Below are 144179 nucleotides of genomic sequence, written 5' to 3' on the forward strand. Positions count from 1 at the left end.
AACAATAGAACACTAAGAGGCATTTGTACTTTAGGGTTTAAAGGAAGAAGATCACATTTTGTTGAAGCACTTGATAAGTGATTAAATATGAATTATTAAGTTACAATGTTTGTTATTTAGGCTTTAAATCTTTTGAGGTGGAACTTTTAGAGTGGATAAACTTCATATGTCTTTCTTTACTACCATAGACATTTTTTTTTTCCTTTTTTTAAATGTACAACAAAATGAAGAGCAAGCTAAACGCATTAAGTGATGCTTTTCATCCTGCTTTAAAAAAAAGGGAAATGTTGTTTTGTTTTACTCTGTAGCCTCATGAACCAGCTAAATTAGTATTTGTGGCAAGCTTTATTTCTATTCTTCATTAATAATCTACATCAGTCAAGTTTGTCAAAGTTCATCACAGTATCTTTCAAAATCTGGAGAGGAAAAAATGTGTATCTAACAGTATGACTTATAACAGAAATATGCTCTGGAAATATGCTCTTGAACATTTAAATTTAATTATAGCTTGATTACTGTATTTACACAATGAGAAGACAACTTACATGAGGGTATAACTCAATTTTGATATTATCTTGTAATTTTATCAAACAGGAAGGAATGTTTCAGAGTGAGCCAAATTAGCTAATACCACATCAAATCACTGAATTCATCATAATACATTATAATACAGAGCTGTTGTTTTTCTGTCAAACATTATGTCACTTTTTGGAGGATGATGTCATTGAACAACATGTTTATGTTTGTTATACCCTATAAATGTTTTTAAATTAGTAATAAAATAGTTTTAAATATTTGCAGGGGGAAATAATGAAAGAAAGAAATAACTGTGATATTTTAATTAATTGTTAGGTTATTATTTTTATTATTGTTGTTGCTGTTATTATTATTATTATTATTATTATTATTTGATACAAAAAGATACAAACTCGTATTTGCGAGAAAACATCAGAATTGCAAGTTTATATCTTGGAATTTGGAGTTCATTTCTCACAATTGTTAGTTTATATCTTGCAATTCTGACTTTATACCTCGCTATTCTGACTTTATAACTTGCATTTGTGAGAAAAAAAAGTTGTTTAGATAAAAAATTACAAAATATAATAATAATAATAATAATAATAATAATAATAATAATTATTATTATTATTATTATTATTATTATTTATTTTATTTTTTTTATTTTTTTTTTTATTGGATATTATTATAGTGCATACATTTACCTCCCACCACTTTCCCCTTATGCCACAATAAATTAAAACATACATTAAAATACAGAATTGTATAAAAATAATAATAATAATAATAATAATAGTGTTAGTACCATACAAAGTAGGCAATAGGATACACTCTTACATTGTGTTCCCAAATAAACATAACAATGTCAAAACAATGCCAAAAAATAAAAAATAAAAAAGTACTGATACATCTCTGGTCTATACAAAATGTTATGAATATATACACAAACATAACACAGGTAAATATGATTCAATCAAATTGTCTTTCTAAATCTCTTAATTATATTGGTCAGAGGGGAGAGTCTTCATATTTTCGAAAAGTGTAATTATGGGTTTTCAAATTCTATAAAAGTTTTGAACAGATCTTTTTTTAGATATTTTATTTTCTCTCATTTTAAACATGATATCAGATCACAAATCCGCATTAAAGCCTTAGGCTGATTCTTTGACTTCCATTCCAACTGTATTCTTCTTCTTGCTAATAAAGAGGCAAAAGCAATAATGCTTTCCATGTTGTTAGTCAAAGGTATTCCATGTTCTGGTACTCCAAAAATAGCCATTTCAACACAAGGCATTATAATTCAAGTTAAAAGCATCATTTAGAGTTTTGAATATAAACACTCAGTAGTTTCTCAGCTTTTGGCAGGACCAAGACATATGAGTAAAGTCAGCCTCATCATTTTTGCATCATTCACACCTGTCATCAACATTAGGATAGATTTTAGAAAAGTCTAGGTTTTGTGTAACAGGCACGGTGAAAAATTGTAGGAGACGTTGATCCATTTACTCTATTCAGGGCATCTTATTCATAATACATCAGTTATTTCAAATTCCATGTCTTTCTCCACTCTAGTCTAATTTTGTCAGTTAAAGTGTTATTTAAGGACGTGTCCATATTATGTATTACAGAAGGTTACCGGGGCCTGTAAAAATTTGATATAGTAGTGAATTACGGGGTAAGTTGGGAAATGCTGAACTCTGGGACTTGTCAGACTTGAAAATAATGAAACAGGTTGGACTGAGTTTTTTTTTTTTTTTTTTTTTTTTTTGAGAGTTCACTAAAGCTAAAAGCTAAGTGTTATCTATGTGAAAATCAATGCATTTGCCCAAGTCCATACTCTGCTATTATACATACGCATAATCTGTTTTACCAATAGAAAACAGATGGTTGTTACAGAGAGGACATAACATGGAAAAGTCATTAAGTTTATACTTTTGCCTAAATTGAGACCATATCATAAGCATAGAACTTACAACTGGGAGAAGGGCAGCTCCATTGTTATTAAGGCAGAAAATAATGTAGAAATACAAGTAATTGCTTCTGCCACAAGTCCATACAACACGTTCTCACTCCAAACCCATCACATATTGAGCTATATATATATATATATATATATATATATATATGAATAAGTTTATATAAATGTATACTTTCATTGGAGCACCTAACCCCACCTCTACCCTAAACTTACCCACTTCTGAACAATATAAAACATGTAACAGGCAAATATAAGTACAGTCAAAGGTATTTATTGCAGAAACTGACCATAAACAAGCAGCATAAAAGCATTACAAACAAGTCGTGTTGCATTACGAGTCTTCTGAATTCACATGATATCTTTATGTGAAGAAGAGAGTAAAACATAAGGTTTTAATCACGGAAAATGATCCTGCTCTGTTAACACACTCACATCTCATTTAAAAAGATGGGCTTGTTAAGTGATGACATAATGCTCCTACTGAACGCACCACTGTTTCCGGGTCCAAACCCTAACTCATTTCACTTGAGAATACTATCAGCAGCCGTTTATGAGAACTGTTTATTCATATTAACAGTGGTGGACAAAGTACACAAGTCAAGTACTTGAGTAAAAGGACAGATACGTATAATAAAATATTACTCCAGTAAAAGTAAAAGTGCTCCTTTTTCAATTTTACTCGAGTGAAAGTACTTAAGTAAAAAAAAAGTACTGATAAATTTATTTTGCAATTTTATATAGGCTACTTAATTGAATTTATAGTAGCACATATTTTTTTATAATCCTACTGCTCAAAATACCCGGGATTTTCCCAAAATAACCACTATATGAAGTAAAAATACATTTTTGTTGTTGATATGGACTATGTTGACGCGAGTGATGTAGTAATATCCAATGTGAAGGTACACTGCAATGTACGTTGACCATCTAATTTTAGCTAGACAGTTAGCATCAGCTAACAATATTTACTTATTTTCAAAATGGTTATTTATAAACATTCATCTGTCTACTCTAGTTGATCCAAACAATATATAAATATTTATACTGTTGATAAACAATATAAAAACAGACGTCACGTAGGACTACATGCATAGCATTTTAATAAAACTGCTAACATTACAGCAGCGGGGAATATGAACGTGCATGAGTTATTTTATTTAATCTGTGTTATTTTCCTGTTTTGTTTTTTGACCTGAAACATAGAGACACTGATGTTGATGTGTCTGAATTCAAGCATTTCAGTGGGCTTAAACAGATCACCCTTTACAGCAGATTTAATTCACAAACAATGGACAGTTTTGACCTAAATATGATTTTCAGTTACAATAATTAATCTTAAAATTCGACATTAGTAACTTTTCGCAGCATCAGTCGCGTGCGCGCACAAGATCTCCCGGTTCTTACTTGTGAATTCAGTTGTGAATTCACTGGAGACTCGCTCTAAACAGCTCATTTGAATCAGTGAGTTGTCAACTCAAGAACAGCTGCAATCGGATCATTCCAATTCGTGAATGAATCATTTGGTGCGATTGGCGAATCAGTTTAACAGGTTCATTCAAAAGAATCAATTTGTTCATGAATCAGACACCACTTCTGCGTCTCAGAGCACGTGATATATTATAAAAAGTAACGTATAAGTTTTATGAAATGTAGTGAAGTAAAAAGTACGATCTTACACTTTGGAAGTATTATCTTACTTTTTGGTAGTATTATATCACATTGTGAGTGTATTATTAGTACCGTTTGTTGTTTTCTCATGTCATCTGACAGAGCGTTTGGACCCGGAAGTCACAGAAGAGGTGACGCTTGACGTCAGACTTAACAAGCCAATACTCCTGAACATAAGCATGACGCAATCGGTCACGAGACACAAAAGAGCCAATGGCATTTCACAACCAAGGCTGATGAAAACGTTCATCTGGCAGCATTTTTTTATTTTATTTTACGAACAAACAGAATGAGCTTCACGGCGGACGGAGACCGTGTCTATTCCTCTCACAAATCAATCGTTTTGCCTCGGAAGACTTGGAATATTAATAATTTTTGAATAAATTATGACTGTAGCTTTATCTGCCAGTTATATCTGGTGTTTTATTGACAAATTGTAGGTTTGGGCACAGGGGTTGAGTTATGTGCTTCTAAATGTGTAAATATTGTAATGTAAAACGTCCCGGTTACGTATGTAACCTTGTTTCCCCCGAGGGAACGAGACGCTGCGTCCAGAGAACGCTTTGGGAACGCCTTTGGCGGACGACGCTCTGAAAGAATGTGTAATCGAACCAATGAGAAAGCAGGACGTCACGGGTGGGTGACGTCATCGACCAGGAAGCATAAAAGCACGTGCGAAGCCGGCCGGCGTCAGCTTCGTGGATGAAGCGAGCGCTCGACAGGGATGCCGGAAGGATGGACCGAGACGCAGCGTCTCGTTCCCGGGGAACCAAGGTTACATACGTAACCGGGACGTTCCCCTTCAGGAACTCGAGCTGCGTCCAGAGAACGCTTTGGGAACGAGATGCCCACGCCACCAGACTTCCAAATCCCTGCCTAGTGAAAGAGCTAGGGCAGGAGGACAGAGGAGCCAGGAGTGGCTCGGACATCAAGGCTGTAAAACCTTACAAAGGTGAGAGGCGTGGACCATCCCGCGCATTACAGATGTCCTGTATTGGGACACCTGCAGAAAAGGCCTTAGAGGCGCCCAAAGCGCGCGTTGAATGAGCCTTGACCCCCAAAGGTGAGGGGAGGTCAGAGGACTGGTAAGCCGTAGATATAGCATCCACAATCCATCTACTTAAAGTCTCTTTTGAAGCAGGAGACCCTTTTTAGGGGGCCATAGCAGACGAACAACTGTTCTGATTTTCGCCACAGGGCAGCTCTGTGGACATAGGCATCTAGGGCACGTACCGGGCACATACAATTAAGCTTCTGCTGGTCAGGCTCCCGGAAGGGAGGAGGACAAAAGGCCTGGAGCACAACCGGCTGTGGTGGGTGGGTGGGGACCTTAGGAACATACCCTGGTCTAGGGTAAAGGAAGGCATTAATATTGCCTGGAGAAAACTCTAAATGAGAAGGGGCCACAGAGAGGGCCTGCAGGTCCCCAACCCGCTTGAGGGAAGTAAGGGCTAGTAGAAGCACCGTCTTAATGGTAAGAAACCGAATCGGGATTTCTTCCAAAGGCTCAAAAGGAGGTTTGCAAAGAGCTTCAAGCACCACAGTCAGATCCCAAGTGGGGACACGGGGTCGTGTCGGAGGCCTCAGCCTCAGTACACCACGGAGGAAACGTATAACCAGTGGGTTCTTACCCACAGAAACACCATCGAGAAGGGCGTGGTAGGCCGAAATTGCCGCCACGTAAACCTTCAGGGTGGAGTGGGCTAACCCTGTGGAGAAACGAGCCTGCAGAAACTCCAGTACTGTACCAACCGGGCAGTTAACTGGGTCTTGCTGGCGCTCTTCACACCATGAAGTGAAAAGCTTCCACTTCAGGGCATATAGTCTCCTCGTAGAGGGAGCTCTGGACTGGAGGATGGTCTCCACAACCTCAGTTGAGAGACCGGAATCTATGAGTTGTGCCCCCTCAGGGGCCACACCCACAGCTTCCACAACTCCGGACGGGGGTGCAGAATGGTGCCCCCTGCTTGTGAGAGGAGATCCCTCCTGACGGGAATCTCCCATGGAGAGCCGTTGAGGAGAGATATCAGGTCCGAGAACCATACTCGGCCCGGCCAGTACGGGGCTACTAATAGTAGGCTGACCCCGTCCCGGCGTACTCTCTCCAGAACTCCTGGGAGCAGAGCAATCGGGGGAAAGGCATACAGACGAAGCCTCGGCCACGTCTGTACCATAGCATCCAGCCCCAGGGGAGCTGGATGAACTAGAGAGAACCAGAGGGGACATTGTGCATTCTCCCTCGTGGCAAAGAGATCTAATTGGGCTCGCCCAAAGATCTCCCATATCTGCTCCACCACCTCTGGGTGAAGCATCCATTCCCCGGGCCTCGGCCCCTGTCTCGACAGGATGTCTGCTCCCACATTCAAATGCCCAGGAATGTGAACTGCTCGAAGAGAGAGGAGTTTGTCCTGGGACCACACAAGGATCTGGTGCGCCAGCTTGTATAAGGGGCGCGACCGCAGACCTCCCTGGTGGTTGATATAATAGACCACCGCTGTGCTGTCGGTGCGAACCAGCACATGGCGATCTCTGAGGTCTGGTAGAAAGTACTTCAATGCTAGAAATACGGCCAGCATCTCGAGGCAATTGATGTGCCAATCGAGATGACGACCCGTCCACAGACCTTGGGCGGGGCGACCACTCATGACCGCCCCCCACCCAGTGAGGGATGCATCTGTCGCTAGCGTTACGCGGCGGCAAGGAGCTCCCAAAGTCGGGCCCTGATTTAGGAACCACGGCTTCTTCCACATGTCTAAGGCACGTAGCCCTCTGCGCGTGACCTTGATCATGCGGAGCGGGTTCCCCTCGGGAGAACCCTTTTGACTTGAGCCACCACTGTAGGGGTCTCATGTACAGCAGGCCAAAAGGTATCACGTTGGACGCTGCTGCCATCAGACCCAATAGTTGTTGAAACTGTTTGACAGTGAGTGACCGCCCTGCTTGACTCTCTTGACTGCGGTGAGGATCGACACAATACGAGCAGGGGACAAACGTGCCTGCATCGTGGTCGAATCCCACACCACGCCCAGATAAGTGGTCCTCTGTAATGGAGAAAGTACACTTTTCTTGACGTTTAGTCTTAACCCCAACGTTTCCATGTGGGCGAGAACGACATCTCGATGTCGAGCCGCTAAAGTCTCGGACGCTGCTAGGATCAGCCAGTCGTCGATGTAGTTTAATATGCGAATGCCCTGAAGCCGAAGAGGGACCAGGGCGGCATCTACGCATTTCGTAAACGTGCGGGGTGAGAGTGCTAAGCCGAAGGGAAGAACCCGATACTGGTAAGCTTCGCCCCTGAAAGCGAACCTCAGGAACTTCCTGTGTTGAGGAAGGATGGAAACATGAAAGTATGCGTCTTTCAGGTCTATCGTCACAAACCAGTCCTCGGACCTGATTTGTGACACTACTTGCTTGACTGTAAGCATTTTGAATTTCAGTTTCATGACTGAATGATTGAGGCGACGGAGATCGATGATCGGCCGCAGCCCCCCATCCTTCTTTGGAACAATGAAGTACCGACTGTAGAACCCGGACTCCCTTGCGTGAGGAGGGACCACCTCGATGGCCTCCTTCCTCAGAAGGGTCTCTACTTCCTGCTCCATGACCAGAGCCTGCTTGGGGCCCACCAGAGTGGGAAAAACCCCGTCGAAAGGCGGCGGCGGAGCGCCGAACTGAATAGCATAACCTTTCTCTACAGTGCACAGGACCCATGCAGACACATTTGGCAGTAGCTTCCACGCTGCTAAATAGTCTACTAAGGGAACCAGCCGCTCGAGGCTGGCCTCTGGATTTGACTGAACTACTAGCTCGGAGACCTGTAACGGCGGACCGGCAGAAGACTGCCGAGCTAACTGTTCTAGAGACCCCCCGAGGGGGTGACGAGCACCCTGGTTCCGCTACGTTCCCGGGCGGAGAAATCCGGGGCAGAAGCTCGTCGGAGGCCGTTGTGTCCTGTAACCTTGGCAGGAACAGCAAATCGACCTCCCGAGGGCACCGAGGAGAAACGGCCACCGTGTAATGCGGTGTGACTCGTTCCTCCCCGGTAGGGGCTGCCCTCGGCGGCCCTGGTCTGGCGTCAGGACCGCTTTGGGGCCTGGGCCCTCCTAGACTGAAGCACGACCCTCAGGTCGGGCCTCGCCTTGGAGGACCCCGGCCTAGAGTGCCGCGGGTCTCGGTCCCCTGGCGGTCTCTTTGGTGGCACGGAGAGCTAAATCTGCGGTCCTTTGGAGTTCCTCCAGATCTACTTTCTCACCCTCAGCTAGCCCCTTCAGCAGGTCAGCCTGATATGCTTGGAGCACTGACATTGTATGCAGACATGCTCCAGCTTGACCTGCTGCCGAGTACCCCCCTACCCACAAGCGCTGAAGTTGTTCGTAGCGGCTTAGAGGGTAAGGCGGGAGCCTTCAATGACGATGCCCCGGCGGGAGACAGATAGCTCGCAAGTGTCTGCTCCACACGGGGCATCGCCTTATAGGCTCGCTCATCGAGCCCCACCACATTTCCATAGTAATCTGAGGCGGGGACGAATAAGCGAGCCGAAAATGGTCTTTCCCACGATCTCGAGATCTCTGAGTGGAGATCGGGGAAGAATGGAAGGCTCCTCATTGGAGGTGGAGGCTTACTCCGCAGAAAACGCTCATCTAACTTGCTTCTCTGCGGAGTAGCTTTTACCTCGGCGGGCCAGTCGATGTTTAGCTTATCAACCGCACGAGTAACCACCTCCAAAAGCTCCTCGTACTGCAGCGATTGAGGGAGTGGCTCCTCAATCGCACTCTCCAAGTCAACCTCCTCAGAGGAAGACAGGAGGAGAGAAGAGCCCGCTCCTTGGGAGGAAGTAGCCGCAGTGCGGGCTTCCGAACCCTCAGAACGGGCATCGGACCTGCCGGGTAAGGAAGGAGATAGGGGGTCACCCGTCTCCATTCCCTCCAGCAGGTCCAGCTGCGAACCCCAGGAATGCAGTGCCCGCTCCGCCTCGACGGCAGCGGGACCAACACCCTGGGGAACGCTGGTGAAGGCTCCCTCCTCAAAGAGAGCCTTCCGAGAGCGGAGCACCCGCAAAGGAAGTGCTTCACAATGCGGGCAGTCAGTCCTCTCGAGGGCTGACATAGCATGCTCCGCTCCCAAGCAGACCACGCACATGCTGTGTGTATCCCCACTCGTAATATATCTCTTACAAGGGGGAACACACAGCGTGAAATGCGGCCCGCTCTTATTGCCACTCTTAGACTTGTCAGATTTCTTAGACATATCCTCGAAATAAAAGGCGTGCTAACTTGCACAAAAACAGAGGATATCAGACACAAACACAGAGCGCTCCGCTGAAAGACAGAAGCTGACGCCGGCCGGCTTCGCACGTGCTTTTATGCTTCCTGGTCGATGACGTCACCCGCCCGTGACGTCCTGCTTTCTCATTGGTTCGATTACACATTCTTTCAGAGCGTCGTCCGCCAAAGGCGTTCCCAAAGCGTTCTCTGGACGCAGCTCGAGTTCCTGAAGGGGAACTGTTGTGACTGTTTACATTGAAAAAATCACACCCCAACATATATATTTAATCATGACAATAAAATTCCTAGTGCCTTTTGCGTCAGCACTATAACGCCAAGGGTTTCTTATTTAAAGTAATGAAGGACCCTGCATGTCGAAAAATGACGCTAAAGGGTCCTGACCAAGCGACAATATGTAACGATTTGGGAGTCTTCGGAAACTTCTCACCATGATTCCTTAATCAATACGGCCCCAAAAATTAAGCCATCGTGGTGTCGTTTGCATACTTTTGTCACAAATACGAAGACTTTGATAGTGGCTTATTTCAAACCTCTTCCTCACACAGATACCAAGTTAAAGCGGCCATTCTAGAACAGTTCTTTCTTAGCTTGCGTGGATAGATTGGATTCATCTTTGCACAGACAGTGTTAGTTGCTGATTCTGACGTTAAGTTCAATACTATAACTTGAGGCCATAATACTCCTTTAAAATTGGCTTTTGTGAGAGAGCGTGTGTGTTGGGAGGGGCACCGATCAGCATTAGCATCTTAACAAACGTATAATTGTGCGTTCTCTCCTCAGTAGGGGGCACGTGTAAATGACACTCCCCTGGGAGCTCCTGATCCACTTTCTGATCTCGCAGATCCATCGCTGATCAAAACCAGCGCTGCGGCCGACGTGCTTCAAACAGCCGGGACCCCAGCCAGCGGGGGACCACACACCCCTCACCGACAGCTATTCTGAATCGCCAAACTGATACAAAAATGCATTCGTTATAAACTAGTTAAGGCAGCTGCATGATTTTTTTGATCCTGCATTCAATATCGGTGCAGCAGGGATGACCTCCACCCACGTCTGGCATGTTACGAAACACCTCCGATGTTATCCATCATAGCACAACCCTGGAGAATTCACGCAGACAGCAGCTATTATCACCTTCAACCCATCATCATCATTATCATAGCAGACAGTCCAGCGGCCTACAGGAAGAGCATGAGTTCAGCATTACTGTCCTCTGCAGGCCTGAGGAAAGGTGCATTTGCTATGTCAGAGGATAGTTGAGCTTTTACTGCTCTCAGCTACTCATCTGCTCTGTTTTATTAACAAACCGATAGAGCCATTTGTCAGGACTTTGAAATGTTTGTAAATCAGTGATCAAGCAAACCCAAGTATTGCATATTTGGTGACAAACCAATGAGGTTTGTTCTTGCGTGTTTATTCAAATATGCTTGTGCTTCTGCAAAGAACCAATGAAGTTTATTCTTGTGTGTCACTCATGCGTGGTTAAGCTTCTGCTTACCAAATTTGATGCGCTGTGCTTTAAAGTATGTGCAGTGATCAGTGTTTGCATGTGGGAATGAAGTGTGCAAAATGCCACCAATAAAATGCAAATATCATGATAACAGTTACATAAGATAAAAAAAAGCACATCTAACATAACCCCATTATGTTTATTTTTCATATTAATCATTGCAACAAACATTTATCACTCATTTTAGAGCTTTTAAATATATTAGCTGATATTATTTAAATTATTAATACATGTATTTTCTTTACAAAAAAAAAATAGTCCTACTCATGGATGTATTATGTAAACGTGTATTTTACACAAACATGGCAATTTGCATAAGTATACTAAGCCATTAAACCTTAAACTTGTCTAATATGCAGTACTGGAGTTTCTTCTGTTTATGACATTGCAGAACGTTCTGAATAAACATTTTTTTTTCGAGTGAATTTCAAGGAATATACTGTGCTCTGTGAATAGGGAGCACTGAACACTGTGTTTGAATGGACAAAAATAATGAGACGTTACTAAAATTATTCAATTGTTTTCTAAAGATAAACAAAAGTTTTAGGGATTTGAAACAATTTGAGAGTGAGCATCCAAAACATGACAAATTTAAATTTTTGGATGAACTATCTCTTTAAGCCATAATCAACTCTAGACTTTAAAAAGGCTAAATTTATTTGGACACTACAATGAATGAGATATGATGTCTTAATTCTGTTGTCTTAAACTAAACTATTTCTCCTATCATGAATAAAGTGAAAATGAAAAAAAAAAAAAGTGTCAATTAAATTTAGATCTGCTCATGTTGCATAATTTTTAGGCCTTTTTAAAGCGTTGAAGATCATTATAACCAGTCACACAAGATTCTGTTATGGTCTCCAGATCTTACGCTGCATTTACAACATGTCGTAATAAGTGTAATTTCGAAATGACAACACATAACGTTCTACTTGGAGCTGTTCACAGCCTTGGAACTATTGCACATAATGCCTAATGAATCTGAGGTGGTCAGATGGTACAAGTTGTAGCTTTCAGAAAAGTCCCAGTTCTATGAGGACATGAATACGCACTTATAGATATGTATAGGTAGATGCAATATTTGACAGCTTCAAGCACGTAGACCTATGCTAATGTTCGGGAGTATCTTTTGAATGAGATGCAAGCGAGTTAACGGAGCGGGATCGTTTTCACCGATTATACCTTATGTTTCACTCTCTTTTTCGCGTAAAGATATTGTATGGATTCAAAAGACACAGAATGCAACATGACATGTTTGTAATGCTTTTAAACTGCTTGTTTATGGTCAGTTTCTGCAATAAACACCTGTGACTGTACTTATATTTGCTTATTATGTGTTATAAATTATTCAGAAGTGGGTCAATTTAGGGTAAGTTAGGGGTACAAATTTATATAAAATTGCAAACCATTAAATTAAGGCAAACAACTGAAATCAGTGGAGGACCCTGCAACGCCAAAGGGTCAAGCGTCAATATGTGACGGGTTGGGAGTGAGAATGTGTTGTACAGTCATAACATGCGGCTGATCTAGCCTGAAAAATAAGCTTTTTAAACGCTATTTGAGCTTAAGAAACAGCATTCATGGGGCAGTTCATTTCAGATTTTGTTGCTGATTTGTTGATTTAATTGTGAGTTCAGCAAGCAGTTTTTGAGATTTCAGGATTCCCCCATTCATTTAGACAGGACTTGATCTCGTACGAGCTGCCCGAAGGCATTGCAAATATGACCGCTGAATGAACTGACTTTCCTTGAAAGGGACTTTGTGGCAATATCTACAGACTTTTACGGTAATCAGCTAATCTAGCCAGTTGATTTTATTGTTGGAGTGTTATTCAATTTTAATATCCAAATGTTACTGAGAAGAAGAAAAATAAGTCAGTGATCTTGTTCTTTGATAATGTCTAAAACATAATTCCATTGCTGTTTGAATAACCGTGGAAATGAGAGGATCATAAAACTTGAAATATTTTCATTAAATTGTGATCATGTTAAATGCAAATTCAGTCATTTTAAAATATATTTCATGAATATGCCATACTTTTATGTACTGGGATGTTGGTCGTTCAGCTGTCAAAACACAGAGAAAACATAATTTCAGAGATTTCCACAGGACAGAATTTTGGAAAACACAGTTTGTTGAAATTAAATGAGACAAAGGACCTTATTTTCAGCAAAGAGTATTGCATTGTGTGTTTAAAATCAGTTCTGGATACTAGCCTGTTGGCTAATCTCTAATTTCTTATATTGTAAGTTTGTTTACCTTTCTTTAAAACACTAATATAGTGCTGTGATATTTTACAACAACAAGAACTAAATTTAAATATCTCCAGTGCATACAGATCACAGAGAACACAAGAGTGTGTTACAAACATTTTCCTCTAGAAAGTTTTTCAAGAATATTGACTGGGATCAATATTCACCAGTCAGTTCAGTATAGGCTGTGTTTACTTCAACAGTCTTGTGAAAGGACAACCATGTGATCGTACTGTAAGTTATCTTAGAAAGTATTGAAGTAAGGTTGTATTGCGGATTCATTATTTATAAATAGCGTAATACCTTGTGTATATAGACAGTGTACCTTAAAATTAGGCCCTATGTCCTGTCTAATTGTAACAATTTATGTTTTCTGAAATTATTTGTCCAGCAGAAATTTGTGAAACAAAGCATTGTCTTTGTTTTGATGGCTGAACCACCAACATCCAAGTACACAACAATACCTCTGCTGAAAAAAAATATATATATACGCTGGTTAGGCATGTTTTGAAGCATGGCAGCTGGTTTAAGCTGGCTCTGAGCAGGAGCTATAGTTGCACAGGACCAGCTTAAGACCAGCACATGACCAGCTTTAACCAGCTAAGGACCAACTTTTTTTTTTTTTTTTTTTTTTTTCTAATAGGGACATAGTAGTATACTTAAAGTATGATGTAAAGTTAACTTAAAGAAAACTTACGAGTATAAAACTACTAAACTAGTAGTTTACTGAGACCAGTGCTTGAAGTGAAAAAAAGTGCTGGTACTCCACGCCCCAATTAACAGTCTCAGGGCTGTTGCTACATCACATTTACCTTAGTCATATTTAGGTTTTAGCCATACCTTAGCTTTTCCACCTCCACCTATGAATTTGCAGCGTTTCCAGATGTTGTTATGCACATTTTGAATTTACGCATACAAACAACTGGATGGAGACATGAATAGGCCTACTGTTAAATTATGTTGGGAACTTATATTATGCTAATCTAATTTTCATATTGTTCATTCTGTTCAAAAATGTTTGATAAAAATAAGCTGAATTAAAAAAAATAATAATAATAATTTAAACAATTCAAGTTTGTACACTTTGAAACATTTGAGGAAATTAAATTTAAAAGGAAGATGTAATGTTTTTTTGTTTGTTTTTTTTAGCAAAGATTAAAAACAAAATACGTTTGCAGTTACATATTAACAAGGCCATAGTCATGTATATTTAATAAAAACAAGAGTAAGACAAAAAATCTAGCTTGTATTGTTATGTTACGTTTGACCCACCTGTGTGTTACTTTCGTCCCAACCAACGGGGTCGAAGGTAACAATGTTTAACTTTTGTTTAAACTGAAATTATACTGAAGTCTTTCTACATTTTTACAAAATACCACCTGGTATAAATAGACCACACTTCTGAGGCCACAGAAAAAATATATCTCTTTCTACAACTTTATCTTTTTAAATTATGTTGTTTCTGAAAAATGTTACTTCATCCCCGCTTTGCCCTACCGGCATCTGTACGCAAGTCACTATTCTCTGTATTAGCGCCATTTTGAACTTTCAGTTTGAATGCTTTCACTTACTGAACCCTTGGACTTTCCAGGAGTGTACCTGTTTAAAATTATGTGATCGCAAAAAAACTGCTTCTTTTCAGTTTAAGGTATTGTTTTCATAATAATGCACTGATTCGAGAGTCCGGTCTCATGAAAAGGAGTATAAATTGCATGATTTTCTGTTTCTATTTGGCATGTTATTCATACCCTGGAATTGACATTGGCATGCATATGATATGCATGTGTTTGTCGTGCATATAATATGCATGTTTCGTGTGCATATTATACGCATCTACCCCATGCACTTTCATGAAATCGGGTGACAGCCCCTGAGGTAGAGCAACTCCGCTTGCATCCATTCACGTGAACTGTCAAGATGAGATGACTCCTCCTGGTAGTGTGATTTATATAGTGCCATTTCTAATCGCCCAGATGCTGACACTTTGACTCTGAGTACCAGCAGCATGTCAGAAGTACCAGTAAAAGGCTAAAATACAGAAGTGCGCGAACCGGCCCACTTTAAGCACTGACTGAGCCTATACTTCAAAGTGTACTAAAATGCTACAAGTATTTAATTGGTAAACTATCAGTATACCTATAAGTTCACTTTTAGTGTAGTTGCAGTAAAAAAATAAAAACTAGTTGTGTACTCAAAGTTTACTACTGTTATACTTAAAGTATACTTACATTTATATTTTTATATAGTAGAAAGTAAGCCAATTTAGTCCCAAGGAGTATAAAATAGTACACTTACAAGTATACTACTAGTACACTCACATTTGTATACTTACTGCATAAAGTATACTTAATATACTTGAACTTTACTTAAGTATACTTGATGAAATAAACTTGAAGTTTACTGCTTTTTGGTAAGGGATCATACGAGTTTTCAGATTTTGTTAGGTATGTTTTAAAACATGGCAGCTGGTTTGAGCTGGTTTAAGTTGGTCCTTAGTTGGTTCTAAACTGGTTATGAAATGGCCCTGAGAAGGAGCTAGTTGTTTAGGACCAGATAAGGACCAGTTTAAAACAGCTCAAAGCAGCTGCTATGCCTCAAAACATACCTAACCTGCATATGCTGTTTTGTTTTTTTTTTGTTGTTTTTTTTTTCAACAAGGACACCATAATGAACGGAAGTCATGGCGGCAGGCTGAATAAGGTCTGTGCAATGGTGTTTAGATCTTCTTCTGGTCACATCATGTGTCATAAGAGTTTGCAGCTTTTGTTAGCAATGCAATGCAAAATGTTTTGTATGCACTTGTGTTTCCAGTCTCCCCTGTTCACATGCATATTTATGGGACACAAAGTTGCGTCGACAGTGTCATTTGTAATGTCACATAACCAACTCCCTTTGGAAAAGAATGACTTCCAGTCACTTGTTGTGGGTCTCTCAGTGTAAATACGTCATTGTACTGTATGCTTACCCACATTACTGCTCATTTACATAAAGTTTAACTGCTGAACTTTGTTGCGTCGGTAACGGTCGCTAGTCGTCCCAAATCACCAACTCTCATTAAAAATGAATGACTTCTGGTTGCTTTGCCACAGCAAATCACTGGTGGTGTGAACGGCGCTTCGGTATTAAAACAACCCCCTGCTCAATCATATGTAATTCAAGGCTTACGTGCCACGTCAAATTAAACACTATTTCAGCAAGTCCATATAACTTCATGGTCTGTACATCATGAACCACAAATGAAGTCATTGAAAACGCATATCAGCCTATTCCTCATAGATTTAACAAAGTATCTGCAGTTATCAGAGAGTACGGGGATGGAGTTGAATGCAAATCAGAGGTGGTATATGAAATGACAATGAATATATGATCATGAATAATGCAGCCCTTTCTACACCACAGTGCTGAGAAAAAGCCCTGAGAGCTGAGAAAGAATTTCAGAATAGAATGCATTATAGAATAAGAATTGAAATAGAAAAGGTTGGGGGGGGCTTGGCTGTCACAGCGCTGTCACTTCCTCTGTCAGAATAAATCCATCAAACACTGGGAATAAATCAGGCTGCTCTCATTTGCATCGAGCATGGTGAGAAACCCGGGTTCAATAACACATGCTGTTTTGACAAATCCTGCTCTCAGGGATGAAAAGGACCCGTGAATCCGGAAGCTTCTATTGTCTGACGTTAATGGGTGCGCTTGATACTTAGAGTGCACGTGGAGACAGAGGTCTGTAATAGCGCCTCACATGTGAGGTTGGACACAATGCTGATTTTTTTTTTTGTTTGTTTCTTACTTAGTATTCAAACGTTAAATTTACCTGATATTTGGAACGGTAAGGATCATCCATCCATCCGTTTTCCAGACAGCTTATCCTATAGTGATGTGGGTTTAAAGGATCAGTTTACTTAAAATGAAAAAAATCTGTCATTTTTTACTCACCCCAGCCTGTTCCAAAAATCTTATTTGGAACACAAAAGGAGAATTTTTGAAGAATCTTCACACAGTTCTTTTTCATACTAATACTGGCACTTTGTGCTACAAAGATTGTTGACTCTTCGATGAATTTCTTCTTTTGTAACATGCTTTGGATAAAACGGTCTACTAAATGCATAAATGTAAATGTGTACAAAAGCTCACAGTGACCATCATCTTTCAATCTTCTAAAAAGGTTTTTAAAAAATCATGAAGCACTGAAAAAGTAGTCTATATGGATGTTGTATAATGGATGTTATATAATATTCTAAGGATTTTATTATAGTTACCTTAAGCTAAATTAAAACCATAAATAGGACATTTCAATTAAAAACTTAACACTTCTCATTTTCATTTAGCTTTAACTTGATGTACTTAAAACTAAAACTGAAGTAAAAAAAAAAAAAAAATATATATATATATATATATATATATAGACATTTAAAAACAACAAAAAATAAAAATAAAAATGACAAAAACACAACAATCACTATTAACTATGATTTTCTCTCAATAGATTCCTAATTTGCTGCCTATTAGTTAGTAAGGTAGTTGTTGAGTTTGGGTATTGGGTAGGATTAATCTGTACTGATAAATGGCTAATATTCTAGTAATATGCATGCTAATAAGCAACTAGTTAAGAAACCGTAAAGTAAGTGTTACCGAAATGAGACTGTTTGAATGAAACTGTACATTCTCGTCTACTTCCCACACAAAGCTATAGCATGATTTAAAAACACCTAGACTATAGAGTACAAGCCATACTGCTACAGTATAGTGTTTTTTTTTTTGAGGTTGACAGACATTGTTTGGAGTTTATTTTGGAGTTTATTTGTGAAAAAAAGTCAAAGAGGTTTGGAACAAGAAGATGTTAATGATGTAATTAAATGACGACAGAATTTTCATTCTTGATTTAACTATTCCTTTAAAACTAAATGAAAATAATCTGTTTTTATGGTTATCATTTCCCCAAGGGAAGAGGGGAGGAGTCATGTTCAGAGTGAGCATGTGTTTCCAGTACCGTTTCCCTCTCTCTTTTTCTCTCACGACTCAGTTGTCCGTTTCTCGCTCACGCACAGTCGCCTGTGGAGGCGAGGCAGAGCCAGAGATGAGCGGAGTCAATTAGACGAGCAGCAATGTGTGTGTGTGAATCTCAGAGAAAGATGTGGAACAGTATGGCACTGCAGATGCCGGCATTCCCTCAGTGAGACTGCTTCCACAGGGACGAGGACAGCTGTGGAACAGCATCAGGGGTGTTAACGAGCCTTATCAGACACACACACACACACACACACACACACGTGCATAGTAAATGATGCACTTTTACATTAGCACATACACATTCTGTTCCAAATCCTAGTGAACTGCCTACATCATAAATATGCTTTCAATATGAGTGCTGTCCAAAAAGGTAGGCAGCATAATTGTGTCACCTTAGCCAAATTCTAAGGCAGCATTGCATGTATCCTTCATGGAGAAGGCAATCCTAGAATGAATTATGAAATTCTGTGACAGCGGAGTTGTGAGCAATGTAAATTCTATTTTTATGCTAATTATAAAATAGTCTTGTTAGCTCATGTCAAACTACTAAAATCAACTGAAATTTGTCTAAGGAGTTTCTTCCTATGTAGAGTGTTTCAAATCAGTCATGCCACCTACAGCTGCCTAGGCAGTAAACAGCAACTCACTATATCTTGGAATGCTGATTCTTAATATGAACTGCATTTCCTGTTGTAACTGAAATTCCCACGACACACACAGAAACACACATAATGAGTATTATTCTCATTAACCTCCACAGCATCCCAAAGGAAAAAAAAAATATTGCTCAGGGGTTGCTGTTTTATAGTTTTGTCGACTTAATTGAATGCTCCGTTATGTTTTATTTAATATCTAATTTGTATCAAATGTTTCTTCTAAAATTCTCTAAAATTCAAAATTCTAAATACATTTAGAATCAAAGTACATTTAGAATTTTAGAGAATTTTAGAAGAAACATCTGATGCAAATTAGTTATTAAATGGAACATAACACAGTAAACAGTATTTATTTATTTATTTATTTGTTTGTTTATTATAGGTCTATTTACTTACTTCATTAAACAATTAATCCAAATAATCAAGATAATTTACCAAAAAATTCACCTTCTTCCCTTCACCCACCATACTGCTGCAAGCTAGAGATGTGCTGAAGGAGGTGTGCTAAAATTCCCTCTCTTTTTGCTCATTCAGTATTCTGTTTTACTCAGAAATACAACACAGCACTACCAAAAAAAAGTCAGTCGCAACTTCCTTCTCACACTGACTTTAAGTGCATCGTTGTTTGAACCAAATCAATCGAAGCATTAAAGATGTATCATTTGCGATCTTTCTTTTCTTAGACGTGATTCTTCACACACATTGGCAGAAAAAGGCTTTTGAGTTGTTCAAGTTCTCTTTTGTTTTATTTTACAGGCCACAAGATGAGCAGATACATCATTTAAAAAAAGAAATAAAACTGATATTTGCTTGTCAAAAAATATTATACAATTTTCTCAATACAGATTTTTGTACAGCATGTAACAGAAATGAACTGTAATAGAATCATGATCTTGTAATATAGATGAATGGGATACAGGAGCTCCATACTGTCATCCACAAGCCCATCTTTATACCCAATAAATATAAACTGTGTATATTATATTATTGATAGCCAGGCATAGTAAATACCAGGGCACAATTTCAATTCATTTTCATATCATTTCAGGTACGTCACTGTGCTACACGCACACACACACACACACGCTCACGCACACATGAAGCTGAGCACTGAAGCAGGCGTAGGCCAGCAATCAAAATCACAGTTGGATAACAACAGATTCCTGGCCACCTCGAAAAAGAACATAAAGACGGGAATGAAAGCGGATGAAGACAGGGCTCATTGTCCTTGGCAGGAAAGAGAGACAGTGAGAAAGAGGGATGGCTATCTGATCGGGCCGTGTGAGAAACACTGTAGAGAGCCACTTGACATTTGGCCTGATTCAAACAGCTTTGCTGAGGGAAGCTACTCTGACAGACTCTCTCTCTCATGCACACAAACATACACACACCATCTCGTTCTGTGAGGGCTTTTTTTTCTTCTTTCAAGCAACCTAGTGCCGTCCTTTTCAACTCACTCTCTGTCAGCTTCCTTTATCTTTTTTAACCGCACTCTCCATTTCTCTCTCCATGTACGTGTTTCCTCATCAAAATTTAAGCAGAACAAAAGGCTGCATCTAAGTCATGTCTGTGGACAGTTTCGGCCTCTGAGAAAGCACCTGGCAGCATATGTTTTTAAAAAAAGGTGTGGGGGATGGGGGGTGCACTTTATGGAACATCGATAATGGTAGACAACAACAAATAAAGATACGTGGAGTGGACAAAATAACCTGAAACACCAAACAGTACAGAAATATCAAGAACCGAATAAGAAGTTCTTGTTGGAATGCTAAAGGAACAAACCTTTCCAGTTCTTTAGTAATGAAGGGGTGGAATCTACTATTTGTGCTCCAGAAATTTACATAAAATTTCAAAGATGTTCTGATTTGGTGATTGACCATGGAAGGTGACTTTATCCTGGAAGCCATGAAATTATACTTGAATTTTAGTAGTGTGCATGAAGACATTATAATCCTGTAATTATGGAACATGACAAGCGAACACTGCTTTTACCATCTGATGCTAGAAAATGCCTTTTGAGAAATACTGATTTATATAGCCTTCCATTTTTGATGCTGTACTTCATATGTTTTTGATTGTCTGAGAGCACTGAGTTGTGACTTCTGTTTGTCTTTGCCCATGCATTTTTACTGTTTGGGATATGCTATCATTATTTTTGATCCTGTCTTCCCTGACAAACAAATAATTTAGCAATTTTTGACATGGATGCACCAGCAATTCACGTACAGACTACAGGCTTTAAAAGCCTGTTAGCTGCCTCACGTTGCTTCAAAACCTCTCATGTCAAAGTGCTAACTGTCAGACCTTTTTTATACCTGACATGTTTTGTAATTGGCAATCAACCTAATAGACTCTACTTTGTAACAATATTCACATAATGGTGTTTTAATTGCTTCAAAGTGAAGCTCCTTTTCAGTGTGGTGTTTCCATTACTTCGTCCACCCCTATCTAGTGCCCATAATAGGATAAAACATCTGGGATCTACATAAATGTGCCCCTGCAACCTCACCAAACCATGCCATAATTAGAGGAGTCTTTCTGTTTGAATCCTTGGTGTTACGTTACATCCAGAATGAGAAAATATACACTTGCACTTAATTACTTGAGTCTGGGAGATCACTGGATAAGGGCAACACGATAGGGCAAGTCTGTGAAGAGAAGATAGCACCCATTTTTTAGCTTGCTGACTGAGTTAATCAGCATGCAGTTCACTAGTGTAGGACACAAAGGCTCTGGAAGATGGTGTAATTGTCTTTCTGTAAAGTTGTTGCGACCTCAAACCAGATATGAGACGACACCTTTTCTTTTGTAACCTTGAGGTAGCACTGCCATCAGATAGTTAGTCAGGTTAGTCAAGCTTTATGGCATTAAGGATACACTTCCAAATTTCACCTCTGTGTGACATTAACACACAGCTAATAAGAGTTGACAAAGCTTCAAATTTGATCAGTCATCATTGATTACCTAGGGTAACACTGCATAGGCAAAAGAATAAAGAATGCTAATGTAGCCTAAATAAAGCCAATGCATTGGATGAAGACTGCCACAGAGTAGCTAGGCCGAGGTGAACCAGGAAAGAGCCCTGCACAGGATGTGCGGTAGTGTCGGATCGTTCCTTATTTCATTACAGGGAAAGCTTTATAAATTCACAGAACGGAAAGGAAGGGGGCATAGTGATAATATTTGCATTTCTCCTTTTCCCCCTCTATCTTTCTATCTCTGCCCTCCCTACCTCCTTCTAATACCCCCTCCCCCTGCCCCCCCACTTACTGCAGAGTGACTTTAATCATCACTTTCGCCAAAACACATTAAGCCGTTGTGTGTCCGGGGGAAAAACAGCCCTGCGCTCTCCGAGCATCACATTCTATTTGCAACAGTGATGCATAGCTGGTGCATTACTTTGGAGATTAAAAAGGATATGCTGAATATCAATAGAGTGTGTCTGATGGATGACTGTCCTGGCCCACAATAAAGGGACATCCAATAGACCTACTTGGGAGGAGGCGCGTACATTTACCAAAGAAAAGCAGCTCCACACTCAGACGCTCGCACGCTCGCACACACTGACGAATACACAAATGACAGCACAGACACTCAGACAGCTATAGCAACTGCTCAATCCTGTAATCATGTTTAGTAAAACAACACCAACGCTTAATTATTTATTTACTTTTTTGTTCAGGAAGGATAACAAAGTCGTTTGCATACATTAAACCCAGGCCAGCGGACAATGTGATTCCTCCCAGGTCGCGGGGTGGTCGTTACAGCATCGGAATGGATGGCGATGTAAAGTGCTTCAGAGCTTTTGCCCAGAAAGACATGGAGGTGATGAATTGAGCACAAACTGAAGGACATGAACCACAGAAAGGACTGTTAGGGCGCTATGACATTATTCCACAGCAGGTAAATGGAATAGAAGGAGAGGGGAGTGGGGGGGAATTTTAAGAGGGATGGGGCAAGGGATAATTATGAGTCCAGAATCTGACATCAACAAAAGGGAATCTTGGTCAATCTGTTCATTTGAGTTCTCGACTTGACCTGCTGCCCTTCAGAAGGCTGTATGGTTGAATGTTTGCCTATATGTAGGTCCTCAATGCCCCCACAGTTCACCCAGGCACCCAACTTTGACTGTTGTGTGATTGCTGAGGCCCTGCGAAAACCCCCATTCCCATTCCCAAACCCATTCCCATGCCAACACCCTGTGATAGCGACCCGTCAAAGTTAAAGTCCATTCCCTCCGTTGAGTCCATGAAGTCATTCAGGAGGATGGACTCCACGTCGCAATCCAGACTGCTCTGGTGCACATCCATTTCCAGCTCGGACTGCAACCGGCTGTGAGGATCCTGGTGATGGTTAGCTTGGTGGCTGCCATGATAGTTAGGATTCTGTGATGTGTGGTGGTAATACCCTTGCCAGGGTTCTGTCATGCCCTGGTGGAGGTGGGAACCTGGGAAGGACTGATGGCGAGGGTGGGGGGCTGAAGCCAGGCGACAGGGGTCTTGGGGTACATCCAAGACACTGGCAGGGTTAGGAGGCAGGGCAGTAGAAGGGAGGTGAGCACGTGAGCCATAAAGGCTGGGTGATTTGTGGTTGTAGGGTTGCAACATGTCATTGTTCACCCTGGGAGAAAGGTCCGGTTGTCTGGATTGCAGGTGATTGTGCATGTGGTTAGGATTGGGACTAGCATTGAGTTTGTGGTCATGAGATTGAACATAGTCATGGCCACGGTGGTGTTTGTGGTGACTGTAGTCGAGACCCGGGTGATGCTTATTATGAGCTTGATTGGGATTGTGATGATGGCTTGGGGTTTGCTCGTGGGTTACTCCATGGCCGTTGTGAAGACTCTGACTGGAATTGTGATTGTGGCCATGCTCTGGGTTGTGATTGTGATTCTGGCTATGATTGTGGCTCTGATTGTGGCCATGAGAGTGCACGGCACTGTTAGATTGTGACATGAGGGAATGGGACGCTGCTCCTTGCCCCACAACCATGTCCTTACCACAGTATTGTGGCCCTCCAGCAAGCAGACTTTCAAGGGCATTGTTCTCTGAGTATGCCCTAAGAGCACGCTGGAAGCTGGTAGGCTTATTTTCCTGAATTGTCTGCATAGGCGTATGATGCCTAAGCATGCCCATGGATGGCTGGCCATAGACCGTTCCACAGTAGGAGGTCTCTCCTTTGGGTCCGGGGCCATAGTGATAGCCATTGCGCTTAAGTGGTAGAGGCTGGGTGTAGCCCTCTTCCAAGCTGATGGCTCCAGTTAGATCAGCTAAGTGCGGGAGCTCAACAGATGGACAGTGTCCTCCTGTTCCCAGGGCTGGAGATCTTGTGCTGGTGGGGCTAGGGTAGAGTCTTGGGGAGGCTGAACAGGAGAGTCCTCCTTCCTCTGGTTCATCGGGTTCTGTCTCAGCCAGGATAGGAGACAAGCATCCACTTAACGTTGACGCAGAGGAGCTTGTTCTGGAGTGGAGGTCTGTCCAGGCATCAAACTCTTCACCCCCAACTCCCATTACTCCCTTACCGGCTGGGCTTCCATGTTCTGGAGATCCCTGTATTCCAGGTCCTCCAAGCTCCCGGCCCATTCCCACAGCTCCTGCTCTCTTCCGGCTGACTCTGCCTCGGCTCTTCAGGTATTTAGTGCCGTTGTCCATGGATACAGCTCGTCTTCGGGGCCCTTTGCCCATCTTTCCACCCTCTGGGTTAAGCATCCACCAGGAACTTTTTCCTGTTCCCTCATTTTGAACACGGATGAAGCGGGTATGTAGGGAGAGGTTGTGTCTGATGGAGTTCTGTGGAAAGGAGAAAACAGAAAGAAATCAGATAAAGGTAAATTGAGTTTTATTAATATTGTGTGTCTTAATCTTATGTATAAAATGAAGATAATCATGAATAATGTACTATGGTATATTATGAGGACCATACTAAGAAATTTTCAGTGGTATACAAGGTGTATTTTAAAAAAAAAAGGTGTATCAAGCAAGTGTCATTCAAATCAACACATGTTCAATATAAAACCATTCAGGGTTACTAATCTCACACAAATTATGCAAGTTCCTATAAAAACTCTAAAGCAGTTTGGGGCACTCATTGCAGGAAGAGGTGAAACCCCTCTTGGCTGCTCAGGCAAATCAATACTGTAAGCAGACCAGCTCCTGCACGGCACACGCTTTCTCTGACTCACGCTGCAGCTAGCCAAGCCAAGTCCACACGCACATCAAACCGTAGTCAAGGTTACCCAAATGAATCACACGTGGCAACCTGATCACAGACGCCTCTATCGATTGCAGTCTTGGGGAAATATGAGGGAAAGCCAGAGAGTGAGACGAGAAAGCGAGAGCGAGGCGTGATTTTGGCACACTAGCGATCCTGGAGAAGCACCAGACAAAGGAAACCAGAGAGAAAGAGAGAGAGAAAAGGCTTCGGTGGTACAGATGCAGCAGAGAAATGCATCACTTTCTTTGGTGTACAACAACAATTGAGTCAAGAATGTTAATGATAGTTACAGTCTCGGATGTGAACTGGTCAATACATTGTTCCAGCTGTGCACTATAGCAACTATGACATGAAACACCTGTTCACATACAGTAGTTATTGTGGATTTTACTGCACAGAACTTAAAGAGGCCCACTAATAACCTTAGTTATTTCACATGAGTATGTCTTCTGGATTTAATTAATATGATTTTAATTAAATTATGTGACTTTAATTTTTTATTATAAAGGCTCAAGGCTTTACTATATAGCAAATAAAGTCACATCAAAAGCTAGCTGCACAACATTCCTCTGTGAATCTTGCCTAACAATGAACTTTTGAATTCACACTATAGCAAGGTCTCCCATACCTTATAGCATCATTACTCTAGATTGTGAAGATTGAAGATTGCACTCTCAATAGCATGTTTTTATTTATCCAGCAGCCCCACACATACATTGCAGAAATAATTCATACCAACAAGATATTTATTGACTAATGGTATATATCATAAAAACCTGTTGCAATCAAACATTTTTCTATTGATTAGTTTCTACTGAGGTTGGAATGGATGCCTTTGAAAGCAACTATTTTTTGATTAGCTGAAGAATGATTTGCTAGGCTTTCAGGATATCATGAGAAAGAAAGACAAGCAAAAGAATGAGGCCAACTACTCTTGAGACAGTACAGCATCGATACACAGAAGAGACTAGGACAGTTTGTTCCTATCCATCCCTGATAAAAAGCGAAAGGGCCAAATCCTTCAATCTCCCTGTTGCATACTCTTGTCACAGTATGCTGGTGCTCACACTATGGTCATGTCTAAAATTCAGGGGACCCCGGACAAAATAATTATGTTTGGTCCCCTCTCCCACATATGCAATGAAAAAAGGCTATCATCATAGAATGTTTATAGTTGTCCCTTCTTGACGATGAGCCTGGTACACATTCAGAGTTTCAACTGACCGTCTTGAAGGGATAGTTCACCCAAAAATGACCATTATGACGTTGATTACTCACCCTCATGTCGTTCCAACCCCGGAAGACCTTCGTTCATCTTCGAAACATAAACTAAGATATTTCTGATGAAATCTGAGAGCTTTCTGAACCTGCATAGACAGCCATGCAACTACCACGTTCAAGGCCCAGAAAGGTACTAAGGACATCGTTAAAATAGTCCATGTGACATCAGTGGTTCAACCATAATGTTATGAAGCTACGAGAATACCTTCTGTGCGCAAAGAAAAAAATAACTTTTTTCAACAGTTTCTTCTCTTTCATGTCAGTCTTGTTCAGGAGAGTTCCACAACACATACAGCCAGCGTTCTGATGTAGAACCCCAAACACCTTGTTTACAAGCAGAGGAATGCACACGCAGTACTCTCGATGTACAATCGAAGACTGACACGGAAGAGAAGAAATTGTTGAATAAAGTCGTTATTTTTATTTTCTTTGCACGCAAAAAGTATTCTCGTAGCTTCGTAACAATGCGGTTGAACCACTGATGTCACATGGGCTATTTTAACAATGTCTTTACTACCCTTCTGGGCCTTGAACTTGGTAGTTGCATTCCTGTCTATGGAGAGTCAAAAAGCTCTCGGATTAGAAATATCTTAATTTGTGCTCCGAAGATGAACGAATGTCTTGCAGGTTTGGAACAACATGAGGGTGAGTAATTAATGACAGAATTTTCATTTTTGGGTGAGCTATCCCTTTAACTGATCTCCAATTTCCCTCTTTTTTGTCTTTATCCAGCAGGAAAAATCATCTGTCCATCAAATTTTCTGCATTACCAACAATCCATATAATGTGTTGACATGTGTACACAGCAACAATAACACAGTGCAAGCTCCACTCCCTACACCATTTCTCTCTAAGCTAGATAGCCTCTTCACACCCTCCTTCACTCAGATTCCCTCGTTCTCACACTCATTCATCTCTTTCCCTGTGTCCCGCATCTGTTTATCACTCTCTTTTCACTCGCTCTCCATCCCGCCACAAATCACACTACTAATTTCATTCACCTGCTCTGACTGAAGAAGAAAAAAAAATGCAAATAAGACAAAACAAATCTACTTCCTGTCCCTCAATCATCCACAATACAATTACGCTTCAAGTGCGTCTATCAGCCCATCTATACTCCATAATCCCCCATCGCACCCCCTTACGGAAAGCAGCCTCTTGTTTTCCGTAGCGATTCTGAGAACCATTACCGCTCACATGAGTGGTCAGATATCAGTCACTGAAAAGAGCCAATTACCTTGGCAAAATTTACACTACAGCTGGATATCGACTGTAAAGCAGGCTAATCTCAGAGAGCGTGCTGTTTCAGTGTCACCTCACACCTGAGGGGCTAATTCTTCCCCCAACACCAGTGGCAGATTTGCTGCATTTTGCGCCGCTCCCATTCAGAGCGGTGAGAAATTGGATAAGCAAGATGTATTTACGTCCCCTCACCCCCCAGGAAGGGGTTTTATTCTCCTTCGCTTATTCTGCCAAATTACACGAGCCCCCGTGCTGGTGAAAGAGCCAGATGCTTCCCGGGCTGACTTAATCAAAGCCAAATTGAAGCGCGGTGTCACGAGTGGGAACTGCGTGCTGAAACGACCTGCGCGAGGTGATCTGAGCGCGACGCCCTGACAGCTCCGGCAAGCGCGCTCTGTTGCGGGGGTAACCATGACTACTGTGGAAACGGGAAGAGAGGAGCTACGTGCGAGAAGCGGGGGGAAGAGAGAGGCAGATGCCGTTTGATGCTGCAGGTAAACTGCAAACATCCTTTCATCTCTGACAGTCAGACGACTCGCCCAACTCGCAAGAGAGCTTCAATCATCAGCAGTCACACCGTCGCTTGAGCTGTCTCAGAGGAACAGTGATTAGCAAGTCAACTATAGGCTGCATGACTTCACAGTAGCTACCAGCACCCCGCCACTCCACGGATCAGCTCACCAAACAGCCGTCTACACATGAGCTTGTTGTAGAAAGCTTGCATTTTTAAAACATGACAACTCTCAGACTTGAAAGGCCACGAGTCGTCGTTTAGTCGCTGAAAAGATCCGCTCTTTGCCCTTAGTGTCTCCATTAAGACGGGGGAAGAGGTAGAGTGCTGGATGTTTGATGAAAGCAGATTATTCATGAAGTCACAATTGCTGTGGTAGCGTGGCCTGTGGTGAGCGTTATAAATAGCAGGTCTGTGGTTCGGAATTTGACCCAGACACCTTCAAGCTCTTCTGCCTCTGAGTCATTCGCTGGCCAGCCATGTAGCCGTCTGCTTGTGACCTGCTTTGGCTCTCTCTGATACACCCGAACGCACTCTCTGCAATTCTTCTGGTTACATCTGCAACTATTAACTTAGCTGATACTCTCTTATCAAAGTTTATGTGAAGTCCCAGGGTAATGCTGCAGCCTCTCTATGAAACCCCTGCTGGTAGATGCCGTAACAACACAATTATTCGGTCAACTTTATTAGGGCCAGTTTTACTAAACAGGACAAATTAGCGCGAGAGTGCAATTCCAACACAGTGGCGCCGGGCGTGGAAATTTCTGCGGGTGATTTACTAATAATGCTTTGATTAAAGAATACAGTTGCAACATCTCATTTACATATCAACCTACGCAATATACCAAGCGCAGCGCAAATTAGCGTAGTCACCAATAAAGAATAAAAGAAATATAGAAGCCACAGTATGTTGAAAAGACACGGAGGCCAAAAAATTAAGGGTTGCAAGACGTTTTGATATACCTTGTACTGTTTGACTTCTAGTTGAGGGTTCCAAAAGTAAATTAAAACTAACATGGCTTGGCAAACTATATTCGGATAATGTGTTCTTCTGGCATTCCAAACAAATTAATATGTGTGGAAAAAATTTGATCCCTTCGACCATGCGCTGTCTGTTCTCTGCGGTGCCTCCTCCTAGCAACAACAACTGCAGCCATTTCAAGCGCAAAATAGTTTCAGACATGCTTTTTTTGGATGTTAAATAATGCCGCAAATACCAGTAATTTGACAAATGCAAACGTTAGTAAATCGCATTTTGAATACTCCCATAAAAGGGATACCCCCAGAAATGCATATCCAATAAGGTCAGGTGCAAAGCTGCGTCCACACCTTTTCAGCACTAATTCATCACTGCGCATCTTTAGTAAATTCTATTTTAAAGGCAAATGATGGTTTGCACTGGCACAAGCTGTTAGTAAAACTGGCCCTTAGTGTAATCTGACAAATCCCAATTGTGTCAATCCCAGTTTTATTATATTATAGTAGATGTTTAACCAGTGAATTATTTTTGTCTTCTGCAAGGATGAGATATAGAGTGATCAATCACATGACATTTAGGCATGAGATTTACAATCTGACAGTGGTTTGCAATGATAATCAAGCTTGGATTCATTGTTGGCAATCTAAAGTAAGCAACAGCAAGTTGGTGACGTAACAGTGCAACGACTACCAAAAATGCAGTTAGTGAAGCTTACTTCCACCTGATACAACTGGATGCTGCAGTTAAGTAATGTCTACTAGTGGATAACAGTGACCTCAGTGAGAATTTTAATCACAGGCATTTTAAACACCCTGCTCGTCAAACACACACATGAAGGCTGAGCTTTCAAATAGTGCTCATGGAGAAAACATTTAAACACGCTCACTCTACATTCAAACACAACCTGATATATAGACACTTTGAAATATGCCCGGCAAACCAGAAAAATCTGGCAATCAGGTTTAATCCCACTCCAGCCTGCATAATCCAGAGAAATCTCGGGCTAATCCTGGTTAAATCTGGCGGCCCCTTAGCTGACTGTAACCCCTGGAACGCAACAAAGTAACAGGGATTGAAGCGATCATATGTTGGCCAGGCAGAAGGTGTGTAGGGGAAGAGTGATGACGGGTGTAGTAATCAGCATTGAGATCAAGATGAAAAATTAGGAGAGTTTCATTGCATAACTAAACAGACTAGGGTACTAATGCTTCCTGAAAGAAATAGCACATTCCACAGATGAACTTTGGTTCATTAATAATTACAAACCAACATTTGGAATTTTACGGCATAGCTAAATTTGAATTTTGTTACTTGCAATGCTGTGGTCATTCTGGCATTTCTGTAACAGAAAATAGAAAAACAACTGGCTAAATTTGTCTTATTTATGGAATGGAGCAACTAAATGACATTCTTCACAATTTAACCATCTTTTCTAATTTACGCTAATGCGTAACTTGGTACATTTCGTCAAATTGAGGTTTATGAACCAAGATCATTACCTATGTATATGACCGCCTGGCGCCGTTGGTCGCCTCCACCCTCTTGTTTTCGTGTAAGGCACATCTGCCCACGACAAGTCATAAAAAAGGCCGCTTTTACATGGAAAGTTCTGCCTTAACAATTGCTCTGACACACCAACAACAAAATATCATACAGCGAGAAAGCAAGGGTTTCAACACTTACATTACCACAGTGGTTTGTTAAAAACACTTCGTTTTGAATTTAGGGAGAAGCTGTGCTCGTATCCAGAGTATGAAGATGTCACAGTATCAAACAAATCTGAAAAAGACAGCTCCCTAGTCAGATAATCTTCTACCAAAAGCACCTATTGATGAATACCCAAAATATGATCCATTCAAAGTGAATCCAAAAAGGAGCTTTAATCAAATGATGCTATGATACAGTGTTTCAGTCCACTATTCATTGATGTAGGCCTTGGATTAGAGCCCTTGGATCAACTTCACTATGGGCAATGAATGGGATTTGGAGGGATCATGGCTCATTTTTCACGCAAGGTCACGTAAATCACTAAGTGCCTTAGATTTCAGTCAGTTTCTGAGCAGCACAAAAGGCCATAGCTATGCTAGTGTCTGCATTTGAGTAGAAATAAAAGACCACGTTTAAGGCGCTATCCACCTCGAAGTCTTAGCAGCGTACTATTCCGGGTAGCATTTGCCAAGCGATCTGTTTCTCATTTTAAAGAGCGTTCTAATTTACCGAGCAGACTCCTCTGAGTATTCAAGGCAGCGTTCTGTTTTACATTCTGCCCAGTGTTCCATTCGACGCGGTCCGGAACGCACGGCTCGTGTGTTGGGGGATTGTTCTGTCGAGCATTCTTGCGCGCTCGCAGGACTGGAAAAGCTGTTTTCAGCCGCGTTCACCCATTATTTATTAATCCATTTCACACAGCCAGCAGTCATTATGCATGCTACTGTCAATGGGTATCTCTCTGCCTCGCATTTATTTGATAATAAGCACAAGTGGGGTAGGAGATAAAAGCGCTGACTGCGTTCATTGTGCGAGAGGGAGAGAGCGAGAGAGGACTCCTGCAGGCGAGGAGACTTAAAATGAGAGTTCTGTGTGGGAACAGGGCGCGTCTGCTAAGCCTGTCTGGAGGCAATCGATGGAAATTAGCCAACGCTAAAGATGCACTTCCTGTGAGTGATGTCACGGGCGGTGCTCGGCTGTTTGGGGAAAAAGAAAGAACTCACAGGCGATTAATGGGAACGGTGGAGAGCAGAGAGAGGTGTGGGCAATGTGACAGATGGAGCAATATGAAATTATAGGATCGAACAGTCCTCATACATGATAATGATGCTAACAGACAAGATTATTTCTGGTAACACAGAATGTCTTTTATGTATTCATTTGTTAAGTAAGACATTATCCGACTCTGTGTTGCTCTCTTAGTTGAAGACAACAAGTCTTTATTAGGCACCCGTGTTCTTCCAGTCACGTCTGTTACAAAACACCATAAAAGTGCTCCATATGACTAAAGGCTGGAATACACTGCACAGCATTTTCCCAGATTGTTGTCCCCATTCACAGCCTGGACAAGTTGACGCTAGTTGTCGAAAGTCAGTTGACAGGTTTCACGGAAATTCACAAGGTGTATGATGGGCCATTTTTTTAGCTTTAGACTTTGAAACCATTTAGTCGGAGGATGTGAAACATGTTCACTATTTTGAGGCAGTTGTATAACACATGTTGTTTTCATTTGTTACACGTCTCCTAGCAACAAGCCATGTGTTTCTGCATGAATTTGTTGCGACTGAAACGACCTGAAAGTCTGGTAGTGTGTGATGCATGATGCCTGTTTTTTCTTCTGTAACTATTTACAGCAAGTATATGATACCTACCCCCCCGTTTCACAGACAAGACTTAAACCTAGTCCTAGACTAAAATGTCAGGCTGAACTGTTTCAACTAAAATAAACTTGCACTGACTGACCTTAAAATATATCAGTACCTTTGTTTTGTCTTAAATGTGGGGTGTATTTTTTCAAAAACGCTTTAGAGTCGGGCCGATTACCAAAACAAACTTGTAGCCAATCAGCAGTAAGGGGCATGTCTACTCATGATTGGGAGGAGAGAGCGCTCAGTGCACAGGACATTAGCCGAGCGAAGCAACGACAGAAATATAGAGATGGCGAATTAAAAAACAAAAGAGGAAAATGTTTGCGGGAACAAAAGAAGTCCTACGATACATATCGGATCAGCTTTCCAGCGCTGGAGAGAACTAAAGGGGCAGGAAAGCCTGTGATCAGACGAGGTCATGTTCGCTTGTTTGTTCATCTGCTATGGGTGGCTGGCCAAAATCCAAAATCGTTGCCTGGCTTGCGTACGTATGTGTGGGGTGGAGCTATCAAAATAGTGGCAAGACCTTTTTGGGGTGGGGTGTGTTTGTTTTGGTGATTTCAAATATAAACATTGGCTACCAGAAATCACTTACCCTACCTTTAAAATGCACACCAGTATTTTTTTTTTTTTTTCTACGTACATTTATAAAAATGTACTTAAGTGTCCTAATTGAACTATGGCCTAATCCTGGCTTAGTCTAAGCCCTGTCTGTGAAACCAGGCCTTGTATTAAAGTCCCCATGAAACAAAATTGAAGGTTTGTTTGTTTTTGATTTTAGTGTGAATATGTGAAGGGGGACATATCATGAATATCATGACTTTTTCCATGTTTAAGTGCTATAAACGGGTCCCGGTGCATCAACCAACCCAGAAAATGCGAAAATGCACAACCCAGTAACTTTGTTTCGTTAAGTCTTTCTCTGCAAATATCTGACATAAATAAATGAGCCACTCAGATTTTGCTTCCCCTGTGACATAGAAAGAAGATCTTTTATAATAGCTATGACAGCCCCTAATGGGTAGAAATAATCAGCATATTTCTACCCATGGCGCCGCCATTTTGTTTTTGCAATTTCTTTCCCAGCTGTTTACCTTCACAGACATAACCCGTGTTTTTATAGCTTATGTGTTGTTTTAACATGTGTGTCTTAACAACTTGTGTGTATTTGACTGTTTAAGTGCAATAATACATGAAAGAGAAGTTTTAGTACTTACATGCCATGTGTGTGCATGCTTCGAATGTGTGTGCTCAGAAAACCCTGTATGAGAAGTTTGAACTATGGCTTTAAAATGCATGATTTCAGCACGATATACATGATAATCAAAATGATTACATGATTTTTTTTAGCAGAGTACGGTTCGACGAAACAGCTCATATCTGCATAAGCAAGTTAAAATAGCACAACAGCATCAACAAATGCGTTTTTATATCACTTTTGTGTTTGTTAACACAATCAGTAGATTTAGGGTTCGGTTTGATGTAGAGGATATTTCCAAAACAATAGAGCATTAACCTTTAGCGACACTCTCTGGATATATGAATTCTGAACAGCCGCATTATGTACCTCAAGCAGCGTAAAAAAGTGCAGCAATACATGCCTGTAGCAAAGTAATGAAAACATGACACGGTCACATATTGAATTTGTGTTTTAGCACCACTCTCTGGACTTTTTACTTTGAAACTGCCACGAAACATGCAATAAGGTACGTAATTACATAATTAGTTGCAGAAATGTATAGAGGCACATATTTTTATGAGCCTGGGTTGTTCCATTGGAGTGGATAAAGTCTGGCTTCATGTCAGTGTCACACAAACTGCTCTAGTTCACAGTATGGTCTCCAGTCCAGAGACACAATATCGCAGAGCGGATCATATGCATGTGCACAAGTCGGTGCAGACCACAAAACATATCAAACTCATTTGAATTCTACACAGAATATTGTATTTTAAACCATGATGGAGGAGATCAAACATCGCAAATAGTTAGACATCCTCAGCATTATAAACAGCAATGATGAGGAGAAGAGATAACACCAGTGCCATGCACCAGCATATATTAAATGTCTTTTTTTTTGTTTGTTTTTCTTTCCTCTAGTAGTAACAGTCCTATGATAAATGTAAAGTGGGAAACTATTAGACTTAGATTCTTTTCTTTTAAAACTGTGGCTGTCACAAGCTATCAAATGCTGCTTTGCTGGGTTGTAATGTAAACAAAGCACTATTGGCTAAAAAAGGGAATGAGCCACTTGATATGTCCCACCCTACGTAAATTATGTCAACACACTGAATGACACTGTGAGTTTCTTCAGTGCACATCAGTGGTACTTCAGGTTAAACAGGTAAAATTTTAAAAGTTGTGTAGTGTATTCCAGCCGTAAAGGGGGCATCGGATGCAAATTTCACTTTCACATGTTGTTTGAACCTTAATGTGGGTTGGCAATGTATGTACAAACCTTCCCATAATGATAAAAATCCATGCAGTGGTTTTTAATTAATCTGTAAAAATAATATCCCCTTTTTCAAATCAAGCCATTCTCAGATGCCGTGATGTTGTGTGGTGTCACACCGTTTGTAAAGGGAATGCACCTCCCAATCTACATAAATGCGTCTATGTTCGTGCAAATCATTCGTGATCCAGCTTTACCTACAGCAGAAGTGAGTATAAGGTTTGTTTGTTTTTTTTTTTTTTTTTTTTTTTTTTTTTATGAATCTCTGCAAACACCTTTTTTTAATAACGTGCTAGTTAGCAAGTTTAGCGGCTAAACGTGGCTATATGTAAATAGGCTCGTCACTCCACAGAGAGAAGAGAGGGGCGGGGCGAGCAGAGCTCATTAACATTTAAAGGAACAATCCATCAGAATGGGATGATTTTTGCAGAGCTCATTTTGACAAGGTAAAAATGGTGTTGTTTTACACTACCACTGAGAATTTTTAACCAAAGTATATTATAGACTTTTCACTAAGACCCTAAAGAATCATATCAACTTGTGGAAAATGTGCATCCGATGACCCCTTTAACATCACACAATCAGATTTGTGTGAGGAACAGAACCAAATTTAATTTGTTATTCCTAATCTGTGACACTGACCACCACACAACGTCTGATGTCATTACCCCCGAAAACCCCATTGTTTGTTGAATGTGATGAGGCAGTAAATATGTGCAACGGAAAATGCCATTTGAAAGCTGCAGTGGAGATTTTCCATCCTGGTCACTGTTTTCCATACAATGTCGAGATATGAAACAGAGCTTTATAACGGGCCCTTGAAAATTCTCCTTTGGTGGTCCTTGGAAAAAAATAAGAGCATTTGAGTTTAAATAACACAATTTTCATTTTTGGCTGAACCTTTAATGTTTTGTCTTCAAATCAACAAATTAACTAAATTAGCCATTGTTAATGATGGAAGCCCGGCATTTACATCCTAAAAACAGAGCAGTGCCATCATTACAGCCAACGCTTTGGCGACAGAAGGCCTCTCTCTCCGCTCGCTTCCCTGTGGAATGCCCACCCACCAGAGGGACCAGGACGGAAGGGAGGGGCCGCGTCTGGAGCTTTAGCCTAACCTGAGAGAGGTAGACTGGGCACGGAAAAGAAGCCGGGGCCCCTGGGGGCCTGTAGGTGGGAGCAGCCAGCTAGTGCGCTCCATCCCCTTGGACCGAGCTCTAATTGGAGCTGCTGGGCAAGCCGGGCCAAGTTCCCTGGGAACGGGGAGAGCCTGAGGGAGGGAGGGAGAGTGGGAGGAAGTGAAGGATGGACGGATAGAGCAAAAAGAGGGGAGGGAGGTTTAAAAATAGAGCAGGCAGATTAAGGAGCATCTGAGAGCGGTGCAGGGGATCGGAAAATCCGCCCCGCATGCCAGAGCTGACCAGACCTTCGGGGCATAAAAGCCAGCTCTTCGCCATCGCATAGCAGGGCAAGGCATAGCACAGCCGCCCCCTGGCATACGTTTGCCCGGTCGTCGCGTGGCACGCCGCCCAGACTGGGGCAGCGCTAAGAGAAGCGTCAGCCTGAAATGATGACGATCCCTAGCTAAGCTTTCACACAACAGGTGGAGAGTACAGACACCTGTGGGAGATCGCACAGACTCTGAAGAACGGTCTTACACCTGGGTCCTATGCGCAGATGCACACCTCTTGTTGTGACATAAACTTTGCCGCGATAAAACAACACAAAATAATACTGAGTAACTGTGCACAGTTTTAAAATATATATATATTAATTTCTTGTTTTCTGTAAAAAGAATCTGAACTTGCTTAAAGCAAGATAAATTCACATGAGAAGCAAAATTGCATAAGATATGAAGACTTATTTTGCTTACCCCACTGGCAATGTTTTTTCTTCTAGTGTTAAGCACAAATATAACCACATTTATTTTAAACTTAAAATATAATAATGTATGAAAAATACTTATTAATATGATGTTCTTAATTATATCTGGTCGCACTTTATTTTGAAGTACAGTTCTCACTATTAACTAACTATTAACTCTGCCTGCTGCTTATTAATAGTTAGTAAAGCAGTTGTTAAGTTTAGGTGGGGTTAAGGCATTAATACGTGCTTTATACATCCTAGTTAATAGTGAGAATTGGTTCTCACTATTTAAGACAAAAAATACTTATTAATAACATGGTTTTTGCAGTGTGGGTCTGATGCATGATTATTTAAATAACTAATTCTTTTGGTTCATGACTAACTACGAAGGTAAATAATAGTGAATAAATGTATAGACAACAGATTCACAGCAAACCAATGGCATTTCTTTAGTCTTTTGTGTCGCCGCTCTCTCCGCGAGCGAAAATGCGAGCGTGCACAACTATGACTGACTTTATCATCGAGCACAAAGTCATCCTCTGTTCTAGGCAGAGCATGCACAATTAATTAGTAAATCATTAATTAAGTCACGCATCGATTATTTCGGTTGCAGGGCGTGGAATGAGCTGATCGCTTTAATCAAACCCCAAACAGATTGGGAAGCACCTGGTCACATGATTGTTAATTAAAACCTGCTACATTAGTGTGTTTAAGATGTATCCTTTAATATCCAAGTCGACGAAAAAGGACAAAAGACTTATGTATGATTTGAATGCATGAAACAGACCCAAACACACAAGCTTTTTCACATAAATATGCGTTTGGTTACATACGTGCACACGCACACACACACACTCGTGCTCTGTTAGCCTGGCACATAGGGTCCGCTCATTACAACAATGCCAAGCTACCGGTTGCTAAGGAGACCTGTGGGAGAGGGAGTGATCCTGTTGCTATGGCAGCAAGCCTGCTTCCTGCCAACTGTCTTTCCCCATGAGACCTGACCATAGTAGGCAGAGAAAGACAGAAAGAAAGAAAGGAAGACAGGGAATTGAATGTAGGAGAGTCGGAGTGCGTGTGAGGGTGTGTTGGGGGTGTAAGAGGGGTTATGGGTATGATGTTGAAAGAGAAAGACTTTATAAAGAACACAGCAAGCGGGGTAGCAATGGAGGAGGGGTGGCAGACAAACCACAAAACCAGGGGAGAGAATGTGCTGGGAAAATTGATAGAGTTCGAAAGAGGGAAAATAAAAGAGGCGCTTGTAAAGAGACGGAGCGAGGGCGCCTTCCGGAGCGCCATTTTCAGGCGCGCTTTCCCATGAAACGACTCGCCGGCTTACCGCGCCGCGTCCTATTGTGCTGGTCCGCCGGCGACTGCACAAGATGGCCGCAAACTACCTCTAATTGTTCAAGAGTGCACTGAGCGCCACCTCCCAGCATGCACCAGGGCGCTTCCCCGCTCGTTAAACTAGCCCAAAACTCGCCCGGCTTTTGGGAAGTTGCTCAAACCGGATTGCGCGTTTCCTCATTAGCTGCTACAGCACATCGCAGCTCCCATTTATCAAATCTACACCTGATATAAGCGACGTGTCATAACAGGTGTGTCTGATAAAAGACTTGACAGAATACAAATTAATTATGCTGCACTGCGCAAAAGATTCATTAAACACAAATTCAGGGGAGACAACATCGCAACAAATCAACACCCCTGCAAAATGCAGCGGTGCCGCTGCGGAAACAACATCCTGGAACGAGACGGCGACCGAAAACATGGGAAGACGAGGAGAAGAGGAGATGATATTGATCAAGCTTAGGAGAAGAGGGTCAAACGAGGAGAGCAAGCCAGTGAATCTACTGTCTCAGATGTAAATGGCTTTTTTGGCTGCCGCTAGATCACAATTGGTTCCATACTGCCTCGCTCTTCTGCCTTTGTGAGGTTTTTCGGTTTGATTACGGCTCTCATGACAGCGCTGTTTAAATGAGAGACAGAGGAGCACTGGCACATATTCTCCCACAGATAAAGTTGGTCTGGGAAGGAGGGGGCGCTCGGAATTCTTTCCTCGGCTGCGCGCAGACTCGAACCGGGCTGTTAAAGACATCTATCTGTCTCTCATCCCTCTGTCCGGGTCTGTTTCTCATTCACAGGGAATGTGGCGTCTGTCGAGGACGGGAGTCTGGCCTTCCACACGGACGTACACGCACGTATTCCTTCATTTGTTTACACCACGGCCGTTATTGACTTATTCGTGCATGTGTTTATTTCCAGAGCACGCCGTGTCTGCCGCCCAAGCCTCCCTGTTCCCCCTAACCTCTTTACAGGGGTTATAGGGTTCACTTGGGATTCTCCCGTATTAGCTGAATCTCTCTAATTCAACGTGAATGCCGCTCTGCTCTATGTCTGCCAGTGACTTCATCCAATCGTTCCGCCTTCATTCATTCTTCCGAATGCAGTGGAACTGCAAAAATAATGATTGTTTTCAAACACGTTCCCTTCTTCCATTGGTCAGTCAACACCCCCAAACTAACACCACTGGTGTTGTAGTGTCAGCGTGGGCTTCACCTTTTAAAACACTGTAAGTTGATCACTGAGACCACTGCATCACAAGCCAATAGTTTCAGCGATCTGCTTAGGCAGTCCTGGGCAGGATTCTTAAAGGGATAGTTCACCCAAAAATGAAAATTCTGTCATGAATTACTCACCCTCATGTTGTTGTAAACCAGTAAGACCTTTGTTCATCTTCAGAACACAAATAAAGATATTTTTGATGAAATCTGAGAGCTCTCTGATCCTGCATAGACAGCAACACAACTACCACATTAAAGGCCCAGAGAGGTAGTACACTCTTAAAAATAAAGGTGCTTCACGATGCCATAGAACCTTTATTGTTTAAATGGTTCTATAAAGAACCTTTAACATCTGAAGAACCTTTCTGTTTCACAAAAGGTTCTTTGTGGCACAAGAAGGTTCTTCAGACTATAAAAAGGTAAGAAATAGATAGTTCTTTAAAGAACCTTTGACTATATGGTTCTTCTATGACATCGCTGTGATAAGCACCTTTATAATTAAGAGTGTAAGGACATCGATAAAATAGTCAGCGTGACATCAGTGGTTTAATTCAGAGGTACTCTCTGCATGGTGATACTCTCGTGAACTCCCAGCGAACCCTGACACAAAAGAGAAGAAATTGTTGAATGAAGTCATTGTTTTTGTTTTCTTTGCCCACAAAAAGTATTATCATAGCTTCATAAAATAAATTGTCACATGGACTTTTTTATCAATGTCTTTACTATCTTTCTGGTCTTTGAACGTGTCAGTTGCGTTGCTGTCTATGGAGGGTCAGAAAGCTCTCGGATTTAAACAAAAATATCTTAATTTGTTTTCTGAAGATGAACGAAAGTCTTACAGGTTTGGAACGGCATGACAGTGAGTAATTAATGACAGAATTTTTATTTTTAAACAATAAGAGCAACTTTTGAATGCACCACTGAGATTTTTGGGGAAAATCAACCTTGCTTGAATGGCTTGCTTAAAGTTGTCTCTGCATATTAGGCTGAGATACAAGACAGATTTTTACCATCCAAAAGCATTTCTCAAATATGCTTTATTAACAAGTTGTCTCAAACGTTTCCCCTAAAGTTCTTTTGACGAAATGCAGACACAAATGAGACATTTGTTGACTAAAGCTATTCATTTGTTACGGTCTGACGTATTGAATACTGTTTCTGGGTCCAAGCCTCAACTCCGTTATGCTATTAGTTGTTTACAAGCACTTTTCATTTAAACGAAGCTTACAAAAAGTGTACAGTGCACACTATAGTCTCCAGGCTAACGGCATCCCAGACACCAATATTTTAATGATTCAGAAAAGATGAATCACTCTCCAGCCACCTGAGATTTCAGTACGGAGATTAAAGTTAGAATCAAGATTTTTTGGTAGTGAGTCTATATTAGCAGCATTTTTGGGTTGCTTCTGGGATCTTACGGCACTCTGAGCCGTAAACGGTTGCGTGTGACATCAGATTTAACGACTGAATATGTGGATAGCAGCTCAGTTCCTCTGATGAGAAATGCTCATTTTAAATCTCTGATGACTTCTGATTGCATACTTTGGTATTCTGCCAAACATTTTAAGACATTTCAGAGATCTTTTCTGAAACACTAGAGGAGGAGACACATCTGAGATGTGACTTTTTAAGAGATATTAAAGAGATCTCATTTGTGAGTTTCCTTTCTTATAGGTTTCGTCTCAATCTTTGTTCTGAATCTATGGGAAAACGTAAGGTAGGTCCACATTTCTTCGAACAAAGACAGCCCAATTAAGTCAGTTTGAGTTAGGGTCTGTGCGCTGGAGAGAGGGGCGGAGAGATGGAGCGCCGAAGAAAGAGGCAGTCCATAAAAGCAGTCTAACGAAGGGGAAAAAGGAGGGAAAACAGAGGAAGAGGGGTAAAAGAGGAGAGCTCGAGCGACTTTGTAGCCGAAGCGAAGCAACTTCTCCTTTTTTTTTAGCTCCTCAATGGGAAGACATATGAAATATTAATAACAGCTCTAGCCATCGACTTCAGAGGCCCGCGCTAAAACTTAGTGTCTAATGAGACTCAGCTCATGAATTGCTAATGAGGATGCTTGGAATGTGTGTTTTAAGTGTTTGTGTGCGTGAGCGTGTGTGTTGCGATGGGGGGGGGAGGGGTCATTTGGTTGTGTGTGTGAGTGTGTGTGTGAGTGTGTGTGCTCGGGGGTGTGGGGGGGGGGGGTATAAGGAATGCGAAGTCTTTGGGAGACTTAACGGAGAACTTCATTAAAAAGCTGAAGTCTATACACACACACACACTGTGAATATTCAACAGACTCGCATGCATACACACTCACATATCACTTACATCTATGACCAAACACACTCCTATAGACAAAATATTTCTTGTCTTAGAGTTGGCATATATACACAATGACACATACCACCTACACTTTAGAAAACTCTTTAATGAAATATTTCTGAAAAATTCTCTTTAATTTTACATGTGTTGCAAATGACTGGCATATTTTTTTTAAATATGTTACATTAGAAAAAAGGTTTAATCAAATATATATATTCAACACACTACTGCAGTATCATTATTCAAAGAAAATAGTCAAACCTTGCACAGCTTGCAAAATGTGAATATGCACAAGTGCAAAAGAGATTTGTGAGATTTGTGGGGAAGATCTTCAGTGTACAGTAACGTTTCTCACACAACCATCATGACTTCAGAAGACTAGGAATAGCTGCTTTATGGTACTTTTATAGTCAGTTTTAGTCATTTTTGAAGTTCAACAGTCTCAATGCTGATTCACAACCACTGTAAGGACATTGTGAATAATATCTTCTTCTTTTTTTTTCACAGAAGAAAGCAATCATGGGTTTTGGAAGGTGAAGTGAGTAGATGACGCTATGTTTTTCAAGGCATGAACTGTTCTTTTCTAAATCTAAAACTGATCAAAAACCTTATGATAATAATATGACAAACCCTTAATCTTCTCAAGTGGTCCAGTGAGAAGACATCATGCCATGTGGACTGTATTAAATATATTAATTTTCAATAAGCAGTAGTCTTCAAATACAGTGGCACAATTTCAAATCATAAGACACACAATCTGACCTCGTTTTTGCCCTCTTTTGACCTGAACGTACAATAATATAATGAGCCTACGTCAGTTACCATTGCACACGATACACTATATGTGGCTTTTTGTGTGTGTTTTCTGGCACAATTATGCGTGCGTGTTTGCATGCAGCGTTACTGTGACTTAGAGAGTCTGAACATGCGCTGAAATGCTGAGGTCTGCTTATGCACATGTGATGGAGAGATTATGTGTCAGTGTGGGTTTATTCATATATTCGGGATAAATGTTGGCCTGCGATATTCCTCTCTTCTATACGTCTGTGTGTGAGTGTGTGTGTCTTTCCGCCTGAGTGGCGCTGTCGGTGGGCATCGCTCAGATTCAGCTCGGCGGGCCGAGCAGATCATTAACAGAGACGGGAGGAGAGAGAGAAAGAGAGAGAGAGAGCTTGGCTTTGTTTAGAATGGAATACTAGCATACTGCTTACTATGCATTAGTGGATATTATTTTTAAATAGTATATGAAATAGTGCACACCATGCAGTGATAAACATTTAAAAAAATTATATTGTAAAAAATATTAACCCTAAAAAAAAGTCTGTTAAAAATCACAGATGTTGTATTATTTCTGGTTCATTGGAAATCATCGGGCACCCCACTGCATTGTGGGATACAGTGTGCCGTGCATATTTATATACTGCACATTTTGGCAAATGAAGTAGGTCATCCAGATATTCTGTACATACATCATTTTGCATACTGTGCTTAGTATATATAATACAAAAATAGTAGGGGTAGTAGTAGTATGTCATTCTGGACACAACCACTGGCTTCTCATTATCTGTCCTGAGAGGAGAAGAACACGGGGCGGCCAGCTCACTGTTCACAGTCACGCAATTACAGCTGCAAACACACAGCCGTCTCTCCACATATCCGTCCAGTTCTTAAACTCATTTCAATTTGTCTTTGAATGTCTCCCAATCATGTTTTTTAAGGATTTAATGTTGTTTCCTCTCTCACTCGCTACATTCATAATAGCATACTAACATACTACTCTTACTATTTCTGCAATATGCTTATTTGTTCATTAATTCATTCATGCAGCAAGGACACACTGAAAGGTTTAAAAGTGACAGTAAAGACAGTACAAGTGACAGATTGCTACAAAAAAGTCTATTTCAAATATATTCTGCTCTTTTAAACTTTCTATTCATCAAAGAATTATGACAAAAATGTATTTTGGTATTAAAATACATATATAGGGTACAACGGGGCTAAAGGTCCCCCGGGGTGAAAGGGACCTTTGATATTATTTTCCTCTAAACCAATAGATGGCAATAAAAAAGGGGCGTAGCACTTTCCAAAACATCCGCTTTTCAAGATGCACATGCAAATTTGCCTGATCTTTGACGTGATCGCGGGCAGCAGAGCAAAGTTGATCTGTGCTTACGTGATCTAATATTTGATGTTTTTTGTTGTAGATTTAAGTAGCAAATGAGAATTGATAAAATTATTTAGTATATCTTGAGATAAATGTCTTCTTAATGGTTTTCAGTTTTGTTTAAGATAACTAAAACAGCAATTTTTAAATAACGAAAGAATATGTAAAAGTATAGTTTGGTATTTAGTATTGGGGGTAAAAAGCTCCACTGCTGTTGGGGCTGATTTTTCCATTTGTTGACATGACATTGTTAGATTCAGATGGTAAATATCATATATTATGTTGGGTGTTTATCTTAGAGATAATCACCATCATATTTAACAACTAATTAACCATATCATATTAAAATATTATTTTAGCTAAAGTTTGTATCAATGCTGTGTGTCTTTTACCCCATGTTGGTACCCCTCATACTTTTACCCCTCATACATTTCTGACTTGTATGATTTATTTACACAAAATCTGTTGGTCCATAAATGTACAATACAAACATATGTATTTTTCTGCATTCATACACAGTGAAAAGCATTTTTTTTTTCTTAGGGGGTGCCTTTAGCCCCGTTGTACCCTACTCTCTATTCATCAAAGAAGTGTGACAAAAATTTATTTTTGGTATTTTAAAAAAAGGATATTAAGCAGCACAATTGTTTTCATAATAATAATAATCAGAAATGTTTCTTGAGCAGCAAATCAGCATATTATAATGATTTCTGAAGAATAATGTGACACCGAAGACTGAAGTAATGATGCTAAAAATTCAGCTTTGCATCACAGGAATTATATTTTACAATATATTACAACAGAACATGATTAAAACAGAATTTGAAATTGTAATGATATTTCACAATATTACAGTTTCACTGTATTTTTTTTTTTTTTTTTTTTTTTTTTTTTTTTAGTAAATAAATGCAGCCCTGGTCAACGTCTGGGTGAAATACTGTACTCATCAGTGCAATGCACTTAACTTGACCTTATATTTTAAAAGAAATGAAATGGAAGCAAATACAGCTATGGGTTTATATAATGATCTGAATCATTATTTAACCAGACTGACTAGAGTAGACATTTTTACACACATATGCAAAATAACTGCTTAAATTGCATTAAAGCAAGTGAATACTACACGCAAGTACAATTGTTTAGCGTTGTAAAACAACAGCAGTTATTTTTATTTTATTAAATATAATTAAATATAAATATTTATTAAAAATACTAGGCACACATTCACTGAACAGTATGCAGTAAACAGTATGATAGAATTATTATATTATATTATATTATATTATATTATATTACATTATATTATATTATATTATATTATATTATATTATATTACATTATATTATATTATATTATATTATATTATATTATATTAACAAAACCACTCTGCCATTTATTAAACATAAAGAAGTGTTTATGAGAGTTAATGAATTGTGAATTATGTAAAGCTAGTATAGCTAAAGCAGCTGTTGTTTATGTTTTATGGTAATATTTAATAAATACACTTTTTATGAAAAAAAAAAAAAAAGAATCATAATGTGAGGTTATCAAATGAAATCGTACGGTATGCAGAGCTGAAATGGCGTCACTCAAGAAGCGAGGCTCCTAAATCTGTCTGCTCTTGACGTCGATCTAAATCATTTCAAACAGTAAAAAGGACTGTTTCAAGTGCATGTCTGTCTCATTTCAATTCTACCACCCGTCTCCCAGCAGTCTTTTTCCTCTTTTTAATTCCCTCATGGTTTTCTTTTCCATCCCTCTTTCCTTGGCACTAGTTAATACGCAGATTAATGTTACTATTAACACACTGATGGAGTCCGATGGCAAGCCATCAAAGACAATAAAGATGCTTAATGGAATCCAGGATTTGATGTAGTCAAAATTTGGGGTGAGGCTATAAATCAATAGAGACGAGAACTCAACCAATTAAAAAAAAAGTGTGTGAATGTTAGAGCAAAAGAAAGAGAATGAACACTAGATTCCAAAGTCTAAAAATATTTAAAGGGATAGTTCACCTAGTATGATTTTCTTTCTTCTGTGAAACATAACATAATATTCAGTCAAATGTCTTTTTTTTTTGTCTGTACAATGGAAGCCAGTAAATGTTTTAAAATATTTCAATTTGTGTTCAAAATCAGAAAAAAAGGGTGAATAAATGGTGAAAAAAACTTTCATTTTTGGGTGAACTGTCCCTTTAAGGAATATGTTCAAGATTCCTAATGGATTTTCTATAATATTTTGAAACAAATCCTAAAGGATCCTCTACACCCAAATGCACACTTGGGCAAATGCTAAAGCGAACTGTGCAACTGTTGTTCGTGCCAGATTGTATGGATTACAAAAGACTTTCGTCACAATTGATATCTGATAAAAACATTCTCATTTTTGGTGAGGATGTCACAGTGGATGCATTGGTCACACTGGAAATAGAAAGTCAGTTGAACTGCATTATAGGATACACTGTTGCACAAACTGAGCTCTGTTGTATATTACAGTTTGGAAAAATTTAGTAGGTCATCTGGGTATTCCACACAAACAGAAACTTGACATCAGACATCAAAATCAAGCCAGTGGATAAACAGAAATTGTAAATAAATAAATAAAAGTACGAACAAGAAATGAAAACAACAATTGGAATATTCAGTTTATAATACTGGATTCTTTTTAGAATTCTACTTTTATCTTATTTAAATTTTTTTAGGAAGGTTCCAAATATGAATATAAATTCTAAAAGAAATAATGTATACATTCCTTTACGAGTTTTCCGAAAAAAAAAGAGAAAAAAAAAGAAAATATATATAAATAGATCATTAAAAGTGTGTAAAAAGAGAAAGAATAAAATCCAGAGAGAGACTGCGAGAGAAAGAGAGTGGAGAGCATTGAGCGAGACACAGGGAGACGTGCTACAAGGGTTCATTCCAGGCTATGTGTCGTGTCTGAGAGTTAGCAGTGACATGGGCAGCATATTAAACGCTTGGGCCTGCATCCTGACCCATTTTCATCAAACTGACAAACAAAATCCACACACTGTCTGCTTCATAAAAAAATATTCCACCACACACAGACACATCAGCACACGGACAAACGCACGCTTATCTGCCATTTAGTTATGCAAATACAATATACAAGCCAGACAGTGAATATTCAAATATTTCCAAATGAAATATGTGGAGATAGAAACAGTTTGCATTTTCTTTCCATGACGAGAAATACCTTTGAGAAATTGCCTCACATAAAAAGAAATAAGACCTTGATCTCAGGCCATATTGATCTAAACAAACTTTTCAATTCTGAATTAGACTGGTAAAATTCTGTAGTCAGACTGAGCACTGGGCAATTCAGAAATTATACCATAAACTTGATTTTTTTTTTTTTTTTTTTTTTTTTTTTTTTTCCCAATCACTTTTCAATTACTCTAATGCTCTTCACCTGCCTCTTGAGCAAAATAAGGAATTAGTTAATGGCTAGTTTGGATATCAGACAAAATGTAGTGCTAAATGGTTTTGGATATCAGACAAAAAAAGAACTGTTGTTAGATTCCAGACAAAACTGATATCTTCTGACAGGATCTGGTAAAGACATCGAATCTGGTTTGTCTGGCGGAATCTAACATTTGCTGAACTATTGCTTGATTATATATATATATATATATATATATATATACACTACCGTTCAAAAGTTTGGGGTCAGTACATTTTTATTGTTTTTTTTTTTTTTTTTTTTTTTTTCACCAAGGATGTATTAAGTTAATAATTAAAAGTTTATTAAAAGTTAATAATAAATAATTTACATTGTTATAAAATATTTATATTTTGAATAAACACTGTACTTTTTAAACTTGTTATTCATGAAAGAATCCTGAAAAAAAAAATCACAGGTTCCAAAAAGTATTTGGCAGCACAACTGTTGATATTATCCAACATTGATCATTCTAATAATAAATCCGCATATTAGAATGATTTCTGAAGGATCATGTGACACTTAAGACTGGAGTAACAGCCGATAAAAATTCAGCTTTTCATCACAGGAATAAATTCTATTTTAAAGTATGTTAAAATAAAAAACATTATTTTATATTGTAAAAACATTTTGCAATATTACTGTTTTTTTTTTTTTTTTTTTTTCTATATTTTTAATCAAATAAATGCAGCCTTGATGAGCATAAGAGACTACTTTAAAGACTATTACAAGTCTTACTGACCCCAAACTTTTGAACGGTAGTGTATATATATATATATACATATAAACCCATACCCCTATGTACGACAGCATTTTAGTGCCATGTTAAAAAAAAAAGAAACTAAGATTACAAATTAAAGTTGTAATATTTCAAGAATAATGACAAAATTACAATAATAAAGTCGAAATACTACAAGAATAAAGTCTAAATATTTCGAGAAAAAAGTTGAAATATTTTGAGAATAAATTCAAAATACTACAAAATAAAGTTAAAATATTATGAGAATAAAGTCGAAATATTTTGAGAATAAAGCTGAAATATTTTGAGAATAAATTTGAAATAAGACGAGAATAAAGTCTACATTTTTCAAAAATGAAGTCTAAATATTTCAAGAATAAATTCTAAATACTACAAGAATAAAGTCGAAATCTTTTGAGAATAAATTTGAAATACTACAAGAATAAAGTTGAAATATTTTGAGAATAAATTAGAAATGTTTCGAGAATAAATTCAAAATATTTGTGAATAAATTCAAAATACTACAAGAATAAAGTTAAAATATGAGAATAAAGTCGAAATATTTTGAGAATAAATTTGAAATACTACAAGAATAAAGTTGAAATATTTTGAGAATAAATTCAAAATACTACAAAAAAAAGTCGAAATATTTTGAGAATAAATTCAAAATACTACAAAAAAAAGTTGAAATATTTTGAGAATAAAGTTGAAATATTTTGAGAACAAATTTGAAATACTACAAGAATAAAGTCGAAATATTTTGAGAATAAATTCGAAATACTATGAAAATAAAATTGAAATATTTTGAGAATAAAGTTAAAATATTTCAAGAATAAATTTGAAATACTACAAGAATAAAGTCGAAATATTTTGAGGATGAAGTTGAAATATTTTAAGCACAATTTCAAAATACTAAGAAAATAAAGTCTAAATATTTTGAGAATAAAGTCGAAATTATGAGAATAAAGTTGAAATGTTTCATATACAATATGTTACATTATTCTGAGAGTATATTACGCATGTGCCTTTAATTTTGTGACTGCTACAAATACATTTTCGGAATTTTGACTTTATTCTCAAAATATTTTGACTTTAATCTCAAAAACATTTCAACTTTATTCTCAAATCATTTTGACTTTATTCTTGTAATTCTCACTTTATTTTTCATAGTATTTTGACTTTATTCATGTATTTTTGAAATACATTGACTTTATTCTTATAATGTTCTCGTAATTTCGACTTTAATCTTGCAATCTTTGTTTTGTTTTTTGTTTTTTTCATGGCACCAAAACACAGTCATACCTAAAATAGCTATTTTCTATTTGAATATGTTTTTACAATGCAATGTATTCCTGTGATGCAAAGCTGAATTTTCAGCATCATTACTTTAGTCTTTGTCACATGATCCTTCAGAAATAATTATAATATGATGATTTGCTGCTTAAGAAACATTTCTTATCATTACCAATATTGAAAATAGTTTTTGTGGAATATTTTTGAGATTCCCTGTTGAACAGAAAGTTTTAAAAACAGCATTTATTAAAATCAACATTATTTACTGTCCCTTTTGATTGATTTAATGCATCCTAACTGAATGAAAATCTTTTGAAGTATAAAAGGCACAAGCCATATGTAGACATTTCGTCACAGTTTGTAGATACCCTGTGGCCTTATTTACATTTGCGCCAAATAAACCATACCGTCTGCCTGAACTAAAGTTCGTTACTGTGGTATAATCGATTCACATTAATCCAGCACATAAAGACAAAAGCTCACTTTAAATGTCACGCACTCCCTTCCTGTCTGAGCTGGTGGTTTTTGGCCTGAATAATCTGCAGACTCGATGTCGACAGTGAGAGTGAGACGAGGGTCAGTCATACAGCGGAAGGTGCCCGGCTGGATGTGGAGCGTAGCAGCGAGCCGCACTGCCAGGCTTTCCTCTGCGCATGCATTAATCATGGCTGCTCTCCTCTCGCCCATTACAGCTCATCAATCTCAGTTTGCCCAGCGCTCCGGTGGGGGGGAATCTTATGAAGATCTGATTAAATATGTAAGCACCTGATAATAGCAGCACATGCCAGGCTTCAGAGTCAATTGTCTTTAATGCGCACAGGCTCTAGCAAGTATCTAAGAGACTGTGGTTCGGGGTCAGAGGTCACCGAGGCGTCTGTCGTTTCGTCTAACTTACTTGACTCTGATGCTGAACCGCTGTGGGCGGCAACACCAGGTGAAAAATCACACCAAGGAATCTGAATATAACACATAGTCTGCAGCAACATCGCTGTAGCATTTTTCTGAAAGCACGGGAACGGAAAAGGCGCAAGCGGACGCGTGACACTCGAGGGTGTGTGCGAGCGTGTGGAGGCCGGGAGTTTGTGTGTGTGTGTTAGAGACTGTGTGAGCAGAGCTTCATGGCTTTAATTAAGGTGGAATCAGAGCAGGATCTGTGCTGCCGTGATAACGAGCCTCATCTGAATTATTAACGAGAGCTGCACCCCCCTGGACGTGAAATCCCGTCAGACTGTCTCTCACACGCGCAAACAAACAATTCCAGCACATGCTTAAAATAATGCAGAAAACGTATCCAACCATATAAAGCCACTATGGTGCAACACATCAATGTATATAATATTTATACAATGCCAAACGGTTTGTGTTTTAACCTCTTCTTGTGCAATTATGAATTATGTTAATAATTATTTTTAATAGTTATGGTCTTATAGCAAAGTTCATTGGCAATATTGTAGCAGTCAGTCCATTGCAGTCCTCCAAAGTGGACACATTTCAACCTGACTGTAACTCTTTGAGAACATAAAAAAACATTATTCTTTAAAGTTTTGATAAATTGGTTAAAATTTGTAATGCACAAATCATCATGAAGGTCCAAATGAGTTTATATACGAATGAGTCTGCATGAATTTATAGGGATTCACCACCAATTCGCCAAATTATTGTGTTGTGTGTGTTTTGGATATTCCTTTTTAAATCTGGAAATTTGGGCATGGTCCTGTCCCTATTGTAATTCAGCGAGAGGTAGTACTAAAGTTGCAATGCAACAGAAGTAGCAACTGATCTTTTTGACGTGCATGTAATTTTATCAGAATTATCGAAAAAGAAAAAAAAATGGGGCACAGACATGGTTCTAATCATTAGTTGTTGACAGGATTAATAGGAATAATGCAAAATTGGCAGCCAATGGCAAATGGTTGGTGGAAACATAATTTCATTAAATGATGGTATTTTGATTAAACATTTTGAGAAATTTTATTTTTTAATGAAGCATATATAGATGAATAATTCACAATATAACATGCACTTACAAAACTGAATTTTATTAAATGTCTAAACAGACATTCTCATCCTGTAGAGCATCTTATTGGACAGAGATGTGTACACACGCCTGAGTGCAAGATGTTTGGTCTATTTTCCTGGAAGCGAAATGTATATTTTAAATATGTATGACCTGCTAAAAATTAATTTAGTCATTTTTTAAGAGTACACTAGCAAACAGATGATGTCAAACCAACAGAGGAACCAACATTTAACATTTTCCTGGTTCACCCAATCAACACCTTTTAGAACATCCTTATTTCACATCCACCACAATGCATGTGCCAATGCATGAGGTTGCCAGATGCCGTCAAATCCTTCTCGCAGACCGTTTTTACTGACTACAGTTATTTTTGATTTTTTGACTATTGGCATAAAGTCTGGTCTGCTAGAACAGCCCATCTAAGAAACCACCTGACCGACATGTAAAACAACCAGCCACACTTATTTTTCAATGCGGAAGTAAGCTGTTTTCTGGTAATGTGTGCGTGACATCCAGTTCATAAGCCACCATAGGGAAATAACGAGAAGAACAACAAAGTTTGTAAACGGTAAAACTGTTTGCACTACAAATCAGTGTGCTCGTAATTATGAAAATGCATTAAAATAATATGGTAACACATACCAGTTTGCATTATCAAGCAGGATTACAAGCTGTTTTACACAGTTAAAAATAGCTGGACATGGATGAGACCGGAAGTCAGACCCCAGAAAAATAAGTTGGATAGAACTGCGTGAATTTGATGGAATCTGTGCTACAAAGAAAATAGAAAATAGATTTTTACTAATAAAGAGGTGGCGAACGTTGGTCCTGGAGCGCCGCAGCCCTGCATAGTTTTGCTTCAACTCTAATCAAACACACCTGAACAAGTTAATCAAGGTCTGAAGAGTTACTAGAAAGCAACAGGCAGGTGAGTTTTAATTAGTGTTGGAGCTTGACTCTGCAGGGCTGAGGCTCTCCAGGACCGGAGTTCGCCACCCCTGTAGTAAGTATTTAGGATAACGATATTGTCACAATATCTGTAGAAATTAATTAAATGTGACTCTGGACCACAAAACCAGTCATAAGTGTCAATTTTTGAAAATTAAGATTTATGCATCATCTGAAAGCTGAAAATAAGCTTTCCATTGATGAATGGTTTGTTGAGATAATATTTGGTTTATTAAATTATTAAAAAATATTTGACAATCTGGAATCTGAGGGTGAAAATATTGAGAAGATCACCTTTAAAGTTGTCCAAATAAAGTTCTTAGCCATGCATACTAAGTTTTTATATATTTGCGGTAGGAAATTTACAAAATATCTTCATGGAATATGACCTTTACTTAATATCCTAATTATTTTTGACATAAAACAAAAATGTATAATTTTGACCCATACAATATATTTTTAGCTATTGCTACAAATATGCTACTTAAGACTGGTTTTGTGGTCCAGGGTCACAAATATGTAATGTTATCAGTAAAAATCACTCATCTTCTCTGACATAATGTTGTGCAGCATTATTATTACTACAATTATTACTTCTTCTCTTTTTTTCCATTTTATGATGAGAAACAACAAGCATTTTGGTGCAATACTGCCACATACCATGTTGGAGAGTCAACCAGATGCAGTACTGGCACTGAATTATTTTTGTAGCATTAACAAGATATTGATAATTCACTTTTTACCTTTTTATATTGATAATACACTAGGGATGTCACAATTCTCAATATAATATCGAACCATTCGGTATGACATCCATGGTTTAATACACGCTTGTGAATTGCGTCTTTTCGGTTTTGCATTTAAATAACTTACTTATTTTATTTCTCTCTGAATTTGATGTATGTGTGCCCGCAATTTCACATGCTGAAATGAGGAAATGTTTCCCCGCTTATATTTGAAAAAGCAACACATGCAGAGCATCTTCCATTCTAATGACATGCAATGATAAGCCTTTATAAACCCCTTGTCCAACAAGAGTTATATAAACAAAAGTAATAAACTTGTTTTTAATTCACAACATCAGTCGAGTGTTTGAAATAACTCCTTATGTGATCTTTTACGTAAATTCTATACTCATATTCTATGTATGTCGATTAGCAATGGCTTATGAAAATACCCGAGATGGCTTGAAGAACACAGATAAACTATATATTATTGCAGACGAGTGTTTATTGTCCTTACATTTCATCATTCAAAACGTTTAACGTTATATCTTGTTTTTATTTAGTTAAAACAGCAATAGCCAATCCCTTTATCCATATTAGAGAAGCTGGAACGGAACGTCATCAGTGTTATCTCTTTGATGCATATGTGGATTTTCTGCACGAGGGTGCCCTCTGGTGTCCAGTATGAATCCCATGAAACCCATCCTATTTTGAGTAAAAATCGAAAAAGTAATACCTCTCTCAAAATAAGAATTAAGCAGACATATACTAAACCACGCTTTTTCCAGTTTACGGGAGTATTTTGTTAGTGTAAGTGGCAAGACATCAGAACTGAACCGAAAGCCGTGGTTAAAAACCGAGGTACGTATTGAACTGTGGACTAACTGTATTGTTGCATCCCTATGATACACACACACCATTTTTTTAGCATTTATCAACATCCCTACAGCCAATCACAATGGACTATGCCATTTTTTTATGCAATATTCATCAGACAGGTCATTTGGTGGGTCAGACTTGCCTACTGAGAATAAGACCAATGTGATTTTTCCTTCACATATCTCACCCACTGATCTTGTCTCCCATAATAACTCTCAAATTCATCTAGAAGTCGCTAATGTATGCATTTTTGGCATTATTAATCTAGTTCCAAAGAAAATCCAGCTTCCACACTGTACATATGCGTTTTCACTATTCAGCGCTGTTCAAATCATCCTCTGGATGCCAGTATGGCCGACTGTGTTGCAGTCACTTCTTCTACACAGTCTTTGTGGGAGTAACAATGACAGTGTTTCTCCAGAGCTGAGGGCATCCAACTGAACCACGGCTCTGGCCAAATAGCCTGGCACTGAGATCTGCCCTGCATCAATGCCAGCCTGGCCAGCGCTGCCACAGCTGGGGTGAATGAGGAGCCCGGTCAACGATTACAAAATTACTGCCACTGTGACTCATGTATCTCTGTCTGTTTTTCTCTCTTTCGTTACTATGTAACGAAGTGCCCCTTCTACAGTTTCTATGCCTATTCCTCTCAAGACAAGTTATAGTTACAACAACGAAGATAAAAGGAAAGTGTTTTTACCTTTGAATTTAACATCTCTCTTCTTCTCTGTTTTCCCGCAACAATCACAAATGAGCCTTTCTTAATATCTCAGTTGTCCATCCAAAAAAACAGAATGGAATTAAATAAAAGTATTTTGCTTCTTAGATTGTTTTGAGTTCTACTATCCACATTCATTTAATAGCACTAAACTCTTTCTGTATGTCAATCATTTCTGTCTCTACTCATGGAAAAATATTTTAGAGATAAAGTGAAATTTGTGACTGAGATCCCCATTAGGGTTCTTTGAGAAAACAACCTTTGAGCTATAAAATTGTACTTTATACATAGATAAAGCTGTAGACATATCTCTGTGTCTGGAAAAACCTATAAACCGCTGTAGACACACATGCATTAACGGTGAGCCCCATCCCATTACTTATTTTTAAATCACAGATAAACGCAATAAATACTTGGAAGGCTTGAGGAAATCTGATTAGTGATTTCATACGTCTCAACGGCCAGTAACAGGATGTGACACACTCTTGCTGTACTATTATACGAGATGCATCACGTCTGAAAACCTCGCGTTATACCACAAATACTGAGAGACACTTTAAAAGAATGTGAACATGAAAGCAAAATAATCCAACATGGCATCCCTCCATGAACCACGAGCATTGGTCATTTGAAGGAGCCTTGCGTGCCCACCGTACAACAGCCATAATCCAAGCCGTCACAGAAAACCAGAACTATTAATAGCAGCTAATTGATGCCAAAGACGGAGAGGCTCAATGTCCAGGCCGGGCCAGCCGAGAGACACAAAACCGGCTGCCACAGTTTAGACAAGCCGCTGTCGGACAGGATTACACAACAGCTATTAAAGACTGCTTTCAGTGGCACTGACTGTATGTGACTGCTGTCCGCCTATCTATCTTGTATAAGAGTGCTATGGAGGTTCTATACATGCCTAAGTAAATATGTTTGCGTGTTTATTTCGTGTGTATTGTTTGTGTGAGCGCACAGGCCCGCACGTGTCAGAATTAAATGCGCATTAAAATCCGCCGCCAAATGTTGGGGGGCCAACATGTGTGAGCCTGGTCTGTTTTCCACAACCTTATTTTGATTGAATCAAGTTGTTTTTCTCCATTTTTTCCTCCTGCCAGCCAATCAAATCTCTGGCCTTATGGGAACATATGAGCGACATACAGCTGCGCATCCCTGGGCAGCACAAACAAGTCGTATAAGGAATTAAACCAGATTTAATTTCAGTTTAAAACTACAGGCTTAAGATTAGTTTAGCCCATCTCTTTGTCCTCTGTATCCAATGAGAAAACAAGGATCAAGCACGAGGTAAATATCCCATTTAGAAATATTAAAAACTTCTGTTGTTTTGATGATGTAATAAAAGGCCTGTGTATATCAACTATTGCACACGCTATGAAAAACAAAAACATTTTGTAAGACAAGATGAATCCAAACAAGACCACGTCGTCCCGTTAAACCGAGAGTAAATGGAGCAATAGATTTTTAATGTGTGTGTGTATATATATTTATATATATATATATATATATTTTTTTTTTTTTTAATAAATAAATACTGATGTTATTAATTAATATTGATGTAATAACAATATAATAATTCTAGAATATTAACTCTGTTCCCTAATACAAAAAAATATATATAATGTTCTTCTGGTTTTGTATTTGATCAGTAAAAGGCTACAATAAATATCTCCAGTCTGTTGAAAGAAGACACTTCATAATTGTCTGTCATTCTGGATGTTTTGTGATCTCGGTGATCTAAAATGCTTGCCAGAAAGCCACAAACCACAGAGAGGAATAGAATTGAAATTCAGCTGTGTCTGACTATCATTTTCTAACTTCGATGTTGGTGCTGAGGGGAAGCGAGAGAGAGGCAGACAGACAGAGGTCCCTTGGGTTCTCCATGAAGCCTGTGTAGTGAGAGCATGTGCGTACAGTTCAAAATATCAAATCTGATCTAATTAAAACCTTTGAACCATGTGACACAAAAAAATGAACAGCTGAAACATTCAGCGTGTATTTTTTTTTCTTTTGCCAGCCAATGTGGTGCAATTATGCGGTTGCATTTGCTTCACTAAATAACCCTCTTCGATTATGTAATGTTTTAATTACAATTTTACACCGCCTGTTTTATTTCCCATAGTCTTTTGGATGGATGTCAGGACTGAAGAGGAGACGGCAGAGGGAGGGAGGGGGGAGGAAGGGGTTAGGAGGAGGAGGACGAGGAGGAGGAGGGTGCGTGCTGGAGATCTCAGAGCAGACAGACAGGCGTGCTTGCGTGCGTGCGTGCGTGCGTGGCCGACGCGCGGGGAAGCTGACCGGACCCGTGCGTGTCCCCCAGGTGACCTGCCTTACGAGCGCGGCCCGCGCACTCCAGCTCATCTCATTGACGGCGTCATAATCAACCTCGATGCGTCATAAACGCCACCGTTGCGTCATATTGTAGATTTAAAAATATTGTAAGAGCAATGAACTCATTGAACTCTAGCTGGTCTGCTCACCTCCCCGACGCTCTGAAAACGTTTCGAACGCACGATTTAGTGAACAGCCATCACCACAACGTGTCAAACGCATGTAGGTGTCTGGCACCAGCGAGGAACAGCCTTTGTATATAATGCCAGATACCTACATGCCGAGAGCAGAACATGCAATTCTAACACATACGATCAGGTGGTCACCGTACCTTCCAGCCGGCTGAGCTATTGCTGTCTCCTTTATCCTTGAAATAGGGCACAAATCGCACCATCCAGTCGTAGATCTGCGATAAGGTGAGCCTTTTCTCGGGGGTGCTCTCAATGGCACGCGTGATCAGATCCGCGTACGACTGGTTGCCCCACGCGTTCCGTCGCGACGACTTGGATTTGCGCAGCTGGCCGGCCACATCCAGCGCGGCGCCGGACATGCACGCAGGGGCGGCCGCGATCGGGGCAGGGGCGCCGGCTGGATGCTTGAACTCTGTCGGCGCCCCTCCGCTCCGGCACGCCGCCGGCACGTTGCGCGGCTCCACTTTCACCGGCAGCGCTCGGCTCTCCTCCTCCGGACACGGCAGCGGCCAGGTGCACGACCTCGGGCGGCAGTGCGGCTCGTAGTCGGCGTCCAGTTCAACCTGATGCGCGTCTATCCCGCTGCTCTCCATCATTAACATGCTGCTTTTGAGCGTTCAAAAGGCAAGGTCAAGGGAAAAACAACAATGCGCCCTTAAATCCCGTAAGGATGGACTGTGTGGGGTTCTCTCTGTCTGTAGTCTTTTTACACCAAATGCAAGACGTGAATCAAAGCAAAAGCACCGGGAGCCGCGAACAGACTGCTCATTCTCGTGTCTCTAGTCTGCTGTAATGTACTAAACACGCAAAAGCATCCAATGCATCACGATGTGCAACAGTCTGTCTTCCATATTACTGAACAATTCAGTCACACGCAAGCGGGTGTCCATAGGGCTGAGGTGCTGAAATCACACACCCATCACTGAAGCGTCTTGTGCATGCAAAGTCCCTTTAATCGTGCGCTCGCACCAACTGTTGATTGCTTTGACAGACGGTCTGACAGACACGCTGGGCAAAGCTTGTAAATCTATCTCATCAAGAAGGGCGAAATCAATTGACTTCCTCTGGAGTCTGGCCACAGTTTCCGTTTGTCTGGAGCTCTCCCGTCCCTTTTTTCTCTCTCTCCGCAGATTTGTAAGCGGTCTCTCACGCGAGCGCAGTCACTATTACTGATAGTAGACACGGCGTGAGCGCCCTAAAAATAGGGTCGTGTGAATGGAGCCGCGCGTCTTCTCCCGATTATGAATTTCCCCACGCGTTTTTTCCTTTTCTTTGCGTTAGATAAAATATTCAGACGAACATTCCTTCCACATCGGTTCACGCCTGTTTGCGGATGACTAGACGGGGCTGTAGCGGCGGATAAATGCTGCTATCAGATAATTGGACGGCGCTTGAATCAAGTCACTCCCTCCAGAACAGGTTTATCCGGGGGACGCGCATCTTCCACCACACAACATTCATGCCTCTTTAGAAAGATTTACATGTGCAGCATTTCATTGCACGTCCACCTCTTATGGCAAGTCGTTTTTAACATTTATTCTAAGTAATACTCTTGTAAAAGAGAGAAAAAAAAAAGATTTTTCGAAGCAGTACTTAAATCAAATATAATTGGAGCATGTTTTACAAGAAAATACTAGCTGTCTCAGTTTTTCTACGTAAAAATTTCACTTACCTTAATTTCATTTACCTGTGAAATTTAAGTGAAAATAGTTTCTTTTTTCTTATTACTTTTTTCAATTAGTGATTAATCCTGTATAATTATACACTATACCTGAATTGAATACAATATATGCCTATATAATTCAATAATAAATAAATAAATAAATAAACAGATGGTGTATATTAGTGTCTGTTAGGTTAGTACTGGGAATGACAACTAATCTGAATAGTTTAATGATGAATTTATAGGTACAATCAACTGGAATAGTCAGTATTAAAACTACATACTAGTTGAAAGTCAATATGTGGATCTGTGGAAAATATATTAATAGCAAAAATTGTCATTTGTTAGATGTAACAACAGATGGTAACTTATAGCAAAGGAATAATTGCTAGGCCGATGTCTAAGCAATTAATAAGTACTTGTGACATATTGAATAGATACCAGAGATAGCAGTAAGAAGTATCCAATTAATAATCACTAGTGAAACTTCAAAAGATACCAGTCACTACTGTTTATTGTTATTGTTAAACTGCTATTTACCACTGAATATTTACCCTATATGTGACCCTGGACCACAAAACCAGTCTTAAGTAGCACGGGTATATTTGTAGTAATAGCCAACAATAAATTGTATGGGTCAAAATGATCGATTTTTCTTTTATGACAAAATGAATTAGGATATTAAGATCATGTTCCATTAAAATAGTTTGTACATTTTCTACAGTAAATATATCAAAACTTAATTTTTGATTAGAACTATGCCTTGCTAAGAACATTTGGACAACTTTAAAGGCGATTTTCTCAACATTCTGTTATTTTTGCACCCTCAGATTCCAGATTTCCAAGTAGTCATATCTCGGCCAAATATTGTCCTATCCTAACAAACCATACATCGATGGAAAGCTTCTTTATTCAGCTTTGGGATGACGTATACATCTCAACATTCAAAAATTGACCCTTATGTCTGGTTTTGTGGTCCGGGGTCACATATATGGCATAATGTCCAAGCAGCTTGCCATATATTCCCAGATTTTGCAATGCATTTACTTATAATATAATTTGTCAGCGTTCGTTCATATTCGGAAATGCAGTGCAACCTGTTGCGTTGACAGGCGGAGGGATGTGAGCAGAGTGCGTGAAATCCCCGCGCTCACACTGCCGTGCGCGCTCCCGCACTGGCCATGCATGCATTTGACACGGCTTTACTGCCCACATGATGATAGTTCCCATGAAAAACGGTCGAGAGCGGCTATTCATGGATGCATGTCAGTAGATAATCTCCACCCCAACATCATATTATCCATGAGAGACGATGCAGCGCCAAAAGCATTCTGCCAAACGTACTTCGGATGAGGAGGGGTGTATTTCTTTTGGAAGGCTCCTGGCAAGCGTTTGTCTTGTCTATGAACAAGTGCGGTGGGCGGGACGCGAGCGAGTGTGACATTCAGTGTACAGCTCGTGTGTGACTCGCTGATAAATTGACCGAGGGGATTCCGCCCACGCCGCGAGCCAAAGCGCGCGTATCAGATTCTATTGAATGTGACAGGAGGGAGGGGCCCGCGGACACGCTCCGCCAATCACCGGCCGCCGCCAGGCGCCACTCCGCGCTCATTGGCTGTCCCGCGGCACAGGTGGGCGGTGACAGTCTGCATGTATAAAAGCCGTAACCCCCTTTTCGGGTGGAAAATCCCCCAACGGTGACGTAACGGTGGACCATTGACAGCTGGTCGTCAATGGCAACCTAATCCTCCAATGCTCTGTAGTGGAATGCTTTCATCATGATTAAATGCTGCTTTTACAACACGAAATGTGGAAAAGAGAGGGAGAGCGAGAGGTGCATGCAGAGGAAGGTAGGGATAAGAGAGAGAAATGCTGTAAATGAGAACAAACAGAGGTTTAATTCACAACACATGGGCCTGTGGTTTTGGAAAGGAGATTTTTTATGCACCACAATGAAGTTGTAACAGGAATGTGGTGTGACTCTTACAGTATGGAATGAAAACACTGAGCCTGAGCCAGTTGAACAGATTTAATGGCGTATTCGTTTTTGCTGAGAGAGAGCCCAGGGCAAATATGCTACAAAAGACCCTGTGTTGTGATATGGAGGAGGCCGGGGCTAGTTGTCACAAGAGCGATATAAGATTTATTATTTATTTTCTCTAGCTGTGGTTTTGTAAGTAGGTTTCAAACACACCTTCAATTACAATCATTTTGTGTGAATTCTGTCCTCCAAACCAAACTTCCAGTATCGTATTTTTATTGCGGTTGTGTAACCATAAAGCAAGTAAACAATAATAAAAAGTATGGTAACATACATTAAAAATGTCAGTCAATCATATAATCAAGCTATCATTGGAAAAGGAGCTGATCGTGACTAATTTCATGTGGTTTATGCGGTGTAATTTTGCATTCTCTGTCACCCAAAATTGGTTTGATATTTGGGTATCATGTGTATCAGTGTTACAAAATTGTTTTCACTGTTTTGTTTTACTGGCAAGTTCCACTGTGTTCCAAAGAACGCAATAAAGTGTGACAACATGCCCCACTGTTTTGTCATGAAAGGTTAAATAAAAAAATGAAATTAAATTAAATACATAAGTGACCTGTATTCTTTTTTTCTAGCCAGTAACAGTGGAAATGTTCAATATTTTAATAGTGTAGTTTTATACTGAAATTCATTTTCAAAAATAAAAAATGAACTATTCACTGGAGTAAAAAGCCTAAATCTCCCCTATAAAAGTCAAAATTCTATTAGAACTGTGGTCTAGTGGTTAGTATTGGGCTTTAAGCTCAAAGTAAAAGTGGCAAATACCCAAAAGATTTCAAGGTCCTAATGTGCAGAGGAGTCTCCAGACAGCCTTGAAATGTGAAATTATAGACAGGTGGAATTATTCTTTAAAAAAAAAAAAAAAAAATTGTAGCTTGAACACATCAGCATACCTGACTGTCAGACATTTTTCAGAGCTGACGCATACTGCTAATTGGCTAATGTGACTAATCTAATGCGACCCACCTTCGCAGCTTCATTCGTAATTGTGATTTAGTTACTTAAACGTTAAACTCCTTCTTTCGTGCAGTAAAGAAGCTTAGACTTGATCCTCCCTCACTACAATTGATCTAAGCTTATTAGCAGACCCACACAGAATCTGCACCTGCAGATTCCACAGAATATTCCACAGAACATCATTCACAAAGTTCTACAAACCCCTCCTCCTTACGTAACCTTTTGGCTAATTTCACAATAGTGCCAGTAAGAGTGTGTGTAGTACTCTCAGCTCGGTTTAACACAGTGTACTATGTCTAGAGGTAAAATAATGTTTTTGATGTTTGGTAGAATCCCATCTTAATGTGGAAACACTTTTGAAAATAAAGATTCTGTATCAGCAGTGATGATTTCACAAAGAACCTTCAACATCTGTGGAAACTTTTATAGTGGAAAAAGATTCTTCTGAATTTTTCAGTGTTCCACACTTTAGGAAAAAATGTTTCTTTTAAGAACTATTCAATGGAACCAAATTATGTTCTTCTATGTCATAGGTGGAGCGTGTGTAAGGCTCTGCTACGGGAAAAAATGCCTCTGGCATGCATAATATAAACCTGTTGCTAAAAAGGTGAAAATTAATGTAAAGTGTTGATTGTGGCATTAAATTAAGATCTGTTCATGTTGCACCATAACCTGCAAAGAAAGTCAAACACCCTTTACAAAAAAAGGTAAAACGATGTCAGACGATTTTGAAGTTGGAGGAGAAAATAAGATGGGAGTTTTTCGCCCTACCCTAACTTTTTGAACTGAAGTACACAGACAAAGAACTAAGCCAGACAAAGATTATGCAATGCGTGAAGAAGCAAGACGAACATCTGTGGTTAAAAATTCTATAAATATTTTCATTAGGTAAGACTCTTAATCCTTGTCTGGGATTGTGTAGAACCCTCTGAAGCTGCATTGAAACTGCAATTTGGGCCTTTAACGCATTGGCTCCAATTGAAGTCCCTATATGAAGAAAAATCCTGAAATATTTTCTTTCCTTCCTTCCTTAATTTGTAAAGAAAGAAAAACATGAACATGAGGGTGAGTAAATTATCAGGATATTTTCATTCTGGAAGTAAACTTCTTTAATAGATTAGGCTGCTGTGGTACCCTTGAGTTGGTTCACCCTCTACCAATGATGGCATTTCTGTGAAAAAAAAACCCTTTTGAAACCCTTTTTTTTTTCAAATTTGTTTTGGTACAATTAGTAGTACACCATTTAAATTCATTCTGAAAAAGAAAAAAATATCTGCACATTCCGTCTACGCTTGGGTGTTCAAGAATGTAGTGTTTGTATGTTGTTTAATTTTTTTATATATAAGTTTAAGTATTTTATATATATAAAAAATTAAACAACATACAGACACTACATTATAAGCCAGCACATTTCAAATATGAATCTGACATTTTTTAAGTCACTGACAATGTTTAAGAAAAATCTCCTATGCTGTTATGTTCATAATGTTGAAGTTCAAACCAGGCGTCAGTTGTTTTTCTTGACGTGACCCTGTCAAGATTAAAGATATATGGCTGGTGAAATATTTGAATAAATATCCAAGGGACCGAGTCAAATCTTCTTTATTTCATCACTGTCGAAAGATATACGGCATAGGGACGGTTTGCCCTGAGGCAGAGATCTTCAGAGCTCAAACCTTTCAGGCTACCAACAAACCCAGGACTGAAACCACTGCTGATTATGGTGTCATGATAAATTTAGCTACAGTTAAACACACACACACACACACATACACAAGATTCTTGAGAGAAAAAAAAAAACTTTTTTCCTTCTGCCTGTCATTGTTTAAAGACCAAAGCTGTAAAGACCTAAAACCTGTAGGCCACACATACAGTACACAACCCTTCTGTAATCTCAGCTGAGCTTTCAGGAGAATTCACACTATCTCTGCATAGCAGATCTTCCATCTTTAATTGCTCTTCTCAACTGTTTAGTTTCTATCTCACTAACGCTGACACTTACGCACACACTCACCGAGGTGATAGAGAATTTCTTTGACAGCAAATTAAAGGAAGTAAACATGCAATTGCTGTTGGGTTTGAAGCGGGCCTCAAGCGTTCACATCAGAGCTCTGTCAGTGAGATTGCACTGCACTCAAACCAGGGGTCCGTCACAGGGAAGCAAATCTAGGGCATCAAATAAATATGCTTAAAATGATTTACAGCGAGATGCATGATTGCGTTGTCCCCAACCTCACTTCCTGTTCTCGTCCTCTGTTTGTGTCTCTGTCAAACGCCCTTTTGTATTTTAATTAGTAGTGTTTGCTGAGGCCATTGCTCATACTTTGGATTAGTCATTTGAACAATCCTTGCTGTGGATAAAAAAAAAAAAAAAACAGATTTACAGATTTCTTCACACTCCAGTTTTCAAATCCAATCTGTGATGTGATGAAATTGTATTGGTTTATTAGTCAATATCTGGTTCAGTATATTTACATCAGTTGATCTGTTAGTGTTGGCATCAGCACAATGCCAAGAGAACTTACACACACAACTACGAAGAGCTGAGAGTAGCTGTCAGTGTTGCCTCTGCTTGTGTCCATTACAGCATCTCACCTTGGTGTTGAACTCATGAAGTGTATGAGACAGCATAAGCAGCATAACTGTATTTTAAACATTCATGGGTATACTGTGTCCAAATCCTTTTACTCATACACAATTTACTAGAGTTCACTTCACACAGAATTAGAGTACCCTGTTGTACACGCTACAAGCCCCTGCGACACTGGCATCATGGTTGTGACTTCTGCACAGCAAAATACTACTTACATTTCTTAAGAAATGGAAATGTCTAGTTTTTCTTCTTGCATCTCTTGTCCTAATTAGCTTAATAACCCCCTCTTCACTTTTCTTTGATTTACTGGCTGCACATACTCTTTAATCACCTTTCTTACACCCTTTCCTTGAACTTCACCGTGTTCTTAATTAATACATTTTGGTGCCTGTATGATTTACTGCTCCTAAATATATATGCCTTCAAATGGTATAATGATATGTGAACCTGGACCACAAAACCAGTTATAACAAGTCCATTTTTTTGAAAATTTAGATTTATGCATAATCTGAAGCTGCAAACAAATCAAAATATTGAGAAAATCACCTTTAAAGTTGTCCAAATGAAGTTTTTAGCAATGTATATTGCTAATCAAAAACTGAGTTTTGATATATTTATGGTAGGAACATAAATTACAAAATATCTTCATGGAACATAATCTTTACTTAATATCCTAATTATTTTTGGCATGAAAGAAAAATTGATCATTTTGACTCATACAGTGTATTTTTGGCTATTGCTACAAATATACCTGTGCCACTTACGACTGGTTTTGTGGTCCAGGGTCACATATTATTAGCATCTTATCTGAAATATTGCAGTCTTTTGGTGCTGTAAAATCATTAGGACCACTGGTGGTTGTTACATGATAATAATGCCATAAACATTGATATAAAAACTCACTGATGTACACATAACCAACCTGATGTCCATTGGCAATGTTTTATTATTTTTGTGGTCACAAAAATAGTTTGTTTTTAGGACCAATTCTTACTATTAACTGATTAACTACAACTTTTGCCTCAATAAACTCCTAATTTGCTGCTTATTAATAGTTAGTAATGTAGTTGTTAAGTTTGATATGGGGTGGATTAAAATCTAAAATATGGGCATGCAGAATAAACCATATGTGCTTTATATGTATTAATATACAGCCAATATGCTAGTAATATTCATGCTAATAAGCAATAGTGAGAACTGGTCCCTAAAATACAGAGTCTGATAGTTCTACCTCAATCTGAACTGGCGACATCACATGGCAGCTGATTGGTTCTCTCCTGTATCGATAGCCAATCAGCTTACTGCTCAATATTTAAATACCTGGCTTTTGGTTGCTGTAGCAGTTTGCTGCGCACTTCAGAAACCCTCTACCTTCCCCAGCTCCACCTGTATAGATCTGCTATGGGGTCCATCCAACATCCAAAATGTTCTGGTGTTGCTGGAGGAGGAGTACAGTGAGAGGTCCCTGGTTCCCACAGTGATGTTCAGTGGTAGTAAAGCTCTTATAGTGGGATGTATGAGTGCTGAAGGTGTGAGGGAGTTGTGCTTTATCAGTGCTGTCATGAATTCACATACCACTGTGTGATGTAATACAAAAAACTGAAATTGAAGATGTTACCCTCCCCTCATTGCCTGCATTACTGGCCATTTTTTTAGCATTACAATGAAGATATTGATTCTCCCAATGTGAACATTTTTCAGTGGACATGAATTTCACTCAAACTTAACACTCTTGAGCAGCTGTGGGGGATTCTGTAGAGATGTGCTGAGCAAAACTCTCCATTAAAGACCAGGGCATTTAAGGAGGTTGTCCTCCAGGAGTTGAACAGGACAGATGTGAAAATTAGTCATGAACTTGTACACTCAGTGACAAGAAGTGTCAGAGCAGTGCACTAGAATATTATACATTTGCTAGATTAAATCTAGGGTGTACTCATTTCTGCAATCCTTCATTAAACAAAATTGGCTAATTTACTTATGTTACATCCATAACAGTACACATTCCTCATAAATAAAATTAAAATAAAGTAACAGTTATATGTTCTGTGAAGAGCCATCGCTTCTCTACATGTTGGGTATTATTGCGACTGGTTTGTGCATTTTAATTGTCAGAAATCCTACAAAGTATGTAGTCTCTCAAAAACAGTTCTTTTTTGTCACATCCATAATGCATGATTATTTCCCTTTTTTAACATAGACAGATATTTTTCTGATGTTTAGACTCTATCAACAAGGGTTAATTAAAATATAAACATGGTTCAATATATTGGTAACACATACATTCTCTAAGCATTTATAGGCTATGCCACATTCATAACGCAAACAGTCACATGCATAATGCTGTAATTGCCCTATTATTTTGTTTATTCTTGCAGTATATTTATTATGATGTACCTCTCATTTATAGTGTATAATGTGTATAATGCTATACAATAAACACACTCAAGTACGGAGGATATGACTCACTTATGATGATCAATATTGTTTTGAAATAATCTAAATATTTGTTTATTTGAACAACTTTAATCTGATGTAATTACTGAGGATTGCATCATAAAGTAAGTGCATGAAAAATGTGATCATTACTGTTGAATATATACGTTTTCCACTGAACCTTTAATTTAATTTTATGGCATTAATCGTAATTAATATTTTAAGCTTTGGCTTAAAATGACATGCTCTTTAATGTGAAATGCTTTTTGTGTTGTTCTCTTGTAGTTTTGTAATAACATATATTTGTCAGACCAAGTGTTGCGCATACACATACAGTATGGCTTGCGCTCTCCCCTTCAAGTCACGAAATATAAGCCAGGATATCATAAAGCCATGTTCCTTGGTTTCAAGGGGTGTAACGATACGTGTATTCGTACCGAACCATCACAGTACAGGCATCTCGGTTTAGTGCATGAGGCCTTACAACGAATACAGGCAATCTGCCCTCAATCCAGAAGGGGGCGCCCGCAGTAATGTAACTCTGTTTGATAACCAACCACAGAAGAACAGTGAATGCCAGGAGTTGTGCATTTGAAAACAAAGCCCACTAGACAGTGACCGGGGGTGCTTCTCATTTATTTGTGCATCCTCGTTTCCTTTCCTCGCGTCTTAGCTCCACCCTCTTAGGATATGAGGGAAGGATGCAAGGAAAGGAAATGAAGACGGGGGAATCAAGGGATGAACATTGGAATATTCTTGACCACTCAAGCGTTACTTAGAAACATCATCAGTTGCGCTAAAGGGATCTGCCATTATGTTGTTAAAGTTCGTTATTTAAGGCATTCATAATAAATATTAATAAAGCAAGACGCCCTCTTAAAATATATGACTTGTATGGTTTGTTTAAACTGCAAAGGTAAAATATAAATGTAAGATGTGAAGGGGGAGGATAATTTATATGTGCGGCAGTTTTTTTGCCGAAAAAGACTTCCTCATAGGATACACCTGTGTTTGCGCACTCAACTGTCTGCGAAATGGAGCTTTGTGCTCTTGTATCCTACCTCTCTCATTTGGCACAAATCCAAATATTACATAATATTTCCATATTTGCGATGCATCCAACTATTATTTATTATGTAAATTATAGACTTTGTCCTTCAGTCGCGTTCTAACGGTGACACAGTGAGGCGGGCGCACTGATGTTTGGTTCACTGTGTTTTATTTTGATAAAGTACCAACTGCACTGTCAAGTTAGCAATGATAGAAGCCTGGAACTGATATGTTTTGTGTTTGTGTGCGCCGGCGCGATTACTTCGACTTTCCTCATACCAGCAAAATCAACTTAAAAAAAAAAAAAAAAAAAAAAAAAAAAATAGAATGTGGCTTTCTGCCATTTGAGTTTCCTTTCTGTCACAAAACTGAACTGAAACTCAGCAAATATAGGTTACATGTCGCACAGTATTTTTTCCCTTGTCTATCAGTTAACTAAATTAAATATATTTCAAGTATTTATTCCTTGTATGTATATATGTACTGCAGATTTTATAGTCTGTATATGACATTAATTTGATATAATATTTAGTATTTTCACATGTAGGTGGAAAATTGTAATTAGTACTACTGTCTGTTTAAAATAAATAAAAAGAAACCTAGCATAGTAGATTCGTTTTTTTTTTTTTCTGTTGTACCAAAATCATATCAAACCGTGACCCTCGAACCGAGGTATGTACCGAACCGCAACATCTGTGTACCGTTACACCCCAATTGGTTTCACAATATTCAATTAATGATTGTACACTGAGTTTGGTATTTTTAGAAGATGTATCTGTGCTGAGTGTTACATAAATAAAGCACAACTATCTCCTGCTATTGGCACAGCCATTCATTAACCCTGCTGAAAAAAAAAAAAAAACAGCTAAAACCAGCCTAAGCTTGTTGGCTGGTTTTAGCTAGTTTAAGCTGGAAGTAGCTGGTTTTAGCTGGTCTCCCAGCATGACCAGCTAAGACCAGCCTGGAAGTGACCAAAACCCCTCTAAAACCAGCCTGCTGACCAGCTTTGACCAGCTAAGACCAGCCTTGATGACCAGCTAAAACCAGCCAACTAGGCTGGTTTTAGCTGTTTTTTGTGTTTTTTTTCAGCAGGGAAGGGCTGCAGTAGAAGTTTTTCTTTTTTTTTTAACACTACTATTTGAAACTTCCTCTTTTCCAATGTGTAAATGTTATAAAGGCCTGTTAATCGAAAAGATGAAGCATGGAATGCTGTACATTTGATGCACTCAACTGCTGCAGACTCCAGTGTTGATTGACATGGTAACCTTATATAATTAATACACTAGACACTAGAGTGCATAATGCATAGAATTAGTGCATAATGCATAGTGCATCATTTGGGACTTTTTCTAAAGAGGTTCCCAAATATTCCCTCTGTCTCCCATTGGTCAGACAAACAAATAACATAGCAGACTTGTGGCATTGGTCGTCAGGATTCCCCAACAAAAAAGTTTAAAAAAACACCACAAAGCTGCAGAGTTCAGGGAAATCAACCTACAAATGATTCTTTATAGTCCTCTCTGCGTATTAAAATGGGATGAGAGACCATTTTTTCCCCATTAAGATTTTCAGCTTTTGCTCTTTCTTCCTGACGTGTCCTTAAGTTCCCTTTACCATTGCCTAGTTCTCTGGCAGTCTTACTTTCAACAGCCCTCCTTCCTCTCACTCTCTCTCAGCTCGCTGGTGTTGCGTTACATAAGTCATAGTTTTTAAATTGTTTGTCTGAGTGGGGCGGGGAAGTGCGGGAGAGGGGGCGGTTGGGCGTTCCTGCCCCGGCAGAGCCGATGGCCATCCCAGGAATGCGTCTCCTCCTCACACCTGGGACACGGCCAACAATGTGGCCTCCCAATGTCACCGCATGTGAGGAAGAGAGGAGGGAGGGAGGGAAAAGCGTTTGGCTCGGGGCTACGGGAGCCAGTCCAAAGAGAGAGCGCTGGGGCTCACTCCCTCTGGGTTGGCAACACACGATACTTTGACTAATACTTCCTGCTTGGATGCGTGAGTCGAGTCCCAGTTTCTTTTTTTTCGTTCTTAAGATGTGGAAACCACACTGGAATACGGCCTCCCGCTTTATGGGGCTCACATGCAGGATTTAGATCTGGAAGTGCACTTGAACTAGAGGAATGATATGATAAGACAGGGAATTGTGGGGATCTGGCTGTCTAAGAGAGTGATTTAATGTGCAAAATCCAACACGAGCGATTAATCTCACCCCTCGGCTGAGGAGGGGACTTCAAGGAGGAAGCGGGATGTAGGTGCGTGTCCCCTACCATTCCTCCTTAGTGGGTGTCACCACGATAATCTTCCCTAGTTTACTGGCTTTGCAAGCTCAGATGGGAATCTAAAAGAGACGTACTGAGAGTCGCAGACATCTGGAAGAAAGAGTAATGCACTATGCAGATACATGCACACGGGATACAAGCAACGCTGGTTAGATTTTCCACACTGCATTTTGAAATTGCTTTCACATTAGCGAAATTTCTCCAGTTTTGCAGGCATTGTCTTTTGTGAATGCTGTTGCGATGAAACACATCTCACATAGAAGTCACTTTCAATATAAGCAGCTTTTTTCCGCTGACTAGCCTGAATCAGAGTGACAAATTTGAATGGGGAAATCTTTTGCTCTTACACAAAAATAAATCTTTTCGCCCACAAAATCCTGGGGAATGTTGCTGTAATTTATAATACGTCACCAGTTCATCACATTTTCAGCACTGCTGTGTAAGCAGACATTATTAAATTGGATTCTAGAATACTTAATTCTGATTGGTCAGTGGCACCATATAGTTGTATAGTTTTTAAAGGAGTAGTCAACTTCCAGAACAAAAATTGACAGATAATGTACCCCTTGTCATCTAAGATGTTTATGTCTTTCTTTCTTCAGCTGTAAATAAATTTTGTTTTTTGTCACATTTAAACTACATTTTGGAATCAGGGCACCATATCAGTCCATTATATGGAGAAAAATCCTGAAATGTTTTCCTCAAAAAACAATTTCTTTATGACTGAAGAAAGAAAGACATGAACATCTTGGATGCCAAGGGGGTGAGTACATTATATGTAAATCTTTGTTTTGGAAATGGACTTCTCCTTTAATATTTGTCAACATCATTGGCAATATGATATATCAGATCATGAGATGCTGTGATGTTAGCCATTTCACAACTCATATGAAAATATGTGCCTCTATATACATTTCTGCAGCACCATACTTACGTACCTTACTGCACATTTTGTGTCAGTTTCAATGTGAAATGTCCAGAGAGTGGCGCTAAAACACACCTTCAATATGAGACCATGGCACGTCTTTATTATGTTGGTACAGGCATGTATTGCTGCATTTTTATTACTCCGCTCGAGGTATCTATTGCGGCTGTTTAGAATTCAAATATCCAGGGAGCATCATGTTGGAAATATCCCCTACACCAAACACAACCCTAAACCTAACCAATAGTGTTAACAAATGCAAAAGTGTTATAAAAGGCAATTGTTGATGTAGCTGTGGTATTTTTGGTATTTTTTGATCTGTTTTGTTAAACCGTAGTTTCACAGGGTTCGTACCGGAGCTTTTCATCACTCAGGTGCAACACTGTATCACGTGAGCTACCGAGCAAACCTGCTGAATTAGAAAACTCATGCATATGAAGCTGTATATGTGATGACAACGTTCAAATCGCACAGATGTTAAATTGTTTTTAAGTCATAATATTCTGCAAGTAATTGCGTGGAAAATTAGCCTTTATTAATCAAAACTGTACCTGTAAATCATACTTTGTGTAAAAAGGAATAAAAGTTGTCAGTTTTACTGCCTCTAGTGTTAATTTCAACTGGAAACTGCAGTGATTCGTACATATAGGTACGATTTCCTTTTTCAGTTTTGCAGAAGTGTATATAGAGGCACAAATTTCCAATGAGCCTATGTTGCCATTTTACTAGCTTTCACCAAACTAAGCCAGTGACATGTAAATTTAAATGCTTGAACTGATTGACAGACAGAATAAGGTGTGATATTTGTGAATGTGAAATTAAGTGGGAAAAAGGGCATTTTATATTTTTTTTAGAAGCAGCTCTCTGTTGGTCAATGGGTCGGTGAAAGTGTTTTGCCTTCACATGAAATTCCCAATCACGTGGATTCATATTCAAATGAATGGATTTCACCCATGAAAATTTGTCAATGGTAAATGTGACTGCATCTGCAAGGCTGGAATACACTACATGACTTCTAAATAAAAACAGATTTTTTAAAACACTAGGCATCATACACTCACTGACTTTGTAAATAGTGGAAAACTGTCCATTATACACTACATGACCGAGGATCATACACTACCGGACTTTGAAGTTGTTCTGATCATAGATATAAAATATGTATAGATGCCCCATTCGACCGCTCCAAGCACGTAGATGCGTCCAGCATCTTGGAATGGTCAACTTCACGTCATTAACCATACTATAGGTTCGCAGACCAACGGCTGTGCAGGATTGTGGCATTTAGAATATTCAGTGATTACTATGGTGAATGGCGTCAAGCTGACCAATACAATATGGCAGATGGCTTACGTATAGTGGCCCATAGAAACAATCTTAATGAGGCATCTACGTATATATATATCTATGGTTCTGATCACAACAAACTTATGCAGAAATGTGTCTTGTTGCTAGGAGAAGCGTGACGAAGGAAAACAATATGCGTTCTAAAATGGGCTGTTTGATGTTTGATATTGTCTAACTGGGTGAAATCCAAGTCTGAAGCTAAAAAATCAGAGTCTGTGACCATCATAGACTACATGATTTTCTATGGAATCTGTCAACTAAAATTTACAGACTGGCTCTGACTTTCGGCAAAACTAACAAATGTGCTAACTTAATTAATTTTGTTGACTTTACTTAAACTGCGATTGTTTGTTTACCTTACTGGTGTAGATCTATTAAAGCTTAAAGTTTGTGCTAAAAGTACTAGTTGCTCAAATGTCCCTAGTTAAGGTTACAAATTTGTTTGAGTGCTGTGAAAGTCATGTGACCACTGACATCATCAACGTTTAGATCGAGAATTTTCTGGTCAACAGCCATCTTGCTTGGTTGAAGACCTCGGCTGAGTAAACAATAAAACTGCAGAGTATTTTTACATATACATTTGTGTTTAATGTTAAGGAACTTGATGATATGATATTAAAGTCGAAGGTGATGGATTAGTGCATGTGCTTTGTTGAATATTTGTTTGTTTTTTTTGAAAGCATCGGCAGAGATTATCCTTAGCAGTAAATTAAGAATAAAGTCACTAATGTACACCTCCTTTTTTAAAATGTAAGTCTATTAATAGGAAGCCATCGTTTATGTAGTATATTCTTGAGGCAATTTAAAGTGTCATTGTATATTATTTTTTGTTATATCGTCTATGCACAGTTTTCAGTGGTCGAATTACTGACACGTTACAGTGATGAAGCACAGATGAATGGGAAAACAAAGAACAGGACCTTCCAATCAGACTTTTGAAGAGACTTCTGAAAATGCTGCAGACCCTGTTTTAGTTTGACAACCTTTGGGTTGCGTTTTAGTGTAAACAGATCAAAACAGAAACTTTTGAAAACGATGGCATGTTGTCCACTTTCGCTCTACGTATCCTTGATGACCGTGTAAGCAATAACATCATGTTATACTCATAGATTGTATAGGTAGATGCATCATTCCACCGTTTCAAGCACATAGACGGATCTGTCATCTATATAATAGGGCATCTAACTGTACATATCTATGGTTGTACCTCCATGAATGGTCATGTGACATGCGTTTTCAGTTGTGTAGTGTGGACAGAGATGAAACGCAATGGAAACGCCAGTGTAAATAAGGATCATTTTCATTTTAAATCGCCATTTTAAAACAAAAATGCACTACTGTAAACAGGTTCTTAGCCACTGACATGTACATTTGAAAATTCTAAAGCTATGTTCACACTGTCACTTCAAATAAATTTATATGTGTACCCGATTGCAATCTCACTTAAATGATGACTGTCCACACTGTGTATCATAACTGTTCTAATTTATGTCCGGTGCGTGTCGCTTTTCAGTTTCACAAAATATGTGCACTGGTTTATGACATGACATGGTGATGGTATGTCAACACCAAAAACAGCAAATGCAACAGGGTTTGCAAGACAGATGGCATGGCAACATGTTGGTGTTGCAACATTATTACGTCTTATGAGGCAGCAGCAGAAATGTAGGAAGCTGAAATGCATGACTTTATTCCATGCTGACGTCTCTCTGCCACTCTCAGATTTCGAAGAGGTGTGTAGACCAGCAATATATTGTAATTTTCTGCTTGACTTGTACGTCTGCAAGGATGTTCAGTATGCTTTCTACCAACAATCTGATGTGTCTACATTTTGCATGGCGTGAAAAAGTGACAAGCAAAAAAAGCTACTGAAAAGGCGTTCAGACAGAAACAGATTTCCAGAAATGGGATTTGAATAGTATTTCAAACTACATATAAATAAAGCCTGAAATCTTATATATTTATTTATTTATTTTGCTGTTCACAATAGCTAAACATGATCATACATGTACAGTGCCTATAGAAAATCATCATACCCTGTGAAAACTCTTACCTTTTGTCACATTACACCCTGGAAAATAAAATAAATTGTCTAACTTTTTTGAGCTGCATGTACACATTATAACCCTCATCATTAAAGTAAAAATATATTTTCAAAAATAATACTAATTATTAAAACTATTATTAATTTAAAAATTTAATAAAAATATTAATAATGTAAAATTAGTGAAATGCCTGGTTTGGTAAAGTGATCAGCCCCTTAGAGTAAACCATTATAAACTTGCTCAGGTGCAAGCAGTCAACTTCCAGATTAAACAAGTGAGCTGTTTCTTGAAGATTCCACTGTTAGTAGTGCATGGTACGGCAAAGAATTCACCGTGGTTGGGAAAGTGCTTTCAAAAGACCTTCGGGATAAAGTTGTAGATAGGAACAAATTAGGAGAAGGCTACAAAGCCATTTCAAAGGCTTTAGCTATCCCTCGGAGTACTGTTCAGAGCATTATTAAGAAGTGGAAAGTGTATTGCACCACCAGCACATTGCCTAGATTGGGCCATTCGTCCAGAGTGGATGACAGAGCCAGGAGGACCCTGATAAGAGACGCTACCAGGAGGCCAAAGACATCTTTGAAGGACTTACTAGGTTTTATAGCTGGGGCTGGTCAGACTGTGCATGTGACAACTATCTCCCAAGCTTTACACAAAGCTGGCCTGTATGGCAGGGTGGCACGAAAGAAGCCTTTCCTAAAAAGATGTTACACTCAGTCTTGTTTGCGCTATGCAAAAACACATTTGAATAAGTCTGATACTTTCTGGCAAAAGGTGCTATGGTCTAATGAGACCAAAATGGACCTTTTTTGAACTGAACTCCAAGCACTATGTTTGGCAAAAAGCAAACACAGCACGCCTAAAACACACCATACCTATTGTGAAGCATGTTGGTGGCATTATTATTTTGTAGGGTGTTTCTCTTCAGCTGGGACTGGGCGACTGGTCAGGATTGAAGGGAAAATGGATGCTAGACAGCTGAAAATGGGCAGGCCATTCACCTTTTAACACGACAATGACCCTAAACATGCTGCCAAAACAACAACAACAAAATGGACAAAATGGCTTAAGGATAAGAAGGTGTCTTTGAGTGGCCAAGTCACTTGGCGAAAATCTGTGGATGGATTTGAAGAGAGCAGTCCATTGCCACTCACCACATAATTTGACAGAATTTGAGCAATTCTGCAAGGAGGAAGGGGCAAATATTCCCCAATCAAGGTGTGCAAAGCTAGTACAGACATATCCAATTAGACCGATGACTGTAATTAAAGCAAAAAGTGGCTCTACAAAGTATTAAATCAAGTCATCCTGTTATTATAGTTAGTTTTTTTATTAATTTGCAGAACTGCTGTGTTTGTTCTTTCATTGGTTTGATACTGTAAGACCAAAATTGTAAATAAAGCTGGAAAAGTTATTTGGAATGGGGTTTGATTTCAGGCTATATGATAAATAAAGTAACTATTTCAACGGGGTATGATGATTTTCTATAGGCACTGTATATTCCAATCATATATGCACAAAATCTGATTTGGACTGGCAGTCTGAACAAGGCTGAAGTGACTGACTAAAGTGCACATTAAAATGCATTAACATTAGCGACATTTCTGTGAAATTAAGTGGGGAAAAAAGGTCAATAGTGTATGAATAGATGTCTAAAGCACAGCTTCATAGTCCAACCTGATCTCATGGCAATTCGTACATATTTTACGAGGTGGCTAATTCCAGGACCTCCACATCCAGCATCGTCACAGCTGCTGTAACAATCGGTTTGCATAACCAAAGAATTTCTGCACAAGCTGTCAGAAACCGTCTCAGGGAAGCTCATCTGCATGCTCGTCATCCTCATCAGGGTCTCGACCTGACTGCAGTTCGTCGTCGTAATCGGCTTGAGTGGGCAAATGCTCACATTTGATGGCGTCTGGCACTTTTTGTTCTCTTCACAGATGAATCCCGGTTTTCACTGTACAGGGCAGATGGCAGACAGCGTGTATGGCATAGTGTGGGTGAGTGGTTTGCTGATGTCAACATTGTGGATCGAGTGGCCCATGGTGGCGATGGGGTTATGGTATGGGCAGGCATATGTTATGGACAACGAACACAGGTGCATTTTATTAATGGTATTTTGAATGTACAGAGTTACCGTGACGAGATCCTGAGGCCCATTGTTGTGCCATTCATCCATAACCCCCTTATGTTGCAGCATAATAATGCATGGCCCCATGTTGCAAGGATCTGTACACAATTCCTGGAAGCTGAAAACATCCCAATTCTTGCATGGCCAGCATATTCACCAGACATGTCACCCACTGAGCATGTTTGGGATGCTCTGGATCAGCGTTAACGACAGTGTGTTCCAGTTCCTGCCAATATCCAGCAACTTCACACAGCCTTTGAGGAGGAGTGGACATTCCACAGGCCACAATCAACAACCTGATCAACTCTATGCGAAGGAGATGTGTTGCACTGCGTGAGGCAAATGGTGGTCACATTTTAGAGTGGCCTTTTATTGTGGCCAGCCTAAGGCACACCTGTGCAATAATCATGCTGTCTGATCAGCATCTTGATATGCCACACCTGTGAGGTGGATGGATTATCTCGGCAAAGGAGAAGTGCTCACTAACACAGATTTAGACAGATTTGTGAACAATATTTGAGAGAAATAGGCATTTTGTGTACATAGAAAAAGTCTAAGATCTTTGAGTTAAGCTCATGAAAAATGGGGGCAAAAACAAAAGTGTTGCGTTTATAATTTTGGTCAGTGTATATATATACATATATATATATATATATATATATACATGTATATATATATCAGAGGTTGCGCTAGACTTTAACATTGTCCGGCATTTTGACGGACAGGGTTGTAAAAATTCTGTCGTAATGTATTGTAACCCGTCATTTTCATTTTCATTAGAATAATACATTTAATTGATTTTATTTTTGTTTACATTTTCATTTTAATCATGAACCTACAGGACGACAGTGCAGTGTTTAAAAACAACAAAATATGCTAGGGCTGGGTAAACAACAACAACAACAAAAAAAATAGATTTCTCGATTTTAATAGATTTTTATTTAAATGAACCAATATCGATTCCTAAATCACAATCGATCTCTTGGTCTATGCTGTTCTCAGTTGATGAATGAACAGTACATAATGCGTCTTCCTTCCAAGAAATAGCAATAGGCAAAGCTTTGTGTTACTTTTGATATGAAACAAAGTCTCCGATTTCAAATTCTGTCCATTTCATTCGGAAATTCAAGCAATAAATACCGTTTTGGCACTCTTTAATGTGGCGTAATAGATCGTTGTAGTTTCTGTGTACTCGTCTGTATGTAATCAAATGCATAGGAAAATATTTGTGACAGTTTCGTTTTTGTTCTGGATCCAGTGCTCTGCTGCCAGACAGGAGTGCACTTGCCACCAACCGGACAGGGGTGGGAATTACAGCTACAATTTACAATAGATCACCCTCTGTGACCTTCAGATTTTTCCATCACTAATAAAAAAATTCTGTCAATGAATTTTCAGTTAACGCGACCTCTATACACACTTATTTTTTTCCCAGCGAAAATAAAAGTCTTCTGCTCAATATTGATTTTTATTTATTTATTTATTTTTTGCAAGGGTTGTCACAGAGACAGGTGTGCTATTTCAGGATGCTGTTTGCAGTGATATGTGTCCTTTTTTTTTTTTTTTTTTGCAAAGTTCGGTTTAATGGCTCAGACTTTTTAAGGTAACTCTATCATCCCTACCCCAGGCATTCATGTCTGCATATTTACTTACAGTATGTTTCTGGCTGTAGAAAGCAAAGACAGGAAAATACATGCAAACGAATATTACAGACTGTTGGAGGCTTGATAAGTGTGTTCTGAGAAGATCCTCTGAGAGACACGACAGAACATACAGATGGAGTGTGACGTGCTGGCAGCAGTGTGTGTGTGTGTGTGCATAGTAAGAGGCACGTAACCTTACGAGTGCATCCTGACGGCAGTGTGTATGACATGAAGGCACGGGGCCAGCGCGAGTGTCAGCAGGTGTTGTGCAGAGTTCTGCCTGGCTGCGTCAGACACTGAGTGAGTGAACAGGAGATGACAGGCCCTCACCGGCCCCTTCACTCAACCTGTCACGCGAGGTCACCTGCAGCCCCGGGCGCTCATCACTCATACACACATAGTTACAGAGATTCATAGAGATTCAAGATATCAGACATATCACAAGAGCACTTAAAAGAATATTAAAGGGTTGTTTCAAGCTGATGTCTGTGCCGTATGTGTGGAATACTACAATCATTTAGACTGCAGGCGCTGGTCAACATACTGTTTCAGAAGTATAACAATTTATGATTTAAGTCAACTGGAAACAACATGGTATCTAAATTTTACTCGCCTAAGACTGTTGTTGGCATTGGGCCCGGGCCTTATAAAGAGGGGCCAATTCTCTACGGTGGGAGTTTTCAAATTTTCTGATGCCACAGAGCCCCATATTTTATGATCACTTCCAGAGGAAGCCAAAAATATTCAGGCTGTGAGAAATTTTCATGTGCAATGTCCCATTAAAACAGTGTAAAAATGTCCACCTACTTCAACTTGAAAAACTTAAGTTCAATTGCTGCCTTAAATTTTTGAATATAATCAAATTATTTGAACTTAAATCATATTAAAGTGCTAATTATTTATATTTACATTCAGTTGTATCTTCTATATCTTCTAAAAATGAAGTTGAATTTGGTTACGTTTAAAATAAGTTTAGAGAAACTTAAAAATAGTTTAAATTTAAATAAAACTTTAAATGTAAAATACTAATAGAAAAAAAAACATAAGTTCACATGAATTATTGATCATATTTTTTACAGTGTACTGTGTGAGAAAAATAAAGTAATGTGTCATAATAGCATGTTTATTGCACGCTTATTTTAAATAATTATATTTTAATATAGTGAATGCTAATGCAATTATTAAAATGCTATCTTCCATTGCATTTTAGAAAATCGGTGGCTAATTTGTGTGATATCGCCTCTTGATAAAATAGTTTTTCATGAGATCAGGTTTTTTAAAATTTCAGGTCTTCTAGTTATTTTAGCTGTACAAAAACAGATACATGCTGCTTCTTATTGCAAATTGGTTTTTGCTATAGTCTTTTTATTATCAAAATTGTTTGTGCCACAAGTAGTTTCATCGTTTCTGCGCTTATTAAGTCATGAAATATTGTTTCTGCATCCAATATTATTTCAAGAGCCATTTATGAGCACTATCTATTCATATAACATATCTAAACTGATCTTTTTAAAGTGTATGGAGTACACTACAGTGCTCCCAGACAGCAATATTTTAACAATTCATAAAGTATGAATTACTGTGTGGCCATTTGAGATTTTCGTATGTGAGTGTATATTAGCACTATTTAGTGGTTGATTTTAGCATCTGATAGAGCATTTGGACCTGAAAACACTGATGTGTGACGTCCAACAGCAGCTGGAGACTCACACATTCGCAGGAAATAGCTAATGCATTGACAAAAGGTGACAAGTAGAGATATAATCATTAATTTATATTTATTTAATTCATTATTACTTATTTATTTTAAAATATATTGTGTTAAAACAAATGTGTGTGTGTATATATATATATATATATATATATGTATGAAGAGTTCAGATGCAAGACCAGCTAAAAGCCATCTCGGTCAAAAATGAGATAACAATACTGAGTGAATGCTCCTGACACATACTATAGGTATATCAAATACTTTTACTTCAAACTCGCTAAATTCCAGCCTCAGCCCAATCTCAAGTACCACTACTTACATAGAAACCTATACAAAGTAGCCAGAAAGAAATGCTAATTTTAAAAAAATACGTCAGATGGATTTAGGGGCTTTTGCATCTGAACTCTTCATAAAATAAAATAAAAAATAAAAAAAATGATAATAATAATAATAATAATATATATATATATATATATATATATATATATACACACACACAATAATTATTATTATTATTATTATCATTTTTTTATTATTATTATTTTTTTATTATTTTTTTTTTTTTAGTTTATTTATTTATTTATTTATTTTGTGGTTTCCCAGTTCAGGATGGATCTGCAGGGGTTTTATGAGTTAATGAAAAGCTAACAATTAATTTAAAAAGTGCAAAATGTGAATAAAACACGTTAAATATATACATTTATAAATTAATGAATTAATTAATTTATTTATTTATTTACTAAAAATATATAGATATTCTATTTGTTTACCATGTCATGTGACCATAGCCTAGCGATTTCAGAGGACCATAAACATGTAAATGTGTTGCTAAATTAATAAAATTTCAAGTAGTACTTTAAGCACATATTTTAAGTAAAGGTAAATATTTTAGGTCTATAGTATATTAGGTAATTTATTAAGAAAACCACGAATATTTTTGAACTCTAACCCACCTCAAAATGACGATTTAGAACGGTTTAACAAGATTTTTATACGTAGTGACGCTTTAATAGATTTTTCATTCTTCCGTACACTGAGTGACGAGTTGAAATTATTGTTATTGTTTAATGTAAATCAACATGACGCGTATCTGTCACAAGATTTGGTAGATTTCTCTATATAAAAAAATATGTCATTTAACAGTACAGCTGTACAGCAACATTTCATCTTTTTAGCTGTATTTTTTTCCCACCTGTTGTCGCAGGTACTACAGAAAGTCAGAGCTGGAAGTGGACTCAACTTTCACATCAGTGTTACAGGCAATCTGTTCCTGTTTTATTCTCATAAAATGGTGGTCACGGGTTAACAGCGAGAATGGAAAGGGAAAAAAATGAAGAGAAAAAAAAAATCCCAGCCTGAATTATAGAGAGGGAAGAAACAGAGGGGAGTTCATAGGGTCGTATATCATTAAGCAATTGAGAAAGTTAATTAGGCAGCTCTGATAATTATTGCCATGGCAACCTGAGCGCACTCATGCACATTTGATTAATGAGGTGCCATTTATCCGCGCCAGTGAGACAGTACAGTCATAGAGGAGTGCAAGAGACCCCTAGTGGGACACAAAGACACTCTGCCGAAACAATGACAGGCCAGCTGAAACCTGGAGTTGACGCACAAACCGAGAGCCACATTGTGAGCGAATTCAGCATTAAGAAAATCACCGTATCGTTGCATATATTGCAGAACCTAAAAGCTAATTAAACTGCAACGATGGATTTTTGCACAGAAACACATTTCCATTTTGTGCTCCTATTAAAGGAAGATTTTAATTGATGGATGTGTCTGTTCAGAATCTATAAAAGATCTTTTAACATGCAGTTCTTTCTCACATCTTGGCATATGCCCACATCATGCATTAGTGTTGTGTGTGAAGCCCATTCAGACAGCTCTGTCTCACACTACCCTCTAGTGGACAAACTTCAGTACTTACTCTCTCTATATTGAAGGCTTTTATGGATTTCAACTGTTCATCACTCATAAATGTCATCCTGAAGAGCGTTGAGTCATTCAAAACAAAATGACTCAATAATTGCAGGAAAGTTTCAAGTACGATACCCTCAATTATACTTGTTAAAGTGTTACCACGTTTTCTAAGTGAACAGCTTTATGGTTTTGGGGGGAGGAGAAAAAAAAAAAACAGAAAAAAAGGCTTAAAATGACTAAGCTAGTTGGCTGGTCTCCCAGCCTCACCAGCCAAAGAAGTGGTCCAAACCCCTCTAAAACCAGCCAACCAGCTTAGTTTACATACACCTTGTGGAATGTGCAAAATGTTAATTATTTTACCAAAATAAGAGAGATAATACAAAATGTGTGTTATTTTTTATTTATAGTTGAATTTATAAAAATGACCCTGTTTCAAAGTTTACCCTTGATTGTTAATACTGCATTGTTACCTGAATGATTTTGTTTTGTTTTGTTTTGTTTTGTGTGTGTGTGTATGTGTACTTGTTTTTGCTACATTGTGGGGACCAAATGTCCCCACAAGGATAGTAAAACCTGAAATTTTTGACATTGTGGGGACTGGCTTGAGGTCCCCATGGGTACAAAAGCTTATAAATCATACAGAATGAGTTTTTTTGAGAAAGTGAAAATGCAGAAAGTTTTCTGTAAGGGTTAGGTTTAGGGTAAGGGGATAGAAAATACAGTGTGGAGAGTATAAAAACCATTGCACCTATGGAGAGTCCCCACAAGGATAATAAACCAGACGTGTGTGTGTGTGTGTGTGTTTTGTTTAGTGATAGTTGTTCATAAGTTCCTTGTTTGTTCTGTTCTTCAGAAAAATCCTTAAGGTCCCACAAATTTGATTGTGAACCCTTATTTGTTATTTGAACCCTTTCCAGCAATGACTGTATGATTTTGAGATCCATCTTTTCACACTGAACAAACTGAGGGACTCATATGCAACTATTACAGAAGGTTCAAACACTCACTGATGCTCCAGAAGGAAACACGATGCATTAAGAGCGAGGGGTGAAAACTTTTTGAATTTGAAGATCAGGGTAAATTTAGCTTATTTTGTCCTCTGGGAAACATGTAAGTATCTTCCATAGTTTCTGATGTATATATAAAAAACGTCAAATGTAATATTCATTCTGTTCAAAAGTTTTCACCTCCCAACTCTTAATGCATTGTGTTTCCTTCCAGAGCATCAGTGAGTGTTTGAACCTTCTGTAATAGTTGCATATGAGTCCCTCAGGTGTCCTCAGTGTGAAAAGATGGATCTCGAAATCAGAGTCATTATTGGAAAGGGTTGAAAAGCACAAAAATGCTGAAAAAACAAATAATTTGTGGGACCTGAAGGATTTTTCTGAAGAACAGCAGGCAGTTGAACTGTTCAGGACAAACAAGGGACTCGTGAACAACTATCACTAAACAAAAACACAGCTGTGGATCATTCAGGTAACAACACAGTATTAATAATCAAGTGTATGTAAACTTTTGAACGGGTTCGTTTTATAAATTTAACTATTATTTTTTATTTGTGGACTATATGTAAATGTCTTTAATGTGAAATATCTTATTCAGGTCAGTGCTAAATAAAATATAACATGCATTTTAGGGCTCCACGCTTACTTTTCTCTTTAGGAGCACTTGTACTCGTAATAGAAATTCAGGAGCACCTTCTAATCAATAATCAAAAAATCTTATTTAAAAAAAGGCTGGTGATATTTGATTCAAAGTGATTTACAGGGGAATTTTGTTTTTACCTTTGTAATGAATTGTAAAATTTCTTATTAAAACAACAGAATAAGAACAGGAAGAATAAGAATAAGTTACCAATCAATTGAAATCAGTATTCACAAAATTAATTTGTACTACAGAGGTGGCACAGACGAACAAAAAAATGGCTTGGTGTATTTTCATTTGATTCGTTCGAACGGCTGATTCATTCAGGAATAAAGCAAGCGACTCTCTTTGAGTGGGAAATTGAATCATTGATTCACTAGATTCGTTTAAAAACGCACGTTCATTCACCAAACAGCAGCTCAGTTGTGACTTGTTTCAGGCTATTTTTGATGATGAAATAGAGCAAAATCAGGCAATAGGGTTGTCAGACAATGTAAGTCACTTAATATTAACTTATTTAACTGTTGTATTAAATCAATATCTCATTTGCAAACCTCCTTAAAAATCATTAAAAGCTGTCACTCATCTTAGTTCATTGCGATCTCACAGTTCCATTATAATCAATGAAGCTCTCCACACTGCACAATCGAGCTCTTATTTACACACTCTCTACACTTTGTTTATAAAAGGATTGATGAGATATGTCAGTGATACACTACTCAACGTTGCAAAAACACGTAGAAACCTTTGAAGCTCCCTTCAGCGCAAACACAACCATGCTGAAGGGGTCAGTCGCACTGGTGCTCCTAAATATTTTTTCATAGTCGCACGCAGTATAGTTTTCAGTGCAAATGTGAAATGGTCACACTGTAGTGCCCTGCATTTTCTATGATCACCATTATTTTGGTTAAATAACTAACATTTTGCAGATTCTGCAAGGTGTATGTAAACTTTTGACTTAACATGTATTTACTTCACAGACAAATATTTAACAATTCAACCACTCACAAACTCTTAGCATTAAGGATGGCAGAAAAAAAAAAAAAGAAATCTATCAATGCACATCAAGTTAAGGGCAAGGAATACTGTTTATTAGACAAATAATCCAACAATAATTCCTTTCACGTTTAGTCTTTTCATCTGTGCTTTCACTCACAAGTCCATCGCATTCAGATATAAAAAATATATAAAAACGTTAACAAAAGTTCACATTACAAGGCAACTCCCTGCTTTCAGATGACAAAAATCAATGTCCTCTTTTCAGTGTTTGATGCTGAGTTTGCATTTCCCTCTATAAACCAACATTCACAGCCACAGTATTCCCAAACATTTCAGAATTTCCTATAATACAGTCTGCCTCATGAAAACAGTGAAACAGATTAAACACGCAGCTCAGACTTACAGATTTATTTCCTAGAGCATTACGATTAGTAATGTAACATTTGGTTTGCTTTGTACTTAAAATACGCAATACGAAAACGTCTTTTTAAAAACAAATTTACGTGAAAGTACAGCTGTACATGAGCTCTCAGGCTTTCAAAAAAAAGCAAAATCTATGTATTAAATACATGTTACTGGTAAAATGCAGAAAACAACAAGCTTGTGTGTTTAATGTAAGTGAGAATGCATTTACCCAAACCACCTACTCACATCTACTGAATACGGTCCAAGCTTTCAGTCTGTAGTTGGCTGACGTTCATCTCAGAAAAAAAACCTGAAACAATCAACCTGTAACATAAGGTGTTATTAATCATGAAATTCCACATTTTCAGGGGGAAACTCATAAAAAAATATAACATATCCAGAACATATCCAGGTTATTATATTTAGCATTAAGAAAATGAAAAATCAAAACCGTTAAGATTTCACTTTAACAATAAGATATACAATAAGAACAATAAGGTAACACTTTACAATAAGATTTCTTCTGCTCACAGTTACCTACATTAGTTAATGTGAAATAACAATAAAAACACTTACACAGCATGTTATTTCGATTAAGTTAAACATGAACATGACCTAACAATGAACAGTATTTTTAACTATACTTAGCAAAGATTAATAAATACTCTAACGAATGCATTGCTCGTTGTTAGTTAATATTAGCTAATGTATTAACTAATGTTAACTAATAAGACCTTTTTGTAAAGTGTTACCAAGATTTCATTTCTTTGCATTATGACATTCATAACAATACGCATTCTCACTAATGGAAAAAAAAAACATCATCTTAGTTGTTGTACTCCTTTCATCATTTTTATCAATGATATACAATTAAATAATAATAAATATTAATTACTAACCAGATTTTTATTACATTAATGTGTACTCTTGTCATGAAAATACTGTCATAAAGCAAAAATAGTAATAATAAATAAATAAATAAATAAATAAAAGAAGAAGAAAAAGAAGAAGAAAATAATAATATAAAAAATAATAGTTCATAAGCTTAATTTTCTTATGCAAAATATAATTTCATTTTGGATTTTTGGTAACACTTTAAAATAAGGTGTGGTTTGTGCACATTAGTTAATGTATTAACTAATATGACAAAACAATAAACAATAGATTTATTACAGTATTTGTTAATGTTAATGTTAGTTAATGAAAATACAGTTGTTCATTGTTAGTTCATGTTAGTTCACAGCACAACTTGTGATTTTAATAATGCATTAGTAAACACTGAAATTAACATTAACTAAGACTAATAAATGCTGTAGAACTTTTGTTCATTCTTTGTTCACATTAACTAAACGGATAGTTCCGCTCCTTGATTCTGATTGGTTGAGCCGCATTCTAAGCTGTTGTAAATTACTCTAAATACACTTTTGCACTTTTGTTTACTTTTGTGTGTGGAACTACACTGTTAGGTGGAAGAATACGGTTTTTAGTAATGAAATTACACTTTATTTGCTCGGTTTTATTTTGTGAAACCTTACTACGTATAGGGAATAACCGTTTTATAAAAGCAATAAGCCCCAAGAAGCCGTGGTTTACAGTGAATTTATAACAGCTAAGAGGGTTTGTGCCTAAGCTGTTATACATTCACTGTAAACCACGGCTTCACAGAGCTTATTGCTAAACTAATGTTAACTAATGAACCTTATTGTAAAGTGTTACCAGATTTTTTTTTCCTTCCAGTTTTGGGGTGAAATATGAACCAAATATTTCTTTGTGATATTCACTTTCCCCAACAGATACAACCACAGTTTCTAGTGTCAACTTCAGACGCCACAGCTTCTCAAAATGAGCAAACCATGTGACAAATCCTCAAGCTGTATCAGGTAGCGTTATGTATTTGATGTATGTTTCAGAAATATGAAGTTCGGAAACAATAACTTCAAACGAACTCCAAAACGTAATCTTCAAATCTGTCATAGTTTGGCTGAGTCTGTTTTGTTGTGTAGTAAAGCCGCATGTTAAATCAGTAAGGAGGGGGTGGGCTTTTTCCCAGGCCAAGCCTCCTTGGCGTATTTCTTCTTGCGTGGCTCGTTGAGCGGCTCGGCCGTATAGGGTCCAGGAGCGGGTGTGGGGTTCAGCATAGCGGGGGGCTGCACCGTCGTGGGTGAGAGATCCACCTCTGGGGCGGGGTTGGGGAAGGGTAGGGGCATCCCGCCCATGATGGCTGACGAGCCTCCCTGGCCTCCGCCACCCTGTCCTGCTGCCTCGTGGCTGGTGGGCGGCAGGTCACCGTAGAGCCCTGCGCTCAGGGGGAAGCTTTGTAACCGGCGTGCTACACTTTCCTCCAATCCCAACGTACTATGGCCTTCTAGTTTCTTCTTCTGTGGTACAAAAATGAATGTATTTGTTTTGTTACTGTCCTGACTATTGCAAAGAAAGGCAAGACGGAGTACTAAAGACATCTAAGCTCCTTTATATTAAGAGTCAGATATGACGAGACAGACGATGAGGAAGCCTTTTAGCAGCCATTACTCCCGCATTATATAATTTCCTGTTCGCGAGCCATGCAACAAACAACTTAAATTGTATTGAGAGAACGGCTGTTCTCAAGTCCATTAAAATCAATGACGACATGCTAAAACAACCAAGCAGACCAGCAGACAAGAGCAGGCCAGTGATCGTACCTTAATAGGAACCACAGCTGTCTGCACCATATTTCTGAAGCGTCCTACAGATGGATCCACGTCCTCTGTAAGAAGAGAAAAGATATGCAACAAAGTCAAAACACAGACAAAGAATGAGAGAAGAGAGTATGTGAAGATTGAGTCATTCCAGAAAAGTGGAAAACAAAGTGCACTGAGTATTACACAGATCAGAAAGATTTTTAAAGTCTCTTCTAGGGATGTAATGATATCAAAATTTCACGATACAATAATATCTTAATATGAAGTTCATGATACAATATTTTTTGCGATCTTAAAAAAAAAAAGTTACATTTTTCTAATGCAGTTTGAGAATTCAAAATTAAGAGCTACAACCCATGTCCTTAATAAAGAGAAGTCAGAAAAAAAGTCAGTGAATTGACTTGTACCTGACCTTTAAAGGGGACTCAACCCTGTTTTTATTTGTGATATACTGTCTCAGTCTAAATGTGACCATGGACCACCAAACCAGTCATAAGGTTGAATATTTTTGAATTTGAGATTTCTACATCATCTGAATAAATAAGCTTTCCATCGATGTATGGAATAGGATAGGACTAGAGGTCGACCGATATTGGATTGGATTTTACCGATACCGATAACTAGGTTGGACCACACTGGCCGATACTGATTAATCGACAGATAATTTTTAAAATGGATACTGAATGGAAAATACATAGTGCTCTACTTTTTTTTTTTTAAGTAGCCTTCTGAAGCATATTTTGTAAATGAATAAAAATATTAATATTAATTATATATTGATCATTACAGTTAGTTCATTCTTCAATAATGTTAACAAAAGCAACTAAAATTTTTTACAAATATCAGTAAATGCTGAAATTTACAATGCTGAAACACACTCTAACAAGGAACAATACTTCTATTCTACAGCTTTTATCAATCTTAATATTACAAATGGACTCGTATTGTAAAGTGTTACCATCACATCAGCAATCAAGCTAAAGATGGTCATCTTTAAATATCTACACAAAGGCCACAGTACTGAAATTGCATACATATGGACATTGTGTACTTTCACAATTTAACTGCTTCTATTCTAGAACATTTGTGGTTATCTAATCAAAATATAAAAATATGTTCGTTACACAACGGCCAAAAGTGCAGCGCCGCATCTAAAAGAACTCGCAGCTATCCGGTATCACACACACTGGACGCGACGTGTTCAATTCAAGCGTCGGTCTTCAAGACTGATCACCAAAAAGGCAAAAGTATACTGCTGTCCTTTCTCCACTAATGCAGCATCTAGTCAACAAATGCATTGCTTAGTAATGACATGAAAACATGCACTACAGTATACTGTACACACCGTTTTGTTGTCCATGTTTTAAATCCGCCTGTGAAGTGTCCTGCTCTGCTCAGCAGTGTCACGTGTCTAAACAAAGGGCATGTGCGGTCAGTGATTTCCGCCACTAGAGGGCGCTCTCGTGCTGTATAACAAAGAATACAGGGACTTCGCTGTATAATGACGACGTTCTCAACTGCTCCAGCAACAGACCCAACCCAAAAAAAAAAACTATCGGCATGGATTTTTGCCGATAACCGATAGTTCCGTCAATCAACTATCGGTGCCGATACATCGTCGACCTCTAGATAGGAAAATATTTGGCTGAGATAGAAATATTTGAGAATCTGAGGGTGCCAAACTATAATATAATATATAAAAAATACTGAGAAAATCACCTTTAAAGTTGCCCAAATGAAGTTCTTAGCAATGCATATTACTAATCAGAAATTAAGTTTTGATATATTTATGGTGGGAAATTTACAAAATGTCTTCATGGAACATGATCTTTACTTAATATCTTAATGATTTTTGGCATAAAAGAAAAATTGATAAATTTGACCCATACAGTGTATTGTTGGCTATTGCTACAAATATAACCGTGCCTCTTATGACTGGTTTTGTGGTCCAGGGTCACAAATTACATTTACACTGGTGTTTCAGGAAGCCAAACAATTAGAATACAATAATAACAACAACAACTTTATATTATTGTTATTCGTAAGACTTAATAGCCATACAATTGCACTGTAAAATAAATGAAAATTAATGTTTCATATGTATATTATTTTTGCTTTACACTACAGCAGGGAAATTACAAAATTGTTTTTTTTTTAATTTCTACACTTGACAGAAATGTTTTGAATTTGGAGTGCAGTAACTTTACCCATTTAATTCATACTGCACTTATTTTAGATTTTTTTTTTATTATTTATTGAAATGGCTGTAGAGCTTTTATTTTGACAGAAAATTTCAGTGAAAAGAGGCCTACAAAAACATGTCTCGCAACAAATCTAGTGAAATGCTGTAATCACTTGCTGCAAAAATAAAGCACAACTGGTGGCTGTTGTGTTCCCAAACGCGCAATAAACTCACAGCGCATGCAATAAAAGAGTTCACTGCATTTATTCACCGTGAACGGAGCCATTTTGAGGCACGGAAAACACCGGATCACGAGCTGATTGCCTGAACGAAGTGTGTGCTTTGCTTTGAAAAAAAGACTTGATGAAGGGATTAAGCCATATTGTGCCTTCGGTTTTAGTTCGTTTGACAGATACTGTGCCAAAGCAATGGCCCAAAACACAACTTACATGTTAGAATACTTTAAAAATCTACACTTTAAGCCTAGAAGACCTATATTGTTTCATATCGTCACGTGACCACAATAATATCGAAATATCGATTTTGCTATCGTGATACCGCAATATTGTAGTCTCTACTGGTCACCAAGGATGCATTTATTTGATTAAAAATACAGCAAAATCTGTAATATTGTGAAATATTACAATTTAAAGTAACTCTTTTTATGTCAATATACTGTAAAATGTAATTTATTCCTTTGATCAAAGCTGAATTTTCAGCATCATTACTTCTGTTTTTAGTGTCACATGATCATTCAGAAATCATTATAATATGCTGATTTGCTGCTCAACAAACAATTATGATTATTAGGAATGTTAAAAACACTTTTATGATGTATTATGTATCATTTGCAGAATATTTTTGTTCAAACAGTGATGCATTTTTCTTTGAACAACAAAGTTCAAAAGAACAGCATATATTTGAAACAGAACAGTGTTTATTATGTAACACTGATCTTACTGAGCCCAAACCTTTAAACAGCAGAGTACATATATATTCACATCCTGTGAGTACCTGGGTTTATGATCTCCTCTTCTTCACTGAACGACACTCGTGAGCTTCTCCTCTTCCTCTTGGGTCTCTGGATTTCCAGGTTTCCCTCTTCAATGGTGAGTGTAGAAATGCGTTTGTTATGAGCCGTGTTGAACTCTGTCAGGTTCTGGGGGGGAAAAGGCAACAGAACACCAGGAATTAACCACATGAAACTCTCCAGTGACACTTCTACGCTTTGAATGAAATATGTGCTAAGTTCACTTCCAGAACAAAAATTGACAGATAATTTACTCACCCCCTTGTCATCCAAGATGTTCATGTCATTCTTTCTTCAGTCGTAAAGAAATTATGTTTTTAAGGAAAACATTCCAGAATTTCTCTCCATATAGTGGACTTCTATGGTGCCCGGGAGTTTAAACTTCCAAAATGTAGCTTAAATGCAGCTTCAAAGGGCTCTAAAGGGGGTGTGTAAATTATCTGTAAATTTTTGTTCTGGAAGTGAACTTCTCCTTTAAGCACAATAACAAATATCTGATCAAAATGAGATACTCTTTAATTATTTCTCAAGATTTTTCTAGTCATTTGCGATCAGGAAAAGCATTTTATGAATCATTTTACACTCATAAACAGCATATCCGGCCAATTAAGTAGCACAGCTACACTATTTAAAATGTAATTATGACAGAAATCCCAATTTTAGAAGTTCTTGAAGTGAAATTGAAGTCTTGATCTCAGAGAACAGGAACATTTGAAACCACGAAGTACCCAGAAATCCATGTACAGTGTCAAAAGATGACCCACAAATATGCTTTCATGCTATGAGCTTTGATATAAGTTAGTTGATATTACATAAAGAACTAAAAAGGGCACTTTGATGTACAGCTGCACGATACTGGGGACAAAACAACACTGCAATGTTTTGATTTTCTGCAATTTATATTGTAATATTACACTGGAATAGGAGTTGCGATGAAAAATTATGAAAAAATACTTTTCACTAGAAGACTTAAATAACTACGTGGAACCAATTAATAATTCTAGAATAGAGCATATATTTCATAACTGCAAAATCCAGACTTGGATTCAGATTCTTGGAAAGTCAAGATTCTTGGAATCAACATTTGGATTTTTTTCCAATTCTGATTAAAACAAATTCTGATATTAGAACTACATTTTGTTTAAGTAGCAACACTGATTTGAAAACCAGCGTCTATGATAACATCCTAAACTGTAAAATTATTAAAAAAGTACAATTTAAACAATTTTAAAGTTCAAATAACACATTTTGACAAAAATACATTGGTAACACTTTACAATAAGGTGTCATTTGTTAACATTAGTTAATGTATCAACTAACATAAACAAACAATAAACAATTTATTCATCTTTGTTAATGTTAGTTAATAAAAATACAGTCGTTCATTGTTTATGTTAGTTCACAGTGCATTAACTAATGTTAACAAACACAACTTGTGATTCTAATGCATTAGTAAATGCTTAAGTTAACATTAACTAATATTAATAAATGCTGCAGAATTATTGTTCATTCTTAGTTCATGTTGACTAATGAACCTTACTGTAAAGTTGTAAAGTGTTTTTATGAAGTGATAAACTACGTGACTATGTATTTTATATACAATCAGTCTTTTTTTGATTTATCTGTCAGTCTGACTGGTTCAGCAGGTTACTATCATGTACACAGTTGTATAATGCATTTATTCACACACCTCGAGTTCGGTCTCTTCCTCTGGCAGTCCCAGCAGCCCCTTCAGTTCCTCATCCTCCACTCCTTTACTGTCTCCTGTGCTGGAGCTGCTCTGCGTCTGTGGTTTCTCTCTCAGCGTGTACACGCGTGTGGACGCACCGAACGACATGGTCGAATCGATCGGCACCTGCTGAGGTTTCTGGGGCTCGAGGCGAATTCTGCCCAGAAATGTTCCATGGGCTAAACAAGAACAAAGATGAGACCAAAACGATTCTGTTCAGAATTAGTCCGATGTGATTTGTTTAACTCATGTCTGCACTCACTGCTGTTGAGGTCGATGAGAAACACCCTTTTGAGGTGTCTGTGGTAAACCAGCGCCGCATGCACACGCGAGCACGACTGGTGGTCTATCGTAAAGTCACAGTGGTCGGGGTTCCTCCCGAACAGATAGAACTTCTTCTCATCAATGATCAGCTTCTGCAGGTCACACGAGTGTATAATATGGGCTATTAATCATGACATATACAAAATTAACCTTTTTTATACTGTTTTAATTGAGTCAACACTCATTATCATCATGTAAGTGTTAATATTACAACACCTCCGATTTCTGTTAGTTCACCCAAGAGCTATATCATATCATAATTTATTCATCCTCATGTCATTAAAAACTCAACTGACATTTACACACACACACAAAAAAAAAAAATACAAAAATGTTGGTAACTTTGGTGCCCATTGATTTCAACTGTGTGGACATTTCTCAAAATATCTTCTTTTATGTTACAGTACATTTTTTTTAGCTCATTTTGCACACATTTTAACCAATACATGTTTAAGACCTTTCCACTGATTTATTTATTTACTTACTTTTTATTTTTAATTATTCGCATGAACAAAGAGGATTTGGAAGAGCTGATGTAATCTTGTAGAGCTGATCATAACCATTTTAACTGTTTAAAGATGTCATTTAAATTGAAATTTTAAAACAAAAACAAAAAAACAAAAGAAGTAGTTTAGTAACCAATGGGCTTTGGTGCCCATTGATTTCCATTGTATGGACATTTCACAGCAAATAAAGTCATGTCATGAGTGTGAATATATGATCACATTTTTTATTATTATGGGTTTTTTTTTCATTACAGCTCATTTTCCACACATTTTAATCAATAAATTATCATGACTTTTCTATGTATTTATTTATTATATTTTTTATTATTGTTATTATTAATTATTATTTCAATGCAGATTGCATGAACAACGAGGATTTTATAGCTGATGGAATATTGTAGAGCTGATCATAACCATTTTAAACATGTCATTAGAATTTAAATCTTTAAAAATATCCTATTATGTATTAATACATTATTTCTGTCCATAACTTTTACAGGTCTAGGAAATGACAATTAGTTCATAAATATTTCCAGGTTTTCCTGTGCTTATTTTTCAACACATACTGTCTCATAATATATACTTGTATAAAGGGGAAACAAGTTCATGGCTCATAATAATATTTTCCATTAACATGGAAAATAACACAGTCTTACCTCTATTAATTTGTCTCCTTTAACCACATCCAGATGGAGTCCGGGTGGAGGTTTTCCTGCCCTGATATTAAATTAAATTATCAATTAATGTGACAATTCATTTATTCATTCATTCATTTATTCTCCAGTCTCCCAAAACTTTAACATTTACGGTTTGATTTCTATATACTCTATGCAAAAATGCACTTGTGCATTTATTTGTAAGACTGACTAGGATTGTATACAGATCATAATAAATGAGAATATTTAATTGAAATAACAGCAAAACAGTCTGTATATTTGATGCGACTAATAAACTTTAATTAACACTGAACACTGGAATTGGCATTATACCGCTAGATCACGTCACAAAATGTTTAAATGCTACAAATCAGAATACAAAAGAATAATAATAAAGTCAAAGCACAGTGATTAATGCAGTCATGCAGAGTGGTTTGATCTGCTGCTGTGTATTAAGTTACTGTCCGCTCCTCATACAGGAGTGAGTTGCATTGTTTTTATTCATGCATTCATAATCTATTCATCCGCTCCACGCACGCGCATGCAGGACTTTTATTTTAATTGCAATAATGCTATACTTAATTTCTCACCATGATGGGCATTCGAAGACGGCTGTGTTTGTACTTGCATTCGCCGCCATTTTGCACAGTCGCGGGGAATACTGGGTAATTACTGGATGTAACTGAGGATTGTGGGATTTGTAGTTCGTTCGTTTGACAGCTTATGTAGTTCATTTTTTTTTTTTTTTTTTTTTTTTTTTTTTTTTTTTTTTGCTACTTGTTTTGTTTCAAAAATAATTTTCTCTATATTTACTTTTTTAGCTTCATTTTTAAAGCTTGACTTGGCTTTATTTATTTATTTGTTTGTTTGCAATTTATATTAGACTAACAACAAAATTGTAACAGCAAGATCATCATTTTGATAATGACTTTTGACTCTGTCTTAACCCTAAACAACTCTCAAAACAGCCATTTCATTCTTTATATAAAATTTACATGTCAACTTACCTTTGGATCTGCACCGTTCTCTTTGGTTTTGTGGCATAGTCTTTCCATTCCACTGATACTGACATGACGTCTTGCTTTGATCTTCCAAAATCTTCACTGAATGCATAAATAATTGGCTTTTTCATTCCTCTGATCTAATTTTTAATTATTTTAGGCATTTTTAGACATCTTAATAAGGTTCTTTGGTGTCCCTTTACAAGACTACAGGGCAAACAGCCTATATTTTCAAAGCATATGTTTTCAACATATTGTATACCCAACAAAACGACACTTCACAAAAGGTATGCTTCGTCAGCTTTTCATAGCATCACCTTTCCTGAAAATTCCTGAAATATTGTTCATGCAGAGGTGCTTTAAAATTGATTGTTAAAAAAGAGAGAGAGAGAGAGAGAGAGAGAGAGAGAGAGAGTGAAAACAAGGTCAAACATCCTGCTGCTCCTGTTTTTTTTTTGTTTTGTTTTGTTTTGTTTTTTTCTAATTTGTGAACTCTGCTAACATGCAATACAGACATTTTACCCTATGAACATTATCATTTATCATTACTGTAAATCCATGACATCATTACTCAAATGTGCACTATATAAGTCAATGTTAAGGTTTCATTGCTAGATTTCACTGTCAGGGTTTGTCATTTTGTTATCCTGGCCAATCAAAACATTTCTTATTGACTCTAATGGTGTCATATGGAACCACAATTTCCCTTTAATTAGTCACTACTCAGAGAAACCTGCATTGCATTACTAGCATTATTACAGTAGTCAGTTTAAAACTAGTTCAAACTGCAGTTGTAAACTACCCCCCAATTGATATTGCATGTGTTCAGAGGATATGAACAGAAAAAATATATATATATATATTCTGAATAAGAGGATTCTGAAGAAGGCGAGTCTGAAGACGATTCTGAGGAAGAAAATGATTCTGAAGAAGAAGATTCTAAAAAAGAAGATTGTGAAGAAGAAGAATCTAAAGAAGTAGAAGAATAAAAAGAAGGTGATTCTGAGGAAGAAGAAGATTCTAAAAAGAAGAAGAAGAAGAAGAAGATGATGATGAAGAAGAAAAAGGTAGTGATTCTAAGTAAGAAGATTCTGAGAAAGAAGAAAGATGATGATGATGATGATGATGATGATGATGATGATGATTATTCTTCAGATTCTTAAGAAGATTCAGAAAAAAGAAGATAATGATTCTGAAGATTCAGAAGAAGAAGATTCTCCAAAAGCCAGTCAGTATCTGGTGTGACCACCATTTCCCTCATGCAACACATCTCCTTTTCTCCTTTGCATAGAGTTGATCAGGTTGTTGATTGTGTCCTGTGGAATGTTGATCCACTCCTCGTCAATGGCTGTGTGAAGTTGCTGGATATTGGCAGGAACTGGAACACGCTGTCGTATACATCAATCCAGAGCAGCCCAAACATGCTCAATGGGTGACATGTCCGTTGAGTATGCTGGCCGTGCAAGAACTGGGATGTTTTCAGCTTCCAGGAATTGTGTACAGATCCCATGCTGTAACATGAGGTGATGGTCGTGGATGAATGGCACAACAATGGGCCTCAGGATCACGGTATCTCTGTGCACTCAAAATGCCATCAATAAGATGCACCTGTGTTCATTGTCCATAACATACACCAGCCCATACCATAACCCCACCTCCACCATGGGCCACTCGATCCACAATGTTGACATCAGCAAACCGCTCACCCACACGACGCCATACATGCTGTCTGCCATCTGCCCTGTACAGTGAAAATCAGGATTCATCTGTGAAGAGAACACCTCTTCAAAGTGCCAGACGCCATCAAATGTGACCATTTGAACTGCATTTGAACTGCAGTCAGGTCGAGGCCCCGAAGAGGATGATGACCATGCGGATGAGCCTCCCTGAGACGGTTTCTGACAGATTGTGCAGAAATTCTTTGGTTATGCAAACTGATTGTTGCAGCAGCTGTCTGGGTGGCTGGTCTCAGATGATCTTGGAGGTGAAGATGCTGGATGTGGAGGTCCTGGGCTGGTGTGGTTACATGTGGTCTGGGGATGTGAGGCCAGTTGGATGTACTGCCAAATTCTCTGGAATGCCTTTGGAAAGGGCTTGTGGTAGAAAAATTAACATTCAATTCACGGGCAACAGCTCTGGTGGACATTCCTGCAGTCAGCATGCCAACTGCACGCTCCCTCAAAACTTGCGACATTGTGCTGTGTGATAAAACTACATTTTAGAGTGGCCTTTTATTGTGGCCAGCCTAGGGCACACCTGTGCAATTATCATGCTGTCTAATCAGCATCTTGATATGCCACACCTGTGAGGTGGATGGATTATCTCAGCAAAGAAGTGCTCGTTAACACAGATTTAGACAGATTTGTGAACAATATTTGAGAGAAATAGGCCTTTTGTATATATAGAATGAGTCTTAGATCTTTGAGTTTAGCTCATGAAAAATGGGGGCAAAAACAAAAATGTTGTATATATAATTTTGGTCAGTGTGTAATTTCTGTAAGCACTGAATTTCAAAAAGCTAATGGCCAACCTTCCACTTTATAAACACTTGGTAGAAGGCTCATTAAAATGTAATCCTGGCCAACACAGAGACTGCACTTCTCAAAAAATAAATACTTCAACAAAACATGATTCAGGTAAAAGTTTTATTAATAAAGCCAACCCCAACAATAAATTACACATTCACTTAGAAGATCCCCTCTCATGAAATTCTGTTTATCTCAAAATACTTTACAAGAACACAAAGTGTCTGTGAAAAAAAAAAAAGAAGAAGAAATAAAAGTGAAATAAAAGCACTTTTCAAGTCACAGTGCATCACCACCAAGTTCCCAGTAGTTGATCGTAAATCAGGTCAGGTTGTCGGAGGCTCGGGCGGGAATCTGTGAGCATGGCACTGTGGGAAATATTTCGTAGTGCTTCTTTGAAACCAGATGTTCTTTGTTACAAAATTTAAAATACAGTTGTGCTCCCAGTTTTAACACACATAAGACGTTCACCCTTCACATCAGTATATCAGATCATCATATGAGTAGACACACTGAAACAGCACAGAAACACACACACGGGCATGTAATCATGTCAGCTACTTACAACAACAGCCCAGCCCACAACACAAACCCAGCAATCATCCAAACAGCACATCAAACCATCAGAGTCTGTGCATTTCAGCCAAAAGACGTTCATGTACAGTATGTACAGAAGAGCAAAGATACTTGCTGAGTGAAACAATTATTGAGAGTCATTTTTTTATTACTCAGAAAGAGGAAAAAAAAAAAAAAAAGTCAGGTCAAAGTTGGTAAATCTATAAAACATATTTGGGTTGTTCGTTTTACATCCGTTCACATCGCAAGATGAAGCACCCAAACTCAATTTTCTGCCCAAATCAGGCTGTTGCCTTAAGTTTTTAAAATGTGGCTCATATCTTAAACTGACCGGAATTTAAAACACCTTGTTTTCTTTAATTCTATTTTTCTAATTTTTTCCCCCTGCAAGGATGCATTAAATTCAACAAAAGTGATGCTAAAGACTTTTAAATTAAATGCAAATCAAATAATAGCTGTTATGAATTTTCTATTCACCAGAGTCCCAAAAAAAAAAAAAAAAAAAAAAAAATCACTTTTCCACAAAAGCAGCACAAATGTTTCTTGAGCAGCAAATCATTATATTAGAATGATTTTTAAAGGATCAGGTGACACTAAAGTCTGGAGTAATAATGCTGAAAATTCAGCTTTGATAACAGCAATAAATTACATTTTAAAATATATTAGAGAACCTATTAAAATTTTTAACAATTAAATTCAGACTTGGTAAACAACTAATAAAATAAAATAAAATAAATCTTAATGACCCCAAGCTTTTGAACGGAAGTGAAAATATGTGAAATTTTGGATTTTCAGTCATAAATCGATGCATTTTAATACCACCTGTTATGACTGTTCAAACCAACTCACAGCATCCAAAGGGGTTTGGACACTTAGGTCACATTTAAAAAAAAAAAAAAAAAGTCTGAATGTCTTTGCATTTATATAATATAATTTAATATATTGAAGACACCACATTTAGGAATAAAATTACCAAAAAAAAAAAAAGTTCATTAGTCATTGCAAAAATTGGTCAGAGAAATTAAATTTCATTAGTATTGAAGGGCGGATTTGCTTTTTTAAATTGTCTAATACAGTAAAATGAACACATTTAAGCGTGACTCATGTCCAAACATTTTGGTCACCATATGTTTTAGTCAGATTCAGTAGGATTTAGCTGTTCACACTCATCCAAAAACAAATCTGTCTCAAATCAGGTTTGGGACGCATGCAACTGCGATGTGAACGTAGCTTTTTTTCCCCACAATGTTTCCATCGGGTCTTACATTCCAATGACATTCATCTGCATGTCGGCTTCACGACTGCGCAATTCAATACTTAAGTTAATGCTCAAGTTGCCAACACGTCGCTAGGAGGACGCATAGACCTCATCCATGAAGTGATCTTATTAATACTGACAAACAGCAACACTCGATAAAGAATCTTTTCTATCCAACACAACAGTGTTTGTCAGGCAAATGTAGCTCTGTCCTTTGTGAGAACTTCAGGAAACGCACGGCCCAATCAAGTGCTCATAAGGGCAATAGGATTTAAAAAATAAGGCATAAATTATGTTAATCTAAAAGAAAAGGAAGATTAAACAATATTTGGGCGATTAGGAAGTAGTGGCTGTTTGAAAATAATCCTTTTATCCTTTATTCTCACGATAATGTGGATTATACCATAATACCACAGTTGGAAGAGAAGCTTCCAACAAAAGGTGTAAAAAAAAACTGAGACAGATGATTTAAGCCATTGCTTGGAATTAAATTTAGCTGGTTCTGGCATTTACAGCATGCCCCACTTGACAAGGTGAAAAAAAAAAGTATGGATATACACAGCATTAAATATTAATGCCTTCGCTTGTCACTTAGGAAAAAGACGTGTCCTGTGTTTAAAGGGACAGAGGTACTACTGCCACGAGGGCTCATGTTTGCAGTGCCTGTAAAATTGTACAAAACGTTGACCTGAATGGCAGTTTCTGTCCCAGAGAATGCTTTCTTCGCCTAATTCCTCAGGAACGTAACAGGCTTAGCGTTAGTCTGTCGTGAGCGTGGCGGAAGGGATTACCGGTAAGATTCGGCACTCTGGGATTCCAGGCAAAAATGACACAGTGAAGTGGAGATCAAATTCAGCGCGCTGGTATCGTGTGTCAAAGACGTGAGATCACCAACTCACAGAGGCTTACGGTTGTGTGTGTATGTGTGTTGGCATCAAGTTTTTATCCGTTCACACTCCCTGTACGCTTTTCCCTGAAGGTGAGAGGTGTTGCATGCATTAGTACACTGATGTTCGTTGTAGTGCGCAAGTAACTCTCTCGGTGCTAATACGTGAGGTTTCGTGTTTAATCGAGGCTGGTTGTTCAGAGCGTTCATTTGAGGATCACTGGGTGTAAAGTATCTCTAGAAAACTTCCAACACAATGCCACTGCTGATTTTCAGTCTTTGTCAATGTTTAATTGAATCCTCAGATCAGTCAGCTAAAGGTACACAGCAATCAGAGTCATTCTGCTGTCTGAAAGAGCAGTTGGTACTTTCCACAAATAGCATACAAATTGTTACTTTCTTTAAAGGAACACTCCACTTTTTTTGAAAATAGGCTCATTTTCCAACTCCCCTAGAGTTAAACAGTTGAGTTTTACAGTTTTCGATTCCATTCAGCCGGTCTCCGGGTCTGGCAGTAGCACTTTTAGCATAGCGTAGCATAGATCATTGAATCTGATTAGATCGTTAGCATCCCGCTCAAAAATGATCAAAGAGTTTCAATATTTTTCCCATTTAAAACTTGACTCTTCTATAATTACATCGTGTACTAAGACTGACAGAAAATAAAAAGTTGCAATTTTTTAGATCGATATGGCTAGGAACTATACTCTCATTCCGGCGTAATAATCAAGGAACTTGAACGTACCATGGGTACAGCAGGCGCAATGATATTACGCAGCGCCTGAACGTGACCGGCACTAAGTTTGTGTAGATGCAGAGTTGACAGCTGCGTAAAATCATTGCGCCTGCTTCACCCATGGTACGGCAGCAAAGTTCCTTGATTGTTATGCCGAAATGACAGTTGCTATGATGGTTCCTATACATAATCGACCTAGAAAATCGCAACTTTTCATTTTCGTCCGTCTTAGTACACGATGTAACTACAGAAGAGTCAAGTTTTAAATGGTAAAAATATTGAAACTCTTTGGTCATTTTTGAGCGAGATGCTGACGGTCTAATCAGATTTAATGATCTATGCTAAACTATGCTAAAAGTGCTACCGCCAGACCCAGAGATTGGCTGAATGGATTCGAAAGTTGGAAAATGAGCCTGTATTTTCAAAAAAAGTGGAGTGTTCCTTTAAAGCAGTTAATGTAGGATTAAAATAAGCAACATTCTCTTAAAGGCACAGTTCACCCAAAACTGAACATTCTGTAATTCACTCACCCACAAGTTGTTTCAAATGATCATCACTTCACTCTCTTCACAGAGCGCGTAAACAGATACACATGGGAACGTTTGAAAGCTGCGTCTATCAGAGGATCTGTCTATCAGCAGATATATTAAGGCCGGGACACACCAAGCCAACAGTTGGCTGTCGGGCAAGTTTGTTTGGCGTGTCCCACACGTCGGCTCTTGTCGGGCTCATGTCAGCAAGAGTTTGCCCGATTCAACATGTTCAATGTCAGTTGTGTGGTTACAAATGCATTGTAGTAGACCTAAATTTAATACTAAAAGTACCAAAAAATGAATAATAATAATAATAATAACAATAATAATTTATAATTGGAAATGCCAAATCCTTTAGATGGTGCTGATGAACTAATGTTTTTTTTTAGATATCACTGGCTATGGTCCATACACGCGTTGTCATCATCGCTCATTGTCTGCGCAACTTGAGTATGAAGGCAGCACAAACAGAAGGCTCTTCTAATGTTACATGATCTTATCCAAGCATTTCAATATGCAAATATTTTCATAACAACATGATCACTTAAAATGATAAAAGTTATCAACATAACTGATTTTCGAAAACATAAGCAAGCACTCCTTTGTTTACATTCACGCAGAACGTGAATGTACGTTAGTTTGCAGTCGGCTGTAGTCTGAGCAGTGTGTTCAAGTGCAGCTTTGTGTATTAAGTGCAGCTCCCATGTTTATCCTTGTAAGCGACTGGTGAAGAGTGTGAAGCGATGACCTCTGTAACCAATCACAGACATACCTGTTGAGTGCGTGAACACAATGGCCAATCAGAGAAGTTTAAGGTTCCGCTCAACAGCGCTCAAAATGCTTGGAGGAAATGCTCGTACAATTCTAAAATTTCAGTACCAATAAATTTCAGTACTGAAAACTCGGTACCAACACTATTCTATAGTACAGAAAAATATTATGGAAGTCAGTGGGGACCAAGAACTGTTTGGATTCCCACATTCTTCAAAATATTATTCAAATTTATTTATTTAATCATTCTGGGTGAAGTATCTCTTTAAGTTTGACAGCATGGCAGAAGTAAATTCCATTCCATTTTCTCCATTTTTACACAAATTGTAGAAATTACTGCATTCAAACTTAACCATTCAAACCCATTACCAAAGAAATCATGGTTTGAAAAATGGCAAACCTCAGACCAAACAAACAAACAAAGAAACAAATCCCTTAAATGTGCATAAAAAATAAATTTTACTTTTTTATACCCTCTTTGTGGAACGCACCAACTTGACCCTAAATGTTTAAGGATTTAATTAATCCACAATCAAAAGAAAAGAAAGCTCCTCAAATCAAGGCTTTCGTTTATGTTGAATCGCTTTATACCTGGTGTTCCAAAATGGACACACATCCTTCACACATACACAGAGCTGCCTTTAGCACCAAAATCAGTTTCTGACGAGAGGTAAAGATTATAGTCATGTCTGTCAGTTACTAGATATGAACTGCCTTGAAATTTGATCTTCAATGCACTCGTGTTTCTTTATTAAAATGTGTATTCACCGATTATTCAAATCTTATCCATTCAGTAGGATAACGTATTACAGAATAATTTACCGCATGTCTTTTGACAGAATATAAACTATTGCCTTGAAGTTTCTTTTTTTGTAGAAAATGTTTTAAATTGAATGATACAAATACAACTCCCTGAAGCCCTTTTGTGTGTGAAGCACAGAAAAACAGATATTGATCTTCTTGTAAAAAAACAAAAAACAAAACAAAAACAAACAAACAAACAAAAAATAAAATGACTGTAAAAAAAAAAAAAAAAAAAAAAAAAAAAAAAAAAAGGTGGCTGTAAAAGAAGCCGTTATTTGCTGCATGTTTTCCACTTTGCATTAAAGTTGAATTAGCACCGAGAGTGAGGTGAGAGTATCTCTCATATAGAACTAAAGAGTTCCCAAGAAATATGGAAGCCATGAGTCTTTTTGCTGTGTTGTATTAAAACTACATTAGGGCTGGGTGTTAACTTGAATATATACAATATCTTTTACCACTATTTTGTTTGTTGATGTAAAACATGAAGAACATCAACTGTGATTTAATACCATTTTTCTAGACATTAGGATCATGCCAGTAGACCACTTTTGCCTTCTCCAAATTCATGAGCAAAGAAAGTAAGTCACACACCATCAAAATGCAAATACTGAATTTTTCACAAAGCCAAAATAGTTACAATACAAATATATATTTTTAGCTATACCACCCAGCCCTAATCTACATGCTCTCTGATGTCTTAGTGCTGGAATGTTCTGGGAATTCTGTGTTCCTACGTCTTTATCTGGATCGATGTGGCTTATGGTCAGTGGAAGGTGGCTATCTGATGTTTTTCCATCAATAAACCTCCACTGAAGCCCATTTGAACTCTTGATCTTTAACCCTGCTCCTAGGGACCCACTGCCTGACAGAGTTTAGTGCCAACCCTAATCAAACACACCTGAAGCAGCTAATCAAGCTCTTTAGGATTGCTTGACAATACACATACAGGTGTGCTCAAGTAGATTGGAAATAAACTTTGCAAGACACTGGGTCTCCAGGAGCAGGGCTGAATACCTCTGCTCTTGTTGACGAAAGTCCCAATGTGCTTGTGAACAGGTGAAATAGTAATAAGCATTATACATTATAAAGGCTGTTTATCATCAATGAATCAGTTGTACTAAACTGTAAGAGTATTAAGGACCAGTGCAATCGCCCTGTAAAAATCCACTTTTGCCCACAAAGGCCCTCTCCCAAATGCCACCCTCAGCCTATGCAGTATTCCTCAACAAAGTCTATACTTTGCAGCAGAGATAATGTCAGGTAATAGTCCACACCATTGTGGGCTCAGCAAATGGAGTCTAAACTGAATTGACAAATGGGAAACCCTAAGGTAGGGGTCTCCAACCCTGCTCCTGGAGAGCTACCATCCTTCAGAGCTCCAACCCCAATCAAACACACCAGAATCAGCAATTCCAGGTGTTCAGGGTTACTTGATAATTACAGGTAGGTGTATGGGAGCAGGGTTGGAGCTGAAGTCCTGCAGCTCTCCAAGAGCAGGGTTCAAGATCCCCATCCTACGGTCTTGTGGATTTCACAGACACTCCTGAGCGAAGACCACAAGACCTCCATGTGCCATTTGGGACAGGGCCAAACAATATGTTCTTACTCATTCAAGCTCATTGTCCTAGAAGTTTACCCCATCTCCAAGATGCTGTCCTTTCACGTATCCCAATCAAGTTCTCTACATGCTATCCGAACCAGCCTGAGCTCCAGCTCAACGGCATCAGGTCGCTCCTGTGGATTGGCGGACAGCATCTCTCGAATCAGCTGCTTCATGCCAGCGTTCATGCTCTTCTTCCGAGCCGGGATGTGGAGCTCCATCTTGGGGTTCTCTAGCAGAGCCTCTCCCAACGGGACTATATCCTCCCCCTGCTGTACGTAGCTCCCTAAAAGCTCCTTCTGAGTTTCTACATCCACAAACGTAATCCGTTCCACCATGGCCCATATGATGACCCCCAAAGCAAAAATATCAGCCTTAGCAGTGTAGTGGCCCTCCCACACCTCCGGGGCCATGTAGAAGTCTGTCCCACAAGCAGTGGACAAGAAACACTTGTTGACGCTGGCTGGTTCTTCGGGGTTCAAACCTGAACAGGAGCAGACCTTGCTGAGGCCAAAGTCAGCCACCTTCAGGGTGGGTTCGGGGGGACCCAGCCGGGGTTCTGCCCTGTGAAATTAGAATGTTGTCTGGTTTGAGGTCTCGGTGAATGATCTGGTTGCGATGCAGGAAAGCAAGAGCGCTGCCCAGTTGCAGCATGAAGCTGGTGTTGGTCTTGCGGCTGGGTTTGCGGGACAGGAGATAGGCGTTCATGTCTCCTCCATCGCAGAAGTCCATGACGAACCACAGGTAGTAGGCGCAGTGGGGGTCAAACGTGATCTCACCTTTCAGGGAGGTCTCCACCAACTGAGTGGATATAAATAAATACAAAAAAAAAATAAAATTACAACAAGTTGTGTAAAATGAGACTCTTCAACTCCAGAAGGACAAGTGTCCTGGAGACTTTAGTATCACTCCCAGTTTAACCCACCTGTCTGTAAACTGCAAGTAGTTCTCAACATTATCTTAGATTAGATTAACTAGTTCAGGTGTTTTTGGTTAAGGTTAGAGCTAAACTCAGCAGGACATCATCCCTCGAGGGTTGGAGTTGAAGAGCCCCAGCGTAAAGGTTCACATTTTACATAGATTTACACACTGATACTTGTGATCAACTTCTGCAGGATTTAGAATGGCCAATTCGACTATTGTCATCCAGAAAGTAGAGTAGCAGATGGTTAGCAAATACAATTGAATAGCTTTTATTTTACATAAGTTAATTAAAGAAATGTGTTAACAGAAAATGTGCAATGTCAACTTACATAACTAACTTTTCATTATGCAAAGGCCCCTATATGTAAGGCCCACTTCTCTTGATCAGCTGGTAATTATGAAAATTCATTTTGAAAATGGATATTTTACAGTTCAATAAGGGGAATATTACACACTGCAGAGTAATTTCACTTTGGCTAATGAACAACACATTTAACCCATGACTCAGAGATGAAGTCAGTCAAAGAGTCATCTGAGCATTTCAGAGGAGCTGGGAAAAGTCATTACGCACTTCTCATGAGCTTAAAAGCTACTCTAAATGTGAGTACAAGTAAACAACTGAAACTCGCATGTATTCAAAGTTGTGAAAGATGCTAAGTTAAGAGGATTCAACATTTCCTAATTGATAAATTTACCCATTCAGCCAACACTTTCAGCCAAAAGCAACTTACACTGAATTGAAAGCACATCAGTTTAGTGCCCTGAGAATCAAACCCATGGCCCTCCCATTACTAGTACCATACTCAACTGTTTGAGCTATAGGAATGCTTGCCTGTGCAACACTTGGCACCATGATGCCAAGGTGTTGTGTGGTTTACCTAGGTATCTACACAGTCGCTAAGGTGTCGTGAATGGGTTTTTAATCACAAGGTTGCTGAGAGGTTAAGGGTGGTTGTTAGGGCACTAGATTGGGTTCCTAATTTAAGTCTATGGAATTGGCTTTATTGTCCACATCATGAATTAGATCACTTAGTAAGGTAATGGCGTACTTCTCATCAACTAACTTCATGATTCAAAGGAGAAGTTCACTTCCAGAACAACAATTTACAGATAACGTACTCACCCCCTTGTCATCCAAGATGTTAATGTCTTTCTTTCTTCAGTCGTAAAGAAATTGTGTTTTTTGAGGAAAACTTTTCAGGAATTTTCTCCAAATAATGGACTGCTATGGTGCCCCGAGTTTGAACTTTCAAAATGCAGTTTAAATATGTCTTAAAATGATCCCAAATGTGGTCATAAATGATCCCAGCCAAAGAAGAAGGATCTTATCTAGCAAAACGATCGGTTATTTTCATAAAGAAAATAAAATAAATACATACTTTTTAACCTCAAACGCTCGTCTTGTCTTGCTCTGCCTGAACTCTGTGTATTCTGACTCAAGACAGTTAGGGTATGTCGAAAAACTCCAATCGTATTTTCTACCTGAACTTCAAAAACCATTTCAAAATCATCTTACATCGCTGCAGAAGTACCGACCCAGTCTTTGCAAAGTGAACATGCAAAGAAGATCAAACACCTTTAACAAAAAAGGTAAAACAGCGATATAGGACGATTTTGAAGTTGAGGGAGAACATGAGATGCGAGTTTTTTTTGGACATACCCTAATTGTCATGAACTGGAAAAAAAGGTTCAGGCTAAGAGTTCAGACAGAGCAAGACAAGACAAATATTCAACATTAAAAAAAAAGTATATAAATGGTATTTTCTTTTATGAAAATAACCAATTGTTTTGCTAGATAGGACCCTTCTTCTCAGGCTGGGATCATTTATAACCTCATCTGTGATCGTTTGAAGCCACATTTAAACTGCATTTTGGAAGTTCAAACTCGGGGGGGCACCATTGAAGTCCACTACATAAGAAAAAAATCCTGAAATGTCTTACTCAAAAAAGAAAATTTCTTTACGACTGAAGAAAGAAAGACATGAATATCTTGGATGACAAGGGGGTGAGTACATTTTCTGTCATTTTTTGTTCTGGAAGTGAACTACTTCTTTAAGGAATCATTCAAACCTCCAGATATTTCCTCCTGTTCCAGTATTATCTGCTCGCTGAGGATACTCTAGGGGAAGTTTAGTAGGAGAAAACTGAAGTTGTTCTGGGAACTAAGCCAAACTCTGCTGAAATCTTAGAATGACTCTCAACAACCCACATGCTACTGAAAGACCATAATCACACATCAACATCCATCAAAACACAATCACTTAGAGAGACAGCATGCTAGCATGTTATGCTAATGCTGTGTTCTATACATAGTTGGATGTAGGATATTCCTACTTGCTATATATCCAGCTCTAACCAGTGTTGCACTGTAAATACTCGTATGCTGATCTATAAAATAAAAATCCAGTGCTACTGTTAACCATTTACTGTTTTGTCTCTGCTAAAAGTTACTAAATTTTTGGATTTACCAATGCAAATTATTTGTTTAAAAGTAAATGTTATTGTCCATGCACATTTTCCTTGGAGTCACCATTTTTACTTGACGCCATAGGAAGTGGAAATTGTGACTGAATGGAACACAGAGTAGTAATCATAGAAAAAAGAAAAGCAGACACAGATAATGAGAAAAGCTGCCAAACTGAATTGGATGGAGCCTTTTTTATACATTGCACCGTTAAAGTAAAGTACAAGTGCATTTATAAATAATTTCTGTCCACTCAGTCACAAAAAAAAAAAGGGAGAAATGTATATGCTGTCAAAAGAAGTGACTTCACAGCGTATTCAACAAGTATCATATTGACTGCATTAATAGGGTAGTCTGCACCTATCAAGTTATGCAATTACACAACCAGCTTCGGGTTTGTTTTCCTCACCATTGCAGGCTATTGCAAAACAGAGCACCAACCTATGAACGCTGCACCATCTGTCTGCACAGGGAACCAATCAGAGCACATCTCTTAAAGACTATCTCATCTGACACGCAGCAACAACAATGCTGTCCATACAGGAGATGCGTGTTACTGCTGCAAGTCATGTGTTGGTACATTTAACCACATCCTTCCCCCGATAACCTCTGCATGGGATTTGTGTTTCAAGATTTTCTCAAATAAAAAAAATAAAAAAATCCTTGTTCAAAACTGTTTTCTTGTTTTCTTTAGATTAAGCTAAATCATTAATCAAGCTGCAGACTTAATATAAATTCCCTTAAGGTTAGTTTACCAAGTGCACTAAGTATTTCCTTAAACTAACAAAACAAATGAGCTTTTTATGCTTGAAATAGTAAGCACAGGGTCACTTTACCGAGTTTAATTCAATCCATGTAATCCATATTCACACAGTACATTTGCAAATCTTAGATTAACATTGTCATATGTACATTTACAAGAAGATTAATAAAAGTGATTGGATAAGCACAGCACACAAAGAACACATGACCTGTGGTAAAAACTGCTCGTCTTTCAAAACACTCAGATGTTTTACCTCCATCTTAATCTTCTTTAACAGTTTTCCTAAGATTCTTATACTGCAACATGTTAAAAGTCTCTGTAAAAGTGCATGAATATTTAATGAGCCAAGCATTGTTTAGTTTACAATTGGCAAAAATAGTAACTAAAAGCATGGTTAACTGGCTTAAAAATGCTACCAACCTCAAAATTATGTGTGTGTAAATGTTGCTTTACCAAGTGGTGATATTAAAAAGATTCTAACCCAAGTTTAAGCTCATTGTGAAATGTTAGACATGATGAACCTTTAAAAGCAGTTTGGGGATTTCTGTGTAAATCTGAAGCACGTTTCCTTTTTGTCAGCTGTTGACATAAGATGTGAGGGCTTTGCACAGACAGAGGTCAGCAGACAAACATCCCTCTGCAGGCTCATAATTATAGCAGCGAGAGTGCTAATCAACCCCATCTCAAAGGCCAGGAATAACAACCCATTACTGTGCTGCTCTGCACTCTGGCTTACTTCCACTCAGTCACAACATCCTCACGTCTTCATGAGACTTGACCCGACACAAATGGCACACAATACTATAATCACCCACTTATATTATAGAGAGCTATCTGCTTTGTAAAACAGTCTGAGTATTTTGTATTCCTGCTGGGTTTTTTTTTTTTTTATGTTCATCATTAGAATAATCATCCAACAGCAATCTAGTTGATTAGAGAGATTTTTTTCTTTTTTTTTTTTTTTAAGAGACAACTGTTTTACTGTGCTGTACTTTACTATTAGATTGTCAGAACAGTCAAACCTGTATGTATGCACTGTTTGTGAAGACTATGATAGTTTTATTCAACAACCAGGTATTTATTTGTTGAATCTGTCAATTATACTACTCAAGGGATGTGCTTACAGTTCATATATTCTTAAGAAACATGCCTGGTCAGTGTCTGGTGGACACAGTCCTAAGCCCAAAATTATACAGGGATGCCATAATGCTGCCTTTAAGTCCTCTTGGGAAGTTCCTACTTACGGAAGTAGTAATTACAACGTAATGTGTGATTTTCAGAAAAAAAATGGGTGCAAAGGACAATTTCTTTTTCCGTTTTCTCATTTTCAATTACTGACAAGATGCTTGGCAATAATGCAACATCATAAAGTGCAGAGGATGCACGTTAGGGATGTAATTAATGCGTTATGTTTTTTATGATTATGTTAGAAAGAAAGTTGTCACATGAAAAACCACAATGATAAAACAATGCTAAATGAAGCTTTACAGCTTCATCAACACTATAGAAAAATAGTGCTGTACAATACACCGGAATAAAACTGGTATCACAAAATGGCTTAGTGTGATTTTCTAATTGCAAACGCTGTGATTTATTTAAATAATTATATGCATGGCACAGTGTTCATTTACATGCAAGCAGCTCAAAAATAGATTTATTTGCTGAAAACTGACAAAAAAGTCTGGTGGTTTGAGGTTTGATGTAAATGTAAGTAATTCAGCAGCTATACTATAAAATCCTTTTTTATTATTTATATTAAATACTTATTTTTAATTGTACAATATGATTACAATATATTACTCGTTTTTATTTAATAATTACCATAATGCAAATCATTAATAAAAACTACTTTATAGACATATTGACTGTATAACAAACATCAAGAAAATATGAAAACGGTTCACTTTATGGTTACTGAAGAAGGTTTGATTTGATTCTTGTCATGAGTATTCAGTGTGAACAACCATGTTTTTCAAGTTTTTCAGTTGTTCAGCCCTAAAAGAACCGGTATCAAAATTACATTTTTCAGAGTAAAAAGTCATTTAGTTTTATGTTCTATGTAGACACACTTCCCTACAAAACACCCAAAATGAATTATTCACATAATCCCTAATAATCTTGTGAAAATTCCTGTTATTTTTCATACAGCAATATGTATTGCAGAGGAGAAAAAAATTCCTATGCAAGGTTTTTTTTTCTCTCTCATCATGCAACCCTAATGCTTATACAAATGGTACAGTGTAACACACCTCAAACGTGAGGCTCAAGAATTGCAAATCTCAGAAGAGTGTCCCACAGATAATCATTGTGGGTTTGTACATGCACACTCATAAAATCTCTAATAATAAATCAAAAACTACAGTGACATTTCCTCCTTTAGCCTTTTTTACTGTTTCCTGGCAGGATATTGAAGGCACAGCACTAATTTGCAGATAATAAATTATTTACATTTATTTCACATTTCTATCAGCAACTGTTCTCAAAGTGTCCAGAAATATCCTACTCACTGATGTGAGTACTATCATTAGTATGCAGTGATTTGCATTTCCTCTTGTTTGTCATCACATTTCTCTGCAGTAAACCTAACGTAAACCTAATCTTGGTGGGCTTTGTGTTGACTGTGCACATACTTCCAGATAGAGTGAGGAGCTGGAGCCGTGGCTCATCCGCTGGGCGAGACCGTCTCTCTGGAGAATGCATTCCTCCAGGTGGATAACGTTGGGATGCTGGCTCTGGATGCTGCTCAGGGCCCAGAACTCCCTCAAGGCCAGCTCTACGTTCTCTGGGGAGTGACAGCGGATCTTCTTCACAGCCACGCGAGCACCCGTCTGCCGTACGGCTGCCTCGTAAACCACACCGTAACTGCCCCGGCCCACCTCCTGGATCAGCTCGTACTTGGCTTGACTGCTCACCATCCTCTTCTTCCTCACCTGTAAGGCCACAAAACACAATATACCATGACTGAAGTCACTATAGTATTTGTTGGGAACTCTGAAGCCACTCTTAAAGGAGAAGTTCACATCCAAAACAAAGATTCACAAATAATGTACTCACCCCTTTGTCATCCAAGATGTTCATGTCTTTCTTTCTTCAGTCAATAAGAAATTATAAGAAATTCAGGAATTAACTCCATATTGTGGAGTTCAATGGTGCCCCGAAGTTTGAACTTTCAAAATGTAGTTTAAATGCAGCTTCAAATGGCTCTAAACAATCCTAGCCGAGGAAGAAGGGTCTTATCTAGCTAAACAAATTATTTTTGAAACAAATTGACAATTTATATACTTTTAAACCTCAAATGCTCATCTTGTCTAGGTCGGAGTGAACTCTGTTTTTTTCTGAGTCAATACGGTCAATACAGTTAGGGTATGTCAAAAAACTCCCATCTCATTTTCTTCCGCAACTTCAAAATCGTCCTACCTCGCTGCAGAAGTACCGACCCAGTGACGATTTTGACGTTGAAGAAGAAAATGAAATGGGAGTTTTTTGACATGCCCTAACCATCTGGAACCGTGTATTAAAAAAAAAAAAAAAAAGTTCAGACAGACGAGACAAGATGAGCATTCGAGGTTAAAAAGTATATAAATTGTCAATTTGTTTTCGAAAATGGCAGATTTTTTCGCTAGATAAGACCGTTCTTCCTTGGCTGGGATCAGTTAGAGCCCTTTGAAGCCGCATTTAAACTGCAACTTGGAAGTTTACATTAGCGTCATTGAAGTCCACTTTATAAAGAGAAATCCTACAATTTCTTTACCACTGAAGACAGACAGACACGAACATCTTGGATGACAAGGGGATGAGTAAATTATCTGTAATTTATTGTTCTGGAAGTGAACTACTACTCCTTTAACGACAAAGTATTTTTTGCAACACTTGTAGCACCACACAAATGCCACAATACCTTTTTTTTTTTTTTTTTTTTTTTTTTTTTTTAATAGTTTACCCAAAAATTAAAATGATGTCATTAATTACTCATCCTCATGTCATTCTAAACCTGCAACACCTTTGTTTGTCTTTGGGACACAAATTAAGATATTTTTGTTGAAATCCTTGAGCTTTCTGACCCTGCATAGACAGCAAGGGTCCTACAACAGTCAAGGTCCAGAAAGGTACCAAGAAAATTGACAAAATAGTCCATGTGACATCAGTGGTTCAACCATAATTTTCTGATGCTACAAAAATGTATTTTATTGTGCAAAAAAACTTAAAATAACTATATTCATCAATTCTTACTTTCCAAAAAGTAAGAACTGACGCAGAGAAGAATTGTTGAATAAAGTTGTTTTAGTTTTTTTGCGTACAAAAAGTATTCTTGTAGCTCCATAACATCACGTTAGAACCACTGATGTCACTGAAGAAGGATTCTAAATTCCGTTTGGGTGCTCTCATGTTCTGGTCTCCATAGAAATTAATGTTACAATGTATAATGTATAATGTACAATAATTAAACTGAAACGTTTTAAATATAACAAAATTTTAAAATGTGCGCAGGGTTAAGCTCTATGTTAATTTGACTAGAAACACTTCTGTGTTCAGAAAAAGACAATACATTTGCATATATTTATAGTACAAAAAAAAAAAAAAAAAAAAAAAAAAAAAAAGTGTAGAAACTTAAATGCCTTCTTTTTTTTTTTTTTTTTTCCTCACGTAACGGTCATTTTACGAATATAATTATTGACATATTTTATCGGCCAGAATTCAATATCAGTGCACTTCTACTCCAAAGCAGATGACCTTGAAAGTAGAGCGTTATCAAGCTCGCAATGCTGCTCCTTCACCACTACAGCTCCCTCTGGCATGACACTGATACCAATATCATCTGCAATGTTGATTTTTGATTTCAAATATATTGCAGGAAAAAATAAACCTGCTTATAATCTATGGCCCATAAGAGCTGCAAGCTGTTGTATCAGGTTTCTCCTAACATCAGTTGTTATACAACAATTAGTCTCAGTCGCAGACAGACTGTCTGATATACAGTGTGCTCTAAATTGGCAAGAGCTGCCAATTCCACTCACACTGACTGACCGCTATGCAACTTCTGGGATTCAGGGAGTACAAGGTTTTTTCAGCCTGTCAGGAAAGAAAATAGTTCAATAGCATGAGGCAGCAGTCTATGACTAATCACAAAATTCACCAACATTTGTGGGGTTTAAAGCCATCAATCGTCAAGAGATATTCAGTTTTGTTCGAGGCAATTTGTAGCAAAACATCACCAAAGTACTAAGTCATGTTCCACTGACAAACACTGTTGTGTCATTATCTGAACAAGCTGAAATCTGTTGTATTCCAACTAGTGTTGTCACGGTACCAAAATTTCAGTATTCGGTACCAATACCAGTGAAAATCCACGGTTCTCGGTACCAATTTCGGTACCAAATCAAAACACAAAAACATGAATTGAACAACACACTATTTTTATTTATAACAAACAAAAATAAAACAAAGTTTTGACTTGGAAGCTGGTATTTTGAGCTGAGGTGATGAAGCATTTGCTGGAATCCCCATTTTTCACTGTATAAACTGGCACTTAATCCATACATGTGAATTCAGCAACAGCTCGGTTCAGTTTTCTTGCCTTTTTGTCGTACTTCTGCTGCTCAAAAGCATCTGGAACCATTGTCTGCTTAGGAGTTTGGTTCGTGGTCTTCTTCAGCCTGCAGCTGTAAAAGGAAAATATAATATACTTCAGTAAAACAATGGGCTGAGTCTGACGAAATGCAATATTAGATTGACACCAGCTAAACAGAACTTTATATATAACTTTTCAGTAAATAACAAACCTCAGCTTTTTATAACAAAGTTAGATAAGATTACTTATACTGAGTGTAAGATATCAATGTTACACAGACGGAAACTGTAGTATTAAAAACACTTTACAAAAAGATAACATTTAACATGACTTAATAAACAAGTGTTACATAGCAATTATTCTTCTTAATTTCAAAATGTATTCATAATTTATTTTAAATTAAAAGTTGTATCTGTTGACATTATTTCACGCACAATGAACAAACATGAACGATCAAATGTTTGCATAAAACAACATTCACACACATTAATTAATGTTCACTCACTGTAAATTTATGTTAGATAATATATTAAGTCATGTTAATGAATAGTATCTTTTACCAAACTATACAGGACTGTATTTGACTGTACTTTTATTTAATCAAACTGCGCAAACTATATTTCATAGCCTAGAACTGCTTTTCTGATGGACCGATTTTAAGGCATTAACCATACATTTGTACATTTGTTCTCTAACACACATATTTTAGCTACACGGGTCATTTAAAAGCCTCAGGTGTGTAAAAATAGTACACTATCATGTCCTGTTTTTTTTTTTTTTTTTTAATAAATGCTATAGGAGCATTAAACACTTAATAAAGAAGTTTATTCTAATTCTCGCGTAAGCTAACGATTAACTAAGCAAATGGCGATGTTTATTTAACGTATAATTTTTATAACAGAAGCTCTAAATATAAAATTAAATTAAAACTTACCTGCTTGAACTTTCATTAAATCTGGGTGTCGGTCTTTGAGGTGTTTTATTAAATTCGATGTATTTCCTCCTTTTGAGAGAGAACTTCGATGACACCGTTTGCAAGTGGGTTTCTGATGATCTATGATGTTGCCCTTGTCATCAGTCGCAAATACAAAATATTTCCACACGTGGCTCCTTCCTCCTTTCTTTTCAACAAGCGGATTCAGAGCAGCCGCATCAGCAGCACCACCGGTCGCCGTGTCTTTCTGCTTTTATGAAGAAGACGCAACTGCGCACTTTTTGCATAGCGCAGCAAAAACCGGGTTGACCGGGTGCTCGGTACCACCGGTACTTAAGAAAACCTGGTACCGTAACATTTAATTTTTTTTAGTACCGACTTGGTACCGAAGTACCGGGTCTTTTGACAACACTAATTCCAACTGTATATTGTGGTAGTATCAATTTTCAGAATTTATGTAAAAAGAAAACTGTGGTTGCTCGCTTTACATGTGGGTCCGATATCAGCTGCTTTCTGTCTACTGGGTGGTGTTCGGCCAGACGCTACATAATGAAATCGACTTGTCAATAGTCTGGCTCTTCAAGATAATACAACAGTAGGCTTTATCTCACATATTCGCTGCATATCAGTTTCTCTAAAACAAGTTTCTAAGAACTTGTTTTGAAAAATAATATTTTAGTTAACAAAGATACGAATGTCATGTGATCTAAAATAACAGCTTCTAGAACACATTCAGACTACTTAACAGTCACATTAAAACCCATTTAATATTTATAATTGGTCGTTTTTTGCTATTGCCACAACCTTTGGTTTTTGGATTTTTCCAAAAAAATTAAAAATTGTTTAAATTTTTATCAAAAGCTTATTTTCATCTGTAAGTGTCATTAAGTCTTTCCCGTGCTTAGTCGGTCAAATCCACTTTTACTCGTGAACTTGCTTCTTTGTCTCTTTCAGTGGGACATAATTCTATTGTGCACCAGCTGTTAGCAATAATGAACCTATAAAAATTTGTCTCAAGGTCAAGATTTGACCCTCCCAATCTTTTATTATAAACTTGAAAAATGAAAAATACTTAAAGGCAGATTTTGATTTTTTGGAATGAAAATTGTCTAGAGATAGGCCTACGATTTTAAAACAAACACAAATTACTACATTTGTTACCATCCTTGCACCCATAATGCACAATGTCCATTTCTCTGTCTTACATTATCTATCCATCTATTTCTTTCTTTCTATTTATTTATTTATTTATATATTTGCAGAACAGTACAAAAATAAATTACATTTAAAAAAAAAAAAAAAAGTTGTCATAATGTAACAAATATGACACTCTTTGTTATTTGTATGTCTAAGAGAAAAAACAAGAGAATCAAGTTCAGCAAGAAAATGTGGAGGAGATTTAAGCCACTTTTGCTTATGAATAAAGAAATTTGCATTCAATATAAGAAAATTAACAACATATTCAACAGATAATAGCTTTGGATTTTCATAATAGAAAATAACATCTTTGAGAACAAAGGTATGGGTCACATTTGCAAGGATAGAAACATAGGTGCTTAAGTCGACCCATAATATGCTGGCAATACTACAACTGAAAAACAAATAGGCAGCTGTTTCCTCAGCCAAACCACAAGACCAGTAAGACTCATCAACATCAGAATATATATACAAAAAAAAAAAAAAAAAAAGACAAATTAACGTCCCACCAAAGGAAAAATATTTTTTTTATGAAGAACTCTATAATGAATCTCCTTAACCTTGTTAGATATACAACATTTACTGCAAAAGCCAGGCCTTTCTTCAATTGATATTTGTTATAAAAAAAACATTTCTCTCTTGGAGTAATATTTCTCTTTGTCTGAAATATTGTGCAAATATGTCTGTTATTGCATTTCCGAATTAAAATATTGATACCACCCAAACATAAAGCCGGATAAACACTGTTGTTGGAACTGAAAGTGATTTTAATGACCCGAGTTAAGCCTACTGGGATAGCTCTCATCAAATTATTATATTCCTTTGGTGGGACTGGAAAGTTATGGAGATTCAGAAATTGTTCTTAAGTTAAAATATTACCACAATCATCAAACACAGATAGAATACAATTCAAGTTGTCTGTCTTACAATACTTCCTACTGAAACAAAACAGCAGGGCGGGACATTGAAGGATCACGCCCCTTTTTAAATAGCCAAAAGCCATTAGTTAATGTCATGAACCATGACTTGCCACTTACATTACCTTTTATTTCAAGTTAGTGGAAGGGTCATTATCCTTCTAGAAGGCATTTGATTGGGCAAAAACGCACACACACCAGAGTGAAACATGATGCTGCAAAACTCCAATGTTGCATTTTGCTTGAAAATCATTCTAAGGGAAACGAAAGTTCCACTGAATTAGCAATTGCTCATGTATGTAACTTACAAAGACACAGCATGATAAAAGAGGTTTCTCTCGCTTTTGTATCCGAGTGACTAGAAACATTTTAAAACGCAGTCCGTGCAAATGGTAAACAAACGCGACAGCGCTGCCAGCACGTGTGTGTGCGTGTGTGTGTGCGGAAGCAGCTTGACATGAGGAAACAGCGATCAAAGGGCAAAGCTAACATTACACACTCACTGTTTAACCATCCCACTGAGGGCAGCGTAGCAGAAATCGCAGGAATACAATCGCATGTTGTGTTTGTAACGCAGTCATGTGCTTGTGCTGTGTAAAAGGCCTGTCGGTTTTGTCTCTTTCGGCCACAGCGCCGCTGTTTTCTCCTCTCCAGCTGGATATAAGCCTGATGTTACACACTGCAGCAGCCCATCACACGAGAGCAGATACGCTAGATGCTTATATGTTGCTGTGACAGTAACAGTTCAAGGTGTATTTCATGACAAAACCCTACCAGCGGCAGCAGCACATGCACCTGCGCAGCAGCCCGACACACACACACACACACATGCTCGGACAAAGAGTCCTGTTGCAGGCTCACACGCGCACACACACAAACACGAGCAACGTTTACCTGTGCACGACGTTATTCCCAATGTAGCTGATTTTCCTCTGCTCTGCTTTTCCTGGCAGCCATTATAAGCGCGAGGCCGCCGCACACGCTCCTCGCCTCTCTCGCTTTCTCTTTTTCTCGCAGGCAGCTGTGTATGTCCGTGAGCGCGTGCCCGTGAGCGCAGTCGCGCTCAGTGTCGCGTCCGCGTCTAAGATTCCTCTTGCGCGCACCCTTTCCTGTCTTATGAAATTGGGCAGCGTAGCGAAAGTGAGAAACACCGCCCTCTTTCTCTCTAAGAACACATCAGCCGAGTTCTGCAGACCGAAATTTACCATGGTAACGGCAATTTCGTCAAGAGACCAGTCACATTTATTTTAATTAAGCTACATAATTTATAGGATTTTGCATATAGGATTTAGTGATGGGGGGGGATATATACAAGATTCAAATCTCTTGCTTCTCACACTTAAGATCCCTTCTATTACTTTATTATGGTTTTACAGAAGTACCATTATTCAGAAAATTATTATAAAACTAGCTACAGAGGAGAGGGGAAACATCAGACAACTTTAGACAACACACACAAAAGCAGCACCTTAATATGGCACCTTTGATAAATGCCTGTGATTAATAATAATAATATTAATTAATTAGTTAATTAAATAATTATTGAGTTGGAATACTGCACTCTATCAGGCCTTACAGTAAGCGAAATATGCTGAAAAAAAATTTGAAACAGTAACAATGATTGTTAAAAATAATTTAAAACGCACTTACCATTATGAGTGGCAAAATCTGGCACCAAAAGCTACTTGTTTAGCAGGTCTAGTGCCGAGTGAATACATTTCCAAAACTGCTTTTGTATGGACTTACATCAGGAGGTAAGAAACAGAATGTGAGAGGATCCTCTGGCTAATTAAAATAACTGAAAGAATAAAATAAAGGCCACCTAAGTTAACTTGAAGACAGGATGCCTTGGTAACAAACTGGACCATAAATATTACTTCAACTCAATCATGGTTACGGTTTCTATATTTTACTCAGCTTTTTAAACTGAAAGTATTTGCTCTTTTGGAGTAATGCACAACTCAAATAAGGGATTAAAAGTCAAGTCACCTTTATTTCTAGTGCTTTTTACAATACTGAATGATTTAAAGCATCTTCACAGTAATAAAAACAAACAAACACATTATATATAGGTGCATCTAAAAAAAAATTGAATATCATGAAAATGTAAAGTAAAACAAGTTTTTTTTTTTTTTTTTTTTAATTTTGATGGTTAGAGCGTACAGCTCATGAAAGTCAAAAATCCAGTATCTTAAAGTATTAGAATATGTACATTTGAGTTTCATTAAATGTCCATCCCTACAGTATAAATTCTGGGTGTCTTCTTTATTCTTTGAATCTTAAATAATGGGGAAGACTGCTGACATGGCAATGGTCCAGAAGACAATCACTGACACCCTCCGCAAAGAGGGTAAGTCACAGAAGGTCATTACTGAAAGAGGTGGCTGTTTACAGAGTGCTGTATCAAAGCATATTAAATGCAAAGTTGACTGGAAGGAAGAAATTGGGTAGTCAACAGAGATGTCAAGTAAAGCCGATTCAAACACTTGGGAGAGCTTCAAAAGGAGTGGAATGAAGCTGGAGTCACCACACTCAGACGTCTTCAGGAAAAGGGCTACCAAGCCACTTCTGAAACAGAAACAACGTCAGAAGCATCTTACCTGGGCTAAGGAGAAAAAGAACTGGACTGTTGCTCAGTGCTCCAAAGTCCTTTTTTTCAGATAAAAGTAAATTTTGCATTTCATGTTGAAATCATGATCCCGGAGTCCGGAGGAAGACAAGTGCAAAGTCAGTGCAGCCGTCTACCGGGAGATTTTGCAGCACTTCATGCTTCCATTTGACAAGCTTTATGGAGATGCTGATTTCCTTTTCCAGCAGGACTTTAGCACCTTCCCACAGTGCAAAAACCACTTCCAAGTGGTTTGCTGACCATGATATTACTGTGCTTTATTGGCCAGCCAATATGCCTGACCTGAACCCCACTGAGAATTTATGGGATATTTTCAAGAGAAAGATGAGAAACAGTCGATCCAACAATACAGACGATCCGAAGGCTCAATAGTGCCTCAGCAGTGCCACAGGCTGATCACTTCAATGCCACACTTTACTGATACTGTAATTTGTGCTAGGAGCAAGTCATTTACTGTATATGTGCTGCCAACCAAGTATTGAGTGCATAAATGAACATACTTTAAAAAACCTGAACTTTTCTTTTTTGCAAATCCGTTTTTTTTTTTTTTTTGTTTGTTTGTTTGTTTGTTTGTTTTTTACGGAACCCCTTAAGGGACATGGTGGTGAAAAAAATCAGAGTGAGTGAAAAAAAAATTCAGGGTGGGAGGAAAAATATTTTTCAGATTTTTTTGCGTTCCCTCGCAAAAGTTTTTTGCGTTCTCTCGCAAAGTTTTTTGCGTTCTCTCGCAAAGTTTTTTGCGTTCTCTCGCAAAGTTTTTTTTGCGTTCTCTCGCAAAGTTTTTTGCGTTCTCTCGCAAAACCGGTTGGGTTCGGACAAACACTTCCTGTTTACTCAGCTCAGTATGTTCACAACGGAGCGGTTCATATAAGTTTTATACTGAACTTGAACTCAAGTGGCCTATTATAGAAATACAGTCATTTAATTGCTTATAGTTTAAGGCACGATTTGGGAAAATCCTAAAACGCTTAATGTGGATTAATGTACTAAAACAGTGACAGCAGAGGCCCAATTCGGTATTAATAAATGCTATTCATACTAATAAAAATTTTAATATTAATAGCATTACTCTCAATAAAGCAGTCATAAATGCAACTTGCTTTTCTTCCCACAGAAAACCTTTAGGATACAGAAAACGCTTAATGGAAGCTAATGGACGAATTAAGACGGTATTTGTAGTTACAGTGGTTTAAGTATAGTAACCATGGTTAATTTGTTTGCTGCTTGTTTAAAAAAAAAATTATAAGTTTTTGAAAGGAAAAATAAAACAAACAAGTCACGTAGCCTGTTAGTCCCATTTTATTCAGAAATAATACTACCAGCAGGCCTACAGCGTGTTATAATACCAACATTATAAACACACATAGCCTAGGCCATTAGTTCCCTGCACTTCACAGCAAATCCTTTAAATTTAACCGTATTCAGAACAGACCAAAAACTAAAACCAAAAAACTATAACTTATTCATTTTTAATGAATACATATAATATAATGCAGTATATAATAATAGGTATAAGCTTATAGCTATAAATAAACTAAAAGAAATAATTTAAAGCGAAACTGAAAGTATGGGCTCACGTATGGCTCTCCTTCAGCACAAATCCAAATGTTTCCATATTCACAATGTATTTGCAGCTAAACCATTAAATTAACCGGGCTTTGTACGTTCCAATATCGACATGAAAAAATCATAGTGAACAAAAATGTGCTGCAGTGGATTGGACCGGTGCTCACGCTGTACGACACAGACTAATACAGAATATTTGAACTGACTAGTGTAAGTTTGTATCTGTTTGGGTGATTCTGTGTATTATTTCAATAATGAACAGGCTGCGAGGCGCCAGCGCGATCAAACAGCTGAAATATAAAAACTGTAAAAAAAAAAAAAAAAAAAAAAAAAAAAAAAAAAAAAAATATATATATATATATATATATATATATATATATAATATAAAAACTGTCTTCCATACAGAAAAATACCCTGTGCGAGTTATTGTTTTTCATGTTTAAAATAGGAGAATGCAATATCCAAACGACTGCAAATGCAACATTTATTTTATATAGCAGTTCAACAAAAAGGGTAATATTAAGTGACATTTTAAATGTAGCCTACATTTTAAACACATGTTTGTTATATTTAACGAAATAATAATAGTTCCAACGAAATCCGCAACAGAACTGGCGTCTCTCCAAGCAACAGCGGTGTTTCGTTTCTGAATTAATCTGCAGCTTTGAACCATTCGGAGAGTCCGTGATTAATCACCCATTCATAACTACAACCATTTGCTTAGTTATTGAATGAATGAATGAATGAATGACGGGACGCCTTGCTCATTAAGACAGTGACATGCCGCCACCTACTGGAACGTTTGAGAACCACTGGTTTAATGGATTACTTCATTAATTGCCTATTTTTAATAAAAAATAAAATGTTGGCTTTTTATATCATTGTCTTCTTATATTAAGCTAAGGTACATTGGAGAGCTTTCTGTTCATATTCGGGGCTTACCTGCTTTCTTACATTTAAAATGTATAACAAACTCTATACCGAGTTCGGCCTTTTATACTCTATTATCCCGTTAATTTTTCTTTCTGGGGGATACGCTTAACGTGCAATTTAGCGGGTTACGTTTATATACTGAGCTATTCTGGTATATAAGGTGTGTACTGAACTTGGTCCTACAGTGTTTTACATTTTAGAATGTACCAAAATCGTGCCTTGATGTATTTATATAATAGCCTACTTGAGTCCAAGTTCAGAATCAAACTCTATGAGTCGCTCAATTGCGAACGTGCAATGTAGGAACCACTACAAGCTGTAAAGTAAACAGATAGTGTTTGTCCGAACTCAACTGGTTTTGCGAGGGAACGCAAAAAAGTTTTGCGAGGGAACGCAAAGTTTTGCGAGAGAACGCAAAAGTTTTGCGAGGGAACGCAAAAAAGTTTTGCGAGGGAACGCAAATGTTTTGCGAGAGAACGCAAAAAAATCTGAAAAATATTTTTCCTCCCACCCTGAATTTTTTTTCACTCACTCTGATTTTTTTCACCACCATGTCCCTTAAGGGGCTCCGTAGTTTTTTATTGATCTTAGGAAATATTCTAATATTTTGAGATACTGGATTTTTGACTTTCATGAGCTATTAGACCTAATCATCAAAATTAAAACAAGAACACTTCAGAAATGTAACCAACTAAACAAATGACTTAAACAGCTTTTTTGGCAGATTTACCATGGAAATATTACATTTATGAGTGTTATAGCACCAGCTGTGGTCTGATCACCTTTAAACGTTGCATGCTTATTTAGAATCACCTGTCGCATGTGCTCAGCAGGTTTCGTGAAGTTTTGAATTATTTAAGCTTTGTAGGATTTTGGGTAAACTGGACAGGCCCCTTTTCTAAACGACCCCGCTATAGCTTCCCAAAGGGTAAATTTAAACTTTTTTTTTTTATTTATAATTATTGGCTTAGAGAGTCCAGAGAATTGTACTGCAGTGTTTTTTCCCCCAGATTGAGTGAAAAACCTAGGACTAGTTCACACAACTATACAAATGATTTGATTGACAGCAGTGGTTCTAGAGGCAAAGTTGTCCAGAATGAGAAGTGCTATCATATAATACGAATATTGCACATATGTGCGAAAAAATGTGCAATGTATAATCATTTACGCTTTGAAAAATGCAATATTGCCAACAAAGGGCCAATTTCTTTCATATTTTCTCACAGACCTTTGGGGCCATGAGTCAAACAGGCTCAGCAAGTTTCGTTCTGATTGGCCTCTGTTAACCTGTCTAATAGGTGCTCAAACTTATTTTTTTTTTTTTTTTTCAGATATGCAAATGTCCTTATACACTTGTGGCGCTTTGGACCAAGACCGTGCCCAGCGATTTTCATGTTAATAGGACAAATGCGCCACTCTTATAGCGCCACCAAGTGGTCAAGTTCGATGATTTTTGTCCTGAGGCATGCGTTTTGTTCGACGTGAGGCAAGGATTCCAACGGCATAAGAACTGCGGCTGACAGTTTAGTAGTTATGAGTGATTTCGTACTTTTGATCGCTGTAGCGCCTCCTTCAGGCCGATTGGGGGGATCCTTGGTCACGTTTAGGCGGTTTGAGTACTACCATCCCTCCAAGTTTCAAGTCTGTATGACTTACGGTTTGGTCTGCACAATCAGTTTTACGTGGAGATTGCTGATCCTTGGCCATTCTAACAATTACAACAAGGTTTTAGGGCTACACGCTTTTCTTATTCACAAGGAAGTGAGTGAGGGAATGGCTGGAGAGAGACTGTCATAAATCTGTCTGACTGACATGATTGATGGGGTAATAAATCAAGAGAGAGAGAAGGCCATAAATTAGGGTCATTGTTGCTGGTGTGTTTTTATTGTTAAATTTAATAATTACTGAAAAAAGAAAAAAAAAAAATCATTGATTGATTTAAAATGAGCAGGACTTTATATAATGTATGAAAATCCATCATAACAATGTTAATTATTATGATAATAATAATAATAAAAAAAAAAACAGAAAATGTACAATATTTAATTTTCTTTATTTTTTCTTCATCTTAAAAAAAATTATAGCCATAGTTCTAATGTGATTGCCAACACACTAAACATTAAGTAGCACAGGTATATTTGTAGCAATAGTCAAAAATACATTGTATGGGTCAAAATGATAAATTATTTTATGCCAAAAATCATTAGGATATTAAGTAAAGATCATGTTCCATTAATATATTTTGTAAATTTCCTACTGTAAATATATCAAAACTTAATTATTGTTTAGTAGTATGCATTGCTAAAAAATGAATTTGGACAACTTTAATGGCGATTTTCTCATATTATTAATATTTAGATTTTTTTTTTTTTTTTTTTTTTTTTTTTGCACCCTTGATTTTAGATTTTCAAATAGCTGTATCTTGTAGCTGTAATATTGTCTCATCCTAACATACTCAAAAAATGTTAGTGCACTTGATACGTAAATGAAAAAACAAGATAACACCACTTTTGATCATAATATTTTGCCTTTTTTTCTCACTGTGATCATGATGAAAAAGATGTAGGAGGTATATTTCATTTCATTTTCATTCATTCATTCAAATCCAAACAGCTGATAAAAACATCACAATAATTCACAAAATCACACCACTCCAGTCCATTATGTCTTGTGAAGTGAAATACTTTAAATATATTATTAAGAGATATTAACTTTAAACTTATGAGAATCTTTAAAAGCACTTCATCCACTAAAACAAATGTATCCCCTGTTGTTTTCTCACATCAAAAGCAACAAACATTTGTTTAAAACTGTTTAGGACTGGAAATTCTATGCATATTTCTCTCCGGATTCAGACCAGACAACTTTTTCACTGGAAAAAGCAATATTATTGATAGAGGACTTGTTTAAAGTTAAATACATCTTAATTTGTTTATTGTAAACATTCAGCTTTTATCTTCTGAAGACATTACTGTTGGACTGGAGTAACTGTTGGGCTTTTAATCAGTTGTTTGGACTCTCAGTGTGACGGCACCCATTCACTGCAGAGGATCCACTGGTACACAAAATGCTACATTTCTCCAAATATGAAGAAGAAACAAACTCATTTATATCCAAGTAAATTCACAGCAAATGGCTATGTTTGGGTCAACTTACTCCTTTTAATCAATGCACCACACCATCACACCCCGTGTGAAAGAAACACAATGCCAGCATAATCATAAAAAGATATTTATTCACTAGAAAGCAGTTGTCGATGTTAACACTAAAACACATTTTTGGGCACATCATTCTTTGCATGCTTTGTCACGATGAACTGAACATGAAATCGTTTTCTCTGAAACGGTCAACACGGATCACTGCAGAGGAAACTCCATAAACCGAGCCCCACGCTATTTGTTTGCCATATTCAATGTGGCTACATTCTTTGGTCACTGGAGCACTAAACATGTCTGTCTTCATCAAACACGTGGAACAAACAGTCCTGACCACAATCTACAACCTGCAACGACACAAGACGACTGAATGAAAACACTAACGTGATCAGAGCCTCATATTTGTGCAGCATCTGGAGCCCTGAGCGTCAACAAGCAACACAAAATGACTATAATTATAATAATAAAACAATCAAGGTCACCAACATTGATTATCCTCTTCATTAATTAAAACCAAACAAGAAATAGTTAACACATTCCTGAGTTAAGAATCTCAGCATACATTACAGTAAAAAAATTAAAGCAATATTAGTTGCACCTCTCTCGCGAGTTGGTCTAAATGTAAATCAAAAATTGAGTTAAACAGTGCAACTACATCGCAAATGATCACACCTCCAAAATTAAATACATTAAACCTAGAAAAATAAAACTAAAGCACACACACACACACACTTAAATAGACAATGTTCTGGTAACAATGTCCATTTAATACATTTCAACGCACCCTGAGGTAGATTTGTATAGATTCAAAACAAGTTATGTATCTTGTTCTCACTTTAAATAAGATTAAAAAGAAACAATACAATAAAATATTGAAATGATAATGGGATATACAATAATGGCATGAACTATATAGAATACAATCTTACCAATGAGAAAGAAACCTTCACATCCCTTAAACTGAAAACGCCAAGTTTTCAACAGGTTGTTTGAGGTCGAAACCCATCCACCCAACACTACATTCAACTACTCTAACACCTACTTTCATGCAATAACATACTAAAACCATTTCAGATTATTCTGAGGGACAAATCAGTCTTTAAACAGCAAAACATACTTGTGGAGCAGTGATGTGCTGTTGTTTTGCTATAACATTATAACATTCAACCTGTGCTCAACACATGCATCCTGTCTGAGACTGAATGTTTATCCCTATTTTATGCAAGCTAAAACCAAATTGGTTTGTGGTTTGCAGGAAATGGTGTAAATGTGTATTTTTATCCACTGAGGTTCTGAAAGTTTGAGGACTAAAGTCAAATATACAATAATGCTAAAATAACACACAACTTTCATTTGGTGCAGTCAACATGCTTTCCTCAAACACAGTGACGCTTGACAGCTCAGTTGCTCCCCGTCAAAACGGGAACATGAACTTCATGCAGCCATAGGGATAAATCATATTCAATGTTAAAATACTTTGAAATCAGCGTCTCTAGAGAAGGCCATAAATAAAAAAAAATAGTGCATCAAAATCATGCGCAGCATAGTTTAAACACTGGGAATCCTAGTCACCAGCTGTTAATCAACTCATAAAACATGATTAAATTATAAAATAATTAGCAAAACGATTCAGCTCTTGTTGTGACTGAGAGCAAACTGAGTCCGTCGCAACATCACAGAGTTTGAGGTCAGTTTTTGTGGCTACAAATAAATAACAGTGGTTTAAAAAAGTTTACAGGTGTTATTTACAATAAAGTGAGATCAAGTCAGTCAGGATCTCCTCTTTGAAAAAACTTTAAAACACTTGATACCTCATTAGAGTCTCATATAATGTTTACATAAGGGAAGAGATAACAGATTATCATAAAAACACGTGCTGTTGTCTTGGCTCTAGCTTTCAAGTACCAGTTAGGGTTTCCCAATCTTTAAATGAAAGCGAGCCTTTGGTTACAATCACACAGCATTAAATAATCTAAGAAAGCGACTGTGTCTTTCTTAGAGTAACTAAGTAGTTACAGTGCAGTCAAAATACTTTCACTGATGATATAAAGAGGCTGAGGTAAAATATTCACAAACACAGTGTTTTAACATTCACTTGGCCTGTGTAAACCACAATCACAGAGTCTCAGACAACATCAGCAAGAAAAAAAATTAAAAAAGGTAACTCAGTATGATTTCTCCAGTGTACAGGTGAATGATAACTCTGATTTTGCCATTGAAAGCAAGAGAGACATGCATTTCACCAGTGTCACTAATATCCAGGCTTATTGCGATATGTAAACATGATGTATTTTGATTGTTTCAGTACAAATCTAAGACACTTTGCTAGCTAAGGCAGAAAATAAAAGTCTTTTTCTCATACATTTGCTTTACACTTTTAGGGCAGATTTCACAAAACCTGTCCAAGCACAATAGAGTACGCTAAAATGTATAAATTAATTAATTAATTAATTAATTAATTAATAAAAAAAAAAAAAAAAGATTTTAATTCAAACAAAATATTTTCTATTGTGAAAGAAAAAAAAAAAAAAAAAAAAAAAAAACACGTGGAGGAAAACATGCATCATTTTCAATTAATAAAAACCCTAAAATAGGCTTTAAGCATATCATTTCTGAAATTGTGACTTGGACATGTTTTTTATGAGATTTGCCCTCCATTTCATGATCATCCACCATTCATATCTGGTTCATCCCACCATTGGAGTGAATACGCAAATGGCAAAGATGAGGTACAGAAATTTTACCCAGATGGCTGTCAAAAAAAATTGTTGTTTCAACGTAATAAAATTTGTTACCCCGCTGACATAAAATGTTTAGTTTAGTCAACTTAAAAATTAAGTTACTTAATGTTAATTTAGGTGACAAATGGAATATTTTAGTTGACTAAAAATTGAGTCAGGGGGGTAACTTTTTTTTTTTTTTTTTTACAGTGTGGATGGTGATAGTGATCATATTTTCCTAAGTATAACATTCAATATTAATTTAATCTGGTTTTAATTTCCTGACTAAAGTACAAAAGTGAGCGGCGACATTCATTTCTGCTGTTTGAAAAAGAAAAACCTGAGTTAGTTCCAAAAGCAGCTTTCCATTGAAACTTTTTGATTGGTGCTTGTGTTTCCCTGACGACCTTCCCCGACTAATCAGAGCTGTCCGGAGGGAAGGGGGTGTGGCTCATGTCCTCCTCTTCTCCTGTCGTCGAAGTCGTTGATTTTCCCTGAGATCCCGGTGACAACTGCTGTGCTTTGATTGGACAGTTGGCCACCATGTGGGTGATGCTTTGGCAAAAATGGCACTTTTTTGGCTGAGGTGGCAGCTGGCATTCTTTGGCATGATGATTCGGCCCTCCACAGTTGAAGCATCTGTTAATAGTGCAAGGAAACATATGTGTTATTAGCAGGAAAGACCACTAGAGGGCGCACAAACATTGAAAATGTAAGGGTCACTGAGATATTACATGTAATTGTTCTTATCCTTTCTTGTTTATATAACAATTTAAAGAGGAATGACAATGCTTTTTATGTACATTTGCAGCACTATAGAATCCAAGACAAGTTTCCAAAAACAAAACAATATTTTATCATTTATGCACTCTCAACATTCAGTAGAATTTACTAAAGAAAGCAAGCGAACAGTGAAGATGAATGGAGATGGATGAAACTGAAAAAGTATAACAAAAATAAAAAATGTGTTTAACATAATAATTTGTTCACAAATTATTTACGGATATTTATTCGCAAATTAAGTTGCTAAAAAGTAAATATATAAAATGTGTTTAGTATAATGACCTGTTCACAAGTGATTTACAAGTTGCTAAAAAAAAACGTATTTAAAAATAAATAAAAAGTTTAGTATAATGACCTGTTCACAAATTATTTACAAGTTGCTAAAAAGTGAATAAGTAAATAAACAAATAAATAAATGTGTTTAGTATAATCGCTTGTTCTCAAATTATTTGCAAGGTGCAATAAATAAATAAGTTTAGTATAATCACAAATTATTGACATGTTTCAATAAATAATAAATAAATAAATAAATACATACATAAATACATACATACATACATAATGTATAATTTGTTCATAAATTATTTACAAGTTGCTAAAAAGAAAATAAATGTGTTTAATTTAATAACTTGATCATAAATTATTTGCAAGTTGCTAAAAAAGCAAAGTACATGCATAAATAAAAATAAATAAAATGTGTTTAGTATAATCGCTTGTTCAAATTAAGTTGTGATAAATAAATAAATAAAGTTTAGTATAATACTTGTTCACAAATTATTTACAAGTTTCAATAAATAAATAAACAAACAAACAAACAAACAAATAAACTATAATTTGTAAATAAGTTTAGTATAATAATTTGTTCACAAATTACTTACAAGTTGCCAAAATAAAATAAAATAAAATAAAATAAAAATAAAAAATGCAATACAATACAATACAATACAATACAATACAATACAATACATACATTTCCAGTTTAGTATAACATTTAAAACTTGTTTCACTTGCATGATTTTTTTTTACATGGTTTGTAATATTTTACAAATATTCTTAATTAATAAAATTATTGTTTATTATATTTTAAGTGACACTGATGTATTGCCTTAAACTCCACTTTATATACTTAAAAAAAAATATATACCTAAGAAAGAATGTATAATAAATAATCTTAGAACTAAGAAATATTATGAAATCACAACTTATTACTTGCACATTAACATTAATATTAATAATAACAACAACAACAATAATAATAATAATGATGAGTCATCTGAAAATATAAAAAAAATATAATAGTCATGTATTAACTTTATATACTTATGCACCATGTACTAAGAGGAGTTTAGTAAAACACTTCAGTGTAACGTAAAAATATAAAAAAAAAAGACCATTTTGGGTTAGAGATTAATTTAAATGAAAGCTTCCTGTGCCTATCAGCTCTCTATAATGTGAGGGGAGTTATTGATCGGCCGAAGGAAGGAGGTGTGCTTTGAGGAGGTGGGGCATTTCTGTGGCTCTTTGTTTCAAAATGCAGCATGACCTTTGCACTTTGATCCCTGCTCTTTCCTGCCCACCCCCACCCCGCTCACATACATCACACCTCAGGGTTGCTATGGCAGCGTTCACCTCTGACCTTTCTCAGGCACCTACATCTGTTATTAATTAAATGGACAGGATCTGATCCTCCATCAGGAGCCACAGATCCAGAGAGATGAAATATCAATGATAAACAGCAGGAGAAAGTAAGTCATACTGTCGCAAGCACACGCTGAATTTGTCTCACAGGACTGCAAAACCACTGCCGTCATTCGTGCACAATTGTGAAAGCAGCACTGGCTTTGATCCGGATCCACACTTAACCAACCAGCGTGATTAGATACAGCTGAGGATTGTGGGAGGACGCTGCTTATCAATAACCTGCGGCTGTGCTGTGGGGGCGGTTGACTCTGTGTGCCTAAATTCTGAGCTATGAGATTTTAAACAACCTATTGATCCAGCAGGTCAAGTCACCAACGCACAGGGTGGGGGAAGGAAGTGCTCCTTGTTTGGTCAGAACCTGAGATACTGTGTCGAAACAATGCAAAAGCAACATCTCAAACATCTCAGTGTACTTGTAGAGGAATCACATGAAATAATGAACATGTCCAGGGCATATTTACCATGTAATCTTCAAGAAATAAATTCAGAAAGCTAAGTAATATATATATATATATATATATATATATATATATACATACATACACACACACACACTTAGCTTTCTGAATTTATTTCTTGCAAGTTGCTAAAAAAGTAAAGTACAGGCATAAATCAATCAATCAATCAATCAATCAATCAATCAATAAATAAATAAATATTTTTTTTAATTAATCAATATTAAAGTGGTCTTTGACATAAATAATACCTTTTGAACTTTTTTAAAAACAATTTTAAATTTAGTGCCGTTAGGACATAATTTTTAATCAATTCTTGTGTGATTATTATGATAGGGAGATGTAAAACGTGAAAATTTAAATTTTTCTGAGTTAACAGAATACACACTAACAGAGTGTAATGGCTAATTTTAGGTCAACATGTCCACCAAGTCTAAGCACACACACACACACAAAAAAAAAAAATAAATAAATAAAAAAATAATAATAATAATAAAATAAAAATAAATAAATAATAAAATAACTAACACAGAAAGACCAAATGAAGAATTATTATTTTTTTTTAATGCTACTTTTACAAATAATCATTTCTATTTACTTTTTTAAATATACTTATAATATAATATAATGTATATACACTACCGTTCAAAAGTTTGGGGTCAGTAAGACTTGTAATAGTCTTTAAAGAAGTCTCTTATGCTCATCAAGGCTGCATTTATTTGATTAAAAATATAGAAAAAAAAAAAACAGTAATATTGCAAAATGTTTTTACAATATAAAATAATGTTTTTATCTTAACATACTTTAAAATAGAATTTATTCCTGTGATGAAAAGCTGAATTTTTATCAGCTGTTACTCCAGTCTTAAGTGTCACATGATCCTTCAGAAATCATTCTAATATGTGGATTTATTATTAGAATGATCAATGTTGGATAATATCAACAGTTGTGCTGCCAAATATTTTTTGGAACCTGTGATTTTTTTTTTTTTTTTTTTTTTTCAGGATTCTTTCATGAATAACAAGTTTAAAAAGTACAGTGTTTATTCAAAATATAAATATTTTATAACAATGTAAATTATTTATTATTAACTTTTAATAAACTTTTAATTATTAACTTAATACATCCTTGGTAAATAAAAGTATTAATTTCTTTAAAAAAAAAAAAAAAAAAAAAAAAAAAAAAAAAAAAAAAAAATGTACTGACCCCAAACTTTTGAACAGTAGTGTATATATAAACATGATGGACATGCTGAAGTTGTCCACATCAAACTGGAAAGATAAAATAAGCAAAAACTGAAATTTAACAAAACAGAGACTCTATCAGTTGTTTTGCCTCCAGTGAAATGATATTAACTACATGATATGATGTAATTTCCTTTTTCAGACTTTCATTTAAAGGGCCGATAGTTATAAAAATATAACAGGGTGAAAATATTTTGAGCTAAGAACCTTTATTATTTAATTAATTAATTAGTTAATTTATTTATTTTTTTAATGCATTTACTACTTGGAAAATATATATACACATTAGATGTATATATATAGACACATACTATTACTGAACTATTACTGACTATTACTATTACTAAAAAACAACATTTAAAAATCAAATAAATGAATGAATAAATAAATTAATAAATATAAATAAACAAATAAATAAATAATTAAAAAAAAAAAAAAAATCACCACACATATTAAGTGTTGTATTTATTATCAAAATGGCAGACACAGGCCTGAGGACATTTGGTAGTTTAAAGGGGTCCTATTATGCTCTTTCACAAAGTCTTGATTTTGTTTTGGGGGTGTACAAGAACATGCTTTTATGCTTGATGGTTTGGAAAACGCATTATTTTTCACATAATTTTTCTCTCAGCCTGACACGAATGGCTCGATTAGTTCCGGGTTTAATGAAGGCCCACCTTACGAAAAACGAAATGTGTTGTGATTGGTTAGCTGTCCCACTGCGTTGTGATTGGCGAACAGCTTAGACAGTGTTTTAGTACTGCCACGCCCCTTGTCAAAGCAGCAAGTTCCGTGTACAACTGTTAGCGCAGGCTAGATTAAAGTGATTCTTACATTTTAAATATAGATATTTTTCTTACAAAAATGCATCGATTCGCTACAAGAGGCCTTTATTGAACCCACGGAGGGGGGTTAATAAAGCTTGGGAGTGCCAGGATAATTTTTAATATAACTCTGATTGCATTCATCTGAAAGAAGGAAGTCATATACACCTAGGATGCATGGAGGGTGAGTAAATAATACGCTACAGTAGTGTTGGGTCATATCGTCAGCCTGTGAGATCACCAATACATGATATTATAGTGCTAATTTAGTAGTATTTAATTATTTACATACTTAAGTTTCATTGCCTGAAACCAGCTCCAGCATCAGGCTAAAAGCAGCCTAACATTATGAAAGAACATCATCACTGATTAGTCTAGCCTATTATAGTGCAAGTTTATGCATTTTAAAAAACACTTGCGTTATAAGTGAAGCTATCTGTATGATGAATAAATCTCTTACCACACACTGCACACGTCTGCGGCGCGTTACAGCTCTGAAGTCGCCACTCTAGTGAATGCTTGTGTTTATATCTCCCGCGCTGCGGCTCATTGAAGCGGTTCTCTGTGCTGCATCGCTAAAGTTAGTCTAATCCCCCACCTCGTCCCTACCCTCCCTCCAACAATTTGAATTTCCGTGGGCGGGATTTATTTTAATGATATTCTCTGTGACAACATTGCATGCAGAATACAAACGTTGTAGTCCAAAGGAGCCGTTTGTTGTAGTTCTTGAAAAAGGTTTTTTTTTTTTAAACAAAATATCCCCTTCTGGAGTGGACTTTGAGATTTGTAACTTTGTAGATCTTTTATATGCCCAAACATACACACCACACTGACTAAAGATCAAAAAGTGAAAAAGCACCCCTTTAAAATGTTGTAAAATGTTTAGAACTGTTAAATAAATAAATAAATATGCTTAAAGTTCAAAAGGTGTTATTTAAGCAAATACAACTTTAAAATTTATGTTGTTGAAATTTTTAAGGCAATAATATCATGATCTTTACTGGGGACACAAAAGGCACAGAAACCCAGGAATTACCCATATGTATCTGAACAGAACTCACCGATCTCCTTTTGAGCGACGTTTTTGGGCACCCTTGGGTTTCTTCTCGCTGCCTACGCATGGCACCCCGCCTGGCCCCGTCACCCGTAAGGACTCCAGACCCTTAGAGGATCTTTTGAAGGTGAACTCCACTGCTTCCCCTTCTTTCAGACTGCGGAAGCCCTCCATATGAAGCTTGCTCTGCAGAGACAGGGTAGAAACACTGCTTTAGACACTTAGATCATATCTGTAGTGTGATTATTTATAAATCAATACTTGCAGGAAAAGGACTTTTTCAGCAATTTTCAGAAAGTTTTGGAATATTTGTCCCCTCCCCAAATTTCACTACCAAAACACAGTAATAATAATAATTGATTTAGAAGGGTTATATTGACCTATTAAGATTTTGCTTGCATCTAGATTGTAATTTCTTTTGGCACCATTTTATTAAACATTTTTCAGAGGTGAATCCATAACAATTACATTTACATTAGAAAGTGTAATTTATGAGATTTGTAGTATTTTGTATTTTGATATGTTGCATTTTTAATACAATTTTTAAATTAAAAAGTAATGTTTCATGTTATGGAATAACTCCCAAAAAAAGTGTGCTTAATTGTAGAAAAAATGTGTTCGGTAGTGACGTTCCTTAAAGTTGCACACAGATTTTTCAGACTTTTGAACACATCACACCTCAAAATGACCTATCTACTCACACACTGTATGAGAGAGAGGGACACAGGAAAATTTCCTGAACATAAATTTACAGGTTTAGTTAAAATCAGTCTCGGCCAGTAGACTAAAACATACACTTTTGGTAGTGACATGAAAAATGCTGGGGGTTTTTTTGGGTTTTTTTTAAACAAAGTTTAATAATTTACAAAGAAAAAAAATGAATTAATATTTTTTGAACTTCACTTAAAGAAAAAAAAAAAAAAAAGATATATATATATATATATATAATTATTATTATTATTATTATTTTTTTTCCATATATTTCATAAGTTCAGGACAGTCCCCTCCCAATTGAAAGTACCCAATAAATGATTATATATTATAGGTAACATTTTATTTTAAGGTGTCATAATACAGAGTAATTACCCAATTAAGTACTTAGTAGTAGCCGTTGTACTTACATGAAAACAAACAACAACAACAAAAAACAAAAAACAAAAAGTACTTACCATGCAACCAAGTTACGGAACAGTCTGCAAGTACAGTTTGTAATTACGTAGATGTAATAGGCAGCTACTGTTACACATAGGTAACAAACCGAGTCTGTTACACAGCTCCAATGTAACCAAAAGACTGTTACATATGTGTTGCACACTTTATACAACGTAATAAAAAAATGTAAGTACACAGACATAAACTACTTAAAATAAAGTGCATCAAGATTGTACTTAAGTGTACAAGTAGCTGTGTAACAGACTCGGTCTGTTACATATGTTACAGGCTGTTCCTTAACTTAGTTACATGGTAAGTATATTTTGTTTCATGTAAGTACAACGGCTACTACTAAGTACTTAATTAGGTAATTACTCTGTATTATGGACACGTTAAAATAAAGTGTTACCATATTAGTTTACTGATATACACACACACACACACACACACAAAATATTGTACAACTTTTGCATAGCGGTTTGTCATAGTACACATTGCTTCAAAGCTGGCTTGCAGAAAACCATGACGTTAACAACTAGAATATATACATAAAAATAACTGTACACATCTACTTATGCCTCCACAACAATCTAAAATAGTATTTACATTTTTGTGGTCACATGTTTCAGTACCATCTCAATAAAATAAAAATATAAATAATAATTAATAAATAAATAAAATAATTTAAAAAGAACGTTTTTTTTTTATTTCATCAAGTTAAAAATAATAATAATAATAAAATAAATAAATAAACACTTCAATATTTACTTTAGATTCGTCATACTGTAGATGGACGATCAAGATGCATTGTAGGATATGCATCAGTTAAAATACATTGAGGTCTGTCTGAAACAAAACATGAATCTGATGGTTTTAATACAATACACTGGTTGCTGTATTGCAGCTGTTTGAAGTCTTTTAACAAACATTTTAAAGAAGAAACACTTCAATATTTACTTCAGATTCATCATAATGTAGATGGAAGATCAAGATGCACTGTTGGATACAGTACTTACTAGTGCACTGTGCTGTTATATACTGCACATTTTAGTCAGATCCTCACTTTGTGCACGCCATCCCCACAAAAATGCATTTAATTTAGAGTCATCTTTCTCTGAGACCTGCAGTTCTGAAAAGAACTGGTAGAATGGCATCTTCCCTGCCCCCAATACCGTTGCTACATTGCCTTCACAACCACCTCTTCACTTAACACTCAGATCAAAATGGCTCTCTCTCTCTCCTCATCTACCCTGTCTACCAATTAACTCTGAACATTTGTATCCATCAATGCCTGCGCCTGAAACAGAAGGCTCAAACTAGCAGTCTACATGCAATCACGGCAATAAGCTGTGTTGGATAAGGTCTGGTGACTCCAACCAGACAATGGAATCATAGCAGACATGTTGCTCAACACTATATTCACCAATACACAACAGCTCTACCATCACATTCAGGGTCGGATTTATCCATAGGAATTCTAGACATGTGCCTATGCTCGCACATACAAAGTTGGCCAAATTACTAATGCTAAAAATTTTGTAAGACAATTATTATATATTATATGAACAAAATATATTGTTTTCAAACTATATAGTTTAGTATGTAAGCTACTGGAAATGTATTAGGCTTACTTATTCTACATCCAGCCTTGATCACATTTGTACTTGCGCGGTTTCGCAAGTAAAAGCAATGAAAGTGTGGCTATTGACATGAATGGGATGGGCAGATGAGCTTCCCCAAAATAACGCCATCTGGTTAAGTCTCACCCAGGCCGTCAGTTCTGAGGGTTTGCAGTGGGAAAAGGTGGGGGAAGCTCACATTCCTGAGATACTTGCTCTATAGGCGCATGGAAATGGGGCTTGAGAAAGGATCTACCTTTTGAAAACAACCTTCTGCTTGTACTCTTAACAAACAACCACTTGGAGACCAAAAACTGGGCTAGTTGGTGTATGTGTGGGATCACGCATCAAGTTGACGCCAGCCATGCTGTTTAGAAAACAATCTGCATTGGTGGTAGTGTTGGTCCACTACCTTAAATCAGCCCTCATAATAAGATTGCTTATCTTCTCACCAGGACATTCCTTGGGAGAATGTTTTGTCTTTTACACATTAATCTCTTAATGGTCTGTAATAAATTCCACACATTCTCTCTGAGAGCAAAACACTGGACTGTTTTTCTTGTTTAATGAAGTGACAGAAATTATACCATCTTTTTTCTTCATTTCAAACTTAAATGCTTTTCTTTCTTCTGCATAAAACAAAATATGATATTTTGAAGAACACTGTGGCCCAAACAACATTGGACACCATTAATTTTCTATGTATTAAAAAAAAAAAAAAATCAATTTAAAAATTTTCCAAAATTTACACTTTTGTGTGCCACCAATGAACGCAAGTTATCCAGTTAAAACATGCTATTATAGTATTATAACTAACTCATTCATTAAAGGGGTCATCGGATTCCCATTTTCCACAAGTTGATATGATTGATATGATAACATGCTTTGGTTAAAATTTCTCAATGGTAGTGTAAAAAAACACCTTTTTTTACCTTGTCAAAATCAGCTCTGCAAAAATCATCCTGTTCTGGTCGATGTTGCTTTAAATGTTAATGAGCTCTGCTCGCCCCGCCCCCTCTCTTCTCTCTGTGGCCGCGTTTAGCCACGAAACTTGCTAACTAGCACATTATTAGGAAAGGTGATTGCAAAGATTCATCAAAAAAAAAAAAAAAAAAACAAACAAAAAAAAAACACTTATATTCACTTTTGCTGTAAGTGAAGCTGGATCACGAATGATATGCGCGAACACAGACACATTTATGTAGATTGGGAGGTGCATTCCCTTCACATCAAATGTAATCCACTGCATCATCAGCGGCTCAAATGTCGGGAGTAAATGATGACCACTATGTTCATTATTACATCCAGCAACACAACACCTCAATCGGAGATATTCTTGTCTAATTTACATCCCTGCTCCAGCATTGAAACAAAGGAGGTCGGACTGTTACAGCTGATCTGAGGTAAGATGCTCATGTCAATCAACTATCGAACATTAAATGTTCAAACAACAAGTAAAAGTGAACTTTGCATCTGATGACCCCTTTAAAATGACTGCAGCTCAGGCTCATTTCTAATACATGTCTGTGGTGACATTTCTGCAAAATTTTACGAGACGTTTTTCAAGTTCAGTGACACTTTCACAGTAAAATGCATTAAAAATGCAGAGTCAAATGCATTACTTAAAATGCATAGAGGTTTAATCAAAACAAATCAACATGAATCTGATGGTTTTAATACAATACATCAGTTGTTGCACTGCAGCTGTTTGAAAATTAAATGTCCGGTGTTAATGCTCTATCGTGTTTGAAAACAATCACCAACACCAAACGCCATCCTAAACCTAACTGTCAGTGGTAACAAATGCAAACATGAGATCAAAATGCATTTTAACTTGTTTCTACAAGTCTTGGAGCTCTTTCATTATGATGTGTGTTTCACAGGATTCACACTAGAGCACACAGCATCCACATCTCAAGTGCAATGCTGTACCAGGTGCGCCAACGAGCAAGTTTACCATGTCAGAAAACACAGGAGCTGATTATACAACGAGAACATTGAAATGTATTCGTTTACAAATCATGCACTATGGTAAAAGTAGGGCTGGGCAATATGGGACTGGTCAATTCCCTCCTACTTTTAGCATGTAAATAAACCCCGCCCTTTCCACAGTATATATATGGGCACCATATATTTTGGAAAATACATTGTGACTGCATCCGTGATCACTTTCCACCAGGCCCCATTCTTATCATACCGGAAATGTAAATGTTTGCAAGACCCCCACTATCCAATCCGGCCGCATCCCAATACCGTGTTCAGAAAGAAAATGACGTGTTCTACTGAACCCTAAAGCGAATAAATATGAGATGGGAGGAAAATATTTCAGTGCTTTATATATAAATTGCAGGCATCAGTGAGACGCTATTAATATATGTGGCATTGAAACTAGTTTTGAATGCACGATTTCTTTTACTTTTACTTTCAAAATTTGCAATCGCATATGCTCTGTGTTTACTACAGTGGCAGTACTTGCCACACATTTTACAAGATTAGATGCTTGTCAGTGGTGCTCAGGATCTGCAAATAATTCGCCATTGTCTTCAGTCATCTCTCTTTACTCTGTTTGTGGTAAGTGAAATTGTATGTACTGTAATAAAACAAGCTAGCATGCTAGCAAGCAGCTAACCATGTCCCATTAGTGACTCGCATTATTTTAATCAGAACACATTTGTTTTCAGCGCCCTTCTTCTGAATACAGACACCCCACAAAACAGAACTCGTGCCATTTTTGGAGTTTCGCTAAAATGTAGGTAGAGGCACTTTTTTTTTTTTTTTTTCATACAGCCCTGCCTTTAAACTGTAGTTTCTTAAAGGGGTCATTGGATGCCCATTTTCCACAAGTTTATATGATTCTTTAGGGTCTTAATGAAAAGTCTATAATATACTTTGATTAAAAATTCTCAATGGTTTTGTAAAACACCCTTTTTACCTCGTCAAAATCAGCTCTGCAAAAATCATCTCATTCTAAGGGGTTGTTCCTTTAAATGCAAATGAGCTCTGCTCGCCCCGCCCCTCTCTTCTCTCTGTGGAATGACGATCTTGTTTACTTTAGCCGCATTTAGCCGCTAAACTTCCTAACTACCACGTTATAAGGAAAGGTGATTGCAAAGATTCATAAAAAAAACGCTTATACACACTTCTGCTGTAAGTGAAGCTGGATCATGAATGATTCGCGCGAACATAGACGGATATATGTAGATCGGGAGGTGCATTCCCTTCACAAACAAACATAATCTACTGCATCTTCAGCTGCTCAGATGTCGGGAGTAAATGACGACCACTATGTTCATTATTACATCCAGCAACACAACAACTCAATCGCTCAATCAGAGATATTCTTGTCTAACTTACATCCCTGCTCCGGCATCGAAACAAGGAAAGTTACTGGACTGTGACAGCTGATCTGAGGCAAAACACTCATGTCAATCAACTATCGTGGGAGCGGCCTCTGTTGGTGTGATCGCACAATGACAGGCATCTGAGAACGGCTCGATTTGAAAAAGGGGATATTATTTTTAAAGATTAATTAAAAACCATTGCATGGATTTTTATCATTATAGGGTAGATTTGTACATACACTGCCATCACACATTAATATTCAAACAACATGAAAAAGTGAAGTTTGCATCCGATGACCCCTTTAAGAGGCTTATCATTTTAAACACTGCTAGCTACACCAGGTGGAGCACACTTCGGCTCTCACACGACGTCAGGCTTAACTGACACCCATCTCTCAGAGGGGGGTGGGTCGCTGGGAAAGGAATCAGGCAAAAGTGCCTCCCAACCCCCGCTAAGGCTTCCTGAAACCATCCACAGCTCCATCCTTTGACCTTCTCTACCACTCGCCCTCCTCTTTTACTATGGAGTTTTTTATGAATGAGTTCAGCTAACAACCCCCTCCCCCCAAATACTCCCTCCCTGCCCCCCTTTCTCCAACCTTTTGGTCTCCATTCCCAACATTCTCTCCCAGCATGTCTTTCAGCCATTTTTCCACATTAATTATGAAATCTCTCTCCATCAGCTCCTCTTTTTGGTCAACTTCGCACACAAACACCATTCATCCAGTGATTCTCTAGTCTAAGGCAGGATTTCCTCCTGTGGGTTTGACAATGACAGCCATTGTCTTTTTTACCTGGTAGGTCCCATACATCCACAGAAAGAGACTCAGGTAGGTCTAAATGGTCCTTGTTGCCTGGTTATCAAAATGAATCACTCCAGAATATCCAGCAATCTGCTTCCCAACAAGCCAAGGTCAAACTCACAAAGTGTATTACAAATGGGTTTACGTACATTTAAATAGGAAACAGATCTTAAAGGGATAGTTAACCCCAAAATGAAAATACCTTCATATACTCATCCTCTTGTCATTGTAAAGCATTAAAAATTCAGGGTTCCTACACATTTTCCATTTCAAAAATTCCATACTTTTTCAGACTCAAATTTCCAAACCTCTCAGTAAATCTTCAGACCATATTTAACAAAAATGGTTCATACAGCATTATTTTCAGCTTTATATTTGGTATAATAGTCTTCTATAAATATTTTAATTATGTCAATCAATCAATTTAATTTTGTTAAAAAAAAATTTCATTGATATTCTAACAACATACTGAGCCCATAAAAATAAATAAATAAATAAACATACATACATACATACATACATACAAACAAACACACATATACAGACTTTTGCACAAGAAACTATTCACAATTTTTTGCATGCTTACGCATTACAATTTTTAGTTTTATATAACCTATTACCTTTGTGAATCACTGCTATCCTACTAAGAAAAAAAGAAAGAGCATGGGTGCACATGAGCTAATAGAGACCTACTTGCTAAAATTTGGCTTTCCTTATGATAGTACCTCTAATATCAAGGCCTAATACCCAATTTAGCACATCCTATATATATTAAAGTTTTGCATACTTTTCGCATACTCTATGACGGACAAGAAACCACACCTCAAAATGGGATGATTATTGGTGTATTGGTTTCTCGTGCGCATATAAAAGTCTGTGTATATGTATACATCCTCGTGGTCCTTGAGGCTATGTTATACAGTGATAGAAATATCGAAGAAGAAACCCAAAATACAAAACATTTTGCATACTGAAAAAGTGCACCTTTTGACAATCACTAAAAAAAAAACATTCTTCATTTTCTATTATATAATAAATAAATAAAGAGCAAAAGTCTGGAAATGCAAATATTCTTTCCACACTCTGCTTTCTTCTTCCATACTTTTCCAGACCTGGAAATTACTTCAATCAAATTCCATACGTTTCCATACCACGTAGGAACCCTGGAAGTTGTGCTGAATGCATGCATTGATTTCTACTACTGGCAAACCATATTAACTTGCTGATATCTGGCCATTTTAAAATAAGCAGTGAGCAATAACCATGCCTATTTGGCTGATTTATGAATCATTCACATAAACCTTGATGTGATGTTTATAGGAACATAACCATTTGAAAAAACAACATTGAAGGGGGGGGGGGTGGAAACACATGAATGTAATTCTCTAAAATGCGGAATCTACTAGATTAAATTATGTATGGTAAACGTGAACCAATAAAGTAATAAATTATGTTTCCTGTTGACAGAAACTGTAATTTTGAGAATGCCATGCATGTGATTTAATGAGGAGAGTAAAAATGTAAAAGTGACTTTTTGTGTTTTTGATGAGACAGGGTGGAGACTTGATCGTGTTTAATGTTCAGCTATGTTGGGACTTTTTTTTTTTTTAATTACACCATGTTACCTTTGTGGTGGATACTTCAAAATCCCTTTGAAAATGAAAACTGTGTAAGCATTTACTCACCCTCAAGTTGTTCTAAACCTGTATGAATTTGTTTCTTCTGCCGAACACAATTTTTTGTGTTTGTAACCAGTTGTTAGTCCCCATTGACTTCTATTTTTTTCCAACACTATCAAAGTCAATGGGGACCAGGAACTGTTAGATTACCACCATTCTTAAAAATATCATCATTTGTGTTCAGCAGAAGAAACAAATTCATGAAGGTTTGGAACAAACAATGACAATTTTCATTACTGGGTGAACTATTCCTTTAAGGATGTGCTCATGTGCCCACTAACAGTTTGTTTGCTAGCAAGTAATATCTTATAATTTGGTGACATATGTAAAACTGAGTGAATTAAAACCATACAAAATCACTTGGAAAGTAGCCTACTTACAAACAACTTAATTTGATGATGTTGAAGAACAAATTATTTGTGTGTTGACTGATTCATGTGAAACCAACGTAGATTAGATTAGTGTACAATATGGGGAAAAAATGTCTCTGAAGTAAATCAACATAATACTTTCAGGATTTTTAAAGGTATAATTTACCCCTAAAAATAAATGCTTTATTCACCCTTATTTTGTTCCAAAACTGTACGTCTTTGATATTTTAAGAAATGTCCATTTGTCCAAACAATTGAACTCGGACACCAAAGAAAGTCATACAGGTTTGGAACGACTGTCCTTTTACCACACAGTCATCAGTTCAGGGTGTTGATGAAGACTAAACACGCCATGCCATGCTGATGTACCCATCTCAGTTTTACGTCCTAATGTGCAGTCAATGAGACTTAAAGACAATGTGTGCTAAGCCTTAACACCCTCCGTTCATCCTCCCAGACAGCCACTCTGGAGGAAACCAAAGACCTCTTACTTTAGAGAGAGACAGAGAGATCACTTGACACCGTGTGTAGGGCTGCCTGCCCGTAAGATGCCCTAATCTCTGGGTAATTTTACACAATGACCTCAAGTCATGAGGCAGCAGCTCATTTGGCTCAGGGTGATAGGTGATCCACTGTTTGCCGACTTGCTGGTTGTTCTGGGGCAAT

At 37.6% G+C, this 144179-nt stretch overlaps 4 protein-coding genes across 6 annotated transcripts in view; all 4 read right to left on the minus strand.

Moving 5' to 3' along the window:
* Positions 1 to 21991: 21991 nt before the first annotated feature.
* foxo6b (forkhead box O6 b) lies at positions 21992 to 58556 on the minus strand. The gene is made up of 2 exons (XM_051137617.1): positions 57258 to 58556; positions 21992 to 24664 (listed from the first exon to the last, which is right to left on the minus strand). The coding sequence occupies exons 1-2, from the start codon at positions 57717 to 57719 to the stop codon at positions 22982 to 22984; spliced, it is 2145 nt and encodes a 714-aa protein (XP_050993574.1). The 5' UTR covers positions 57720 to 58556; the 3' UTR covers positions 21992 to 22981.
* Positions 58557 to 84583: 26027 nt separating this feature from the next.
* ppp1r8a (protein phosphatase 1, regulatory subunit 8a) lies at positions 84584 to 94672 on the minus strand. The gene is made up of 7 exons (XM_051135997.1): positions 94617 to 94672; positions 94027 to 94087; positions 92803 to 92956; positions 92502 to 92719; positions 90796 to 90940; positions 87600 to 87664; positions 84584 to 87296 (listed from the first exon to the last, which is right to left on the minus strand). The coding sequence occupies exons 1-7, from the start codon at positions 94664 to 94666 to the stop codon at positions 86934 to 86936; spliced, it is 1056 nt and encodes a 351-aa protein (XP_050991954.1). The 5' UTR covers positions 94667 to 94672; the 3' UTR covers positions 84584 to 86933.
* Positions 94673 to 103353: 8681 nt separating this feature from the next.
* pdik1l (PDLIM1 interacting kinase 1 like) lies at positions 103354 to 118550 on the minus strand. The gene is given in 4 exon segments (XM_051137001.1): positions 103354 to 105258; positions 105260 to 105517; positions 111498 to 111797; positions 118379 to 118550. Coding segments are annotated over 3 exon segments (1026 nt in total). The 5' UTR covers positions 111783 to 111797; positions 118379 to 118550; the 3' UTR covers positions 103354 to 104775.
* Positions 118551 to 128324: 9774 nt separating this feature from the next.
* Positions 128325 to 144179, minus strand: part of lin28ab (lin-28 homolog Ab) — a 20214-nt gene continuing 4359 nt past the window's right edge. For all 3 annotated transcript variants that reach the window (XM_051137055.1, XM_051137057.1, XM_051137056.1), the window contains exons 3-4: positions 134556 to 134734; positions 128325 to 129126 (exon numbers count right to left, since the gene is read on the minus strand). In XM_051137055.1, coding sequence (XP_050993012.1) covers positions 128904 to 129126; positions 134556 to 134734 — 402 coding nt within the window. In that variant the 3' untranslated portion in view covers positions 128325 to 128903. The remainder of the gene's footprint in view (positions 129127 to 134555; positions 134735 to 144179) is intronic.

The sequence above is a fragment of the Labeo rohita genome, chromosome 19 (assembly GCF_022985175.1).
Source record: "Labeo rohita strain BAU-BD-2019 chromosome 19, IGBB_LRoh.1.0, whole genome shotgun sequence".
NCBI lineage: Eukaryota > Metazoa > Chordata > Actinopteri > Cypriniformes > Cyprinidae > Labeo > Labeo rohita.

Excerpts from the sequence above, each read along its gene's own strand:
- foxo6b (XM_051137617.1), bottom strand. The coding sequence starts at position 57,719 with ATGTTAATGATGGAGAGCAGCGGGATAGACGCGCATCAGGTTGAACTG. Across the intron at positions 24,665-57,257 it reads ATAGCTCAGCCGGCTGGAAG|AACTCCATCAGACACAACCT; the intron begins GTACGGTGACCA and ends TCCTTTCCACAG.
- ppp1r8a (XM_051135997.1), bottom strand. The coding sequence starts at position 94,666 with ATGGCGGCGAATGCAAGTACAAACACAGCCGTCTTCGAATGCCCATCA. Across the intron at positions 90,941-92,501 it reads AGGAAGAGACCGAACTCGAG|AACCTGACAGAGTTCAACAC; the intron begins GTGTGTGAATAA and ends TTTCCCCCCCAG. Across the intron at positions 87,297-87,599 it reads CAGCTGTGGTTCCTATTAAG|AAGAAGAAACTAGAAGGCCA; the intron begins GTACGATCACTG and ends TTTGTACCACAG.